At 34.2% G+C, this 135,673-nt stretch overlaps 7 protein-coding genes and 1 pseudogene across 7 annotated transcripts; all 8 read left to right on the forward strand.

The window, feature by feature from the left end:
• The first annotated feature begins 13,400 nt into the window (after positions 1-13,400).
• On the forward strand, positions 13,401-17,675 carry LOC122296083 (LEAF RUST 10 DISEASE-RESISTANCE LOCUS RECEPTOR-LIKE PROTEIN KINASE-like 2.1). Its single transcript, XM_043105496.1, has 3 exons — positions 13,401-14,311; positions 15,794-15,835; positions 16,295-17,675. The coding sequence occupies exons 1-3, from the start codon at positions 13,432-13,434 to the stop codon at positions 17,425-17,427; spliced, it is 2,055 nt and encodes a 684-aa protein (XP_042961430.1). The 5' UTR covers positions 13,401-13,431; the 3' UTR covers positions 17,428-17,675.
• Positions 17,676-33,544: 15,869 nt separating this feature from the next.
• On the forward strand, positions 33,545-34,488 carry LOC122296874. Its single transcript, XM_043106670.1, has 2 exons — positions 33,545-33,643; positions 33,700-34,488. The coding sequence occupies exons 1-2, from the start codon at positions 33,545-33,547 to the stop codon at positions 34,486-34,488; spliced, it is 888 nt and encodes a 295-aa protein (XP_042962604.1).
• A 17,014-nt stretch (positions 34,489-51,502) lies between these two features.
• Positions 51,503-58,530, forward strand: LOC122295579 (annotated as a pseudogene).
• Positions 55,717-57,402, forward strand: LOC122295580 (zinc finger BED domain-containing protein RICESLEEPER 1-like). The gene is made up of 3 exons (XM_043104655.1): positions 55,717-56,450; positions 56,559-56,643; positions 57,110-57,402. The coding sequence occupies exons 1-2, from the start codon at positions 55,760-55,762 to the stop codon at positions 56,621-56,623; spliced, it is 756 nt and encodes a 251-aa protein (XP_042960589.1). The 5' UTR covers positions 55,717-55,759; the 3' UTR covers positions 56,624-56,643; positions 57,110-57,402.
• Positions 58,531-70,285: 11,755 nt separating the features above from the next.
• LOC122295581 (LEAF RUST 10 DISEASE-RESISTANCE LOCUS RECEPTOR-LIKE PROTEIN KINASE-like 2.7) lies at positions 70,286-70,795 on the forward strand. The gene has a single exon (XM_043104656.1). The coding sequence runs from the start codon at positions 70,286-70,288 to the stop codon at positions 70,793-70,795; it is 510 nt and encodes a 169-aa protein (XP_042960590.1).
• Positions 70,796-70,847: 52 nt separating this feature from the next.
• On the forward strand, positions 70,848-74,844 carry LOC122295577 (LEAF RUST 10 DISEASE-RESISTANCE LOCUS RECEPTOR-LIKE PROTEIN KINASE-like 2.1). Its single transcript, XM_043104654.1, has 3 exons — positions 70,848-71,101; positions 72,822-72,863; positions 73,329-74,844. Exons 1-3 carry the CDS (start codon positions 70,855-70,857, stop codon positions 74,459-74,461), a joined length of 1,422 nt encoding a protein of 473 aa, XP_042960588.1. The 5' UTR covers positions 70,848-70,854; the 3' UTR covers positions 74,462-74,844.
• A 12,634-nt stretch (positions 74,845-87,478) lies between these two features.
• Positions 87,479-95,266, forward strand: LOC122295886. Its single transcript, XM_043105156.1, has 4 exons — positions 87,479-87,912; positions 88,029-88,314; positions 88,591-88,805; positions 94,660-95,266. The coding sequence occupies exons 2-4, from the start codon at positions 88,045-88,047 to the stop codon at positions 94,664-94,666; spliced, it is 492 nt and encodes a 163-aa protein (XP_042961090.1). The 5' UTR covers positions 87,479-87,912; positions 88,029-88,044; the 3' UTR covers positions 94,667-95,266.
• Positions 95,267-124,892: 29,626 nt separating this feature from the next.
• LOC122296875 (LEAF RUST 10 DISEASE-RESISTANCE LOCUS RECEPTOR-LIKE PROTEIN KINASE-like 2.5) lies at positions 124,893-125,885 on the forward strand. The gene has a single exon (XM_043106671.1). The coding sequence runs from the start codon at positions 124,935-124,937 to the stop codon at positions 125,883-125,885; it is 951 nt and encodes a 316-aa protein (XP_042962605.1). The 5' UTR covers positions 124,893-124,934.
• The last annotated feature ends 9,788 nt before the right edge of the window (positions 125,886-135,673 follow it).

The following is a 135,673-nucleotide window of genomic DNA, read 5'->3' on the forward strand; positions in this document are numbered from 1 at the left end:
ACTATATAATATTATACATTATATAATATATAATGTATACGTATAATATACTTATATTATATAGTATATAGTGTTAATAGTGTATATAGTGTATACTATATACTGTTATACGTGTATATAGTGTATACTATATAATATATAGTGTTATACTATATAGTATATAGTGTAATATACTATATACTATATAGTGTATACTATATAGTGTTATATAGTATGTAGTGTTAATATGTATATAGTGTTATATACGTATTATATACTATATATAGATATAATATATATACGTATGTTATTATATATTATATTATATATACTATATATTATATAATATCTAGTGTATACTTATATAATAATTATATAATATTATTGTATATATTATTGTAATAATATTAATATATATATTATATACTATTTAATATGTTAATATATATAGTATATATTATATAGTAGTATATAGAGTTATTTATATATCCAATACTATAGTTAATATACTATAGTATCTATATAATAACTATAGTATGTACTATATAGTAATATATAGTATATAATATATATAGTATATACATATAAAGTATATGTATAGTATGATATATATATATATAGAGTATATATATAGTATACTATATATTACACTATATTTGTAGTATATATACTATATTATATACAAGTAGTATATATAACATAGTACTAGTCGTATATTATATCTATAATATATTTACTATATAATATATTATACTATATTATATAGTTATTAGATATAGATAACATACTATATAATACTTATACTATATTATAGACTATAATATAGATAATATATTATATAAAACTTATACTATATTATCTAATAACTATATTACTTTAATATAGTTATTAGATATACTATATTAAAGTACTATTATACTAGGATAATATACATTTTTTCCTATATAATATATTATAATATACTTGTTATAACTATAATATATAATATACTTATTATATTATAGTTATAATATAATATATATTTTATATTATTAGTTAATATAAAGTTATAATATATAGATATAGTACGTTCTTATATAATACTTATGTTATATATATTATAATTGGTACAAATTATATATTAATTAATATTGTATAATTTATAATTTAATATATAAATATATTATGAGGAATATACTAAATTCTAATATGTAAATAATAATATTTACGTTCGAACCTTCATGTGAAACGTTCGGACGTAATAATAAATTTGGAGGGAAATTTCCCGCTGAAACCAAATTTGCACAGTACGTTCTAACGTACTATATAAACGTTCAAATGTTATTGACGAATACGTAGGATGGAGAATCATACGTGCGAACGTACTGTATAATTGCTGGGCGGGATAATTATACGTTCGAACGTTACTGCTTAAATGTTCGCACGTAAAATGAAACGTTCGGACGTTCATTAATGAACGTCCGAACGTTAATTGCATAACAAGCAGAATATAAAACTTTCACGCACGGGAAAGCAGATTCATTTATGCTTTCCTCCGTGTGTGTTAGAGTGAGAGACAGAGAGAGTTTTAGAGAGAGGGAGCTGAGAAGTGGAAACGTTTGGAGAGACAAAGAGAGTTTTAGAGAGGGGAAGAGAAGAAGTGGAGGGTTATAGTGAGAGAGAGTTTGCAAAGGTATAGTTTTAAGCATTAAGGTAAAAAAAATTCTCATTTCTTATTTATAATTTACATGATAATTATCAATATTTTTTTTTATATATATTTAACTAACTAGTATTGTGTATTTTTTGAAGGATCATTTGTTGTGAATTGTTGAAAAGTTGTGATTTTTGAAGAGGAATTTCTTTAAAGCACAAGATATATATACTAAACTCTATTGTTACATTTTATTGTGGATTTAATTTGTAATATGGATTGTGTTGTTTGGATGAATTAAAATGAAAAATTATTGTAATTGAATATGTTTATTCTTAATGTGATAATGTTTTAGTATAGTGTATGTTTTTGAATAATAATTATTTGTAAATTTATGTGTCTATTTTAGTAATTTGTTGTGATAAAAGAATATATATAACAATTTCGATAAAAAATAAATAGTGTGATTATTTGTGTAAAAATAAAAATAAATAGTATATAATTTATAATAACGATAATTATAAATTATAATATTACGATTAAAACTATTATCTATATAATTAGTTAAATAACTAATATAATAAATTATCATATATTACTAAGTGTCAATTATAAGGCATAACTATATAGTATATATAAAAATTCGTATTACTAAAATTATAATATAAATAAGTATTATAAAATAATAATTCCTAAAAATCTAATAGCTCAATAATAATAAATATTTTATCTAATAATATATAGTATAGTGTTATTAGTATCAATCCATAATAATAATTATCATGTAATGTATTGTATTAAAAAAGGATTAATAAGAAATAGATAAGTAATTATAATAATAATTACTTATTTAATAATAAAAATTATTATAATAATTATAATAATTTTGGCAATAATAGTAATAATTATAATAGTAGTGTTATAATAGTAATTATAATAATTATAATAGTAATAGTAATTATAATAGTGTTATAATAATTATAATAGTAATAAAATATAAGTGTTATCAGTAACTTATAATAGTAATTATAAGATATTTTATAGTAGTGTTATATATTATATAGCTGATAATAAGTATAATTTGTTATTAGGAATTATATAAGTCTACAAATAATTTCTAAGTGTTATCAATCATTAATAATATAAATATTATTAGTACATCGGGATAATTCAAACAATGTGCGCTAATTTATTTGTAGACTTTTTTGTTAGATATTGTATAACATTGCATAAATAACCTTAGACCCGTTTGGGAATTAGTGTACATTTAGGTATACATTAATTCCTGAATTGTCCAGTGTGGATAGTTTGAGATTATATTATTTGTATTGCACATAAACGTTATTCCTACTTTGAACGTTTAGTATGAAGTTTCGGTATCTTTCTCATTTGTTCTTCGGGTATACTGTTCTTAGGGTCATAATCCCTATATTTGAACATGTATACTTGGAGAACTATGGGGAAGTGCTGCCGAAATTTTTACTAACGTTCAAAGTAGTAGAGTGACGGGACTTCTGCAATATGGAGAATATAATCTCGAATGGGATAGGACCAACTACCTTGAGAAAGAGTACTTTGAACATGATGTATCATGACATGCATGTGTATTTAACTCTTATACGTGTTACTAAAAAATTAGATATTTTTAGAAATGGATAAAAGTTGGATGCGTCTACGCGATAGAGTTGGAAAAGATTACATACCCTATGCACGTGGAGTAAGTGGTTACATTAAGTGTCCATGTCGAGGTTGTAAAAATTTGTGTGCGATAGGATTGGATGAAGCTGAAAGTCATATATTTGTGAACGGTATGGATTTGGGGTATACTTGATGGGTACTGCATGGTGATCCATATGCTGAATCAGCGGATGACTTATTCAGTCAGCGGGAAAATTTGCGGCATGTGAATGATGATTATGAGCGAGATGAGATGGAGGAGATGTTGAGTGACATTGGAGCTGGGATGTTTATGGATGAGGTTGACGACAATGGCTCAAGTGGGCGACGGAATGATTCAGATAATTTTCCAGAGATGTGGGAAGATGCAAAGCGCAAGCTTTATCCAGGTTGTACAAAACATTCTAAAATGTCGTTTATTGTGCGGTTGTTTCACATAAAATCATTGTGTGGAATGTCAACCAAAGCAATTAACATGGTATTAAACTTATTTAACGAAGTGCTTCCCGAAGGATCTGCATTGCCGAAGAACTTTTATGAAGCGAAACAGTTGAGAAAGGGATTAGGGTTTGAGTATAAGTCCATACATGCGTGCAAGAATGATTGTGTTTTATTTTGGAATGAGACCGAGGAGAAACAAGCATGTCCTGTATGCGGAGAGTCGAGGTGGAAGGATAAGAAAAGCGTGCCGGTTAAAGTATTGCGATATTTCCCATTGAAATCCCGGTTGCAAAGATTATACATGTGTAAGAAAATAGCTCACGATATGAAGTGGCACAAAGAGAAAAGAGTTCAAAATGATGGATTTATGAGGCACCCTGCTGACTCACTTGCGTGGCAATCTTTCGGTAATCAGTATCCAGAGTTTGGGATAGAAGCAAGGAACGTGCGTCTCGGACTCACAACTGATGGATTCAACCCTTTTGGAAATATGAGTACAAGTTATAGCACTTGGCCTGTAGTGTTGATTCCGTACAATCTTCCACCATGGAGGTGCATGAAGGCGCCCAAATTTTTGTTAACTTTGCTTATCCCCGGCTCGAGATCACCTGGGAATGACATTGACGTATATTTGCAGCCGTTGATTGAAGAGTTGAAAGAGTTATGGGAAGCAGGCGTCAGAACTTATGATGCATCCACATCAACAATTTTTCAGATGCATGCTGCGATAACGTGGACGATAAATGACTTTCCGGCATATGGGAATCTTTCCAGCTGGAGTACTAAAGGAAAGTTAGCGTGTCCGACGTGTAATAAAGAAACTACTAGTGAGTGGTTAAAATATTCTCAAAAGTTATGTTTCATGGGTCATCGACGTTATCTACCAACAAATCATGCATGGAGAACATAATCCTCTAAGTTTGATGGACGAGTAGAAGATAGAATTGCGCCAAATGAGTTGTCTGGGGAAGAGATCTTGGAACAATTGGTACATGTGGCAGCGAACAATTTTGGCAAAGGTCGGGGAAAGAACAAGAGAAAATGAGGCATAGCAGAATTGAATTGGACAAAGCGTAGTATTTTTTTTGAGTTGCCATATTGGTCGTCCTGCATGTTGCGACATAGTTTGGATGTAATGCATATTGAGAAGAATATTTGTGATAATATACTGGGTACATTGATGAGCATCAATAAAAAGACGAAAGATACGATTAAGATAAGGAAAGATCTTAAGAGAATGAGAATCAAACATAATTTGCATTTATGAGTGGAAGGTGAGAGGGTGGTCATGCCGCATGCATGTTTTATAATGACAAGGGAGGAGAGGATGGACTTCTGCAAATGGTTGCAAGGTGTGAAGTTGCCAGATGGTTATTCTTCAAATATCAGTAGATGCGTAAGCCATGATGACTGGAAAATTAGTGGATTGAAAAGTCATGACTGTCACGTATTTTTGCAGAAGTTATTACCGGTGGGAATTCGTGGGAAGCTAACATCTGCTGTACGTGTTGCCATAACTGAACTGTGTATGTTTTTAAAGGATTTGTGTGCTCGGGTAGTGAAGCGAGATATGCTGCAGAAACTGGAAGAAGACATTGCTACTATACTATGTAAATTTGAGCAAGTCTTTCCACCGTCATTTTTTGATGTCATGGTCTATTTAGCAATACATTTACCCCGGGAGATCATGTTGGGTAGACCGGTATAGTTCCTTTGGATGTATCCAGTTGAAAAATATTTAGGTCAACTGAAGTGCACTGTTGGGAATAAAGCCAAAGCTGAGGGTTCAATAGCAGAGGCCTATATACACGATGAATGGTTAACATTTTGCTCTTTATATCTTCGTGGTGTTGAGACACGATTTATTCGTCAAGAATGAAATGCTGATCTTGCTGCTCCTCCTCCTCGTGAGCTATTAGTGTTTTCTCAGAATGTACGACCTTTGGGTGCACAAACGGGTTATGATTTACTTGATACAGAGTTGGGTAAAGTTCGGTGGTACGTGCTAAATAATTGTCAGGAGATTGATCACTATCTCAGGTATGTCGTTGTACAAGGTTTAAATAATTCTAAAGATAATGAGGTTAACTTTAACTATTGTTATGTAAAATAATATGATAACTTATACTATACAGTGAGCACATGGACAAACTTAAGATGGAAGGCGTCGAGAATATAGTGGCAAGACACGAGTTAGAATTTTCTGGATGGTTTGAACAATGTGTATGTACTAAACTCTATAATATATGTTACATGATGAAAGTTTTAACTCTAGCTAATATTTAATAAATGACATTATTTAAATTGTTAGATATTGGAACAACGTGCTCGTGATCCCGGATCAGTCTCTTTTGAATTGTATGCATTGGCCCTTGGTCCATCAAACAGAGCACTTCGATACACTGCATGCACAGTTTGAGGTTATAGATTCCATACTTTGGACCGTGAACGTAATAGAAAAACTCAAAACTGTGGTGTCTTGGTCGAGGGGAGTCATGGAACAGATGATATTGATTATTATGGTGTTATTCGTGATATTATCGGATTGAAATATCTGGGTGGGTCTATAACATCTCTTTAAATGTGATTGGTGGGATCTAGGCGGTGGTTGGGATTCAATATATAGGGATAATCATTTTACGAGTGTCAATACTGCATCTAAATGGTACAAAGATGATCCATTCGTACTGACTTGTCAAGCTACTCAAATCTATTACTTGATTGATCCAATGAAAAGTGCTGATGAAGATAGTGGAAAGATAACTTGGCGAGTTGTACAAAAATTTGTCCCTCGAAATATATATGAAGTAGGAACGAGTGCAGATTACGATAATAGTGGAGATGAAGATGACACTCCAAATGTAGAGGCCTACCAGGAAGATGGAGGAGGGGGTATTAACTTATTTGTTGACCTCGGTGCACTCGAGTTGCTCCCCTTATGTAGAGATGACGTCCCACTCATCCATCTCGACCCGTCTTTATTAAATTATCATTCAATTGAAGAAAGTGAGAAAAGTACAGAAGAAGAGTCAGAAGAAGAAGACTAACAAGAATCTGGGGGGGAAGTGGATAAGGATGACGAAGAAGAGCTTGATGATGACGACAAAGATGTTATACAGAGAGATTCTGAAACAAACATGGAAAATACATCCGAAGATGAAGACTAAAAGTACTAAAAAGTTTATTCATATACAACCATTATAGAATTTTATAATAAATATAAATTTATTCTAATAATATTTTTTTGTTATATATAATCATTTCCAAGTATGCTGCCAAAAAGACAAAGGAGAAATGTGCCTCCTCCACTGAGTCCAAGTCCTGAACCCATTGATGACTCCCCCACCTGAGGAGTCCATTCCCGGAGATGAAGTTAACATTACAGAAAATGATACACAGTCGACACCTACTGGTAAGGAATTTTTACGTTAATACCATATATAATCAAGAGGTTTGCTTCAATAAATAATATATATAACCTTCAAAATTATACTATCATCTATTAGTTGATGCATCTGCTCGTCGCGGTCGTGGCTATACACGCGGCATCTCACTTGAGAAAAATCGAAGGTATGGTAAATTGAAAATTACAATTCCTGATAATTCCACTAGAGGAGTGAATGATAGTGCAGCAGCGCTTTCCTCCTATATTGGCACAGTAGTTCGAGCTTACGCTCCATTTTATGTGCGCTCCTGGAGAGATGTGCCGAATGAGATTAAGGAACACATTCGGAGTCGTGTGCTGGTGAGTTTACTTATTATATTATTTTTTTCACCTACATTAGTTTATCATATTTTTAACGTAATTAATTTATAATTAGGATGAATTTGACCTCGACTTTAGTCGTAGCGAGGATTTGAGAACTGTGAATGAGTTAATGGCTACACTATTCCGATGTCACAAGGGACGATGTTATGACCATTTCAAAAAATTTGAGACGTTTGAAGAGGCTGCACAGTGCCCTTTCCAGCAGATGAAATTAGACGACTAGATAAAGTGTTGTGATCTTTTTGCCTCTCTAGAATATCAGGTATTTTAGATTTATTTTCTATAATTATTTACATTTATATTTGTTGTTTATATTATATGTATGTACATATATTACAATTAACGGTAGGAATTATTTTTGTAGCACTTAAGTTCTACAAATGTAAATAATAGATCTGCTCTGACTATTCACCATCGTGCTGGTTCAAGATCATTCCATCGTCTTGCTGAAAAAATGGTAATTAATAAACGCAATAATTCATATTTTTTCTTATTATTCTTTTATATAAGTACTAACATTGTCTTTTTCAAATTGTTAATGTCGTTTTCTTAGAAATGTGATGATCCTGAAAACTTTTCCCTCATTCATGTCTATGCTGCTGCTCACACTAATGAGCATAGTGAGTGGATGGATCCTGCAGCTGCAATTAATTATGTAAGCGGTGTTCCTTTTGTTAAATAAATTATGTAACATGTGATTAAATTATTTTTTATTTGTATTTCTTTTAATATGTTACTTATTGTGTGTTTTGATCTTTCAAACTGCAGGGAAAAATGATGGAGATGCAGTCAGCTTCTGAGGATTCCTCTCCTAGTGACTTGGACATTTTTTCACAGGTGCTTGGGCCCAACTCTAGTATGGCAAGAGGTTTGGGACGATCTTTTAAGCATTCTGGTTCATCTTCCTCAACCTCATCGACATCACAAATTAATAATCTTACCAAAGATTTAGAAGCTGCACAACGCGAGAATGAGTATATGAGGTCTAGACAGCAAGAGTTGGAGTCCCTCTTAGAGCGACAGTCTCATTTAGAGATGCGTTTGCAGGACCAACAAAGAGACCAGGAGGAAAGAATCCGTAGTGAGGTCCAAGAGCAAGTGCAGCGGGAGATGATGCTGCAAATGGAGCGTGTTATGTCATTGCAACAGAATCGTTCTGGGCGAGGAAAGAAAAAGAAATGAATTTTATTTGTGTATTACGTTTTTAACATCTAATTTAAAAACAGTTTCAAACAATGTTGGTTGTGAAATATGTATTGTAATATGAAACAATTGGTTTGTTTATTAAGTGGATGAGTTTAGCATTTCTGATATGTACGTTCGAATGTAAATAAAATACGTTTCAACAGTATTACACGTTCGAAAATACGTTCGAACATAACCATACAAAATAGTAACAAAACGTTCGAACGTTTAAACCCAAGTTAAAAAAACATTCGAATATCAAAAAAGTTTAACGTTCCAAACATCCGAACGTACACTTTACGTTCGAACTGTACTCTCTTAACATTTGAATCAACGTCCAAACATTATAATACAAACATTAGGACATTATTTCATTTTCGTTGGATTCGAGATTCAAACGTAATGTTCGCACGTATAAAGGTTCGAACGTTTACATTATATGTCCGAACTAGAATCAACAAACGTTACCTTCTCTCGTTTGGATGTCAGCTCGTCTTTTTTACGTTCGAACGTAATATTTTAAGTTCGAACGTTATTTTCTGTGACAGATTCTAACCGTCACAGAAAATAATACGTTCGAACGTTATTTCAAACGGCACATCCCCAACCATCACTAAAAATATTTTTAGTGATGCTTGTACAGTAAACTGTCACCAAATGTAATTTGTGACGCACATTACGTGACAGTGGTGGTGACGGGCAGAAACAATCACCAAATATATTTCGTGACATTTTTTCCATTTCTTGTGATAGTTTCATCTGTCACTAAAACTTATTTTTGTTGTAGTGTATCAGAATAACTGATCACTTCTAAAGAGAGAGAATCCTAATGGATTTGAGAGTTTATGAAAGTATATATTTACCAAAAGAAACATGCAACTTGCAAGTAAACTTATTGAATCATTAATTTTCTAAAATCTCCAACAGTCAGGTATAAGTAGGCTGAGAAATCGAGATTTTTGCAAGTAAACGATGGTATATATGCATTTATGTGATTTTATCTGATTCATTATATTTACTTTACAATAAAAATAACTTTATAATTTAATGAGCCACATTAAGTCATGTCGGTTCGTGAGATTACTTTGTGTAATTAAAGAAGAAGAACCATACCACATGAATTGATTAATCTAGCTAGGGAAAAACAAGATCAAGAATTGAGGCTTCATCTTATCCAATGAAAAAATCTATTCACAAGTCTGAACTTTTTAATACACTCGGCAAACAGATCGATGTAGAAATCTTAATTCACATTAGTTGTATTTTAAAAATGTTGTTGTTTTAACTCTTTAAAAATTGTAATTTCCACAGCAAAACTCACATCTAATTGAAACGGGAGAGCAGATAAAAAAAATGGGCATACCGCCTGAGTTGTTTAGACCCCAATTAAGATCAGATTGCACTCCTTCACGGAAAAAGCAAACAAACCGCGGGGAAGTGCTATATTTAGAGCCGAATCTCCCACCTGAGCTCTGACACCCACTACAGGCAACCAGCAACGATTGATCTTATTCCACCTCATACTCTTCCTTCAGAGTTTCCACCAGTAACGGTGCTGCCCCAACCCACAGGGACTTCATTGAAAGCAGTCTTTTTGAAAATGGGAACTTTCATAGTAGCAGTATATAAATCCTTAAATTGAGATAGGTTGATATTGGGCAAAGAGTCGTCTACGAAATAACCATCATTAATCCAAGCTACTGGGCAGCATTCAAATCTATGGCGGTCCGGTATGGGTACAGCTTGGGGGCAGCCATAGAATAAAGTTAGATTCTAAACGGTTGAAGTATAATCATACAAGGTCATGTAATTCAAAGCGGTAGTCAGCCTTTTTTCAGGACAAAGGTTTCCCCAGAAGTCCATTCTTGCAATGGTCATGATATTGTTTGTACCATGTCTGAAATTCAGTACCTGGAACTTCAGCTTTTCAAATTGTAAAACAGGGTATTCATTATTGAAGCACTCCAATTCGTACCCCTTAGCCCCTATGCCCGCAACAGTCCAGCCGATCATCGTCTATCCAGTAAGGGAACGGAATGTTTCTGAAGCTTCCACAGTTGTAGGGACAACCGCACTCCAAGAAGCGATCATTGTCGATGCAGTAAGATTGTGGAAGTAGAAGTACTGTTAAGATGGTATTGAAGAAGGAGATGAGATGGATAGAAGGTAGCGATGAAGAGAAATATGGGGCGTCCATGTTTGTAAGGAAAGCGGGTGGGGGTGAGAGATGATCAGATGATGATGATGAGGGTACGTTAATCATGTTGGCGTGGACACAACATATTGTTGAACAATGACTGGATCAAAACGAAAGAAATAATTAACACATGCAAGTTTGACCATTTTGTTTGGAGGGAGAAGTAGGAATGATCAGGAGATCGATCGAGATTGTTGGAATTATCGTATTATAAAATCAAAGGAAGGAAAAGGTTGAGCCCTATATTGACTAGAACCATGAAAAAAGTTTTGTTGAATGGTAGCCATGGCGGCTAACAGACGCAACATATATAAGGACGAAACGTAGGTGCATGGGTCGTGGAAAGAAAAAGTTCTATCCGCCATCTCTTGATCATATCTACCATCATCTCGTCATCTTTTTACGCAATTAATTGATAAATAATGAATAATAAATAATTTTTTAATAATTATGTAATGCATTGATGGACTTTAGTGATGACTGATATTGAGTTTAATTACCTCTAGATCAATAAATGCTGGTTGGAATTGAGGTGATGAGCTTTTAAGTATATGTTTTCGGGTGAAAGTTTATAGGATCGGAGATCATTATTGGCTGGTCGGATTGGTTTCATTTCGGAGTGCGTTGCTTATTTTAAATGGGATGTGTGGACCTTGATTAGATAGGTTACATAGGTATATCTTGGATGAAGTTTTGGTGTGAGGATACATTAATCACCTTTGAGCTGATCCCTAGTATATATGTCGCATATGTGTAGGAGTTGGCGAAATAGTCTAAACTTTCTCTGCCGCGAATGCTTTTAAGTACTGTTGCCCATGGGATTCACTCTCAATTACTCAAGCCTCTTTACACTCATACTTGTTACTTCTTCGAAAAAGATCCTTCAATGAATTATTTGCACAATGGTCCTCATGGCATGAAACATATTTTTAAGTCATACCATTTTTTTTTTTAAATAAAGTTTCTACGCCGTCTTTCTTGAAATTCTTTTGGAAACACTATTTTTTAAACCCTTTTAGAGTTGGACTTTGAGACCAAAAAAAAAAAAATTATTATTATTTCATTTTGTGTATTTAATTACTTTGTTTACTTATTTTGAAATTAATCCCTTTGTCCAACATAATGAAATTTTTTTTGGTGAATTAGTGCTTTGAAAAGAGTTTTGGAAATATTTTTGACAAATTGTCAAGATTTTATTTTCTTTGTATTTTATCAAAAAAAAAATGGAAAAAAAATGTTTTCAATGAAAGGACGAACTTTGATTAACCCAACTACTTTGTCGTGACCTTTCCCCATTCCCATTGCGAATCAATTTGTTCTTTAGTTAGTGCATTCCTTTGGTGTCTAAATGTGACTCCATTCGTTGTATATGTTTTCTCTCACCAATAAGAAGTTTACGTGTAAATCCCGATTTTCACTTCATGTTTAACATCTGACCACTCTATTTTGACAACTCAAACTTATCCATGCTACATGTGCTTGACTAAGTTTATAAGTTTCTAAGTTCTTAGATCACTCCAAAGAAAGTTGATGTGAAAGATATATGTCCAGGGTGGAATCTTTTAGATTGAAAGTGATAATAATAGCATTTTGTAAGATACCTCTTCATCCTAGTTTCTTTTCGAGATCAATACACAATACTTGCTTGGACTACTTACAAAACTCAAACAAGTCCATTGGGAGTTAGTGTTTTGTTTCTTTAGTGCATATAAGCTTTAACTCCTTTCTTAACCATTCCCAAGGTGTGGCTAATGAACACCTCTTAAAGTATTATTTTAATAGAGATATAGGGTTCCTTTGTTTAGAAATTTCTAAAACTAGCAATGACAGTTCAAACTCATGCTTTCCATCGTTTTTTATTTTAACATATTTCATGTTCCAAGGAGACTTTATGTTTGCTTGTTATTCACAAGTTAACTCCCAATTCTGCTTAAGTTAGCTATTGCATGCCAAGACATCAGCATAATTTCCTCCTTACTGTTAGTTTGGTGTCACCACAAAATAATGCAATTTTGATAAACTTTTCTTTATGCACTACATAACTGCATAATCTTTATTCTCAATTTACAACCAGTTTATCTATTGTAATTGGAGCTTTGATAATTTGCATCTGCTTCAAAAGAAAGTTTACATCCATTAATATTATTCATTCCAAGAAGGAAAATCTAATGCATTTGAGTGTCAAGACATTTTAAAGGAATAATGGACCAAATATATATATATATATATATTATGTTTTGTTCTAAGCTGAGGTATTGATTCTTTGAAACAGAGAGACTTTTTAAGCTTGTCGTCCACAATGGGTTAGAAAGTTAACTAGTCATCAATAAATTTTTATTTAGATTCATAATATAGATTTATGAAAACTAGTCATCAATAAATTTTTATTCATAAAATCTTAATGGTAGAAGTAAAATTAGGGACAAATTAAAGCCCCATCACATTTTTTATCCCCCTCCAAACAAAATGGTCAACTTGCGTGTTAGATATTATTTCTTTCGTTTTGAATATCCAGTCATTGTTCAATTAATATGCTGTGTCCACACTAACATGATTAACGTACCCTCATCATCTTCATCTGATCATCTGATCTCACCCCGGCCACCCGCTTTCCTTACAAACATGGACGCCCCATATTTCTCTACATCTCTACCTTCCATCCTCCACATCTCCTTCTTCATTATCTTAACAGTACTACTACTTCCACCATCTTACTGCATCGACGATTATCGTTTCTATGTGGAGTGCGGTCGTCCCTACCACTGTGGAAGCTTCGAAAACATTCCGTTCCCTTACTGGATAGACGATGGTCGGCCGGACTATTGCGGGCGTAGGGATAAGGGGTACGAGTTGAAGTGCTTCAATAATGAATACCCTGTTTTGCAATTTGAAGAGCTGAAGTTCCGGTTACTGAATCTCAACCAGAGTACAAATAATATGACCATTGCAAGAATGGACCTCTGGGATAATCCTTGTCCTGAAAAAAAGCTGACTACCGCTTTGAATTACACCTTGTATGGTTATACTTCAACCGTTCAGAACCTAACTATATTCTATCGCTGCATGCGAGCCATACCGCCCTTGAATGGATTTGAATGCAGCCCAGGTGCTTGGAATAATGCTTACTTCGTAGACGACACTTTGCAGCCCGGTATCAATCTATCTGAATTTAACCAATTGTGTGATGCTACTGTGAAAGTTCCCATTTTCAAAACGACTGCTTTCAATGAAGTCCCTGTGGGTGGAGCCGCACCGTTACTGGTTGAAGCTCTGAAGGAAGGGTTTGAGGTGGAATACGATCGATCGTTGCTGGTTGCCTGTAGTGGGTGTCAGAGCTCAGGTGGGAGATGCGGCTCTAATAGCACCTCCCCGTTTTTCTGCTTTTGCCGTGACGGAGTGCAATCTGGTATTTGTGCTCCAAACAACTCAGGTATGCACATTTTTTTCTCTGCTCTCCCGGCCTTTCAATTGGATGTGAGTTTTGCTGTGGAACTTACAATTTTTAAAAAGTTAAAACAACAATATTTTTTAAAAATACAACTAATTAATGTGAATTAAGATTTCTACAAATATCGATCTGTTTGCTGAGTTTATTAAAAAGTTTAGACTTGTTTTTCCGTAGATAGATTAATCAATTCATTGATAATAACGAAAGTTGAAGCTCTAAGTTAAGGGCACCCCCACATATCATGGTTTAATATCTCACACACCTAGCCTTATGATATGGTCAACAATCCAGCTTTGAGTCAATATCAGACTACTTTGATTTGATTTTTTGTTTTTTTGTGATCCTAATTACCAATTAGTCCTCATGATACCATGCGATGAAAAGCACACCATGCTCGTAAGTATGAGATCATATATGAGTCATAAATTATTATTAACAAGTATTAAGCTGATTTCTTTCCATTAATGAGATCAGAAGATTTCGTAGTAAATTATTATAAGAAATTAATATATCGAACGGGAAGGTTTATTTATTTATTTATTTATTAAAGAGAAGAAGGTTGAAGAAATCAGATTTTATTGCCAAATGGCAGATCACCATTTTGAAAATATATAGATTTTGTACTAAATTTTTAAAATTAAGTTTCAAATTAGCATTTTGGTACCAACTTATGCTGTTAATTATTAATTGAAAAATGATATTCTCACCGTTCATTCTTATTGTTTGAATTTTTATTTAATTTTTTAATTTTTTTTTACCTATTGATTAAGGAAATATTTTTTAATAATATTGTATTTTTTAAATTTAAAAATATTAAAAAATAAATTTAAAATAATTATAATTAACGGTAGCTCTAGAGGTAGGTGTAGGGATTTTTGTTCATATGATTTTTTATTTTTTTGTTCATATGTTTGCAGCATATGCCTCATACATTTGTTTGATAAGTAGGGATCTTAGGAAATTCATAATATGCCGTTTTAATGAGTAGCATACTTTAAGGACCATTCTCAGCATTCGATCGTATGCTATGTTATATGATATAATCATGATTTCACCCTTAATTAGTGAAAATCATGCTCTTTTTTTTAATGTTTTTATCAAAAAAATAAAAACTTATTGCTATGAAATCTATATTTGTATTGACAAATATTTTAGTTACAAAATGATTATATAAAAGTAAATTTACAAACTAACGTGACTTAATATAGTATGTCAGATTGTAAAGTTACTATTATTGTAAAATAGATCAAACACCATATATGAAGTCATGTCAGTTTGTGGATTTATTTTAATATAATATCTTTGTGTCTGTTTCACTTATTGAAAATTTATATTTTGGTCTTGTTCTTTGTTAAGTACTGTTCAATTTCAAAAAATGTCAATTTGCATTTGTTAGATTTTCTCTTAAATGGTTTAAAAATTTCAAATAAAATGGTATATTCTTTTTTGCAACTTTTTATACAGGTAAGAAGGTCAACAGATCGAAAGTGATGATAATAGCATTTGGTAAGATACCTCTTCACCCTAGTTTCTTTTCGAGATCAATATACAATACTAGCTTGGACTACTTACAAAACTCAAACAAGTCCATCTAGAGTTATTTAGTGCATATAAGCTTTAACTCCTTTATAATCCTTCTCAAGGTGTGGCTAATAAACACCTCTTAAAGTATAACTTCAATAGAGATATAAGGTTCCTCCATTGGAAAGTTTCTAAAACTAGCAATGATGGTGAAAACTTGAGCCTTCCATAATTTTTTTTTACCTATTTCATGTTCCAAGGAGGCTTTATGTTTGCATGTTATTCACAAGTTAACTTCCAATTTTGCTTAAGATAGCTATTGCCAAGACATCAGTATAATTTCCTCCTTCAGTTTTAGTTTGGTTTCACCACAAAAAAATGCAATTTTGATTAACTTCTTTTTATGCACTACATAACTGCATAATCTTTATTCTTTGTTTACAGCCAGTTTATCTATTGTAATGGGAGTTCTGCTAATTGGCCTCTGCTTCAAGAGAAAGTTTACATCTATTAATATCATTCATTTTTTCGAGAAGGAAAATCTAACACATCAAAGTGTAGAGACATTTCTGAGGAATAATGGACCATTTTCAATAAGAAGATACAGTTACTCAGATATCAAAAAAATGACCAACTTCTTCAGAGATCAATTAGGCCAAGGAGGCTATGGTTGTGTCTACAAGGGAAAGTTACAAGATGGTTCTTTTGCAGCAGTGAAAGTTTTAAAAGAATCAAAAGGAGACGGAGAGGAATTCCTTAACGAGGTTACGAGTATTAGTAGGACCTCCCATGTCAACATTGTTAATCTTAGAGGCTTTTGCTGCGAGGGTTCTAAAAGAGCTCTCATCTACGAGTTTATGCCTAATGGATCTCTCGAGAAGTTCATATACCGAAAAGCTCCACCAAAAGTTGATCATCATCAATTGGGATGGGAAACATTATACATGATTGCAGTTGGCATAGCTCGAGGATTAGAGTACTTACACAGAGGTTGTAACACACGAATCTTGCATTTTGACATTAAGCCTCACAACATTCTTCTGGATGCGAACTTCTGTCCAAAGATTTCTGATTTTGGCCTTGCAAAAATATGCCCTAGAGAAAATAGTATCATATCAATGTTGGGTGCAAGAGGCACTGTGGGATATATAGCTCCAGAAGTATTCTGTAGAAATTTTGGAGGGGTCTCACATAAATCCGATGTTTATAGCTACGGAATGATGGTTTTAGAAATGGTTGGGGGTACAAATAATGTAGATGTTGAGACTAATCATACCAGTGAAACATACTTTCCACATTGGATATACAGACACCTTGAACTAGATAAAGAACTATGGATGCAAGGTATCATAAATGAAGAGGACGAACAAAATATAAAGAAGATGCTAATAGTGGGTTTGTGTTGTATACAGACCGACCCTTCAAATCGTCCGACGATGAGTAGAGTTGTGGATATGCTGGAAGGAAGCCTCGACTCTTTGCAAATCCCACCAAAGCCTTTTTTGTCTTCCTCATCACAACCTCTAGGTGATTCTTCGAGTACAATGGCTCTCCATTATGATTCTATTATACCCTGAAAAACATCTTTTTCTTAGAAAATGAAATCTTAATCCTTGGTAGTAACCTTGTATTTGTGTCACTTATATCATGTTTTAGCTTGTCAAAAGACCTTACTATGGAAGACAACTATATTTGATTGCCTCAAATATGCAATAATACCTAGTGAATGGCTCCAATGACAAATTTATAATTCTTTGAGTCGATCTTGGTAAGTTGTAATCATGTCCTTATGTAAATGAAATTCCCTACATAATCTTATATATATAGGTAGTTCAAATAATCATAAAAGCACCACAAATTGATGGGAAGAATATTACAGGTTAGTTTTGAGGAATATATGATAGTAATTTACTATAGTATTTCAATAATGTATAGGCACAGTGTAAGGGTACTTTTTGTTGTGTAAGTGAAAAAAATACAATGGAAATAGAAGTTTCTGTGGAGAATAATACTAAGGATTGAGATTGAACACAATTTCTAATGGTGTTTATGGTTGTAGCTGATCATGTAGGTTGTGTTTAGGAAGTGGAGAGATCTGAGGTCACTCTACTACTATTCATTATTTTATCACTTACTTTTCACCTACTTTTTACTAATTTTCAGTATTTTATTATTCTTTTTTTACTATTATTTACAGATCATCTAAAATCATCTCATTACCTTAATGTACCCTTACACTATTATATCAATTTCCTACTCAATCAAAAGTGCACTGTTCTAGTTCTTAATACTGATCTGATAGGCATATTGTCAAACTGATAGTTTTGTCAAATTCCATTGGCATTACCTGAAGACTTGCCATTAAGAATAATAATGTAAATACAGCTATTTTACTATCCATTTTTAACCGAACAACGCTATAGTATATTTTCATCATAATTTTTGTCTAACCATGGCTTTCACTTTACAGAAGATTGTAAAAAGAGCTCTAAAAAAAGGTATTTGTATCATTAGTTTGCTCTTAAAATCAAAAAAAGGTCTTAAGGTGAATTGTAAGCTCCAACAATAGAAGAAGTACGAGACTAATGAATCTTGACCAAAAAAATGTTTAATGGTCCAAATAAAAGAATAGAAATGTGAAATGTTGATTTTGCAAACTAAACAAAAAAGACTTTACAAAATAGATACGGATGCAATGTTATTGGGTTTTGGTTTTAAACTCAGCTCAGTCCAACTCAGTCAAAATATTGGTAACTCTTTTTTGGGTAAAGCTATTATAATACTTTTTAACATTTTTTAAAAATGTTTTGAAAATAAAATCTTCTATAACTGAAAAGGGAATGAGGGAGGAGCAGAGATATGGGATGGATTGAAATGAAATTTTCGATAACATTTTTTTATATAACTCTTATATTTTATAATCCGAAAAGAGATAAACATAATATATATTATATACTAAAATCCGAACACAATTAGGTGGCCGTTACAGATATGTTTTGGACTGTTTGGAATGGAACTGTGCTTTATGCACGTGTCCCACCCACTCATGTCTTGCACGTGTAAGAAAATACCACGTTGAAAATCCACTTCACAACAGCCAACCAATCACCAGCTTCCTTTCTGTCATCTCTCTCTCATTCTCAATTATTTTATACATGTGAAGATACTGTTGTCTATACAAAATAACTTTTAAAGATTTTAGAGACTTTTTGAAATTATGCACTTCATTAATATAATTAATTATATAAGTTTTTTTATTAAGTCCATTATATTAATGAAATGTATAAAAAAATATATAAAAGTAATTGTATATAAAATTCTTATTTTAAAATTTTTTATTTTACATAAAATATAATTATTTTCTAAATATTTTAGTAATTTTGAAAGTCTGCATTTTATTTTTATTTTTATTTTTTATTTTTACATGAAGCAAGGAATTTTGTTATTCTTTCACTTAGAAGTATTCCTTGTTCTTACCCGAAAGGCACTATATGATTGATTCCCTTTTAAGTTTCAACAAATTAAAAGACTAGGGTTTTGATTTAGGTTGAAAATCAGAATATATAATTTCTCTTTTGTAGTTAAAATATTTATCTTATATCTCATAAAAATAAATTCACAAATTGACATGATTTCATATGATATGTTATATCTACTTTATAACAAAACTAGCTTTACAATCTAACATACTACATCAAACTACATAAATTTATAAATTTACTTTCATAAAATCTCTTTGCAGTGAAAAACCAACTTAATATTTTTCAAATTTATTGATTCTCTCTGCTAAAAAAAGATTTATTATGGAAAGAGAAAATATAAACTTTTTTTTTGAGAAAAAAAGAGAAAATATAAACTAAAATGGAGAATATCCTACATCTATTATAGACAACTGGCAGGAATGAATTCTCTCAAATGTAATTAGGTGTGATCATAACATCACTCCTCCTACATGTGATCACATCAAAACTCCACAATTAAGTTTGCTTAAACAAGAATGCTATCTGAATTGAATTGATAAGCCCTATGAAGTCCTTGTGTTCCATTTATTGTTAACAAAAAGAAAATAAAAAATTCTTAAACATTTGTCATTAGTTTCACAACCTATGGCCTTGATGGGTTATTATTAATTAATTATTTTCAAGTATGGTTGAAGTTTATATTTTTTATCTTATTAAAAGATGAGAAACACTTCTAATAGGTGTCTTCTACAATGCTTAATTATCGGAGACCAATGAGGACGTGCCACGTAAGGGCTACATGAGAGGCGCACAACAGGGGATCCCCTGTTGAATCTAGACCCCCTCCCCATCCTCTCTCTCTCTCTCTCTCTCTCTCTCTCTCTCTCTCTCTCTAAAAGGTGAGAACCAGAAATGCACGTTGCCTCCCTCGCTCCTTCACTTCATCTCTCACCTTTCCTCTCGTCAACCTAAAACTTGTCGATTTTGCAAGAACGCTACAAAATGCGTCTCCTTGTCCGGCGACCAGCAGATTGCTCTTGTTCTTGTCCATCTAGTCAGCGATCAGTCTATCACTATTTGATTTTCGATTTTTAATTTTCTTTTCAAGATTGTGGTTCTCTTTTTGGACACTGGCTTTAGGAATGTTGGTTGGTTGGGTATAGCAGCAATGGTGGTTGGTTGGTGCATTTAATTCTATTTGGTTACTGAAAAAATGTGGCAAAAGGAAGGAAAAAGAGAGCGTGGAGCACATGCGATCTACTTCTTTTTGGTTTTGGGACATTGAAATATTACGTGTTTTTCCTTCCTAATTCCTCCACAACCTTATTTTCTTTCAATTATAAATTATTCCCTCTTTAAATCAATTGTGGCCTCGTACTTGATTCCAGGCGGAGTGATTTGTATTTTTTTGTGGTTTTTTTTTAATTAAAAAAGTATCACTTTTGAATATGTTTATATATAGACTACAAGAAAATTTAATAAAACTACAGCTAATACCTAAGTTTCAAAATCTTAGTTTCTTGCATTTTCTCAGTGACCAAACAGAACATATAAAGACCTGATTCCAACTTTCTACCATCTAAAACTCAAATTATCGAACCCTAATCATAGACGTCCCCAAACGAAAATTCAAAACCAAACTGCATGTTCTGTAATGTTGAGTTCCTCTTGAAATAATACTTAAAACTTTGGGTTCAAATTCTGTGTTTTCGCCTTCCGGTGAGAGAGAGAGAGACAGAGAGAGGATGGGGAGGGGGTCTCGATTGAATAGGGAATCTCTTCTTGCGCGCCTTTCAGTGCTTCTTATGTAACCCTTACGTGACACATCTCTATTGGTCTCCAATAATTAAGCATCATATGAGACACTTGCTAGAAGTTATTCTCTTAAAAGATTTCATATCGGTAAAATCTCTTACACAATTATTAGTTTTTAATTATGTAATATCTTATCATAGTTTAAGAGTAATTCTTTTTTTTTTTTTTTTTTATGTTTATGAGATTATATACTAATTATTTTTAGTTGATAATAAGATTACAAGATTAATTTAATTAACAAATGATAATTATTAAATGGTTATAGAAGTTTAAATAATGTTTGAAAATTGAAAATGTATAAAATACGTGATCAATTATGAGAAGCGCTAATTTACGAAGAAATCTTATAAAAATAAATTTATAAACTAATATGAATTGATGTAAGATGATTTTAGATAAAAATTGAAAATTAAATAAAATATTGTTAAAATATTATTTTTTAATATTATTATTATTTTAATATTTGAAAGGGTTGAATTGTGATTTGAATAAATTGAATTGTGAATTATATTTTGTGTGAGAATTTGATAAAGTTGTAATAATGAGATGAGATGAGAGTATTTCCTAATCCGAACGGCCACTAAATCATATTAAGTCTAGCATTCCAATTTTCCATTCTAATATCCTATAATCAAATTAATCAATGGTATTAAATAAAATAATAAAGTACAATATCCCAAAGAAAGGGAAAATATTTTAATATACGTATGTATGCCTTTCTTTATGACACGGGTCTGCTCTCCGGTTGAAACCTTCTTTGTTTCTCTGTCTCTCTCTATAGTCTGTGCTTTCCTTCACGCCTTGAGTCTTATTTCTTCCCTCACCCAAATCCCATTTGGATCTCATTCAATCCACAGTGGTTCCTATCTTTGCATTGAATTGTTCTCATCTAAATTTCTATGCTATATCTTGAATACAAGTTTATGAGATTTCTAGATTTCTCTGATCTGATCAGTTGAAATGCCTATCTGATCTAGCCCGAGATTTCTCAAGCTGTTATTGGGTTTTCCCTTTGGTGTTTGGATACTTTCAAACCACCCCCTGGAAAATTAAGTGATTTAGACTAATATTAAATTTCCTGACAGATGATACTTTGACAAAGCTAAAGCCTCTAGACAACTAAGCCCTGTGATAGTATATTTGTGATCAGTTGGGTTTTTCATTCTCTTTCTGAAAACAAAAAGGCATGCAGAAGTAGAAGATCTTAGAGTCTCATTCTATTATACCATGAAAAACATTTTTTCTTTAGAAAATGAAATATTAATCCTTGGTAGCAACCGAGTATTTGTGTCACTTATATCATGTTTTGGCATGTCAAATGACCTCACCATGGAAGACAACTATATTTGATTGCCTCAAATATGCAATAATACAAAGTGAATGGCTCCCATGACAAATTTCTATTTCGGGTCAATCTTATTAGGTTGTAATCATGTCCTTATGTAAAAGAAATACCCTACATAATCTTATATATATTGGCAAAATAATCATAAAAGCACCACAAATTGATGAGACGAGTACTACAGGTTAGTTTTGAGGAATAGATGATAATAGTTTACTATAGTATTTCAAGAATGTATAGGCAAAGTGTATGGATACCTTTTGTTGTGTAAGTGAAAAAAAAAATACTATGGAAATAGATGTTTCTGTGAAGAATAATACTAAGAATCGAGATTAAACACATTTTGCTATTGGTGTTTATGGTTGTAGTTGACTTAGGTTGTGTTTGGGTAGTGGAGTGATCTAAGATCACTTTACTACTATTCATTATTTTATCATTACTTTTCACTTACTTTTTACAAATATTTGATGTTTTATCATTAAATTTTCACTACTATTGAAAGATCATCTGAGATCACCACATTACCTAAACGTACCCTTACACTATAAAATCAATTTCCTATTTAATCAAAAGTGCACTGTTCTAATTCTCAATACTGATCTAATAGGCATATTTTCAAATGAATAGTTTTGTCAAATTCCAATGGCATTACTTGGAGAGTACTTGCTGTTAAGAATTATAATGTAAATACAACTATTTTACTATAACCAAAGAAAGCTATAGTATATTCTCATCATAAATTTTGTCTTACGATGCCTTTCACTTTACAGAAGACTGTAAAAAGAGTTCTTAAAAATGTATTTATATCATTAGTCTACTCTTAAAATCAGCAAGTTACTGAAGAGTAGGTCTTGCAATTTTTTATTATTTTTTATTTCATAAATGATTAAGTTATAAACTAAGCTATGCATCAAGCTTAGCATCGAACACTAGTCATATGATTTGCATAAATGGTAAAATTACAACAAAGGTTACATGAAAGCTTGAATTAATTTTTATGAAGAAACAATAAATGCATGAATGTGAAACACTTGAGCCAATGCAAGAACATGCTACCTCTAAAGATTTGAAGATTGCACGATAGAAGAAATGAGTCTCAAGATTAATTGTAAGCCCCAACAACAGAGGAATTATGAGACTAATGAATCTTGACAAAAAAAAAAATTGTTTAATGGTCCAAATATGAAGGGCAGCCTAAATATTTTATGGATTTTACTTCAATTCCATTACAATATTAATCTTTTGCCTCCAAACAAAAGAATAGAAATGTGAAATGCTGATTCTGCAAAATAAACGAAAAACACTTTACAAAATAGATAGGTATGCAATGTTGAGAGAAGTAGTTGATATTGCATATTGGCCCATATCCTATCTCAATGCTAGAATCCTAAAATAGTTGCTTGCTGTAGATGGTCCTCACCTCTCCAAATGATAGAAGTACTATATTGTCTTAACTATACTGTTGATATTGAAACTTTACACGTCAATTATATTTAAAAATGATTGGTGTTTTAATTTTTTAAAACACAAAGAAAATGAATGGTGCATGATTAGCACCGTGGCTTACGTGTAGCAAAACTCTTATCTTATTGATTGTTTATTGATCTTCATTTGAATTCTAGCATTTAAAACAAGTGAGAGATTGTAGTTACGTAACATTAAAAGACGATCAACAGTATGTTTATAACTCTCTTATTCTTAAATTTAAAATTTGAATATAAATTTAAGGATGATGATTTGTGAAATGTAAAGGCTTAATAATATCACATTAGTATCCAAATAAGGAAAGAGAAGTATCCTTTTGCAATCCCAAGCGAAAATAGGGTGCTACCCACCCTATACAAGCCAGTAGCTAACCATCGCACACCCTATCCTTGCCTAGATAGGGTGGCTAAGTTGACCCTCACACCCTATCCCCCCCCCCCCCCCCCCCCCACATTCTTGACAGTTCACATCGATTTGCTGGCGAAAGGATTGGCACCAATAAAGAACTCGGCGAGGTGCTGCCCAACAGAAGAAAGCCCTACGACGCCGCTGACACCCAGCAGGGTAGGATAAATAGTGTTTAGGGTCACCATTGATTGATTTGGGTTGCATGAAAAGAGAGTGTTGTGGACCCATCTGAAGGAGGGTTGAGCCACCCTAACCCAGAAGGGGGCATAGCTCGGCCCGACGGCATAGAAACTCCCCCCTTCTTGGGTGGAGGCAGTGTGGGTCGTTGCCCGAACACCCCATTTGAAGATTGCCCTTAGGGTGAATGATGTCATCGTGGGCATTCGGCTCGACCAGCAAGCTTCTCCTGGGTTTCTTCCTCTTCCCTACCACTGGTGTGCTAGGGGAACATTTACGACCATGATGACTGACCTGCTCCATCGTAATGCAGCATTCCGCATAGTGCAGCCAAGCGTGAGGAGGTAAGTACCCTTGCAAGCTTTCATCGGATAGTAAGGCATCTGTAAAAACTTCAGCCTGGTGGGTGGTCACCCAAGCTCGTACGACCTCAAGGCATGTAACCTTTTGTGGGGTCGTTGTGGTCTTCACAAGCTTATCTTCTTGCACGACCCCCCAATTGGCCCAAACGAGGAATTCCTATTGAACGACCTGCCTGGTGGGGTATTCTCACCTGTCATCGAACACAAAGAAGAAGCACTTAGACCACGAGGATAGCTTATCATACTGCAGCTCCAGGCAAGCCAAGGCCCAAATAGAATAGAGCTGGGCCCTCAGCACCTCGGATCTTCAGTCTTGGGGCTACGAACACAAAGAAAACACTGTGAGATAACGGTCGGGGAGTCTCCGATGCTAAAATCAGTATCGCCTTTGGAGAAGTGTGTAGATAAGTAGAGAGAGTTCAGAGAGTCTGCCCTTATCTTGATACCTGGTACTCTAGAAGTCATTTTTATACCTGGTCTCTGGGATCAAGTGCTCATTCCCTACAGTAGGAAGAGGTGTCCTCCCTGTAGCTTCTTCAGTCATGCTTATTTATTGCAGTGTGGCTTTCTGGGGGGTGCATTTAATGCGGCATAGTCTTCTGTTTCATCTGCCATTAGTAGGTGTTATACATTAGGTTGCGCCTTCCTTTTTTGCTAGTTGTTAGAGGGCTACAGGTCCTTTGCCCGTACGGTCTGTCTACCTGTTCAACCATTCTGAGGCTAGGTGACACAGCGGTGGGGTTTCAATGCTCTTCATTTTTTTTTCTTTGGGCCTGGAGCTGGGGGGGGTCATCCATTTAGTTTGGGCCCCCTGTGCCTGGGACTGTGTTCTAGGGCCTTAGGCCCGGAGGGGAAAACCCCCCTATAGTACTATTTTCTATTGGTCCAGTCAATTTATTCAGTCCAATTTGGTTCGGGCAATGCAAAATGGGCCAAACATAGCCCAAAATTACTTTTTAATGTGTATTTTCGGCTAAACTATACAAAAAAGACCAAAATGTTTCCAATTTTGAACATCTAACTTTTAACTTTATTTGCACATTATGTTTTTGAAAATCCTAGAGAAAAGTTGGAAAAATCATCAAAATTATCTATATCCATCTATGAAAATTAGCAATCATCATAATAAAATTAAAAACAAAAAATATAGAAAGAGAAACTAAAAAATGCAATATCATCCAAACTCCAAATAAAATAAAAAAAATAGAAAAGAAAAGGAAAAAAATATACATAAAGATAACCATATATATATAAAATAATATATATATACACACTATTTGGTCAATCCACTCTAGTTCAGGGTGAAAAAACCACACTCCGGGACTGAACTAAAAACCAAAACTCTAAAATTGTATGGACTGAAATAACGAATTACCTTATCAGTCTAGTTTGGACCGACCAAAATCATTGATCAGTTCGATCTCATTTTTTGGTCCGAATCGAAAAACTTATAGCCCTACTCATTCCTTTATTTCTTCCTTCCTCACCTACGTAAAATATTTTTTTGAACAGCAACAAGCTAGAAGAAGAAGAAGAAGAAGAAGAAGAAGAAGAAGAAGAAGAAGAAGAAGAAGAAGAAGAAGAAGAATAACAACATTGCGAACCCTGATAAGGATAAGGACCATAATATTCAAACTCGACTTGACGTTGGAGACGTTAAGGACGTTGCTACTTTACGTTGAAGACGTTGCAGTGCAGCTTGGCATATCCTAAGTTTATAATTTAAATCTCTTGTAAATCTTATCTCTTGTAACCAACACAGATCTTTCTCTTATCTCTTGTAACAATTTTGATTATACATAATGAATGAGGTTACACTCGTTATTCCAATTCTTTCATGGTGTCACAGCCATCTATAGCTAACGCTTTTGTCGATCCTATGGCTCCTACTGCAGATTCTTCCTCTTCTTCCGCTGCATTTCATGTTCCTTCTCAGGTCATCTCCATCAAACTTGATGGAACCAACTTTTTTGCTTGGAGTGCTCAATTACTTCCCCTGTTTCGAAGTTATGGTCTCATGGGAATTGTTGATGGTGATGGTTCTGAACCCAGTCCTCCTTAATTTTCCAACGCTGAACATAAGGACTAAGGTATTCCTAATTCTACTTATGTAGTTTGGCAGTATAAAGACCAAAAGGTACTTGGATGGATTGTTTCTTCTCTATCTCTTGCGGTGGTTTCCACCATTTATGGACTTGAGACCTCTCGACTTGCTTGGCAAGCCCTTGGCGCACGATTTGCTGTGCCCTCTACGTCTCAGATTTCTCCCATTAAGAGAAAGTTACAATCTTTACACCAAGGCTCCATGTCTTGCCAAAATTTTTTGGATGAGGTTAAATCCCTTGCTGATGAATTATCTGTCGTTGGGAAACCGATTGATGACTCCGATTTAATTCTCTCTATTCTCAATGGTCTCAACTCCTCTTTCCATTCTTTTGTGACAACATATATGCTCCTTACTAAGGAGAAATCTAGGCTTTTTTCAGACTTTCATGCAGAATTGTTAAACTATGATCTTATGCTAAAATTTCATAGTCAAACAATTCAACTAGAGGCAGGACCATATGCCCTCTACTCGCTTAAAACTGGTTCTAAATCAGGCTCTCGTAACAGCAACAACAAGTCTCGTGTCTCAGGAGTGTCCAAAGGCTCAGGTGGGGCTCCTTCCCAGTTTCAAGAACCATTACCTCACCTGCCATCCTCGTCACCTGCTGCTGCTCCTTCTACCTCTCGCTCTCGGTCTCCATGTCAAATATGCAAACGAGAAGGCCATCAAGCACTGGATTGTTTTAATCGCATGAACTACTCATTTCAGGGACTTCATCCTCCAACTGATTTAGCTGCTATGGTTGCTAAGGCTAACACCACTTATCTCAATCAACATCAACGGTATGTCGACAGTGGTGCAAACATTCATGTTACCTCAGATATTGCCAATCTTGCAACCTCTCAACCTTATGAAGGTAATGATTCAGTGGGCGTAGGTAATGGGACAGGTTTGATTATATCTCGCACTGGCACTGCTTCCATTACAACTCCTTCTTCTACTCTCACCTTAAATGATGTTGCTTATTGTCCTCAAGCTTCTGCTCATCTTCTCTCCATTAATAAATTTTGTAAAGATAATAATGTTTTCTTTGAACTCATTGGTTCTAATTTTTCTGTGAAGGACATCCTGACTTGACGGGGCCAAGTGATAACGGATTGTATCTGATCAACCTTCGTCAACTTTCTTTATCCAAATTTCATGCTCTCACCATGACTGTTGGAGTCAAGGCTTCTACCTCCACTTGGCATTGTCGTCTGAGACACCCTTCTGCGACAACTCTACATCGTGTCATTTCTAATTTTTCTCTTCCAGTTAGTAATTCCATAAATAAACAGGCCATTTGTGCGTCTTGTCAACTTGGCAAATTTAAACAATTTCCATTTTTGGATTCTTTGAGAGAGTCGACTACCCATTTAGAAATAATTCATTCTGATGTTTGGTCTACTTCTACTCCATCTTTAAGTGGTTGTCGGTATTATGTAATTTTTATTGATGACTATACTCGCTTTTGTTGGCTCTTTCCACTTTCTAATAAATCCGATGTTTATTCTACATTAGTTAAATTCAAGATTTTAGTGGAAAAACAATTTAATCACACCATTAAACAATTTCAAAGTGATAATGGTGGTGAATATTGTTCTACCATTTTTAAGCATTTTTTAACGTTGAATGGAAATTTTCATTGCCTTTGATGTCCTCATACCTCACAACAAAATAGTCTTGCCGAGAGAAAACATCGCCATATCATGGAAATGGGACTCACTCTTCTCACCTTACCTAAGCAATTTTGGGTTGATGCTTTTCTAACATCTATTGTCATCATTAATCGCTTACCTACCAAGGTTCTTGATTATTCATCACTCTATGAATTTCTTATTCATCTTCCCCCTGACTTCACCTATTTTCAATCTTTTGGATGTCAATGTTTTCCCTATCTTCATCCTTACACACTTGATAAATTATCTTACCGTAGCACACCTTGTATTTTCATAGGTTATTGCTCTAATCACAAGGGATTTCGGTGCTTTGATCCATCTTCCAGGCAAGTGTATATTTCTCGGAACGTGATTTTTTACGAAGGCATATTTCTAGCTCGTGAACAATCCATCTTCACTGACTCTGCCAGTTGCTTGGACTCCACAGGTAATTCTCATGCTTTGCTTTTCTCTCCTCCCTCTCTTATTTTTCATTCTTCCCCTATTTCTTCTCCTAGTCCTATTTCGGCGTCTTCTCTTCTTGTTCAAACTACCATCTCCCATGACCCTATCCTCCACTCCTCTACACCTATTCTCACCTCTGGTCAACTCAAGTCTCCTTTAGACCCCTTCTCTTCTCTTCCATCTTCACCTAGCCTATCCCTTGCTACCCACAACGGTGCACCCTCAGATCACCAAGACAAAGCACCCTACCTGCCTATTCCTCCTTCTCATATGACTACTAGATCGTAGACTAGACATTCTAAGCCCCGTAGCTTTCCTGACTTCCACCTATATTACTTTACTCGTCACCCTCTTCGAGCTTTGCATGCAGGTGTGGTCACATATGAGCCTCGTACCTATGCTCAAGCAGCATCTATACCCGAGTGGCATGCGACAATGGACAATGAATTTTAGGCACTATTGAAGAATGAAACGTGGTTGTTGTGCCCTTACCCACATGGTAAAAATGTGGTGCCTTGCAAATGGGTATTTAAACTCAAACATAGACTCGATGGTAGCATTGACCGTCACAAGGCAAGATTAGTAGCTGTTGGTTATTTCCAGAGAAGTGGTGTTGATTTTCATGACACATTCAACCCAGTTATCAAACCTTCTACTGTCTGTATGGTTCTTGCACTTGCAGTGTCCTTCAACTGGGTTATTCGGCAACTGGATGTTTCTAATGCCTTTCTCCATGGCATTTTAGAAGAAGAGGTCTATATGGTACAACCGAAAGGTTTTGAGGAACTGGTACACCCCTAGTTTGTTTGTAAGCTTCATAAATCCCTCTATGGCTTGAAGCAAGCTCCCTGAGCTTAGTTTAATCGCTTATCTACTGCCTTGCTCTCTCTTGGTTTTCATAGTTCACAGGTTGACCCATCATTATTCACCTATCACTAAGACTCAGTTCATGTGTTTTTATTAGTGTATGTGGATGATATCCTGGCCACTTCTAATGATCGGCACTTCATTACTTCTCTTATCACTAACCTGCAACTTGAGTTTGCTATGAAGGATCTTGGCCAATTGACGTATTTTGTGGGTATTGAAGCCACATGCAACTCTTCCGGTTTACATCTTCGACGAACAAGGTATATCATTGATTTGTTAGAACGTGTAAAACTCCTTGGAATCCGACCATATCGAGCTCCTTGTGTCTCGGGTTCCAAACTGTCTAAATTTGATGGAGATTCTCTTCTTGATCCATCTGAATATAGACAAACCGTAGGTGCCTTGCAGTATGGCACCCTTACACGCCCTGACATTGCATTTTCCGTAAATCAGCTTTGTCAACACATGCAAGCTCCCACTTCTGCACATTGGACAGCAGCCAAACGAGTGTTACGGTACTTGAAGCAAACACTCAATTATGGCCTCTTCTACAAACCTGGTTCTTTTTCTATTAATGCCTACTGCGATTCAGATTGGGCTGGAGACCCTAATGACATATGATCAACATGTGGCTATGGTGTTTATGTGGGTTCTAATCTCATCTCTTGGTCAGCTAAGAAACAACTGATTGTTTCCAAATCTAGTACAGGGGCGGAATATCCATGCTTAGGTCTTGTCACGGTTGAGGTATATTGGCTACGCATGCTCTTGTGTGAGATGCAAATTTCTCTTGACTCTGCTCCCATTGTTTGGTGTGTTAATGTCAGTGCTTTAGCTCTTGCCTCCAATCCAATCTTCCATGCAAGATCCAAACATATTGAAGTGGATTACCACTTTGTCTAAGAAAAGGTGGCAAACCGAGACATAATCCTACAACACGTCCCCTCTTCATTGCAACCTGCAGACATTTTTACCAAGGGTCATATAGCTAATAGGTTCTGTTTTCTCAGAGACAAACTTGTAGTGTTGGATCTCCCTGCTGGTTTGCAAGGGAATGATAAGGATAAGGACCATAATATTCAAACTCAGCTTGACGTTGGAGATGTTGAGGACATTGCGACTTTACGTTAAAGACGTTGCGATGTAGTTTGGCATAATTCTCTGTTTATATTTTAAATCTCTTGAAAATCTTATCTCTTGTAACCAACACAGATCTTTCTCTTATCTCTTGTAACAATTTTGATTATATATATGAATGAGGTCACACTTGTCTCTAGTAAGTAAAACCAGAGTTATTCCAATTCTTTCAAACCCAACGAGGAGTGAAGTTTATATAAGTACAAAATAATGATTAGAAAACCTTAAAAACAACTTATGTTTCAACAAATGATATTAATCTCCCATTTTAGGTAATCTTAGGATAGCATTAATAACGTAAAAAGACTAATATTTCATTGGGCATTTACATTCTTAGTGAGATGAAGTTGAATCTAGAATCTTAAAAATATGGCTAAACTTATAATGATTAGTAAGGACCCTTAGATGTAATTGGATTCCCAGTAAAATGAGATTATTTGATCTATGCTTCGTTTATTTATGGGAATCCTGCAAGAATGATTTCATCTCCCCAAAATGTCCCTATATTTTTGTATAAAATGTATAATGCTTTTAAAAATATCCTTTATATGTTTTTATGTTAAAAAAAAAAAAAGAACTATTCCATAATATTTCTTAACGAAATATTAGTACAAATGTTAGTTCAACCGAACACTAATATCCAACTAAAAAAATATCCAATAAAAAGGTTCCAAACAAGTTTATTGACAAAAGATAAATGATATTATTATTGAGCTGAAATATTGCATATTTTATACATTTAAAATTAATATATTTTATTTATTTTATTACATTATTATTGGTTTTATATGAAAAAAAATGTTCAAGATGAATAAATCTAAATTATGATTTAAATTGGTTAATAGAATGGTTTATGCTTAATTTTAAAACTTGTGATTTAATTGAGTAATTTTTCTTTATATATACAACACATTTTTTTATATATATTTTATTTTTCTTACTTTATTTTATTTTATTATATTTTATTTTATTTATCTTGATATGCAATGGTCAAAAGAAATGGAAGTTTGAAATTATTAAAAGTTCCACGTTGGGATCCAGAAGGAATTCATTCTTTTCTTTTTGGTTTATAACGCTGCACAGAAGAAGGGAAAATTGCTTTTCATTTAGTCAATTCACGTCGCACGGATTTAATTGGATATATATGATTTTTGGCATTGGGACTTCGAGAAGGGCACGGCAACACATATTTTTCTATTGGGCATTTTCTGCGCCGCACGGATTTTATGTACTGGGCATTTCAGCATCACACGAAATTGTTAGTGCGTAGAAGATCTAATGCGGATGAAACATTATTTTTTCTCTAGAGGGAACTCACGCTGCACGGGACTTGGAGGGATTATTGATTCTTTTCTTTTCATTGAAGAACTGCAATGTCATTGAAGAGCTCATTGAGAGGTCTAATTGCTGCTACAATCCAACATCTTTCACTACTTCCAATCTCCATCTACATCCATTTGGCTTGCTCTTTTTATTCTCTACTTTCTATTTAATTTCAATTTGAAGTTTATGGTGTATATTTGATATTTTTGACTTAAAAGTTTAGACATTTTATTTGCTGTTTATTTTACGTTATATTAGTTATTTTTCTTTTTCTTTTTAAGCTGCTATTAAATATATATTACAATTACATTTTAGATTGATTAAAGGTTAATTAGGATTTAAATCATTTCAGTTTTATTATCTAATTTTTAGATTAATTAATGATGATTGTTTAGCTTAGTTGATTTTTTAATTGTTAATTTCAATTTGTTAATCTTTTACATTTCATTTTGACCCTCAAAAATCTAAAAATATGAATCTAGTCTATGATTAGTGTCATTTTTATTTCTGTTACATTCTTTCATTCATTGTACATACCACCACGTTTATTTGTGAAACTTTTCACCATTTTATACGAGTTTGAATTTAAACAACTTTTCCTGACAATGGTCAAAAACTTGACTCACTCAAAAATGATCAGCCTGGCCGGTCTCCACCATCTTCGCAACAACCATTTCATTAGGGTGCTCCTCAGCACCAGTATCAACCATATCAGAGTTCAAAGAGTTATCATTTTGTAGTGCCTCCTAGATTTTAGCCTCATGTAGCTGCACAGAGTTTTCAGCTTCAATCATCTGTAAAGAAGTCTCTAAATGACAATATGACATAGATGGTCAATACACTTTAGTAATTCATGCAGATTCAGGCCACCACATATAATCAAAACGCTCAGGTTATAAATGAGTTGTGTGGCACCATTAATAAGATGAGCACGACCTTGGGCACTCTAGAGAAAGGAAAATTTCCAGCACAGCCTCAACTGAACCCTCAAGTATACAAGCAACAATAGCAGCAAGTGCATAATGTCTCAGGGGATGTTATTGAGACAGCGAAGGTCGTTCTTACTTTGAAAAGTAGAAAGAAAGTTCCCCAACCTGAGATGACCATGGACAAACAGGTAGTTGGTTCTAAATCTGAAGATGTAACAGAGACGGATGAAGCTGAAAAAGAACTAGAGGAAGTGAGGCTAGAGTCAAAGAAGCATGTGAGTGGATAGGCTGAAACTAGTAGGGGGTACCAACCTGTGGTTTCTATCCTCAGAGATTGGCAGCTAGCGAAATGAACAAATATCACACTGAGATTCAGGAAATTTTCAAGCAAGTAAAGATTAATATTCCACTCTTGGATGCCGTACAACAAGTGTCGTTGTATATAAAATTTTTGAATGACTTGTGCATTGTGAAGAAGAAAGCCTTCCTAACAGAGCAAGTTAGTGCACTGATATTGAACAAGACTCCTCAGAAGTTTGGAGATCCCAGCTCTCCCCACATTTCCATTATGATTGGTGAGTCACGCATTGAGAGAGCTCTACTTGATCTGAGGAGTAGTGTGAACTTGCTACCATTCTCAGTGTATGAGCAGTTGGAATTGGGTAAGCTGAAAAAGACCTTCATCATACTACTGTTGGCTCACAGATCAGTTAAAGTGCCAAGAGGTATAGTTGAAGATGTGCTGGTCTATGTGGACAAATTTTACTACCTAGTGGATTTTGTAGTTTTTGACATACAGCAGCCAATCTCCACTATTCACCATGCGCCTGTCATCCTTAGACCCCCATTTCTTGTTACCTCTAATGCACTTATCAATTGTCGAAGTGGAGTACTAAATCTCATTTTCGGGAATATGACATTGGAGATAAATGTGTTCAATGCTTGCAAGATACCTAGTGGATGCGGCAATTCAGATGTGCATGTTGTTGATATGGTGTATGATTTTGACATTTCGGAGTTGTTATCAGTATTTGATTACGAGAGTGCATCTGAGGATGGCTTTCCTGAGCAGTCTAAGGTTCTTGTTGAGACAATTCCAACGTCATTAGAATTAACATAATCAAATGGACAGTTAACAGAGACAACTGGGTCTCTTTAGTTATCAGATGTGAGTTACACGAGTAATTGGTGTAGGCCAGTCTTTAAAACTCTTGATTTACCAGGAGCCATGAAGTCATCAGAAGAAAAAATCTCAATACTAGAGTTGAAGCCACTACCCGAAAACTTGAAGTATATTTTTATAGGCCCAATTGAGGATACATTTTCGGTGGTCAGTTCTTCTCAGCTTACTTCGAAGTAGGACACATAATTATTAACAGTGCTGAGACATCATCGAGGAGCAATAGACTGGATTATTGCAGACATCAAAGGTATTGACCCTTCAATTTGTACCCATAATATTTTTCTGGAAGGAGATGCGAGACTAGTTCGTGATGCACAGTGGAGGTTGAATCCTATCATGAAGGAGGTGGTAAATAATGAAGTGCTGAAATTGTTAGCTATGGGCATCATCTATCCTATCTTTGATAGCAAGTGGGTAAGTCTGACACAGGTAGTCCAAAAAAAAATCTGGTTCAACTGTTATTGAAAATGCTAATGGTGAATTGATACCGACTAGGAAGGTAACAGGTTGGAGAATGTGTATTGACTACTGAAAGTTGAATGAGGTCAGTGGAAAAGATCACTTCCCATTACTTTTTCTAAATCAGATTTTAGAAAAAGTAGCTAGTAATGCTTTTTATTGCTTTTTGGATAGCTTCTCTAGTTATTATCAAATTGTCATAGCACTAGAGGATCAAGAGAAGACCACCTTCACTTGCCCCTGTGGTACTTTTGCTATTAGAATAATGTCATTTGATTTATGTAATGCAGCTGCTACTTTTCAGCTTTGTATGATGAGTATTTTTTCTGATATGCTTGATGACATGTGTGAGATTTTTATAGATGATTTTTTTGTATTTGGTAAATCTTTTGATGTCTGTTTAAAAAATTTTATTGCTGTGTTGAAAAGATGTGAGGAGAAGAATTTATTGCTGAAATGGGAGAAATGTCAGTTTATGGCCACTAATGGTTTGGTGCTTGGGCATTTAGTTTTTGAACGCGGCATAGAGGTTGACAGGGCCAAGATAGAATTAATATCTCAACTACCTATTCCTAAGACAGTGAAGGATATTCATTCTTTTCTTAGTCACGTTGGCTTCTATCAGCGTTTTATTCAAGGCTTTAGTAGTATTGCAAAACCATTGTGTACTTTGTTGCAAAATGATACTACTTTTGTTTGGACTAATGAGTGCCAGCATACTTTTGAGACCCTGAATGAACACTTAACAGTTACACCTATCATGCAAACACCTCGATGGGACTTGCCGTTTGAGATTATGACCGACGCTAGTGATTTAGCTCTTGGTGCAGTTCTTAGCCAAATAGTGGACAATAAGCCTTCGGTCATTTATTATGCAAGTCGTATTTTGAATTATGCATATAAAAATTACACCATCAAGAAGGAGTTATTAGCTATTGTGTTTGCCTTAGATAAATTTTGTTCTTACATTATTGGATCTCATGTTATCATTTTTAATGACCATTATGCTCTTAAGTATTTGTTAGCAAAAAAGGATGCTAAACCCAAGTTGATACGTTGATTCTTTTGCTCCGAAAATTTGACATCACTATTCGGGATAAGAAGGGAGTCAAGAATACAGTAGTCAATCATCTGTCACAACTACAGCTACCTGATGTGTCTACATCGATTCCTCTCTTGATTGAAGATTTTCCTAATGAGCATCTTTTTGCAGTGTCGCATGTTCCATGGGTCGTAGACATTGTGAATTACCTTATCACTAACCGGATGCTGGAGCATTGGACAGCTTAGGACAAGCGTAAGTTCATTGCAGAGATACAATTTTATTACTTTGACACTCCTTATCTTTTTAAGTATTGTGCTTATTAGTTGGTGCGTCGATGTATTTCTGATGATGAATTTACCTCTATTTTTCACTTTTGCCATATTAGGGCTTGTGGAGGCCATTTTGTAGCTAAGAAAAGTGTTGCCAAAATTTTACAAAGTGGACTCTACTAGCCCACTATTTTTAGAGATGTAGAGTTTTTTTGTAAGGCATTTGAGCCTTGTCATAAATTTGGAAAAATCACAGTACGTAACATAATGCACCTTTCTCCTATTCTTACACTTGAGATATTTGATTGTTGAATGATTGACTTTATGAGACCATTCCCAAATTCATTTGGAAATTCTTACATTTTAGTTGCTGTGGATTATGTTTCAAAATGGGTAGAGGTCATACCTCGTAGAACAAATGATCATGAGGTTGTCATCCGTTTATTGAAAGAATTGTTTGCACGTTTTGGTATACCCAAGGCGATCATTAGTGATTGAGGTTCACATTTTTGTAACAAACATTTTCAAAAACTTATGCAGAAATATGGAGTGACCCACAAAACTTTTCACATTCTGCTCTTAAGTATTTGTTGGCAAAAAATGATGCTAAAACCAAGTTGATACGTTGTATTCTTTTGTTCCAAGAATTTGACATTACTATTAGGGATAAGAAGGGAGTCGAGAATGTGGTAGCCGATCACCTGTCACGATTGCAGCTACCTGATGTGTCTACATCTATTCCTCCCTTGAATGAAGATTTTCCTAATGAGCATCTTTTTGCAGTGTCGTGTGCTCCATGGTTTGCAGACATTGTGAATTACCTTATCACTGACCGGATGCTGGAGCAATGGACAGCTTAGGACAAGCGTAAGTTCCTTGCAGAGATACGATTTTATTACTTTGACACTCCTTATCTTTTTAAGTATTGTGCTGATCAATTAGTGTGTCGATGTATTCCTAATGATGAATTTACTTCTATTTTTCACTTTTGCCATACTGGGGCTTGTGGAGGCCATTTTGCAACTAAGAAAACTGTTGCCAAAATTTTACAAAATGGACTCTACTAGGCCACTATTTTTAGAGATGTGGAGTCTTTTTGCAAGGCATGTGAGCCTTGTCAGAAATTTGACAAAATCACAGCACGAAACATGATGCGCCTTTTTCCTATTCTTACACTTGAGATATTTGATTATTGGGAGATTGACTTTATGGGACCATTCCCAAATTTATTTGAGAATTCTTACATTTTAGTTACTGTGGATTATGTTTCAAAATGGGTAGAGGTCATACCTTGTAGAACAAATGATCTTAAGATTGTCATCCGTTTCCTGAAAGAATTGTTTGCACGTTTTGGCATGATCAAGGTGGTCATTAGTGATGGGGGTTCACATTTTTGTAACAAACATTTTCAAAAACTTATACAAAAATATGGAGTAACCCACAAAGTCTCTACAATATATCATCCCCAAACTAATGGTCAAGCTGAGTTGGCCAATAGATAGATCAAACTTATTTTTGAAAAAACAGTCCATCTCACTCAGAAGGACTGGTTCTGAAAAATTAGTTGATGCTATCTGGGCTTATAGGACTGCATTCAAAACTAACTTAGAGATGTCACCTTATAGATTGGTTTATGGTCGGGCTTGTCATTTATTTGTTAAGATTCAGCATCGTACTTTATGGGCTATTAAGTAAATTAACTTTTCACTTGATGCTGCCAAAAATTTAAGAAAGTTGCAAATTTTGAAGCTTGATGAAGTAAGGAGGGAGGCCTATGACAATTCTCACTTTGCAAATGAGCGAATGAAGGTCGTGCATGACAGGAAGATCCATGACAAACATTTTGGCCCTGATAAGAAAGTTCTCATCTATAATTCAAGACTCCCTTTTTTTACTGGGAAACTAAAATCCCGATGAAGTGAGCCGTACATTATAAAGGAGGTTCATCCTTATGGGGTGGTAGACGTTATTAATCTAAAAAATGGCAATAGCTTCACTGTCAATGGACAACGTCTAAAGCCGTTTACGATTGCCTTTCATCCAAGAGAAGAGATCTTACTTGTGCAATACCCCAGTAAAGTTTTTCTTTTTATTTTGATTGATTGATTTATTTATTTCTTCAATTGCATTTTATTTTTTATTTATATTTGTTGTTTTGCTTTTATTTTATATTACATGATTGGTTGTTCCTGTTACTTACTTATTCTTGTGCATTTTATTTTCTTTTGTTCAATTCATTGAGGACCATGTCTCTCGCTAGTTGGGGGTAGCGTGTGTGCACAGATTTCTTTTATAAAAAAAAAATACATTAATGTGATTTGCATTGATACATATATGATTGACAGATACTTTATTTTTAGTATTTTGTGAAATATGAGCACCTTGGTGGAGTGGTTGAGCAAAATTATTTTATGAAGATTTATTTTCAAGCCTGAGCATAGAGCATGATATCTAATGCATCATATTTTGTTCATATATGGTTTAAAATACCATGCTGCTATACTTATTGAGATGAGACTTGATAAGATTTATATAAAACGAAAGGAAAAAGTTTGAATGACATCTTGCACATGCTTACACTTGTAGTGTTTATCATTTATTGTCCATTGATTTAACACAGACGAAATAAACTGCAAGACTACCGAGCTATGCTAAAAAGAAAAGAATGAAAGAAAAATAAAAAAAATAAAAGATTCCAAAAGAATCGGGAAAAAAAGAAGAAGAAGAAGAAGATAAATGCAACTTAGTGAACTTTCCTAAGTAAAGGGCTAGAAACAGTTACCCTAAATTTGGAGGTTGAGTGTTCAAGCTTTAAACAGAGTTGGAGCTAGTCTCTTGGGTTTTGAGGTAGTTAGAATCAGCAATGATTAATGTTAATGTTGAAAAATCCTATGACAAATCTTAGCTAGTAATGAAGAATATACAATCGTGTAGCTACACACACTCATCTGAGTTCTGAGATATTTTCCTCAATTCTAGGTGAATGATTGTTGAGACAATTTTGGTGGATATAGTTTTTGGAGTTGAGTAGTCATGGATCACATTTTGTGAGAATTCGGAATTGTGCTTGATTGTTTTTGTTTGGATTTTGATCTTTATACAATATTCATCTCAACTAATTTTTACTATTTTATTTAAGGATTAGCAAAACACTAGTTGAGGAGTGTGATTGAGTTGAAATATTTCATATTTTATACATTTAGAACCAATATATTTTATTTATTTTATTACATTATTATTGGTTTTATATGGAAAAAAATGTTCAAGATGTATAAATCCGAGTTGTAATTTAAATTGATTAATAGCATGGTTTATACTGAATTTTAGAACTTGTGATTTAATGGAGTTCTTGTTTATTTAAAATTCCATTAAATATGTATTATAATTACATTTTAGATTGATTAAAGGTTAATTATGACTTAAATAATTTGAGTTTTGTTATTTAATTTTTAGATTAATTAATGATGATTGTTTAGCTTAGTTGATTCTTTAATTGTTAATTTCAATTTGTTACTCTTTTACATTCTATTTCGACACTAAAAAATCTAAAAATATGAATCTAATCTATAACTAGTGCCATTTTATTTTCGTTGCACTCTTCCATTCATCGTACATGCCACAATTTTTGTTTGTAAAACTTTTCACCATTTTATACGAGTTTGAATTTAAAAAACTTTTCCCGAGGAGACGATTTAGGAACTTTATTCCTAATTATTACATGATATCCTCTAACACTTGGAATAGTATTTGTGTTATTTATTTTTGAGTGAGTCATATTATCACAAGTAATGCTACTCAACCTCCCCAACCTCCACACATAATATTTTTTAAAAATTTTAAATTTTAAATTTTTTTATTTTTTTATTTTTTATTTTAGTTTATTCTTCTTAAATTAATTGAATTCTTCTTTTTATTATTCATATATTAAATATTTGATAAAAGAAAAAAATAATAAAAATTAAAAAAAAAAAATGTGATGTGTGGAGATTGTGTGAATAGTAGAAGGTTGTGTAACTTTTTTTTAAAAAACATTCAAACTTATTTGTATGGGCCACAAGTAAAATTATATGTGCAATATTTAAAAAAGTTTAAAAACATATTTTTGTCAAATGGCTTCAAAGCTATAAGAGTTATTTTGTTATTAAGTCGGTATGCAGAGTACATCATCTATAATACTTAAATAATAATAATTGATTTGTAAGACCCATATTTTAAAATTTAGCTTCCAAATCCAATTATATTATGTAAGCATTTTACTTTCAAAACAAATGATGTCATAATATAAGTATTTTACTATGTGTGCGCTATATACCTGTTTAGGAATTAAATTTTCCAGGCTGGGAACCCAAAAAGTTCATATAGAAGGCCGGGATGTGCTAGAAGATATCATTGTTTTATTTAATAGTTCAAATACACAAGATAAGTTATACAAGTAATGTAATTAATTTGTTTCCTTCTTCAATCTTCATTTTCTCCAGTACTGATATTAGTATTGGTAGACAAATAACCTAATAAAGACAAAAGAAATGAAATAAAAAAATGGACCAAATATATATATATATATATATATTATATTTTGTTCTAAGCTGAGGTATTGATTCTTTGAAAAAGATAAGACTTTTTAAGCTTGACGTCCACAATGGCTTAGAAAGTTAACATGCATGACTCATTTTGAACAAGTGCTAAAGCCTCCTATTGAGATGTGTTTAACTATTTTAGGTTGAAATAGATTTAACTTTTTAGATTAAAATGTGTGAAATAAATTACAATAGTGGAATTATGAGACTATTGAATCTTGACCAAAAAAATGTTTAATTGTCCAAATAAAAGAATAGAAATGCAAAATGTTGATTATGCAAACTAAACAAAAAAGACTTTACAAAATAAATAGGTATGCAACGTCGAGAGAGGTAGTTGATATTGTCATATGGTCCATATCCTATCTCAATGCCCGAATCCAAAAAAAGTTGCTTGTGGTAGATGGTCCTCACCTCTCCTAATGATAGAAGTACAATATTGTCTTAATTATCATATGAGAAATCTATTCATAAGCTTTATTTCTTGCAAACTCAATATACTACTTATATAGAAACTTTACATATCAATTATATTAAAAAATGATTTGTGTTATAACTTTTTAAAGTTTTAACGAATCTCACTATATAAATGGTGTGTTGACACATTGGCTTACGTGTAGCAAAACGCTTATGTTATTGATCTTTTGTAAGTTTGGACAAGGTTTTCTTTAAAACTTTCTTTTGAATTCTTGGATTTAAAACAAGTGAGAGATTGCATTTACGTAACATTAAAAGATACTAAGTCGTATGTTTATAACTCTCTTATTCTTAAATTTAAAATTTGAATATAAATTTAGGGATGATGATTTGTGAAATGTAAAGGCTTAATAATACCACATTGGTATCCAAATAAGGAAAGAGAAGTATCCTTTTGCAATCTCAAGTGAAAATAGGGGTGCTACCAATCCTATACGGGCGGGTAGTTAACCATCTTGCACCCTATCCTTGCCTGGATAGGGACGCTAAGTCGACCCTCACACCCTATCCCTACCCACATTCTTGACAGTTCGCATCCATTTGTCGGGTGAAAGGATTGACACTAAGAAATATCGTGGCGAGGTGCTGCTTGTCGAGAGAAAGCCTCGCGGTGTTGCTGACACCTAGCGGGGTAGGATAAGGAGCATTCAGGGTCACCATTGATTGATTCTAGTTGGCTGTAAAGAGAGTGTTGCAGACTTGCTGAAGGAGGGCTGAGCCGCCCTGACCCCCTGGAATGGAAGGCAACATAGCTCGACCTGGCGGCATGGAAACGGACCACCTCTTGGGTGGAGGCAGTGCGGGTCACTCGACAAACACCCAATTTGAGGATTGCCCTAGAGGGCGAATGATGTCATTGCGGGAATTCAGCTTGACCAGAGAGCTCCTCTTGGGTTTCTTTCCCTTCTCCACGTCTAGTGTGCTAGGGGAATGTTTACAGCCTTGATGATCGACCTGCTCCGTCGGAATGGAGCATTCCGTATTGCACAACCGAGCGTGAGGTGGTAAGTACTCTCACAAGCTTTCATTGGATAGCAAGGCATCCGTAAAAGCTTTAGCCTAGTAGGCGGCCACCCAAGCTCGTAATACCTCAAGGCATGTAACCTCTTGTGGGGTCGTGGGGTCTTCACGAGTTTATCTTCTTGCACGACCCCGCAATAGGCCCTAACAGGGAAAACCTGTTGAACGACTTGCCCGGGGGTCTATTCCCACCTCTCGCCCGACAAAAAGAAGAAGCACTTATACCACAAGGATAGCTTATCATACTGTAGCTCCAGCCGAGCCAAGGCATGAATAAAACAGAGCCGGGCCCTTAGTAGCTCGGATCTTTAGTATAGCTCCTGCGAACACAAAGAAAATAGAAAACACCACAAGTCAGTATCACCTTTGGAGAAGTGTGTATATGAATAGAGAGAGTTTAGAGAGTCTACCTTTATCTAGATGCTTGGGACTCTAGGAGTCGTTTTTATACCTGGTCTCTGGGATTAGGCACCCATGCCCTATAGTAGGAGGAGTGTCCTCCCCGCAGTTTCTTCAGCCATGCTTATTTATTGAGGTGTGGCTTTCTGGAGGGTGCATTTATTGCGGCATAGTCTTCTGTCTCATCTACTAGTAGCAGGTGTAATACATTGGGTCGCACTTTCCTTTTTTGTTTGTTGTTAGAGGGTTACAGGTCCTTTGCTCGTACGGACTGTCTACCTGTTCGACCCTTCCAGGGCTAGGCAACGTAGCATTGGGGTTTCAATGCTATTCGTTCTTCTTCTTCTAGGGCCTCCAGGCACCCATGGGCTTTTTTTTTGGGCAGGAGGGTTATCCTTTTAGTTTGGGCCCCGTGTTCCTGGGCCTCAGGCCCCGGGGGGGGAACCCCTTATAGTACTATTTTCTATTGCTCCAGTAGATCTGTTCAGTCCAATTTGATTCGGGCCAATACAAAATGATCCAAACATACAAAAAGTCCAAAATTACTTTTTAATGTATATTTTCGGCCGAACTATACCAAAAGGCCCAAAATGTTTCCAATTTTGAACATCTAACTTTTTAACTTTATTTGCACATTATATTTTTGAAAATCCTAGAGAAAAGTTGGAAAAATCGTCCAAATTATCCATATCCATTTATGAAAATTAGCAATCATTATAATAAAATTAAAAACAAAAAATATAGAAAGAGAAATTGAAAAATGCAATATCATCCAAACTCCAAATAAAATAAAAAATAGAAAACAAAAGGAAAACATATACATAAAAATATCCATATCTATATAAAATAATATCTATATAATATATATATATATATATACTATTTGGTCAGTCTACTCTAGTTCAGGGTGAAAAGCCCACACCCTAGGACTGGACCAAAAACCAAAAGTCTAAACTTATATGGATCGAAATTGACGAATTCCCTTATCAGTCTGGTTTGGACTGACCGGAATCATTAAGTTCGATCTCATTTTTCGGTCCGATCGAGAAACTTACATCCCTACTCATTCCTCTATTTCTTCCTACTTCACCTACTTCAAATAATTTTTTGAACAACAAGAAGCTAGAATAATAATAATAATAATAATAATAATAATAATAATGTGAACCTAGACGAGGAGTGAAGATTATATAAGTACAAAATAATGATTAGAAAACCTTAAAAGCATATTATATATGTTTCAACAAATGATATTAATCTCCCATTTTAGGTCTTAGTATAGCTTTAAAGAAGAAGAAGAAGGAGAAGGAGAAGGAGAAGTAGGTAAATCTTAGTATAGCATTACTTACGTAAAAAGATTAATGGGGGGTTAAGTTCGCAGAATCTAATATTTCCTCGCATTTACATTCTTAGTGATGTGAAGTCGAATCTAGAATCTTAAAAATATGGCTAAACTCATAATGATGTAGTTGGATTCCCAGTAACACACGCCATTATTTGATCTATGCTTCGTTTATTTATGGGAATCCTAAAAGATTAATTTGATCTCCCCAAAATGTCCCTATATTTTTGTGTAAAATGTATAATGCTTTTAAAAATATCCTTTATATTTTTTATGTAAAAAATAAAAAAGAACTATAACATAAAATCTCTTAACAAAATATTATTACAAATGTTAGTTCAATCGAACACTGATATCCAACTAAAAAAAGTATCCAATAAAAAGGCTCCAACAAGTTTATTGACAAAAGATAAATGATATTATTACGAGTAATACTATTTAACCTCCCAACCTATACACATAATATTTTTTAAAATTTTTTAATTTTTTATTATTTTTTTAATTTATTCTTCTTAAACAAATTAAATTTTTATATTCATTATTCATATATTAAATATTTGATAAATGAAAAAATTAAAAAAAAAATATGGTGTGCGGAGATTGTGTAACTTTTTTAAAAAAATATTCAGATTTATTTGTATCGACCACAGGTAAAATTATATATGTAATATTTAAAAAATTTTAAAAAACATATTTTTGTCAAATGGCTTCAAAAGTTTTAAGAGTTATTTTGTTATCAAGTCGGTGTGCAGAGCACATTATCTATAATACATAAACAGTAATATTTGATTTATAAGACCCATATATTAAAATTTAGCTTCTAAATCCAATCATATCATATAAGCATTTTACTTTCAAAATAAATCATGTCATGATATAAGTACTTTACTAAGTGTGCACTATATAGGAATTAAATTTTCCTAGCTGAGAACCCAAGAAGTTCATATAGAAGGCCAGGATCGATGCATAGAAGATATCATTGCTATTAATAGTTCAAATACACAAGATAAGTTATCCAAGCAATGTAACTAATTTGTTTCCTTCTTCAATCTTCATTTTCTCCGTTGATATTAATTTTGGTGGACAAATAACCTAATAAAGACAAAAGAAATGAAATAAAAAAAATGTACCAAAAAATATATATATATATTATTGTTATAACTTGTTAAGATAGTTATGTTTAATTTGTTCTAAGCTGAGGTATTGATTCTTTGAAAAAGAGAGACTTTTTTAGCTTGACGTGCACAATGATTTAGAAAGTTAACATGCATGACTCATTTTGAACAAGTCCTAAAGCCTCCTGTTGAGATGGGTTCAATTTTTTTAGGTTGAGATAGGTTTAACTTTTTAAGTTGAAATATATGAAATAAGTTGAGATGAGTTTAACTTTTTTATGCGAAATTGAAAAAATAGTGAATCACATCAATAATTAATTTGAAATGAATTGAGTTTGATTCAACAATCAACCACATCTTACTCCTTTGGTTGAACTAAGCAAACACGTTTGCTTTGTCTTTGAATTGCTCGAATGCCGACAACTTTATTTCAAGAACACAAAAATATCGCGTAGTATTTCAAGAACACAAAAATATCGCGTAGTGGTACGCAGTTAGTTAAACACAAGTTTGGGGTTGTTGTAACAAGATGGTTTGTAAATAATAATGAAATAGTTTGAATTAAATATTTATTAGATTTTAGAAAAGTAGAGAGAAAAAATTGAATAAAAATATTATAAAATTAAAATATTGTTAAAATATAATTGTTAATTTTTTTTTTATATTTGAAAAAATTGAATTGTTTTTTACTTTTTGTTTGTAAGTTTGAGAAAGTTGTAATGATTAGTTTGAAACCTAATCTTTGTGGAATTGTTTAGTATTGATACAACTATAAAGAAATTTTATAAAAGTAAACTCATAAACTAACGTAATTTCATGTGATATATTATAACTATTTTACAATAATAATAACTTTATAATTTAATATATCACATTAGCTCACATCAATCAATAAATTTATTTTTATGAAATACATTTATAATCAAAGCATTTCTCAAATGTTTTTATTGATCTTCTCAGCACGCGTTTTGCTTACTTCCCTATCATTCCTTAATCTTAAATGCATGGCCAATCTTTATTGCACATCCCAAATTCTCTTCCATCTCCACACAGCTTCACAATTGTACGTTTATTTGTACGTAGTACTTTACATACCTTAATGATATTTTTTTCTTTTTTCTTTTGAAATAAAAAGAAGATAGATTTGAAATATTCATTTCCTTCATTATTAAATTAAATATTATCTGAAACAATCTCGATCGATCTCCAAATTCTCCCACCAAACAAAATTATGGTCAACTTGCGTGTTAATTATTTCTCTCGTTTTGATCCAGTCATTGTTCAACGGTTAATATGCTGTGTCCCACACTAACATGATTAACATACCCTCATCATCATCATCTTCATCATCTGGTCATCTCTCACCCCAGTACCCGCTTTCCTTACAAACATGGACGCCCCATATTTCTCTACATCTCTACCTTCCATCCTCCACATCTCCTTCTTCATCATATTACTACTTCCACCATCTTACTGCATCGGCGATGATCCCTTATTCGTGGAGTGCGGTCGTCCCTACCACTGTGGAAGCTTCGAAAACATTTCGTTCCCTTACTGGATAGACGATGGTCGGCTGGACTATTGCGGGCATAGGGATAAGGGGTACGAGTTGAAGTGCTCCAATGATAGAGACAATAATGAATAACCTGTTTTGCAATTGAAGAGCTAGAGTTCCGGGTACTGAATTTCAACCAGAATACAAACAATATGACCATTGCAAGAATGGACCTCTGGGGAAATCTTTGTCCTGAAACAAAGCTGAATACCTCTTTGAATTACATCTTGTATGACTATACTTCAACCGTTCAGAACCTAACTTTCTTCTATAATTGCTCTCAAACCGTCTCCATGCCGGCCGGCAATAGATTTGAATGCAGCCCAGGAGATAGGAATATTAATGGTTATTTCGTAAACGACACTTTGCCGCCCAGTATCAATCTGTCTGAATTTAACCAATTGTGTGATGCTACTGTGCAAGTTCCCATTTTCAAAACGACTGCTTTCAATGAAGTCCCTGTGGGTGGAGCCGCACCGTTACTGGAGAAAGCTCTGAAGGAAGGGTTTGAGGTGGAATACGATCGATCGTTGCTGATTGCCTGTACTGGGTGTGAGAACTCCGGTGGGAGATGCGGCTATAATATCACCTCCCGGTTTGTCTGCTTTTGCCGTGACGGAGTGCAGTCTCTTAATTGTGGTGCAAAAAACTCAGACGGTATGCACATGTTTTTTCTCTGCTCCCACGGCCTTTCAATTGGATGTGAGTTTTGATGTGGAACTTAAAATTTTGAAAAAGTTAAAACAACAATATTTTTTAAAAAATACAACTAATTAATGTGACTTAAGATTTCTACAAATATCGATCTGTTTGCTGAGTTTATTAAAAAGTTTAGACTTGTTTTTCCGTAGATAGATTAATCAATTCATCATAATAACGAAAGTTGAAGCTCTAAATTAAGGGCACCCCCACAAGCCATGGTTTAATATCTCAGACCTAGCCTTATGATATGGTCAACATTCAAAGGGAGGAAATGGCTAGGAATACTCCAGCTTTGAGTCAATATTAGACTACTACTTTGATTGTTTTTTTGTGATCTTAATTACCAATTAGTCCTCATGATATCATGCGATGAAAAGCAGTATACCCCATGGTTCGTAAGTATAAGATCATATATGAGTCATAAATTATTATTAACAAGTATTAAGCTGATTTCTTTCCATTAAAGCGAGAATATTTCGTAGTAAATTATTTATTATAAGAAATTAATATATCGAACGTGAAGGTTAATTAATTAATTTATTTATTAAAGAGAAGAAGAGTGAAGAAATCAGATTTTATTGCCAAATGGCAGATAACCATTTTGAAAATAGATTTTGGTACTCAATTTTTAAAATGAATTTTCAAATTAGCATTTTGGTATCAAGTTATATATGCTGTTAATTATTAATTGAAAAATGATATTCTCACCATTCATTCTTTCTGTTTGAATTTTTTATTTAGTTTTTAATTTTTTTTTACCTATTGATTATTTAATAATATTTTGATTTTTTTTTTTATTTTTTTAAAAAATATTTAAAAGTGTTAAAAAATACATATAAAAAAATTTAAAAAAATTATAATTATCATTGACGGTAGTGTTTGGAGCGGTGGAGTAGAAGCATCCTTATTAATTAACTGAAACACATACGGACAATTTTAACGAGTATTTGGAAAGGATGTTGCTACGTCCACAGAAGATCGAAATCTTCTACTGATTAGTTAGAACTTTTTTTTTTACCACTTTTTAAAACTATTTATATATTTTTAAAAAAAAAAAATCACATATTCATTTAAAAACATTTATTTGATCACTAAGTAAAAAAGATATAAAAAAATGAAAAAAAAAAAAAAAAAAAAAAGGCTTCGGTAAAGAATTTTGGTAAAAAAAATATCCGTGGCACTGGTGTTTTCCACTTGGAAAACAGTTCCTTAACCAAAGTCACACAATCTTAACATTCCAGCATCACTCACGTATATCTGTCCGGAACAGAAGTGCAAATATCATAGTATTTCGATTGTTTTTTTATTTAATAATTAAAAAATATTTATTAATAAATTAATAGTTTTTTGAAAAAAAAAAAAAAAACAGTTGAAGAGGTTTAAAAAATGTTTAAAAAAATTTTTACCATCGATATAAGTTTACGGTAGTTTTTGTTGGGAACTGTAGTAGCGTACATAATAAGCCGTATTAATGAGTAGCATACTTTGAGGACTATTCACAACATTAGATCGTATGCTTTGTTATATAATATAATCATGATTTCGGAAAAATCAAAGACTGAGCGAGAGACTCTCTCTCCTGAACCGCGTCCCCGTCTCTGCTCTATCTCAAACCTCCCCCAACCCAGAGCCGCGCCACCCCGGGGGGGGGTGTGGGAGCTTCGCCTCCCGCTCCCCTCCCTCTCTCTATCCGTTTAATAGTTAGTTTTTTTCCGATTGTTAGGTTTTTTCAGGCCAATAAAGGAGGATTACCGCCCCGGGCCGCCCAGCTGCCGAACGTTAACACACGCCCCTCCGGGATGCTGCTTAGATACCGATCTACAAACCCACCGAATGCGGTGCCAGGCGGAGTGGGGCGTAGCTCGCACGCGCGGAACGAAGCTTGGGCTCCCTACGGCGAGTGGACCTCACGCACAACCACGGGCTACCTTCAGAGGATCTTCTCGGCCTTTTCTGGATCCTCAGGCTTTGGCTGTCAGCCTCCGGGTGGCGGTTTTCCTCCCAGGTTTCTTTTTGAGTCCGGCACGGCCTCTGTTTCGCCGGTAGATTTGTCTTTTTTTCGGTGTTTCCTTTTATCGGCGTCCAGTTTTCTTTTTGTTGTTCGGTCCATGCCGCGGTTGGCCTGTAGCCGGAGCAGTACCCTGTATCTCCGTTAATGGAGGTTGCTTTCGGTGTCTGGTGTTGTGCCCTGTATCGCCAGTGGTTGTGCCCGGATTTTGTGTAGCAGATGTTGGTGTTGTTTGCACGGCTCTGCTGCTATGTTTGGTTGTTTCTTTGTTCTACCCTTTTCAGGTGGAGTCCACAGTGAGGTGAGGTGCTGTTGGGCGGCCTCAATCTGAGGCAAAGTGCTCAGAGCGGCGGTCGATGCTACGGCCGGTGGTCGTACGGCCGGCCTTCTTTGAGAGGTTTCTGTGGTCCATACGCAAGCTGGGTGCTCGTGCCGTTGGGTTTGTGATGCCGATTGCCTGTGGAGGGTGTGCCGCCGGAGCCCTCCCGTGCTCGTGGTTGTGTTTTATTTATATTTTTTAGTTTTGTTGGTTTCTTGTTTTGTTGGATTTCTGTTTTTTAAATAGTTTTTAGTATGGGTCTGTGCTATTGAACTGTTTGTTCGTGGTGAATGTCTCCGCATTCCGCCTCCCTAGAGGTCGGAGGAGCTTTTCAGTCTCTGATTATACAGAGCGCTTACTCTCTTTTTTGAGAGTCTTGGAAGTTTAAGGCAATGTCCGTCACTTTATGTGCGGGGAAGCTCATGAGCAGTTGCGTTAGTTGATTTTATAGTCTGGTTCTCCTGACTTATAAGTTACATTTGTAACTTCGTTTACCGAATGAATGCAATGTAGCATCTTTCTATCAAAAAAAAAAAATCATGATTTCACCCTTAATTAGTGAAAATCATGCCCTTTTTTTAATGTTTTTATTAAAAAAAATATAAACTTATTGCTATGAAATCTATACTTGTATTGAGAAATATTTTAGTCACAAATGAATCACGCAAAAATAAATTCATAAATTGGTGTGACTTAATGCAGTATGTCAAATTGTAAAGTTACTATTATTGTAAGGTAGATCAAATAGAATATATGAAATTATATCAGTTTGTGGGTTTACTTTCATATAGTATCTCTGTGTCTGTATTAATTCCCATTAGAAATTTATACCTTGGTCTTGTTCTTTGTTAAGTACTGTTCGATTTCAAAGAATGTCAATTTGAATTTGTTGGATTTTCTCTTAAATGGTTTAAAACTTTCGAATAAAATGGTACACTCTTTTTTTGCAAATTTTTATGTAGGCAAGAAGGTCGGCAGATCGAAAGTGATGATAATAGTATTGGGTAAGATACCTCTTCACCCTAGTTTCTTTTTTAGATTAATACACAATACTTGTTTGGACTACTTACAAAACTCAAACGAGCCCATTTGGAGTTGTTTAGTGCATATAAGCTTTAACTCCTTCGTAATCCTTCTCAAGGTGTGGCTAATGAACACCTCTTAAAGTATAACTTCAATAGAGATATAAGGTTCCTCCATTGGAAAGTTTCTAAAACTAGCAATGATGGTGAAAACTTGAGCCTTCCATCACTTTTTTTTTTTGTTTTTGTTTTTTTTTTTACATTTTTCATGCTCCAAGGAGGCTTTATGTTTGCATGTTATTCACAAGTTAACTCCCAATTTTGCTTAAGATAGCTATTTCCAAGACGTAGTATAATTTCCTCCTTAAGTTTTAGTTTGGTGTCACCACAAAAAATGTAATTTTGATTAACTTTTCTTTATGCACTACATAACTACATAATCTTTATTCTTTGTTTACAGCCAGTTTATCTATTGTAATTGGAGTTCTGATAATTGGCCTTTGCTACAAGAGAAAGTTTACATCCATTAATATCATTCATTTTTTCAAGAAGGAAAATCTAACACATCAAAGTGTAGAGACATTTCTAAAGAATAATGGACCATTCTCAATAAGAAGATACAGTTACTCAGATATTAAGAAAATGACCAACTTCTTCATAGATCAATTAGGCCAAGGAGGCTATGGTTGTGTCTACAAGGGAAAGTTACAAGATGGTTCTCTTGTAGCAGTGAAAGTTTTGAAAGAATCAAAAGGAGATGGAGAGGAATTCATTAACGAGGTTACGAGTATTAGTAGGACCTCCCATATCAACATTGTTACTCTTAGAGGCTTTTGCTTCGAGGGTTTTAAAAGAGCTCTCACCTACGAATTTATGCCTAATGGATCTCTCGAGAAGTTCATATACCGAAAAGCTCCACCAAAAGTTGATCATCATCAATTGGGATGGGAAACATTATACATGATTGCCGTTGGCATAGCTCGAGGATTAGAGTACTTACACAAAGGTTGTAACACACGAATCTTGCATTTTGACATTAAGCCTCACAACATTCTTCTGGATGCGAACTTCTATCCAAAGATTTCTGATTTTGGCCTTGCAAAAATATGCCCTAGAGAAAATAGTATCATATCAATGTTGGGTGCAAGAGGCACCATGGGATATATAGCTCCGGAAGTATTTTGTAGAAATTTTGGAGGGGTCTCACATAAATCCGATGTTATAGCTACGGAATGATGGTTTTAGAAATGGTTGGGGGTACAAATAATATAGATGTTGAGATTGATCATACCAGTTAGGGGAGAGTATCGGACGGTCCGGACCGGCAAAACCGATCGGACCGGCAGTTTCGGTCCGGACCGAACCGAACCGGTAGAATGTCCGGTCGGTTTCGGTCCTATTTTCTCTGGACCGACAGGTTTCGGTTCGGTCCCGGTTCAGGGGGGTTTTGCCCCGGACCGGACCGAACCGAACCGAATGAATATTAATATATTTTATTATTTATATAATAATTATAATTATATATAATTATTTATAATTTTTATAATTGTATATAATTATTTATAATTGTATATAATCTATAATTATTTATAATTTTTCTCTTACCTAATAGGCTAATATTTATCATACTAATTATTAATATATATAATTTTATACTAATACAATAATACTAATATAATAATATTTATACTAACTTACTAAGACTAAGACTAAATCACTAACCGTCTATATTAATAAATGACTACTAGTTATTAGTATTACATGATATTTACATCTAGTTATTAGTTATAATTTATAAACTTATAATAAATAAGTTAATAAATATTACTAATTTACTATATATTAATAGACTAATAGTATTACTATATTAGTATAATAGTCTATTAGTAATTTAGTATATAGTAAATTACTAATATATATAATAGTAATTATAGTATACTATTAGTTATATATTAAATTAATATATTTAAGTTATTATCTATTAGTACTAGTGTAACTACTAACTAGTGTTATTACATATTAATATTATTAGTTACTAGTTATTACATCTAGACTATCTAGTTATTAGACTATAGTAAATAAGTTAATAAATATTACTAATTTACTATATACTAAATTACTAATAGACTAATAGTATTAGTATAATAGTAAATTACTATTACTAAGTTAGTAAATTTCAAAAACAAAAAAAAACTCTCTAAGTTAGTAATAACTAATAATTAACTAAATTAACAATTAACTAGTGATTTTTTTAATGATTTAATTAAATAATACACATTAAATAGTTTACCTAATTTTATTTTTACTAACTTAAATATATTTTTACCAACTTATTAATTTTTTTTTATTGTTTAGAATTAGATTTTAGAAGAAGTTATATGGGTTGGGTGAAACGGCGCCGTTTCACGCAACCCATATATTTTTTTCTGAAATTATGTGCTGAAACGGCGCCGTTTCAGCACATAATTTCCCTTTCCCCCCCCCCCTCCCCCCCGATTCCCTCCACTCCTCCTTCAGTCTTCACTCTTCACTTTCTCTCTCAACTCTCAGTCGACGCTCACTTGATTCTACAGATCCTAGCCCCGTGCCGTGCGCATCCCCTCCAAGCCGTAACCCATTGCCGACGCTGTGCCATTGCCCACTTGCCCCTCCGTCGCATCTCAAACGAGGTGCCTCTCTCTCTCTCTCTCTCTCTCTCTCTCTCTCTCTCTCTCTCTCTCTCTCTATTATTTTTATATCTTACCTATTAGTTATTATTTTTGTTAATTTGCTTGATAGTTGTGGATATTAGGCTTGTTTGTGTGCTGGATAGTTGTGGATTTTAGAGCATTGGCGACTTGTGCCCATTTCTGGAAAACAGATGGGTTCGCTCGAGCCTCGCGTACTTGCTGCTCGAGCGAACCCAGGCAGAGTGGAGCGCTCGACGCTCGCTCGACTTTCAGCTCGAGCGAACTCAGGCAGAGTTGAGCGCTCGACTCTCGCTCGACATTCTGCTCGAGCGAAATCAGGCAGAGTTGAGCGCTCGACTCTCGCTCGACATTCCGCTCGAGCGAAATCAGGCAGAGTTGAGCGCTCGACTCTCGCTTGACATTCCGCTCGAGCGAAATCAGGCAGAGTTGAGCGCTCGACTCTCGCTCGACATTCCGCTCGAGCGAACTGAAAAATCTTATTTTTTTTTATAAAATTATTATTATAAAAATAAATTTATATTATCATTTTGATGAATCAAATGGCTAATCCAATGTGGGATTATGGATAGAAAGGTCTTAGATTTATGGAAAACTTGTACTTTTCATCAATTTTTGAAGATGGCTTTGATGAAGCCAATGTGGATGCCTGGATGGATATTAGGGTTGTTTGTGTGTTGGATATTGGTGGATATTAGGGTTGTTTCCAGGCTACGGACAGCCAATTGTTCTAGAAAAACTTATTACACTAATTGTTGGTTGTTTATTTTTCTAGATGGATTCGTCAACTTCAACCAATGAGGTGCAAGAGTCAATACAAAGCCCTGGTATGCCTCCGCCCCCACCCCCACCCCCACCCAATGTAAGTGATAAATCTAACATTGGTGGGTCACAAAGTGGTAGAGTTAGGTCAATGGTTTGGGATCACTTTACAAGAATATCAAAAGGGGATCCCACTAAACCTAGGGCTGCATGTAATTACTGTGGTGCTTCGTATGCGTGTGATACAAAGATCAATGGTACAAAGTCTATGAAGCATCACATTGAGAAGCAATGTAAGAAAGGTCCATTTAAGAATACGGATAAGTCCCAGACGACTCTAGGTTGGAAAATGGAGGGAGGTAGTGGTGGTAGGGGACTTGTGCCCATTTCATTTAGTGTTGAGGCTTGCCGACAAGCCTTGACAGAGATGATTATTGTTGATGAGTTGCCATTTAGGTTTGTTGAAGGGGAGGGTTTTAGAAAGTTTATGCTTGTGGTTTGCCCTAAGTGGGTAGGGATTCCATCCCGTTGGACGATTGCGAAGGATTGTTTTAATTTGTTTATCAGTGAAAAAATAAAATTAAAAAGTGCTCTTCGAGGGCAACGAATTTCCCTCACCACGGATACATGGACATCCGTGCAAAATCTTAATTATATGTGTCTTACAGCACATTTTATTGATGATGACTGGAAGCTACATAAGAGGATTCTTTCCTTTTCTTTGGTTGAAAATCACAAGGGTGATACACTTGGTAAGGGCATAGAGTTGTGTTTGCATGATTGGGGGCGACCGAAAATACTTGCTATCACTCTTGATAATGCAAGTTCTAATAATGGGGCCATTTCTTATTTGAAAAAAAAAACCAAGTATAGGAGGGATACGGTCTTGGAACATGAATTCTTGCATGTTCGATGTTGTGCACACATTCTAAATTTAATTGTGCGTGAGGGATTGAAAGAGTATGAGGAGTCTATTGCGAAGGTGAGGGGTGTTGTGAAGTATGTTAAATCCTCCCCTCAAAGGTGGGATACATTTAAGAAGTGTGTGGCATTGGAAGAGATTAAATGCAAAAGTCATGTTTGCCTAGATGTACCAACTAGGTGGAACTCCACCTATCTTATGTTGGAGAGGGCTGGGAAATTTAGAAAAGCTTTTGATCGGTTGGAGGAAGAAGATATGTGCTTTTTAAGTAGTATTGGAGATGATGATGATGACGATGATGAAGGTGATGTGGTAACTAGAAGAAAGTCAAAGAAGTTAGGGCCTCCCAATGCATCCGATTGGGATAAGGTACGGTTGTTTGAGAAGTTTCTTGCATTATTTCATGATGCAACTTTACGCTTCTCGGGGGGTGAGTATGTAACTTGCAATACCTTTTTTTCGGAGTTGGTGAATATTAGAAATGCCATTAACATAGAGTGTGAAGAAGGAAGTCCCGTGGTGGGATTAATGGCCTCAAATATGAAGAGAAAGTTTGAAAAGTATTGGGAGAATATGGATAATCAGAATATGCTGTTGTACGTTGGGATTGTTCTTGATCCTCGTTACAAGATGCGATATCTTGACTTTGGGTTGAGAAAAATGTATGCATATGATCAATCAAAAATCATTGATATGAGTTGGAAGGTGAAAAATGCATTTATCCGCATGTATGAGGCATACATCCAAAATGAAGAAGGGAGTTCTCCTCAACGCACAAGTTCCCCACGTGAAGATGCGAGTCCTTCCACAACTCAGTCTACGAATAGACATGCTGCATTGATGGCCCAATTTAAGCAAGAGTTACAGTCAGAAGACTCTTTGGAAAGCAGGTCAGAGGTTGATAGATATCTAGCTGAAAAATGTGAGGATGAAGGTGATAATTTTGACCTACTAAATTGGTGGAAGGTGAATTCAGTTAGATATCGCATACTTTCAAAGGTTGCACGTGATGTACTTGCAATACCGGTATCTACTGTGGCCTCTGAATCTACATTCAGCACTGCAGGTCGTGTACTTGACCCTTTCCGAAGTAGTTTAAATCCGATGATGGTTGAGGCTCTCATATGTGCACAAAATTGGCTCCGTTCTTCCTCTACTCCAATAAGCCTTAGGACTTTAATGGATGAAGTGGAGGAATTTGAGAAGCAGATAGATATGGGTATGTAATCAATTAACTTTGATTTATTTTGTGGTATATTTTGTTTTATCTTCTATATTATTTTAACTTTATTTCATTTGTTTTGTATTAAATTTTTATGGATTGAAGGAGAACTTGTTGGGGAATTGGCTTATTCTGTAGAAGGATCAAATGAAATGGCTACCGAGTCTTAACCCAATGTTGATGTAATCATGTAAGACATGAATTCTGTTTAAAATCTATATTTATTTTTCCCAATTTTATTTCTTTCTAGATGTGATTTGTTTGTAAAATCTGCTTCTCTATTATATTTGGACTTTAATACTTGAAAAATTCACAAGTTAAACTCAATAAACATCTTGTTTTATAGTGATTCTGTACATATCAAGGCCTTGTGTCATTAATCCTCTCCTAAAACCATCTTATCTAGGCCTTGTGTCATTAATTGCTGCACTTTGAAGAAGTGCATGGTAAAAAGACTCAGTTACAGCTTGTGTAAAAGGCTAACTAAAGGTTGATTTATTTTATGTTCACCAATATCATCTTGTTTTGTACCAACTCAAATGCTGTACCAACTGAGTTGATTTATTTTATAACAGACTAACCTAATGTTTAAAGGTTGATTTTTATTATGTTCACCAATAGGTTAACGCCTTGGTTTTTTACTTTTTTATCTGCAGATCTGTGAATCGTGATCTCAACCTTGATGGAGAAATTGATCGTGAGGAATTTGCTAATAGTCAGGGACTGATTAAACAATTACCTAATTGTATAATTTGTATTTTGTTTTGATGTAATTATGTTAACTTTTAGATGCTACTGTTGGTCTTTTTTTTATTTTTTACGTAATTTATGCTAGTGTTAGTCTGTTATAGTGCACTGTGCATCAGTGCTTTTGATGTAAATTATTAAATATAACTTCTAATCTTTGATAGTTCTTTTTTTTAAGACTTTTTAATTTTTAGTTTTTAAATATGCTTGCAGGTTTGAATTTTTTAAATATGCTTGCAGATTGCTTGGGAATGGATTTTTATTTTTCTGGCCTTTTAGAATGCAGATTGTAATAATTTGATGTACCATGTATCATGTATGTAAAGTAAGATACATGAAAATCGATTTTTGCTATATTTTTCTCTTGTTAGAAGAGCTTTCTTTCCTTTTTTAGATATACGATAAATATTAAATAGTATATACTATAATTGATTGATCTTTAAATTGTTTGGAACGTATATAGAAATTTTTCTTCATTTGGTAGTAAAATATTTTATTCAAATTTATTGTATATAGATAATTTTTTTTAATGGTTATTTTTATTTTTCTTTCTAAGTATTTTTTTGGTATTTTGGGCTTCAAATTAGATAAATTATTAGTGGATTTTAACTGTTGGGCCGAAATTGATGTAAGAAAAAAATTGGGCCATTGGCCCATTTGGAGTCCGGTCGGACCGATTGGACCGACCGGACCGGACCGTCCCGAATGGGACCGGACCGCCCGGTTCCATTGAGATTCGGTCCGGTCCAGGGTAGGGAATCCCTGGACCGAATAGGTCCGGTCCGGTCCATCAAACCCCCCGGAACCGGACCGGACCGGACCGATCTCCCCCCTAATACCAGTGAAACATACTTTCCACATTGGATATACAGACACCTTGAACTAGATAAAGAACTATGGATGCAAGGCATCATAAATGAAAAGGACGAACAAAATATAAAGAAGATGCTAATAGTGGGTTTGTGTTGTATACAAACTGATCCATCAAATCGTCCGACGATGAGTAGAGTTGTGGATATGCTAGAAGGAAGCCTCGACTCTTTGCAAATCCCACCGAAGCCTTTTTTGTCTTCCCCATCACGACCTCTAGGTGATTCTTCGAGTACAATGGCTCTCCATTATGATTCTATTATACCCTGAAAAACATCTTTTTCTTAGAAAATGAAATCTTAATCCTTGGTAGTAACCTTGTATTTGTGTCACTTATATCATGTTTTAGCTTGTCAAAAGACCTTACTATGGAAGACAACTATATTTGATTGCCTCAAATATGCAATAATACCTAGTGAATGGCTCCCATGACAAATTTATAATTCTTTGAGTCGATCTTGGTAAGTTGTAATCATGTCCTTATGTAAATGAAATTCCCTACATAATCTTATATATATATATATAGGTAGTTCAAATAACCATAAAGCACCACAAATTGATGGGAAGAGTACCAGAGGTCAGTTTTGAGGAATATATGATAATAATTTACTATAGGATTTCAAGAATGTATAGGCACAGTGTAAGGATACTTTTTGTTGTGTAAGTGAAAAAATACTATAGAAATAGAATTTTCTGTGAAGAATAATACTAGGGATCGAGATTAAACACAATTTCTAATGGTGTTTATGGTTGAAGCTGATCATGTAGGTTGTGTTTAGGTAGTAGAGTGATTTGAGGTCACTCTACTACTATTCATTATTTTATCACTTACTTTTCATCTATTTTTTTACTAATTTTCAGTATTTTCTCATTAATTTATTATTATTATTCACAGATCATCTACGATCACCTCATTACCTTAATGTACCCTTATACTATTCAATCAATTTCCTACTCAATCAAATGCGCATTGTTCTAATCCTTAATACTGATCTGATAGGCATATTGTCAAATAGATAGTTTTGTCAAATTCCATTGGCATTACTTGGAGACTTGCAGTTAAGAATAATAATGTAAATACAGCTATTTTACCATCCATTTTTAACCAAACAATGCTATATTATATTTTCATCATAATTTTTTGTATAACCATGGCTTTCACTTTACAGAAGATTGTAAAAAGAGTTCTAAAAAAAGGTATTTGTATCATTAGTTTGCTCTTAAAATCAACAAATCATTGAAGAGTAGGTCTTGTAATCCTTTTTTTTAATAAATGGTAGCATTACAACAAAGGTTACATGAAAACTTGTATTAATTTTTATGAAGAAAAAATGAATGCATGAATATGAAAAACCTGAGCCAATGCACGTACATGCTAGTACCCCTAAAGATTTGAAGATTGCACAATAGAAGAAAGGAGTCTCAAGGTGAATTGTAAGCCCCAATGATTGAAGAATTATGAGACTAATGAATCTTGACCAAAAAAAATGTGTAATGGTCCAAATAAAAAAATAGAAATGCAAAATGTTGATTCTGCAAACTAAACAAAAAAGACTTTACAAAATAGATAGGCATGCAATGTTATTGGATTTTGGTTTTAAGCTCAGCCCAATCCAACTTAGTCAAAATATTGGCAACTCTTTTTAGGGTAAAACTATTATAATATTTTTTAACATTTTTTAAAAATGTTTTGAAAATGAAATCTTCTATAACTTAGAAGTATTCATTGTTCTTACTCGAAAGGCACTATATGATTGATTCCCTTTTAAGTTTCAACAAAAGACTAGCAGCAGGGTTTTGATTTAGGTTGAAAATCATAATATATAAAGCATTTCTCTTTTGTAGTTAAAATATTTATCTTATATCTCATAAAATAAATTCACATATTGACATGATTTCATATGATATATTATATATATTTTATAATAAAACTAGCTTTACAATCTAACATATTACATCAAACTACATAAGTTTGTAAATTTACTTTCGTAAAATCTCTTTGCAGCGAAAAACCAACTTTATATTTTACAAATTTATTGATTCTCTCTGCTAAAAAAAGATTTATTATGAAAATAGAAAATATAAACTAAAATGGAGAATATCCTGCATCTATTATAAACAACTGGCATGAGTGAACTCTCTCAAATGTAATTAGGTGTGATCATAACATCACTCCTCCTACATGTGATCACATCAAAACTCCACAATTAATTTTGCTTAAACAAAAATGCTATCTGAATTGAATTGATAAACCCTATGAAGTCCTTGTGTTGCATTTATTGTTAACAAAAAGAAAATAAAAAATTCTTAAACATTTGTCAATAGTTTCTACAACCTATGGCCCTTATGGGTTATTATTAATTAATTATTTTCAAGTATGGTTGAAGTTTATATTTTTATCTTATTAAAAGATGAGAAACAGTTCTAATAGGTGTCTTCTACTATGCTTAATTATCGGAGACCAATGAGGACGTGCCACGTAAAGGCTACACGAAAAACATTGAGAGGCGTGCAACAGGGGATCCCTTGTTGAATCTAGACCCCCTTCCCCATCCTCTCTCTCTCCCTATCTCTCTCTCTCACTCAAAGGTGAAAACTAGAAATGCATGCTGCCTCTCTCGCTCCTTCACTCCATCTCTTTCTGTCTCTCTCCTTTCCTCTCGTCAACCTAAAACTTGTCAATTTTGCAAGAATGCTACAAAATGCATCTCCTTGTCCGGCAACCAACAGATTGCTCATGTTCTTGTCCATCTAGTCAGTAAGCAATCTGTCACTATTGGATTTTCAATTTTTAATTTACTTTTGAAGATTGTGGTTCTCTTTTTGGACACTGGCTTTAGGAATGTTGGTTGGTTGGGTATAGCAGCAGTGGTGGTTGGTTGGTGCATTTAATTCTATTTGATTGCCGATAAAATGTGGCAAAAGGAAGAAAAAAGAGAACATGGAGCGCATGCGATCTACTTCGTTTTGGTTTTGGGACATTGAAATATTACATGTTTTTCCTTCCTAATTCCTCCACCACCTTATTTTCTTTCAAATATAAATTCTTCCCTCTTTAAATCAATTGTGGCCTCGTACTTGATTCCAGACGGAGTGATTTGTATATTTTTGTGGTTTTTTTTTTAATGAAAAAAGTATCTCTTTTGAATATGTTTGTACATAGACTGCAAGAAAATTCAATAAAACTGCAACTAATACCTAAGTTTCAAAATCCCAGTTTCTTGCATTTTCTCAGTGACCAAACAGAACATATAAAGACCTGATTCCAACTTTCTACCATCTAAAACTCAAATTATCGAACCCTAATCATAGACGTCCCCAAACAAAAATTCAAAACCAAACTGCATGTTTTGTGATGTTGAGTTCCTCTTGAAATAATACTTAAAACTTTGGGTTCAAATTCTGTGTTTTCGCCTTTCGGAGAGAGAGAGAGAGAGAGGATGGGGAGGGGGTCTCGATTGAATAGGGAATCTCCTGTTGCGCGTCTTTCAATGCTTTTTATGTAACCCTTACGTGACACATCTCCATTGGTCTCCAATAATTAAGCATCATATGAGACACCTACTAGAAGTTATTCTCTTAAAAGATTTCATATCCGTACAATCTCTTACACAATTATTAGTTTTTAATTATGTAATATCTTATCATAGTTTAAGAGTAATTCTTTTTTTTTTTTTTTTTATGTTTATGAGATTATATACTAATTATTTTTAGTTGATAATAAGATTACAATATTAATTTAATTAAAAAATGATAATTATTAAATGGTTATAGAAGTTTAAATAATGTTTGAAAATTGAAAATGTATAAAATAGGTGATCAATTATGAGAAGCGCTAATTTACGAAGAAATCTTATAAAAATAAATTTATAAATTAATATAAATTGATGTGAGATGATTTTAGATAAAAGTTGAAAATTAAATAAAATATTATTTTTTAATATTATTATTATTTTAAGATTTGAAAGGGTTGAATTGTGATTTGAAAAAATTGAATTGTTGATTATATTTTGTGTGAAAATTTGATAAATTTGTAATAATGAGATGAGATGAGAGTCTTTCCTAATCCGAATGGCCACTAAATCATATTAAGTCTAGCATTCCAATTTTCCATTCTAATATCCTATAATCAAATTAATCAATGGTATTAAATAAAATAATAAAGTACAATATCCCAAAGAAAGGGAAAATACTTTAGCATACTTATGTATGCCTTTCTTTATGACACGGGTCTGCTCTCCGGTTGAAACCTTCTTTGTTTCTCTAAATCTCTCTGTAATCTGTGCTTTCCTTCACGCCTTGAGTCTTATTTCTTCCCTCACCCACATCCCATTTGGATCTCATTCAATCCATAGTGGTTCCAATCTTTGCATTGAATTGTTCTCATCTAAATTTCGATACTTTACCTTGAATACAAGTTTATGAGATTTCTGGATTTCTCTAATCTAATTAGTTGAAATGCCTATCTGATTCAGCCCGAGATTTCTCAAGCTGTTATTGGGTTTTCTCTTTGGTGTTTAGATACTTTCAAACCACCCCCTGGAAAATTAAGTGATTTAGACTAATATTAAATTTCCTGACAGATGATACTTTGACAAAGCTAAAGCCTCCAGACAACTAATAAGCCTTGTGATAGTATATTTGTGATCAGTTGGGATTTTCGTTCTCTTTCTGAAAACAAAAAGGTATGCAGAAAGCAGAAAACCTTAGAGTCTCATTCTATTATACCCTGAAAAACATCTTTTCTTTAGAAAAGGAAATCTTAATCCTTGGTAGTAACTGAGTATTTGTGTCACTTATATCATGTTTTGGCTTGTCAAAAGACCTTACCATTGAAGACAACTATATTTGATTGCCTCAAATATGCAATAATACGAAGTGAATGGCTCCCATGACAAATTTCTATTTCGAGTCAATCTTAGTAGGTTGTAATCATGTCCTTATGTAAAAGAAATTCCCTACATAATCTTATATATATTGGCATCTCAAATAATCATAAAAGCACCACAAATTGATGGGACGAGTAGTACAAGTTAGTTTTGAGGAATAAATGATAATAGTTTACTATAGAATTTCAAGAATGTATAGGCATAGTGTAATGGTACCTTTTGTTGTGTAAGTGAAAAAATACTATGGCAATAGATGTTTCTGTGAAAAATAATACTAAGAATCGAGATTAAACACATTTTGGTATTTGTGTTTATGGTTGTAGTTGACTTAGTTGTATTTGGGTAGTGGAGTGATTTAAGGTCACTCTACTACTATTGATTATTTTATCATTACTTTTCACTTACTTTTTATGAATATTCAATATTTTATCATTACCACATTCCTTTGGCATTACTTACTTTTCACTACTATTCAAAGATCACCTGAGATCACTACATTACCTAAACGTACCCTCACACTATACAAGCAATTTCCTAGTCAATCAAAAGTGCAATGTTCTAATTCTCAATACTGATTTAATAGGCATATTGTCAAATGAATAGTTTTGTCAAATTCCATTGGCATTACTTGGAGACATATTGTTAAGAATTATAGTGTAAATGCAGCTATTTTACTATCCATTTTTAACCAAAGAACGCTAAAGTATATTCTCATCATAAATTTTGTCCAACGATGCCTTTCACTTTACAAAAGATTGCAAAAAGAGTTCTAAAAAAGGTATTTGTATCATTAGTCCGCGCTTAAAATCAGCAAGTCACTGAAGAGGAGGTCTTGCAATTTTTTTTATTTTTTATTTCATAAATGATTAAGTTATAAATTAAGCTATGTATCAAACTTAGCATGGAACACTACTCATATGATTTGCATAAATGGTAAAATTACAGCAAAGGTTACATGAAAGCTTGAATTAATTTTTATGAAGAAACAATGAATGCATGAATGTGAAACACTTGAGCCAATGCAAGAACATGCTACCCCTAAAGATTTGAAGATTGCACAATAGAAGAAATGAGTCTCAAGATTAATTGTAAGCCCCAACGACAGAGGAATTATGAGACTAATGAATCTTGACAAAAAAAAAAAAAAATGTTTAAAGGTCCAAATATGACTTCAATTCCATTACAATATTCATCTTTTGCCTCCAAACAAAAGAATAGAAATGTGAAATGCTGATTTTGCAAACTAAACAAAAAATACTTTACAAAATAAATAGGTATGCAATGTTGAGAGAAGCAGTTGATATTGCATATGGCCCATATCCTATCTCAGTGCCTGAATCCTAAAAACATTGCTTGTTGTAGATGGTCCTCACCTCTCCAAATGATAGAAGTACAATATTGTCTTAATTATCATATGAGAAAATCTATTCATAAGCTTTATTTCTTGCACACTCAATATACTGCTGATATAGAAACTTTACACATCAATTATATTAAAAAAATGATTGGTGTTTTAATTTTTTTTAAAGTTATAAGGAATCTCACTATAAATGCTGTATTAATACACTGGCTTACGTGTAGTAAAACTCTTATCTTATTAATCTTTTGTAAGTTTGGACAAGGCTTTCTTTAAAACCTTCATTTGAATTTGGGGTTTAAAACAAGTGAGAGATTGCATTTACATAACATTAAAAGATGCTCAGCCATATGCTTATATCTCTTTTCTTCTTAAATTTAAAATTTGAATATAAATTTAGGGATGGTGATTTATGAAGTGTAAAGGCTTAATAATGCCACATTAGTATCCAAATAAGGAAAGAGAAGTATCATTTTGCAATCCCAAGCGAAAATAGGTGTGCTACCCATCCTATACGAGCAGGTAGCTAACCATCCCGCACCTATCCTTGCCTGGATAGGGTGGCTAAGTCGACCCTCACACCCTATCCCCGTCCACATTCTTGATAGTTCACATCCATGTACCGGGTGAGAGGATTGATACCAATAAATAACGCGGGAGGTGCTACCCTCCGGGTGAAAGCCCTGCGGTGCTGCCCTAGATAAAGAGTGTTTGGGGTCACCACTGATTGATTTGGGCTGGCTGTAAGGAGAGTGTTGCTGACCCGTTGAAGAAGGGTCGAGCTGCCTTGACCATAGCGAATGGGTGACGGCATAGCTTGACCCAGCGGTAGGAAAACCATCCCCCTCCTAGGCAGAGGCAGTGCGGGTCACTAGACGAACACCCCATTTGAGGATTGCCTTGGAGGGCGAATAATATTGTCGTGGGAACCTGGCTTGATCGACGAGCTCCTCTTAGGTTTCTTCCCCTTCCCCTTGACTGGTCTACAAGGGGAATACTTACGATCTTGATGACCGACCTGCTCCATCGAAATGAAGCGTTTCGCATAGTGCAGCCAAGCGTGAGGAGATAAGTACGTTTGGAAACTCTCATCGGATAGCAAGGCATTGATAAAAAATTCAACTTGATGGGCAATCACCCAAGCTCGTATGACCTCAAGGCTTTGAACCTTTTGAGGGGTCACTGGAGTCTTCATGAGCTTATCTTCTCATATGACCCCCCAATTGGCCCAAATAGAGAATTCATGCCAGATGACCTGGCCGCAAGGTATTCCCACTTGTCACTTAACACAAAGAAGAAGCGCTTAGATCATGGGGACAAGTTATAATACTACGGCTCCAAGCGAGCCAAGACCTGAATAGAATAGAAGCTGCCGGTGTTGCTGCCCTTCTTCAAGAGATTATGGGGGAGGAAAAATTCTCTATCAGTAAGGTCTGGCTAGTCAACCCCTGTATCCTCCAGGGTGAGCCACCAATGACGCAATAGCTCACGATGATCCTCCACGCATTAGGATGAAGATGAGTTGAAGCCACTCTTGCAAGGTCCAACACGTTGCGAACAGGACGACAAAATGGCAATCGCAAGCCACTGGAGAACATGGCGGGGTACAGCACGACCCTGAACACTTATCCCTCAAGGTCCAAGGCACCCTCGTCCAATGGTGGAACCTCGAAGTTAACAGTTCTCGAAACATTAAACTACCTCTTCAATGACTCCAGCTTGTTGGGAGTCACTACCGATTGCCATGAGGAGCCCTCATATCTCTGAGCTGTCAAAGGAGTCTTTGCAAGTTCAACGACTGCAATTTCCCGAGAGGGATGTGAGGGCTTGGCAGGTTTTTGCTTCTTAGAGCTTTTCGGAGGAGCACGAGTAGTGTTCATGGGAGCCATGAATGAGTAAGGAAGAAGGGAGAAACATGCACAAAAAGTTTTAGAAAGAAAATGGGCCCAAGACACTCAATCAGCACAAAAAGAAAGTAAGGGACAATCTACCACCCAGGGAGGAAGCTTATATAAGCCTAAGGGGATGGTTCGTGTCTCAAGATCATGGGAACCTAAACGCTATCAAAGACTGTAAACTTGACATGAATCCTATGATGCGAGCCTTGTGAAGAAACGTGGCAGGAGCCACCTGGTGCCATTAATGCAAAAAAGACATAATGTATGACATCAAGTACCTAAAGATAACCACTGAAATAGGCCAATAAGGTGGGAATGGGAACAAGTTCGCTGCACGTTGTTAAGCTCCACTTTCCTAAGTGTGTACTCGCTCCATACCTCGCCCTTTGTTGGAGTGCACTCAGGTGCGGGTGGGCTTGCGCGTGCTCCCTTTCTTGTGTGGTGTTGGCTCTCCCTCCAATGCCACTGAAGTCTGCACATTCATTTGGCGTCATATTGTCTCTCAACTCGTTGGCATCTTTATCATGTGTCTACTTCTCCTTCCATCCTTATTGCATTACTTCCACGATCCCTATTTTCCATGCTTACTAGCACCATTGTCTCATCGTGTTCTCGAGTTGTTTGAGAGCAGGTTCTTGTAAGCATACAAAGACACATAACATTTTTTTGAAATCCTATAGATGGCGCCACTATTAGCGTCGTGTTTCGTATGTCTTTGGTCCAGGCTCTTAGCAACTTAGGTCTTTAGTTTTGGGCCTGTGAACACAAACAAAAAATGCTACAAGATAGTAGTCATGGTGGTGGTCAGAGAGTCTCTAATGCTAAAGTCAGTATCGCATTTAGAGAAGTGTGTAGATGAGCAGAGAGAGTTTAGGGAGTCTACCCTTAGACTATTGTTATCTATTGGTCCAATCGATCTATTCGATCTAATTTGGTCCGGGCCAGTGCAAAATGGGCCGAACATACAAAAAGTCCAAAATTACTTTTTAATGTGTATTTTCAGCCGAATTATACAAAAAAACCCAAAATTTTTCCAATTTTGAACATCTAACTTTTTAACTTTGTTTGCACAATATGTTTTTGAAAAGCCTAGAGAAAAGGAAAAATATAAAAAATATCCTTATCCATCTATGAAAATTAGCAATCATCATAATAAAGTTAGAAACAAAAAATATAGAAAGAGAAATTGAAAAATGCAATATCATCCAAACTTCAAATAAAAGAAAAAAATAGAAAATAAAAGGAAAAAATATACATAAAAACATCCATATCTATATAAAATAATATAAAAAAAAAGATATATATATATTATTCGGTCAGTTCGCTCTAGTCCGGGGTGAAAAAATACACCCCGAGACCGAACTAAAAAGCAAAAGTCTAAAATTAATGTATCGACCAGAATCATTTAACCCGATCTCGTTGTTCAGTCTACATGGAAAAACTTAACCTATAGTCATTCCTCTTCTTCCTTCCACACCTACTTAAAATAATTTTTTGAACAAAAACAAGAATAATAATAATATTTATTATCATTATTGCGAAGCCAGACAAGGACGGAAGATAATTATATTACAAAATAATGATTAGAAAACCTTAAAAAACAACTTATGTTTCAATAGATGATGTTAATCTCCCGTCTAAGGTAATCTTAATAGAGCATTGATTACGTAAAGAGAATAATGGGGCCGGGTTTCGCATAATCTAAGTTTTTATAAATAATAGTGATTGAAATAATGAATTGAGTTTTATGGGATTCACTTAAAATGAATTTAGATATTAAAATATATTTAAATATATTTATAGAAAGTTAAAAAAGAGTATAGGTCTCACATATTAAAAAAAATTTTGAGTTGAGAAGTATTTTATAATTTAAAAATTAAGTATTTCGATATTAGACTCAGTTTAAAATTAGACTGAATTGAGTTAGTGATCATGTGAAGTCGAATTTAAAATCTTTCTTTGTTTTTTTTTTTTTTTTTTTTTGGTAAAGTCGAATCTAGAATCTTAAAAATATGGCTAGACTCATAATGAGTAAAGACTTACATATAATTGGATTCCTAGTAACACGAGATTACTTGATCTATGCTTCGTTTCTTTATGTGAATCCGATCTCCCCAAAATGTCCCTAACTATATTTTTGTGTAAAATGTATAATGCTTTTGAAAATATCCTTTCTATTTAATTTTTATGTAAAAAAAAAAAAAAAAAAACAGTAACATAAAGAGAATAAAATATATAAATATATTTTGTTCTAAGCTGAGGTAGTGATTCTTTGAAGGAAAAATCTATTTGTCATCCTCACACTTCACACACTACACTTATTTTAATTTTTTTTTTCATTTTTTTATAATAAATATGTAGTGTGTGGATGATAAATAAAATAATTTAATTATTTTAATAAGAATAAAATAAAATAAAAAAATAAAAAATAATATTTTAATATATAAAATGTGTGGTGTAAGATGATGTGTAGCATTTCTCTTCTTTGAAAAAGAGACTTTTTAAGCTTGACGTGCACGTGCAATGGGTTAGAAAGTTAACAGGCACGACGCATTTTGAACAAGTCCTAAAGCCCACGTAGATATAGGTTTAATTTTTTTTAGGTTAGATAGATTTAACTTTTTAGATTAAAATATATGAAATAAGTTAAGATGAGTTTAATTTTAAAAAAAATAGTAAATTTTATTAATAATTAATTTAAAATAAGTTAAATTTGATTCAACAACAAAACATATCCTACTCTTTTGGTTGAACCAAGTGAGCACGTTGGCTTTGTTTTTGAATTGCTCGAATGTCAACAACTTTATTTCCAAGAGCACAAAAATATCACGCAGTGGTATGTGGTTAGTTAAATACAAGTATGGGAATGCTGTAACAATATGATTTGTGAATAATAGTGAATTAGTATGAATTAAATATTTATTAGATTTTGAAAAAGTAGAGAGAAAAAAGTTGAATAAAAATATTATAAAGTTAAAATATAACTTTTAATATATATTTTTTTTTTATTTAAAAAAGTTGAATTATTTTTTAATTTTTTGTTTGGAAGTTTAGAAATATTGTAATGATTAATTTGAAAGCTAGTGTTTGTGTTTCAATGATGTTTGAAAAGGAAATGTGATCGGATGAGATGAGATAAAAATTATTTTAAAAAAATGGACAATTGAGGTTAAATACCTTTATTATATGTTTATTGAAATTATCTAAATTCATAATATAGTTTTATGAAAACTAATAATCAATATATAAGTTTTTATTCATAAAATTTTAATGGTAAAGTTTAGGATAAAAACTATTTTAACTCCACTAAAAGCTATAATAATCTTGATAAAAGTAAAATTAGGGACAAATTAAAGTCCCATCACAATTTTTATTCCCCGACACAAATTAGGGCTAAAGTTATTTGAAATTGTTGAGTATCGACATAACTATAAAGAGATTTTATAGAAAGAAACTTATAAATTATCGTAGTTTTATGTGATATATAAGAATTATTTTATAACGATAATAACTTTAAGATATAATATATCGCATCAACTCATATTAATTAATAAATTTATTTTTATAAAATCTATTTATAATCAAAGCATTCCTCAAATGTTTTTATTGATTTGTCGCATTTGGAAGATAACGTTCGAGTTGTGAGTTATTTTCTCAGCACGCGTTTTGCTTTCTCCCGTCATTCTCGATCTTATTTATTCCGCATCCCAAATTCTCTTCCTTCTCTACAGTTCCACAATTGTACGTTTCTTTGTAAGTTACGTACATGTGATGCCTTTATGATATTTTTTTTCTTTTTTCTTTTGAAATAAAAAGAAGATAGATTTAAAATATTCATTTCCTTCGTTATTAAATTAAATATTATCTGAAACAATCTCGATCGATCTCCAAATTATCCCACCAAACAAAATTATAGTCATCTTGCGTGTGTTAATTATTTCTTTCGTTTTGATCCACTCATTGTAACAGTTAATACGCTGTGTCCCACACTAACCTGATTAACATACCCTCATCATCATCATCTTCATCCTCTGGTCATCTCTCACCCCAGTACCCGCTTTCCTTACAAACATGGACGCCCCATATTTCTCTACATCTCTACCTTCCATCCTCCTCATCTCCTTCTTCATCATCTTAACAGTACTACTACTTCCACCATCTTACTGCATCGACGATGATCTCTTCTATGTGGAGTGCGGTCGTCCCTACAACTGTGGAAGCTTCAGAAACATTCCGTTCCCTTTCTGGATAGACGATGGTCGGCCGGACTATTGCGGGCGTAGGGATAAGGGGTACGAGTTGAAGTGCTTCAATAATGAATACCCTGTTTTGCAATTTGAAGAGCTGAAGTTCCGGGTACTGAATCTCAACCAGAGTACAAATAATATGACCATTGCAAGAATGGACCTCTGGGGAAATCTTTGTCCTGAAAAAAAGCAGACTACCGCGTTGAATTACAACTTGTATGATTATACTTCAACCGTTCAGAACCTAACTTTATTCTATCGCTGCCTTCAAGCCAGCCCTCGAATAGATCATTTGAATGCAGCCCAGGAGCTTGGAATAATGCTTACTTCGTAGACGACACTTTGCAGCCCGGTATCAATCTATCTAAATTTTACCAATCATGTGATGCTACTATGAAAGTTCCCATTTTCAAAACGAGTGCTCTCAATGGCTTCCTTGCGGGTGGAGAAACAGCACTACCGTTACTGGTGGAAGTTCTGAAGGAAGGGTTTGAGGTGGAATACGATCGATCGTTGCCGGTTGCCTGTACTGGGTGTGAGCACTCAGGCGGAAGATGCGGCTCTAATAGCACCTCCCGGTTTGTCTGCTTTTGCCGTGACGGAGTGCGATCTCTTGAGTGTGTTCCAAACAACTCAGACGGTATGCACATTTCTTTCTCTGCTCTCACGGCCTTTCAATTGGATGTGAGTTTTGCTGTGGAACTTACAATTTTGAAAAAGTTAAAACAACAATATTTTTTAAAAATACAACTAATTAATGTGAATTAAGATTTCTACAAAGAAAATATCGATATGTTTGCTGAGTTTATTAAAAAGTTTAGACTTGTTTTTCCGTAGATAGATTAATCAATTCATTGATAATAACGAAAGTTGAAGCTCTAAATTAAGGGCACCCCACAAACCATGGTTTAATATCTCAGACCAAGCCTTATGATATGGTCAACATTCAAAGGGAGGAAATGCCGGCTAGGAATATTCCAACTTACTTTGATTTTTTTTCTGTGATCTTAATTACCAATTAGTCCTCATGATATCATGCGATGAAAAGCAGTACCCCATGGTTCGTAAGTATGAGATCATATATGAGGCATAAATTATTATTAACAAGTATTAAGCTGATTTCTTTCCATTAAAGAGAGAATATTTCGTAGTAAATTATTTATCGTAATAAATTAATATATCGAACGTGAAGGTTAATTTATTTATTTATTTATTAAAGAGAAGAAGGGTGAAGAAATCAGATTTTTTTTAAATATTTAAAAGTGTTAAAAAATACATATAAAAAAATTTAAAAAAATCACAATTATAATTAACGTTAGCTTTTGGAGCTGTGGGTGTAGAAGCATCCTTATTAATTAATTACTTGAAACACATAGACAATTTTAATATGTACTTGGAAATGATGTTGTTACGTCCATGGAAGACCGAAATCTTCTACGGATCAGTTAGTTTTTTTTTTTTTTTTTCACTTTTTCCTTCACCACTTTTTAAAACTATTTAGATATTTTTTAAACAAAAAAAATCACATATATTCATTTAAAAACATTTATTTAATCACTAAGTAAAAAAAAAAAAAATGCTCCGTTAAAGAATTTTGGTAAAACAGTTCCTTAACCAAAGTCATCCAATCTTAACATTAATCCAGCATCACTCACGTATATATATCTGTCCGGTACAGAATTGCAAATATCATAGTGAGAGGGGCATTATACGATATATATGGAAAATGATATTTTCATCTAGAGAGGCTACTAATAAAGTATTTCCATTGTTTTCTTATTTAATAATTAAAAAAATATTTATTATATTGACCCTCCAAATTTCCAACGTTTGTTCATATGTTTCCAGCTTATGCCTCACACATTTGTTTGATAAGTAGGGATCTTAGGAAATTCATAATATGCCGTTTTAATGAGTAGCATACTTTAAGGACCATTCTCAACATCCGATCGTATGCTATGTTATATGATATAATCATGATTTCACCTTTAATTAGTAAAGATCATGCTCTTTTTTTAATGTTTTTATTTGTATTGAAAAATATTTTAGCCACAAAAAAATCACACAAAAGTAAATTTACAAACTGACGTGATTTAATGTAGTATGTCAGATTGTAAAGTTACTATTATTGTAAAGTAGATCAAACAGAATATATAAATCTATGTCAGTTTGTGGGTCTACTTTCATATAATATCTTTGTGTCTGTATCACTTCTTATTAAAAAATTATATTTTGATCTTGTTCTTTGTTAAGTATTATTCGATTTCAAAGAATGTCAATTTGGATTTGTTAGATTTTCTCTTAAATGGTTTAAACTTTCGAATAAAATGGTATATTCTTTTTTACAATTTTTTATACAGGCCAGAAGGTCAGCAGATTGAAAGTGATGATAATAGCATTTGGTAAGATACCTCTTCACCCTAGTTTTTTTTCGAGATCAATAAACAATACTTGCTTGGACTACTTACAAAACTCAAACAAGTCCATTTGGAGTTGTTTAGTGCATATAAGCTTTAACTCCTTTCATAATCCTTCTCAAGGTGTGGCTAGTGAACACCTCTTAAAGTATAACTTCAATAGAGATATAAGGTTCCTCTATTGGAAAGTTTTTACAACTAGCAATGATGGTGAAAATTTGTGCCTTCCATCATTTTTTTTTTTTTTTACCTATTTCATGTTCTAAGGAAGCTTTATGTTTGCATGTTATTCACAAATTAACTCCCAATTTTGCTTAAGATAGCTATTGCCAAGACATCACTATAATTTCCTCCTTCAGTTTTAGTTTGGTGTCACCACAAAAAATGTAATTTTGATCAACTTTTCTTTATGCACTACATAATTGCATAATTTCTATTCTTTGTTTACAGCCAGTTTATCTATTGTAATTGGAGTTCTGATAATTGGCCTCTGCTTCAAGAGAAAGTTTACATCCATTAATATCATTCATTTTTTCGAGAAGGAAAATCCAACCCATCAAAGTGTGGAGACATTTCTAAGGAATAATGGACCATTTTCAATAAGAAGATACAGTTACTCAGATATCAAGAAAATGACCAACTTTTTCAGAGATCAATTAGGCCAAGGAGGCTATGGTTGTGTCTACAAGGGAAAATTACAAGATGGTTCTTTTGTAGCAGTGAAAGTTTTGAAAGAATCAAAAGGAGATGGAGAGGAATTCATTAACGAGGTTAAGAGTATTAGTAGGACCTCCCATGTCAACATTGTTACTCTTAGAGGCTTTTGCTTCGAGGGTTCTAAAAGAGCTCTCATTTACGAGTTTATGCCTAATGGATCTCTCGAGAAGTTCATATACCGAAAAGCTCCACCAAAAGTTGATCATCATCAATTGGGATGGGAAACATTATACATGATTGCAGTTGGCATAGCTCGAGGATTAGAGTACTTACACAGAGGTTGTAACACACGAATCTTGCATTTTGACATCAAGCCTCACAACATTCTTCTGGATGCGAACTTCTGTCCAAAGATTTCTGATTTTGGCCTTGCAAAAATATGCCCTAGAGAAAATAGTATCATATCAATGTCGGGTGCAAGAGGCACCGTGGGATATATAGCTCCAGAAGTATTTTGTAGAAATTTTGGAAGGATCTCACATAAATCCGATGTTTATAGCTATGGAATGATGATTTTAGAAATGGTTGGGGCTAAAAATAATATAGATGTTGAGACTGATCATACCAGTGAAACATACTTTCCACATTGGATATACAGACACCTTGAACTAGATAAAGAACTATGGATGCAAGGTATCATAATTGAAGAGGACGAACAAAATATAAAGAAGATGCTAATAGTGGGTTTGTGTTGTATACAGACCGACCCGTCAAATCGTCCAACGATGAGTAGAGTTGTGGATATGCTAGAAGGAAGCCTTGACTCTTCGCAAATCCCACCGAAGCCTTTTTTGTCTTCCACATCACGATCTCTAGGTGATTCTTCGAGTACAGTGGCTCTCCATTATGATTCTATTATACCCTGAAAAATATCTTTTTCTTAGAAAATGAAATCTTAATCCTTGGTAGTAACCTTGTATTCGTCACTTATATGATGTTTTAGCTTGTCAAAAGACCTTACCATGGAAGAAAATTATATTTGATTGCCTCAAATATGCAATAATACCTAGTGAATGGCTCCCATGACAAATTTATAATTCTTTGAGTCGATCTTGGTAAGTTGTAATCATGTCCTTGTGTAAATGATATTCCCTACATAATCTTATATATATAGGTAGTTCAAATAACCATAAAAGCACCACAAAGTGATGGGAAGAGTACTACAGGTTAGTTTTGAGGAATATATGATAATAATTTACTTTAGGATTTCAAGAATGTATAGGCACAGTATAAGGATACTTTTTGTTGTGTAAGTGAAAAAATACTATGGAAATAGAAGTTTTTGTGAAGAATAATACTAAGGATCGGGATTAAACACAATTTCTGATGGTGTTTATGGTTGTAGCTGATCATGTAGGTTGTGTTTAGGTAGTGGAGTGATCTGAAGTCACTCTACTACTATTCATTATTTTATCACTTACTTTTCGCTTACTTTTTACTAATTTTCAGTATTTTATCATTACTTTTTTAATATTATTTACAGATCATCTAAGATCACATCATTACCTTAATGTACCCTTACACTATTCAATCAATTTCCTACTCAATCAAAAGTGTACTGTTCTAATTCTTAATACTGATCTAATAGGCATATTGTCAAATTGATAGTTTTGTCAAATTCCATTGGCATTACTTGGAGACTTGCAGTTAAGAATAATAATGTAAATATAGCTATTTTACTATCCATTTCTAACCAAACAACGCTATAGTATATTTTCATCATAATTTTTGTCTAACCATGGCTTTCACTTTACATAAGATTGTAAAAAGAGTTCTGAAAAAAGGTATTTGTATCATTAGTCTGCTCTTAAAATCAGCAAGTCATTGAAGAGTAGGTCTTGCAATCTTTCTTTTAATAAATGATTAAGTTATAATCTAAGCTATGCATAAAGAGTAGCATGGAACACTCATATGTCGTTGCAGAAATTGTAGCATTACAACAAAGGTTACATGAAAACTTGTATTAATGCATGAATGTGAAACACTTGAGCCAATGCACGAACATGCTAGTACCCCTAAAGATTTGAAGATTGCACAATAGAAGAAATGAGTCTCAAGGTGAATTGAAAGCCCCAACGATAGAAGAATTATGAGACTAATGAATCTTGACCAAGAAAATGTTTAATGGTCCAAATAACAGAATAGAAATGCGAAATTTTGATTCTACAAACTAAACAAAAAAGACTTTACAAAATAGATACGTATGCAATGTTATTGGGTTTTGGTTTTAAGCTCAGCCCATTCCAACTCAGTCAAAATATTGGTAACTCTTTTTTGGGTAAAGCTATTGGTTCAAGTGAGAAAATGAAAGAAAGGAAAAAGAACAAATTCCCATGGCCCTCAATCTGTCTCTTGCAAAAGAGAGTCTTAAGTTAAGAAAGAACCTTATATGCTCCCACAACCTAATAGTAGATACAATTAGTTTCAATTTCATGGAAAATGCCTTTGGAATATGTTGTTGGATGATGCTCATGATAGATCCACCTCTCTCTCTCTCTCTCTCTCAAGTCCATCCAACCAAAACCCCATGTTTTGGTCTTTATTCCAACTTCACTCTTCAAACATACACCATCAAATTAACATCATCTCCCTCTTTTTCTTCTTCTCTCTTTCTCCATCAACCAAATATTCTGTTTTTGTTTTTGTGGTTCAAAATTGGCTTACATTATTTAGCTTAAGTTCTACCTAAACACGAGGTATCAAACTCTGGGTCTATAGTCTATAATAAAAATAAATAAATAAATCTATAGTAGATAATGTTTCTTTTACAAGTTATATATATATATATATATATATTCTTTTCCTTTTTCCTCCCCCTTCTCCCTGGCCTCACTCTTCTTGTTTTAACAAACAAAAATGAAAAATATAGGAAGAAAACTAAAATATTATTTTTTAATATTATTATTATTTTGGGATTTGAAAAAATTGAATGGAGATTTGAAAAATTTGAGTTGTTTATTATATTTTATGTGAAATTTGAGAAAATTGTAATGATGAGATTAAATGACCTTTGAGTGAAATAAAGAGTCATCTATAAAATTTCTACTCTTTTTGGCATTATGGTTGCAAGTATGAGCCAAAAGGAGTCATCTATTAAATAAAATAAAGAGGAGAGAAAAGAAAACCACATGTGCAACCAACTAACATAATTAATTGCATCAGCAATGATCGGCTTGAATGCAACTAATCATGTTGACTATGTTATATCAAGTTGAAGATGCATTAAAAGATGAAAAACCATATACAAACAATACCAAGAGGACCATAATTCAAGCTTATGTTTTGACATCTCCATTCAAGGTTAAGTTTTTGCCATTGAAAAAGGGTTAGGAAAATTATAAGGAAAATATTTTAACTACAAAGGGATTACATAAAAGTAAACCCACAAGCTGATATGGTTTGATGTAGTACATCAGATTGTAAAGTTACTTTTATTATAAAATAGATCTAAAAAATTTCATGAAACCACATCAATTTGTGAGTTTATTTTGTATAATTTCTTTATGTCTGTAATAGTTTTCAAATTATAATATGCACATTCAAATTCTGAGTTTTGCACTTTGCATCTTATACTCGACACGTTACACTTAAATTATTAAACAAATTTGCACTATTAATTCTTGATCGTCTCATTCAAGATGGATGAAAAATGGATGACATGATACGATCTTAACAATTGTATATTAAATAGAAGATTGTACAGTTAGTTTTTGATAGTTTGAAGATACAATGTGTCAATTTTAATAGTTTAGATTACAAAGTGCAAAAACTCCAATAATTTGAGCGGCGCAAAGTAATTTTTCAAAAGAAGTTTTAAAGTGATGATCAAAACACTTTGATTCGGTCCAATTTGATCAAATATCATTTTTCTAACTATGCAATACGAAATGTTACGGTCCAATTACGGCATTGAGAAATGAATAATCTAAAATTGATTGCTCAAAGGCTAAAGAGCTGTTTGGATTGAAAAACTATTTCATCTTATTATTATAACTTTTTTAAGTTTTTACATAAAATATAATAAATAATTTAACTTTTTCAAATCTCAATTCAACTTTTTCAAATTTTAAAATAATAATAATATTAAAAAGCAATATTCGAATAATATTTTTTTCAACTTTTAATTTTCATATAAATCTATCTCATCTTATCTTAACATCCAAACAATCTCTAAAAAGCATATAATGTGAATTACTATTTTGGTCCTCCATCTTTATTTCTCGGATGTCAACAATATTCATCTCAAATAATTATGATCATAATACTACGAGGTCAAATTAGGATTAAAAAAAATTAAATGCACCTCACAACAGTTAATTGGGTTAATTTAATTCAATTGTTTTAGTACAATAATAGTCACGATGACTATTGACCTAAATCATACAATTATTGAAATCATTAGTTTCCTTGACATGAATGGTTCATATCAAAGAGTCATTATAAGGAAACACGTTTATTTGGATATTTACTATGAAAATAATTATTTAATATGAGGAATCGTTTTTATTGTAAATGTTAACAAATAAGCATTTTTTTATTAAAAAAATATTATTATTATTTTTTTCATTTTAATTCAATAACATCGTATAACAATCAACAATTTAAAAGTATAACAAAAATTATTTTTTAATCATAAATGTTACGACTCCATATTTTTTTTCATATCAAATAGCCAAGCTAGTGTGGGGTAAGAAGCACACAACTCATCTTGACGTGGCAGCCCCAATCACAATGCTAGGCTTATCTCATTTTCTCAGTACATCTCACCTCGCTACTATCCATTTTTTAAAAAAATGATAAATTTTTATAATAAAGTATACTATTATACTTTGAGAAAATATTAGGAGCAGTCATTATTTAACACTTCACACTACACACTCGGTAAAAAATATCTATATATCCTATAAAAAAACATCTCTACATCTTATAAAAAGCTATAAGTGTGTGGTGTGAAAATAAATAGTGACTGATGTATAGTAAATCCCTTATACTTTTTATAAATATTATATTTTTTAGCTATAAAGACAATAAAATTATCCATATTGGATTAGGCAAAGGGTAGCTACATAAACTTTTAGTTACAGTAATTCTAAAATCAAAATTAAATTTGATAGTTACTATACACATATCAAATACTTATTTTATTATTATTTTTATCACACTCTCTCTTCTCTCCATCTACAGAAACTTTCCTTAGTTTCTTTAAATTAAATAGTAAAACATGATAAAATAAAATAAAATAATAATTAATAATTAAAATATGATAAAATAAATTAAATTAAAAATTAAAAAAATTATATTTTTTAAATTATTAATTACTCATTACTATATAATAAATAAATAGATAATTCAACGTGGAGATATGATGTAAATAGCCAAAGCCAAATTTATCGTATATTATTTTATTGTTATATTATGAAAAGATAGCTATTTTAATATAGAGACTTATGTAAATGAAATAGCCAAAATCTAAGTTTATTTTATATTCATCAAAATTATCATTTATATATGCATAATCCATTAACAATGTTCGTACCCATCTTATATCTATACAGATAATTTTTCTTAATTAATAGTTGATATCAGAAGCTATTTGAAACGTGACATGTTACTGTACGTGATTGGTCATAAAAAAGGTTAAAATTAAGAATAACATGGCCAGTTAAAATATTATCTTTTTGTTAGACTTTTGATTTTTTCTAGAAAACCTTTATCTTCCCTAAAGTGGTTCACTTCATCTATGATGATACACTTCATCTATCAAATATAGGTAATTGCCCTTCATAAATAAAGTGGTGACCCTTGCTATTTTTGGATGAATGAAATAATGAGGGTAGCCTAAAGGTTGTAGGAGTAATAAATGAGAGTCCCTAGTCTTGCCTATATAAAGGGGTTTGTGTTTTCCATTAGAATCACCCATAAAGTTCTAAGGCAAAAGGCTAGAAGTCCCTTCCCTACAAAATCTCTAGTTTCTTTTGTAGATTTGAAACTTTTCAGTTGTCAAGCACAAATGACTGGAGGTAAAAGGTCCTATAGATCTTTTTATTCAGTAAAGTTATTTTCTTACATTTGGTATCAGAGCGGTTGCCTTTTAACTTTGTATTTGAATTATTAGTATTTCTTTTTGTTCATATAATGGGCTTTTGAAATCTAGTTTTGTTCTTTGCATGATCAATGAATTTTGTCATAATCTATGTCGTGAGAGAGGAGCCGGGTCATTATTTCAAACTTTTGTGGGCTCAATTTCAAGTTCAATTCATATTGTTGGGCCTTTAGGCTAATTTACAGTTTTTTTTTTTTTTTTTTTAAGGAGATGTCAAGTTGTATTTTTTTTAATAATGAAGGTAATGTCACAGCATCTTTATTATTTAAAAGAATACATATTAAAAAAAAAATTGGAATCTCATTGTAATTTAATCATAGGTTTTAAGGATTTATCCCTACAGGAAAATCTTTAATTTTTGTGATTTAATTAGTATAAGAAAATGATTTTCGGTATTAACAGTTAAATTTCTCTTCTGCCTACTGGTGTGGATAGTTTTATTTGTTAATATTTGGAATAATTTGTCTTATAAATAAAGACGACTAAATTTATTCTGTTATGCAACATTTTTCCACAGGAAGGTTAAAATTTACTTGAATTCATAGCATTAAAGTTTTTCTTGGTTTTGCAGCTGTTGTACCACAATCCTTAGCTAATGGTATTTATTTTATTCTAATGCTTGATGGCACTAATTTTTCTGACTAGAAAAATTCGGTTCAATTTACCTTGGGGTATATGGACCTTGACTATGCACTCTGTGTGGAGCAACCACCTGCTGCCATGGATACAGATGCACAGGAAGTTATTGAAAATCGCCAATGGTGGGAGCGATCTAATCGCCTAAGTCTAATGCTTATAAAGTCTCGCATGAGTAAGAGCATTAGAGGTTCTATTGGTGATTGCGCTACAATTAAGGAATTAATGCAGGCAATTGAGGAACAGTTTGTTTGCTCTGACAAGGCTTTAGCTAGCACTCTTATCAGGCAATTCACTACTAAAGCCTTTGACAGTTCTAAAGGTATGCGTGCATACATTGCAGAAATGAGAGACATTGTTTCTCAACTTAAGGGCTTAAAGATAGAAATATCTGAGCCATTCTTGGTCCATTTCATCCTTGACTTACTGCCATCTGAGTATGGACCTTTCAAGATCTCTTATAATACACATAAAGAAAACTGGTCAGTTACGGATCTTCTGACCATGTGTGTGCAAGAAGAGGAAAGGATGAAGCATGATCGACCTGAAAGTGCAAATATGGTCTTGAATGATAAAGTTAAGACCGAGAAGGGCCAAAGTGGACCTCAAAAGAAAAGGAAGTATAATGTGCCATCAAAATCCAATGGATCTAATGGCAAAAAGGTGACCTGCTTCTTTTGCAAGAAAGAGGGACATGTAAAGAAGAGCTACATCAAGTATAAAGAGTGGCTTGAAAAGAAAGGTAGCTCTATATCTCTTGTGTGTCATGAATCTTTTTTCATTGATGCTCCTAAAAATTCATGGTGGATTGACTCCGGTTCTTCAATTCATATTGTGAATACATTGCAGGGTTTTCTCACCAGAAGGAAACCAACAACAGGTGAACTTTAGGTTTTCACCGGAAATAAAGGGCGTTCACAAGTTGTTGCGGTTGGAGTTTTTAGAGTGATTATCAAATCGGGACATGTTTTGGATTTAAATAATGTTTTTTATATTCCAGAATTTTGTAGAAATTTAATTTCTGTTTCCAAACTTGTTATCAAAGGATACAATTTCCTTTTTGAAAATGTTATGACTGTTTTTAAGAATAAAATTCCTGTTGGTTCTGGAACTTTAATTGATAACCTTTTTAAATTAGATATTCATCCCGATTTTGAAGAGAATCATCTCTCTCTGCATTCAATTGGCATTAAGAGAAACCTTTTGAATGAAAAATCTTCTCTACTATGGCATAAGAGATTGGGACACATCTCTATAGAGAGGATGAGACGGTTAGTAAAAGAAGGGGTCCTACAGGATCTTGATTTTATTAGGACCCATTCTTTTACTGACTTCAAGAATTGTGTGGACTGCATAAAGGGTAAGCAGACCATCAATAATTCTAAAGGTTCAAGAAGGAGCTTAAGTGTTCTTGAGATTATACACACAGATATCTGTGGACCATTTTCTACCCCTTGCCTGAATGATTAGAGATATTTTTATCTCATTTATTGACGACTATTCTAGGTATATGTATCTTTATCTTCTGAATGAGAAGGCTCAAGCACTAGATGTTTTCAAAGCCTATAAAGCAGAAGTAGAGAATCAAAGTGAAAAGAAAATCAAGATCGTAAGATCTGATAGGGGGGGGAATATTATGGTAGGTACACAGAACATGGACAAATTAAGGGTCCATTTGCAAATTTCCTTCAGGAAGAAGGCATTGTTGCCCAATATTCAATACCTGGTACACCATCACAAAATGGTGTTGCAGAAAGAAGGAATCGTATGCTAATGAATATGGTAAGGAGCATGATTAGTAAATCTAATATGCAACTTTCCTTGTAGAGTGAAGCTCTTAAAACTGCAGTGTATATATTGAATAGGATTCCATCCAAATCTGTCTCTAAGACACCTTTTGAGTTGTGGAAAGGGTAGAAACCTAGTTTAAATCATATACACATATGGGGTTATCCTGCTGAAGTTAGGATTTATAATCTTAACATAAAGAAGTTAGATCCAATGACAACTAGTGGTTTCTTTATTGGGTATTCAAATAACTCCAAAGGATATAGATTTTATTGTCCTAAAAATAGACCTCGAATTTTCAAATCTAAAAATGAAAACTTTCTTGAGGATGTTGAACCTAGTGGGAGTGTGAATCCTCAAGAGGTCACTTTTGAGGAAACACCTAAACATGCTACTTTGCCTTCTTTCGAAGAAAGAATGGTTGTCTTAAGGCAAAATAGATCGCAAGATCATGTAATGACACCAATTCAAGTACAGCATGTTCCCGTAAATGAGATTCAATCTGAAGTTATTCCACATTTACAGTCTGAGCCAATTGAGTCATCTCCAAATGATGAAGTAATGGCTCTAAGAAGATCCTCAAGAATACGTAGGCCTGTTATTCCAGATGATTACATTGTATACCTAACTGAGTCTGATTTTGACATTGGACTTCCGGAAGACCCAATTACGCTTTCACAAGCCATGAGTGGAGATAAATCTACATTTTGGTTGGATGCCATGAAAATGAGTTAGAATCCATTTATAAGAACCAAGTTTGGGATCTCGTCGAATTACCAGAAGGGGCGGCAACAGTTGGCTGCAAATGGGGTTTTAAAACCAAATGAGATTCTTCTGGTAATGTCGAATGATATAAGACTAGACTTGTCGCTAAAGGATTCACTCAGAAGGAAGGCATTGATTATCATGAAATCTTCTCTCCGGTCTCTAAGAATGATTCGTTGAGGATAATCATTGCTTTAGTAGCTCATTTTGATTTAGAGTTACATCAAATGAATGTGAAAACGGCTTTTCTTAATTGGGATCTTGATGAAGTGGTATACATGAAACAACCTGAGGGTTTCAGTAACGACAGTCAGAAAGTATGTAAATTGAAGAAGTCTCTTTATGGACTAAAACAAGCTTCTCGTCAATGGTATTTAAAGTTTCACAAGATTATTATCTCATACGGTTTTATCGAGAATCTTGTTGATCAATGTATATACTTTAAAGTCAGTGGGAGCAAATACATTTTCTTAGTCCTATATGTAGACGATATTCTTCTTGCAAGCAGTGATTTGGGATTGTTACATGAGACTAAACAATTTCTCTCCCAAAACTTTGAAATGAAGGATATGGATGAAGCCTCTTATGTCATTGGCATAGAGATTCACAGAGACAGGAAACAAAGAGTCTTAAGACTGTCTCAAAAGGCCTACATTGAAAAAGTTTTACAGAGATTCGGTATGAAAGATTGTAAAGCCTCTGTAGCTCCCATAATCAAAGGTGATAAATTTCATAAAAGACAATCACCTGAAAATGCATTGGAACAAGAGCAGATGAAAAGTGTACCTTATGCATCTGCAGTGGGTAGCTTGATGTATGCTCAAGTTTGTACCCGTCCAGACATATGTCTAGCAGTTGGATTATTGGGTCGCTATCAAAGTAACCTAGGACTTCAACATTGGATAGCTGCAAAGAAGGTGATGCGGTATTTGCAAGGAACCAAGAATTACATGCTAACCTACAAGCATACAGAAAATTTGCAAGTGGTTGGCTATTCAGATTCAGATTTTGCCGGTTGTGTAGACATCAGAAAGTCTGGATATATCTTTCTTCTTTTTGAAGGAGCTATATCTTGAAAGAGTACGAAGCAATCTATAGTTGCTACGTCTACTATGGAGGCAGAATTTATTGCATGCTATGAAGCAACGACACAAGCCATATGGTTGAAGAATTTTATTTCTGGTCTTAAAATTGTCGATTCCATTCAAAGACCAATAAAGATTCTTTGTGATAATACCGCTGCAGTGTTCTTCTCAAAGAACAATAAGAGCGGAAGCAGAAGCAAGCATATCGACATAAAGTATTTAAGTGTGAGAGAGAGCATCAAATATAATGTGGTGTATATTGAGCACACCAGTATAGATTTGATGTTAGCTGATCCAATGACCAGGTTTACCGGTAAAACAATTTCAGGGTCATGTGGATCGTATGGGCCTAACTAAAGTGTAATCTCTCATGTTACTATATATTTCACAAAGAATAAAGTTGAATTCAGTTTTAGTTTTGCGCATAAAGTAACGAATTCGTCATATCCATTGGGTGATTAAGTTGGACCCAAATGACTTTTAATAGTTGTTCATAAAGTATTTTTAAGGGATACTGGGAAATGTTTACTATAAAGAGCAATACCACCATGGTTCGTATATAGGATACCTTAACAGAATTAAGGGCATTATTTTGGTCATTTCGGTTTTACCTATTAAGTGAACCAAGTGGGAGAATGTTAGACTTTTGGTTTTCCTAGAAAACCTTTGTCTTTCCTAAAGTGGTTCACTTTATCTATCAAGCATAGGTAATTGCCCTTCATAAATAAAGTGGTGACCCTTGCTATTTTTTGATGGATGAAATAATGAGGGTAGCCTAAAGGTTGTAGGAGTAATAAATGAGGGTCCCTAGTCTTGCCTATATAAAGGGACTTGTGTTTTCCATTAGAACCACCCATAAAGTTCTAAGGCAAAAGGCTAGAAGTCCCTTCCCTACAAAATCTCTAATTTCTTTTGTAGATTTGAAACTTTCCAGTTGTCAAGCACAAATGACTGGAGGTAAAAGATCCTATAGATCTTTTTATTCGTTAAAGTTATTTTCTTACACTTTTAACAATGGAATAGTTAGGGAAGTGGGTAAATGGAATAGTTCAAATAGATGAGAAGATTACTTATAAAATTGACACTCTTACTTTTAGCTAAAGTTGTAGCCAATTTGACACTCATAGTTAATTTTTAATTTTTATATGTAGGAGAATTAACAAAGCATTCTATCACGTTTCGTTACACAAATCAAACAATCTTATTTAATCTCGTCTCATATAATTATTATAATTTTTCTGAACTCTCATATAAAATATAATAAATAATTCTCATTTTCGAAAATTTGAAATAAAAATAATATTAAAAAATAATATTTTCTTCAACTTTTAACTTTTTTATCATCTCATCAATGTAACCAAACTAGATGATTAATTGACCACTTTGACGAGTTTTTCACCATATTAGTATATTATTATTTTCACTTCCAAATAGAAAACATCATTTTTTTTTTAATCTTTTCCAACTTTTTATCGTTTTGACATTTATTTTTTTTAATGATCCAAAAAATTAGAAAATATTATCTAATAGTTTGTCGTCTGAATGACGTCGTATTTGTAACCTATCTTGTTATAATGAGTAATGTTACATATACTCATAAAATACGTAAGTGTCGTATTATCATTTTAAAACAGAATGAGGTTTATTTTTTAGAATTAATTTTTTTTAATTTAGATTCATTATTTATTTATTTCCTTAAAAGTAATTACATAATACTTGTATAATCACAACTGTAACTATCATTTCTCTTTTATAATTATTTAAATTTTAAATACGTGACATCTCCAATAAGTTATAAATAATTACTTATAGATTCAAGATGGATTGAAATGAAATCTTCTATAACTTTTTTTTTTTTTATAGAAATGTTATATTTTATAATTAGAAAAGAGATAAACTTAATACTAAAATCCGAACACAATTAGGTGGCCGTTATGGATTTGTTTTGGATTGTTTGGAATGGAACTGTGCTTTATGCACGTGTCCCACCTACTCGTGTCTTGCGTGTGTTAGAAAATAACATGTTGTAAATCCATTCCACAACAATCAACCAATCACCAGCTTCCTTTCTATCCTCTCTCTCCCTCTCACATTCCCAATTATTTTATGAGGAACGTTACATATCATTCCATATCACACATTTTATATATTAAAATATTATTTTTTATTTTTTAATTAATTTTATTCTTATTAAACTAATTGAATTATTTTATTTATCATCCACATACTATATATTTATTATAGAAAAAATGAAAAAAAATTAAAATAAGTGTGGTGTGTGAAGTGTGAGGATGACAAGAAAAATTTTCCTTATTTTATTTATCCGAAGTTACTGTTGTTTATACAAAATAACTTTTAAAGATTTTAGAGACTTTTCAAAATTCTATACTTTACTGATATAATTAATTATATATAATTATATAATTTCTTATATAATTAATTATATTAGTAAAGTGTAAAAAAATTACGTAAAAGTGATTACATATAAAATTTTTATTTCAAGAAATTATATTTTACATAAAATATAATTATTTTTCTAAATATTTTAGTAATTTTGAAGCATGCATTTTTATTTTTATTTATTATTATTATTTTTACATGAAGTAAGGAATTTTTTATGCTTTCACTCTTAAGTATTCCTTGTTCTTACCTGAAAGGCACTATATTATTGATTCCCTTTTAAGTTTCAACAAAAGACTGCCACCAAGGCTTTGATTTAAGTTGAAAATCATAATATATAAAACATTGCTCTTTGTGATTAAAATATTCATCCTATATTTCGTAAAAGTAAACTCATAAATTGATATACTTTCATATGATATGTTAGATTTAATTTATAATAAAATTAATTTTACAAATTAATGTATTACTATATCCTTCCCACTAACAAAAGATTTATTATGGAAAGAGAAAATATAAACTAAAATGGAAAATATCGTACATCTATTATAAACAACTGGCATGAGTGAATTCTTTCAAATGTAATTAGGTGTGATCATGACATCACTCCTCCACAATTAAGTTTGCTTAAACAAGTATGCCATCTGAATTGATAAGCCCTATGAAGTCCTTGTGTTGGATTTGTTGTTAACAAAAAGAAAATAAAAAAATCTTAAACATTTGTCAATAGTTTCTACAACCTAAGGCCCTGATGGGTTATTATTAAAAATGAGATGAGATAAATAATTTTAGATAAAAATTAAAAATTAAATAAAATATTATTATAATATTATTTTTTAATATTATTATTATTTTGAGATTTAAATAAGTTGAATTATTATTTAAAAATGTTGAATTATTTATTATATTTTGAATGATAATTTAAAAAAATTATAATGATAAGATGATATAAAAATATTTTTCAATCCAAACTGTCTCTAAATCATATTAATTTATAAGTCTAGCATTCAAATTTTCCATTATAATATCCTATAAATTAATCAAAGGTATTAAATAAAATAATAAAGTACAATATCCCCAAGAAAGGGAAAATACTGTAGTATACATTCTATGCCTTTCTTTATGACACTGGTTTGCTCGCCGGTTGAGACCTTCTTTGTTTCTCTGTCTCTCTCTATTCTGTCCTTTCCTTCACGCCTTGAGCCTTATTTCTTCCCTAACTCAAAACTCATTGGGGTCTCATTCAATACACAGTGGTTCCTATCTTTGCTTTGAATCGTTCTCATCTAAATTTCGATACTTTATCTTGAATACAAGTTTTTGAGATTTTTGGGTTTCTTTGATCTAATCAGTTGAAACGCCTATCTGATCCAGTTCGGGATTATTGGGTTTTCTCTTCGGTGTTTGGATACTTTCAAACCGAAAGGAAACCCCTGGAAAATTAAGCGATTTAGACTAATATTAAATTTCCTACAGATGATACTTTGACAAAGCTAAAGCCTCCAGACAACTAACCCTTGTGATAGTATATTTGTGATCAGTTGGGTCTTTCATTCTCTTTCTGATAAAAAAGAGAAAAAAAGGCGTGCAGAAAGCAGAAGATCTTAGAATCTTATTCTTTTTTACATATTTATCTTATTTCCTCACTCTTCTCAGCAACCAAACGGTGGAAATGATGGGAACTGGGTTACGCTTTGGGCCTCTGCGCGGTGAGAATCGGTTCTATGTCCCATCGAAAGGCAGAAAAAATCAGAATCAGCAAAAACAAGCTCGGAGAGGAAAAAAGGGTGATGAGACCGCGAGGCTGGATTCATCTCTGACGAGCAAAGGCCCTCCATATTCATTGACAAAGCCTTTGGAGCTTCCTCTAAAGCCTGCTAGTAACCTTGATAGGTTCTTGGAATCCACCACGTCTTTGGTCCTGGCCCAGTATTTCTCCAAGGTTGATCTCTTATCTTATCTTTATTATTGATTCGTTGTAATTATGTTTGGTTTCTCAGTATCTGTAGGAGAAAGTATCGGGCATCATAAATTTGAATATTGGGCTTAGTAGTATTTAGTATTTATAAAGAGTGAAGAGTGTACTGTAGAAGACGTGATTTTTTCAGTTAATTTTCCTCCCTATGTTTTCTCAACTTTGCATAGACTTTTACATAGCTGTGATGCTCATTTTGTGGGGTTTGATACAAAAAAATTTCTGATTTTTGTTTTCTTGTAGACGACAATGAGGGGGTTGAGGACTTGTGATGTTGAGTTTCAACCATACTTCATGTTGAATGATCTTTGGGAAACATTTAAGGAACGGAGTGCATACGGGGTGGGAGTGCCTTTTGTACTTAATGAGGATGATTCTGTTGTTCAATATTATGTACCATATTTATCTGGCATACAATTGTATGTCGAGCCTGCTACAGGGTCAAATGCTAAGCCAAGGTAGTGCTATTTCCTAGTTGGATATGTGTATTTCTATTGTTTATTTGAATTTTTCCGTCGACATTTTCAACTTGAGAATCAGTTTCATCAATCTTCTTTATGAAAGTTCAATTGTTTGGCTTATATGAAAATTGGAATGTCTTTGTTGGTTATTTTTGCTTTGTTTAATTGAAAGATTTGCTATCCATGGTTGCCAATAGCTCTATCTTGTTCAAGGAAGCTGATTATGGGTGTTTCTATATGAAAAAGGATGTTGATTATGGGTCCGTCTATATGATAGGTGTGACGCCCCCAAATTCCGTTTGGGATCGGACGGACATTTGAAGCGTCGAGACATGCAACACAAGGTTACCTGCCCCCGTTCATGACATATAAGATGCAATATTCCTAACATGCATCTAACAATATGCAATATTCGCAGCGGATAAATTTTTTGTCTTTAGCAATACTATGCACCAAATTGAAAATATCCCAAATGCTTAAAACATACTTCATACATAAAAATCCATTGAACAACTAAGATCACAACACTAGTCCAAAATGGTTATGATCCAAAAAGTAGTAGAGATGCAACTCAATCGTACAAGTAGTAATTTACGTTAATTACTATATCAACATTTATGTCGCACCGTCACTTAGTCAACTGTGTCTAGTTGATCAGCTCCTGATTCTCCTTCAGGTCCTGTAACAAGATCTACCATTCGGGGGGAATGGTAGTTGGGACTACCAAAGTGAGATTTGATTACAAATCTCAGTAAGTTAACAAAAAACTTCCACACAAGCTAATGATGCATGGATGTCAGTAAAAGCATAAATGTATAATCAAATTCATAAGAAATTAAAGCATAACTTGGAGTACAACATAGCATAATTGACATAACTTAAATTGAAACATGAACTGAACTTGACTTGCAACTTGACTTAGCATGAACTTGCTCTGAAACTTGAATTAACATGAAAATACATACTCCACAGTTGTTGTGGCCCCATGTATTCTACACAAACTTGACTTAACATGAAAAATACATACTCCACAGTTGTTGTGGCCCCATGTATTCTATACAAACTTGACTTAACATGAAAAATACATACTCCACAGTTGTTGTGGCCCCATGTATTCTATGTGTAAATACATACTCCACAGTTGTTGTGGCCCCATGCATTCTACACATCACAATGCAGTTAAATACATACTCCACAGTTGTTGTGGCCCCATGTATTCTACATAAACTTGACTTAACATTAAAAATACATACTCCACAGTTGTTGTGGCCCCATGTATTCTATGTGTAAATACATACTCCACAGTTGTTGTGGCCCCATGTATTCTACACAAACTTGACTTAACACGAAAAATACATATTCCACAGTTGTTGTGGCCCCATGTATTTTACGCATCACATTTGTAGTTAAATACATACTCCACAGTTGTTGTGGCCCCATGTATTCTACACATCATAATGTACTCAAGATGAAATGTGACTGGAATACGAAAGGACTGAAGTCCTGACGTAACATAACGTGACTTGAACATAACTTAGAATACATGACCAACTTGAAATAGAAACATTTCGTAACATGGCATAACATATAATAGACAACATATTTAACATGACATACTTGCAACAGTGAATATTACATGACTTGACTTACATGTAATAGATGACATACTTAGCATGACGTACTTGTAATGTACAGTAATACATAACAGAATATATTATGTAACAGATAAAAATTGATGACAGAATAAATTCTGTATAATAGACAATTATATGATAACCTGACATGGCATGACACATATGATAACATACATACATACACTGTAGTTCTTTTACTTAGCATACATACACAGTAGACTGCTAGTAAGTTAAAAGCTAACTTACCTCGATCTCCGCGTTTCTTATAAAACCTCAAGCGCGATCACGAGGAACTGTAATTAGTGATTCTAAAAGTTAGTACTAAATCACTAATAATTTGAAATATGGAAAAATACTAACTTAAAGAGTAAAATTTCCATTTTACTTTCTATATGTAGGAAAATGACCGTTTTACCCATAACTTAAGGATTTTGCATACTAACTCCAAAAGTCACCAAAATTTACATGCCTCATGTAAATTTTATCCTCAACTCAAATATCAATTTAGAAAAATTTAAAACTAATCACAACTATTAAAACTCCATAGGGCCGAAATTCTCATATGCTATTTCTATTGATTTTTGTTTCCAACTTGTTTTGATCAACCTTTTGATCTATGACTTATAAATATGTGATCTTCAAACCAAACCATCACATGGTTTAAAAAGATATCCTAAAACATATATAAGCTTCTAATTCAAGATCACATGGTTAAAAATTAACCAAAACATAAATTTAGCCAGGAACATCCACACTTTGGCTTATCTGAATATCTCTTTACATAAAATTTCATATCTTTGAAACTAACATCAAATATCTTCAAAATAATAATATAACATGTATATAAGATGCTTAGGATCCTCCAATAAAATTATCAAAGTCATTAGAATAGGTTTAGACCACCAAAGAGTTAAACTTTCTCAAAATAGAAACTGTTTTTCTTCTTCCAGTTTCTAAGTTTCTAAATCTAAGCAAATATTTCATCAAAACCTTCAATCATGCAAAAATCCTCAACCAATAGTCATATATACATGTTAACAATACTCCATAAAAATTTCGGACCAATATCTATCCATTAGCTTGGTCAAAAACTCCAAACTATAACATATTCTCCAGTTTATCTCCCAGAATGACCTTTCTATAGTTTACACAATATTTGACTGATGAAATGATCTTCAAATAGGGCAAATAAGATATCCATGTAAACTAGACTCAGAAAGGAACAACTTATATGAAGGAGACTTTATGATAAAACACTTACAACAGCTTCGAAATGGGCATGCAAAAGAACTCCTAAAAGCTGTCCGAGAGAGAATGTTTGATATTCTTTTAAAGAAACGTGTAAATGAAGATAAGTTCGTGGGTGATGGCTGGAGATGCTTATGGAAGAGATAAGGGAGATGATAAGGCTGGAGTTGAGAGTTGAGTGTGGTTTTCTCCTACCCAAAATATCTATAAAATATTATCTCAAAATATTCTATCCAATAATATCTATAAAAATCAGCTCAATATATTTTCCAAATGTGGAGTAGACTTGGAAGAGTAAGGTGGCTAAAATCTTTCTATGTGTATTTTAAATCTCTATTCTTAAGATATTTTCCAAATGTGTATTTTGCTTAGGTGTCATGATCTCACACCTTGATTTCCTTCACAATTCCATCTAATGGTTTCTCTTTGTGCCAAGTATCTAATACTATTCATTATGTGTGGTTAAGATCTTGCCAAGTGTCCAAATAAAATATCGCTATCCTAATTTGGACATTTCACACTATAATTTTGAAAACACTACGCTCAGTACATTTACCGAGGTTACTATTCACTCCAAAAATAAACGTAATAAACTTAGTACTGAAAAATTCTAAATATTCAATTAAGCCTAGTGGTGTAGACTATAATGTATTCTGACACTTTTAACTATCTCAAATAATTAAAATCGCATTTCTGGCACCATAGTGAGTGATAACACTAACTATGTTGACAGGCTAAAATTTATGCGATTAGTCGATTCGTGTAAACTTACAGAGTTTTCACGAGGTTCCTAAAGTCAATAGAAATTCCTTAATTGAATTTCTAGCTGGCTGTTACAATAGGGGCAGGGGAAAAACTCATTGTATGACAAACTTGAGTGTCCCTGTACCCCCAAAATTGGCCTTGACCAATAGCATCGTTTGTGTCAAATTTTTTACTTACTTTTATTTGGTGTGCTTTTGAAATAAAAGTTAATGATGCAGTAAGCTGATATATGATGTCACTGTCAATATAGCTTTAGATGGTCTCTAAGTGTGGCAAAAGAATTTTTCTTACTGGTTACATGGCCTGGTTTCAAGAATGTTGAATGCCCATACTAACTGAAAACATCACAGGATATTCAAAGGGTGTAAAAGAATTCTCCTTACAACTTACAAACCTTCACCAAATCAATGAGACTGTCATGAATCAGGTGAGATTTATAAATTTGAGGTTTTTTTAGACTGAATTGCTAGGTTATGTAGAATATGGACGATTTGCAAGATTTGAGTGCTATATATACTGGCAGAAAATTTAGTGGTCCATGGTATCTGAAATCTAACCAAGCCATAATGAATAAATAAATTTGGCGAAGGGATAGTTTAATAAGGACCTCTTTTCTACAAACTCCTTTTGTTTTTGGGCTTATGTCCACAAACACCAGAAGGAAAAGTTTGCTCGGAAGTTGTTTCAGTTCGGAGGAAGCAAAACTAGTCAAATTGGAAAGCTGTTCATTAGGATACAATGAGATCTGAAAGAAAGGTAATCAAAAAGTGCTCTGAGTGTGAAGAAATTGTGATCAAAAGATGAACCCTTTTGTATATATTGTTTTACCTTATAAGAAAAAGATAAATTATTATGTATGTTTTAGTGTCTTGTGAGATACCCACTTGCAGGAATATGTTAATTTAGCATACATTTATTAGAGAACATTCTTTTGCTGATCTTGAAGTTTATGGAGAAGGTAATTTTCTTTGTAAATTCGGTTGGTCTGGCGTGCTGCTTTGTAGTTGACTGAACTCCATCTCGATTTGCTGGATATTTGACTAGATTCTACCAAAGTGATTTTTATTCCAGTGTTTGAGTGTTTTTTTTTTGTTTCCTTCATCTTGCTGCACAGTATAAAGGCAGGATTGTCACTGAATTTTTGGCTTCATGCATCTTGAATGATAATATTGCTTAGAGGTTCACGAGTCCAGAATTCTTCGAATTTAAACTGAGAAGCATTTTTCCTTAACTTCATTGTGTTGAGCAAGAGAGGCTTGTGATCTGAGGTTGAAGATACTAAATGCTGAATGGTGGCATCCGGAAAGAGCATCCTCCACAGTGCATTGGCTATTCCCCGATCTAACCGTTCTCAGATCATCGCTTTTCCTTGACGATTACTTGTCCATGTGAAAGTTGGTCCCGAAAAGCCTATATCAATTAAGCCATGAGAATCCATTAAGCTTTTTAATCCTCTGATGGAAGTAGACGTGACTGGTTGGCCCCTCACTTTATCCGTTTGACTGAGTAAATCATTGAAATCACTAGTACAAAGCCAAGGGCTGGGGAAAGATTGATGCGTAGATTCCAGATAAGTCCAGAATTTTGTCTTGTGTTTCCATTGAGCTGAAGCATAAACAAAAGTAGACAACCAATGATGATTAGGAGGATCAGAGTAGACCAAAATACAAATAACATTTGTATTAACATGCACCGGTTCTATATCCATCCTGAGTCGCCATAGCAACAAAAGTTCGCCATTTTTCCTTGTGGCGAGGACATTAACAAAAAGGTGGAAACTTAGTCTATTTACAATAGTAATGGTGTTTTCACTAGACACCATAGTTTCTGACAAAAATATAATATCCGGATTATATTTAGATATATAGGCCCTTATATTTCTGATTGCTTTAGGGCAGGCTAAACCCTTGCAATTCTATATCAGTGTCTTCATGGGAAAATTGGAGGCATGGTTGAGCTTGCCTCGTTACCTTTGTTTGCTTTCCCAGTTGAGATTGTCTTTTGAGAGGACCTAATGCAAGGCTTTGCCCTTGCTGTTCCCTTTGATTTTTTTGCTTTGCCAGTGAATGTTTTATTGATGGATAAGAGCATAAACGCTACGTCTTTCTCTTCATTGTAACTTTCAGTGATGCTTCTTGTTGTTCCTTTGCCATCTACTTCTAAAATTTTTTGGAATTTTTGTTTTGGGTGTTGTATGTCTTCAGTCTCTGAGAGCATCCTTTTTGCCTGGGTTTTTGTTTCTGAAAGATGGACTATAGTGACTGAGCTCCTTGATGGTTTATACTATTCTGAACGTGCTGGTTAATCTTTTGAGGATATTGCCTTGTATCTGATGGTTGGCCTCACTGACTTCTTTAAAGGAAACTTGGTGGAGGATTTGAACTTTGGTTGTCTGGAATAAGATGAATTGGCTGATATGTAATAGTTGGAGAGAAAATCTTTGGCTTCAGTTTTTACAGCGTGGGATTGAGAGCATTGTAAGGTCGGCCAGTTTTCCATCTGATTTCATGTTGCTGATTGAGAGAGGGCTGACCTAAATCATTTATTGGGCCAGTTGAGATGATAGGCTTTTTCCCAATCTGATTTATTTCTTCAGGCGGCAATTCCTTTGGGCTTTGAAGAGGGACTTCATTCGGTATGGCCCAAAAGGGGCTTAAGCCCGAAACAACTTCTTGTAATTGCGTCCATCAAGAAGGCCATGATTCCGAATTAAGTATTGAGTAAGAAGATATTTTCTGCAGCCATATCCCTTTGATTGTAATGAATATCCCGATTTTCCATATGTGAGATTTGACAATTGACTGGTTTGAAGGTATTAGGTGGATAGGATTTATTGCCCATATTTAATATTCTGCTTCCGGAAGTGGGTGAGGCATTAAACGCTAAGATTTTACTGTACTCAACAGTACTGACTCTTTGAAAAAGAGAGACTTATTCTAAACTGAGGTATTGACTCTTTGAAAAAGAGAGACATTTTAAGCTCGTCGTCCACGATGGGTTAGAAGGTTAACATGCATGACTGACTATTTTGAACAAGTCCTAAAGCCTCCTATCAATAATTATTTAAGATAAGTAGAGTTTAGTTCAACCAAATACATCCTATTCTTTTGGTTGAACTAAGCGAATACGTTTGCTTTGACTTTGAATTGCTCGAATGTTAACAACTTTATTTCCACAACACAAAAATATTGCATAGTGGTACGCGGTTAGTTAAACATAAGTTTGGGAATGTTGTAACAAGATGGTTTGTAAGTAGTAATAAAATAGTTTGAATTAAATATTTATTAAATTTTGGAAAAGTAGAGAGAAAAAAAGTTACATAAAAATATTATAAAATTAAAATATTTTTAAAATATAATTTTTAATATATATTCTTTCTAGATTTAAAAAAGTTGAATTGTTTTTTTTTTTTTTTTTATAAGTTTGATATGGTTGTAATGATTGGTTTGAAAGCTAGTGTTTGTGTTTAAATGATGTTTGAAAAAGAAATGTGATGTGATCAAATGAGACAAGATGAAAATTGTTTTAAAAAATGAACAATTGAGGTTAAATACATATATTTGTTTATTGAAATTATTTAGATTCATAATATAGATTTAGGAAAACTAGTCATCAATAAATTTTTATTCATAAAATCTTAATGGTAAAGTTGAGGATAAAAACTACTTTAACTCCCCTAAAAGTTATAATAATCTTGATAGAAGTAAAATTAGGGCCAAATGAAAGTCCCATCACAATTTTTATCCCCCCAAACCCAAACACACAAATTAGGGCTAAAGTTATTTGAAATTGTTGAGTATTGATATAACTATAAAGAGATTTTAGAAAAGTAAATTCTTAAACTAATGTAGTTTCACGAGATATATTAAAACTATTTTATAATGATAATAATTTTATAATTTAATATATCGCATCAACTCACATCAAATAATGAATTTATTTTTATACAATTTATTTATAATCAAAGCATATTTCAAATGTTTTTATTGACTTGCTGCATTTGAAAAATAACGTTCGGATGTTTGCGTTATTTTCTCAGCACGCGTCCCACACTAACAACTAATATATATGCTGTGTCCCACACTAACAAGATTAACGTACGCTCATCATCATCATCTGATCATCTCTCACCCCCACCCCCTTTCCTTTTTTTTTTTATTTTTTTTATTTTTTTATTTTTTTTTTTAAAGAAGAGCCGAGAGTCACATGTCCAATAGTGACCTCGTCCCAATTTTATTAATAAACCCTCACTTGTGGCGGAGGAAAACCTTGGTTACAACCGGAGGCCTGGTGATACAAATATATAAAAAAACCAAAACCAGACCTCAAAAAAACAAAAGGAACTCAACAACAAGACCAAACCAAAAAGAAAAACAAGACCGAAGCACAAAAAACAACCTGCAAAAAAAAAACCTGCACGAACATAAAGTCAATAAAAACATAAATCAAGGCTAGAAAAACATACCTGGAGAGAACACCCCTCACGACATCAACGGACTTTTCGAATATAGGGAAGGCCCCCTCTATCTAGCCTAATATTACCTCTAATGGAGGCGGGCAAGTCAGATAATGAACTCCAGGAACCAGATATACCTTTAGCACCCATTTTAGCAAAGCCATCAGCAACTGAATTACTTTCTCTATAGCAGTGAGCAAAAGAAACATGCCGATTAGCTAACCGACGTTGTATTTCTTCCCAATAATCCTCCATGTACCACAAGCCACATCTCTGAGTTCTCAGCCAATTAAGCACTAACATGGAATCCATTTCAATCTCCACAAAAAGAAGACCCAACTGATCAATGTGCCGAAGCCCATGAAGTAAGCCCATCACCTCAGCAAAATTGTTAGAATTATGACCAGTTGCAGCAGCAAACCCGCAAACCAGGTCTCCTTTATAATCCCTAATAATACCACCTGCACCCGACGGACCGGGATTACCAAGAGAGCATCCATCCACATTCAGCTTAACCCAACCTGGATTAGGATGCTTCCACGTCACCGGAATGACAATCTCCTTCCTCGGGGAATTTAAAGGCAAGGTGAAACAACTTAAAATAGCTTCATCACGACGAGTGAGCCCATATACATCCTTAAGTTTTAAAGCAATCCAAGACACCCAATATTTAATAGAACACCAAACCTGATGAACCGATTCCCTCAAATCTTCCATCCTAGCCTTGCAACGACGCCCCCATAGCCGCCAAGTAATAATAGTCGGGAGAAGACCAAATAATTGACCAGGACGATTTGAATTACTCGCTCGCCTATGCCAGCAATCCACCCTCTGTCTCCAAGAGCTGCCTTCCATCAAAGGAACTCCAAGAACAACCGAGCAAATTCTCCAAATTTTTTCCGCGAAATCCCCTCTCGCTAGAACATGATTAAGGTCCTCATCACCATAATTCAAACAACAATCACAACGGGAAACTATAGGAATATCAATATCACGGATGCGGGAATCTACTGGAAGACATCCATGAATGGCTTTCCACATTGTAATAGAAATCTTTTTAGGAAGAGCAGGATTCCATACCCATTTTGCCCAAGGAAATTGTGAACCCCTCATACGAATGCAGTTCCAAGCACTTTTAGTAGAGAATTTGCCATCAGCATTTGGGAGCCAAATCAGTACATCTTGCCCATCTTTAATTCTACCCAGCTGCAAAATAATATCCTCAGCTTTTTGTTGACCGACCAGTCGAGTAAATAACTCCATGTTCCAGCCCAACTCAGTTTTACAATCATCCAGTTTAAGATTCGGCATATCAGAAATCTGAGTACTCTCACATAAAGGAGCAGGATCATGCCAATTATCACGCCAAAAAAAAAGGTTTCCCTCCCGCACTTTCCATTTAGAATGAGCTTGCACGAGAGGAATACTTTGCAAAATCGTCTTCCAAAACAATGACCCTTTCTTTGGATCCAACATAGAAATGTGCCGATTACCAACATATTTAGCATGAAAAAAATTGGACCAAAGAGAATTACCTTTCAAGAGATTCCAAGCTAACTTCATATGAAGAGAAGACTGCACTTCTCTTAGATTACGGATACCCAAACCACCTTCCGATATCGGCTTACAAATGTCATCCCAGGAACGCCATTTTTTCTTAGCTTTGCCATCTTTAACACCCCAGAAAAAGGTACTTATGATACGTTGAAGTTTCTCAAGAACAGCTTTAGGTGTCCTTAAGATGGAAAGACTATGAACAGGGATACTTTGAAGCACATGTTTGATGAGAAGCAGCCGCGCCCCATTAGATAACAATCTGGCTTGCCAACCCTCCAACTTCGCCTGGACTTTAGCAATCAAATCATCAAAATAAGCAATCTTCTGTCTACCTGAGATAATAGGAACACCCAAATATTTGAAAGGAAAACTTCCTTCCATAAAACCAGTGAAACAGAGGAGAGCCCGGCGCCGGGATGTAGAAATCTGCGAAGAAAAGAATATATTGGATTTCTTTTGATTTACTACTTGCCCTGACCATCGTTCATAAGTCTTCAACACCTCAATAATAGCTCTTAAAGAAGCTTTTCCCCCATTGCAAAAGAGCACCATATCATCAGCATAAAGCAGGTGAGAAATAATAGGGGATCCCCTCGAATGATGAAACGGAATGATCTTGCCCAAATGAACCTGTTTTTTTATCATTCTTGAAAAAATTTCCTCAACTAAAATAAACAGATAAGGAGAAATAGGATCACCTTGCCTTAACCCTCGACCACCTTTAAAGAAACCTTTGGGGACACCATTCATAACCACAGAAAACCACGGATTAGAAATACAATGTCTAATCAACATACAGAAAAAATCTGAGAAACCAAAGGCTTTGAGAACATGCACCAGAAAGGACCAATCCACACTATCATATGCCTTCGCCATATCTATCTTCAGAGCAACATTACCACCATGCGATGGTTTATTGATTGAGTGAATCATCTCTTGAGTCATGCTTATGTTTTCAAAAATACTGCGACCCGGAATAAAGGCTCCTTGCTCCGGAGAGATAATTTTAGCAAGCCAAGGGGAAAGACGATTCACCAAAATTTTGGAGCAGATTTTATAAAACACTGTACAAAGGCTAATCGGCCTAAACTTATCAAAGCTTGTTGGATGATCCACCTTAGGAATTAAAACCAATAAAGTAGCATTAAAATAACGTGGGAGAGCCATACCTTGAAAAAACTCTGCGATAGCCTCGACAACATCGATACCCACTATGTGCCAGCAAGATCGATAGAAACCTGAGCCAAATCCGTCAGGACCCGGGCTGCTATCTTCCGGAATAGAACAGAGAGCATCATACACTTCTTGAGTAGAAGGAACATGGGAAAGGAGAATATTATCAGCCGGTGAAATAACAGGTTGGACTAACTCCGCCAACAGCGGCTCATCACGATGACTACCAGCCTCCAAGAACTGAGAAAAATAAGATATAGCTTCATCATGGATCCGTTCAGGAGAGGATAGAAGAGTACCATCCTCAAGCTTCATATCTTTAACCTCTTTCTGCTTATGACGGTTAACAGCCCGGAAGAACGTAGAATTAGCTTCACCTTGCTGAACCCATCCTTGTTTAGCTTGTTGAGATAGACGTTTTTCTTCCCTATCCATCCAAACAGAAAGCTCCATCTGGGAGGCAATTAAATCATCCTCCACATCTTCTGAAAAAGCAGATTGCAAACTGGCCTCCAAACCCTTAATACGGTCCTCAAGCATAGCAATGTGCGTTTCCGTCCTCCCAAAAATGAGTTTATTCCAAGATCTTAGATTAATCTTTAATCTTTTAAGTTTAGTCACAAGCCTATACAAACATGAGCCTCCAACAATATCACCATTCCAAGAAACCGAGACACAATCAAAAAATAGAGGATGAGAAACCCACATTTGTTGAAATTTAAAGGAAGGAAAGCCATAGGGAGCAAACTTGGTCTCCAACGAAACCAATATCGGAGCATGATCAGAAGAAGTACGTGCCAAGTATTTCAAGTGCGCATCAGGGAAGACATCCAGGACCGCCGTATTGATGAAGCAACGGTCAAGACGAGCCCAGTGTCGCGATCTACCATAGTGATCATTACACCAAGAAAGATAATTTCCACTAAACGGCATATCAAGCAAGCCGCAAGATTCCACCCACTCATTAAATTCCTCCTTAGCCAAGGCCAATCTCGGCCTACCCCCTCTTCGCTCCGACTCATTCCTAATAATATTGAAATCACCCATCACCATCCACGGCAAGTTATGAATATTTGCATCCCTTAAAGAAGCCCATAGCCTTCTACGCTCCAAGTAGGAACATTTGGCATAAATAAAAGTAATAAGTAAAACATTTAACTGCTCTTTAAGCCGGACTGTCAAAAATTGATCCCCCATACACTCAACAGCAAGATCTAATTCCTTAGACCAAAACATCCATAACTTACCGCCTCTATCAACATTAGAACAACAACAATCAAAGCGCAATCTATCACGCCACATATCTAAATGGGAATTACTTACCATCGGCTCCGCAATAACAAGGATTTTAGGCTGAAACTTGGTCACCAATTTTCTAAGACGCTTCCTCGAAGTTCCAACACCCCGAGCATTCCAAAACAGGTAAGATGTCTTCATAAATTAAGACGGGAAGGTTTGCTTACAGCCCTTGAAGAGCCCCTTATTTTAATTCCTTTCCCATTCAATTTCTTTACCGAGGGAATATCCGAATCTGAAACCACAGGATTTTCTTTAGCAAGATGTTCCAAGACCCCTTCCGACTCAGAGTCCGAATAGACTTGGCCTTCGGTCTGATCATTCATGCCGTCTACACCATCGAAAATCTTCTCAGAACCTTCCTGAGCAATGAGGTCAGCAATACTACAATGCTTAGTAGCGACGTTGACCTCATTAAATTTAACAGGAGCCAATACGTTAACACACCTATCGGCAAGCACAATTGCATTCACGTTCTCACACCCATGTTGTACTCTTTCTCTGTCCATACCCACTGGAATACTCTTACTTTCTTTAACCTCAGCAGCTGCCGTCAACCCCTCCATCAGAATAGTCACGTCTGTATCAGCCGTGCTCTGTTTTCCTGGTTCAACGTCAGACTGCATCTTTTGAGGGACCTCAACCATCTCAGACTCGGCACCCTCTGTAGTCTGCTCTTTATCTGTAATTTCCACTGCTTGTAAGTCTGAAACAGCTCCTCCGGACAGCGGTTCTGAAGGATTCTCAACCTGCTCTGTTTCGGCACCCTCAGTAGCATGAACTGTGATTTGGTTCTCTAGCCTCTGACTCGATTCTTCATGCTGAACCGTGATGACTTGATTCTCCACCTTATTATTTTTAATAACCCATACTAAATCAGACTTAGCTTTGTCTTTCGGTTCCTTTGAATTTTCCTTCCGATTCTTGCTTTCCCATTTGCAGGTCTTCTCGTTATGGCCTTGGACCAAGCATTTCATGCAGTAGGCAGGCAACGTCTCAAATTCAATTGATTGGTAGAAGCTTTGAGGATTCCTGGGAGTACCGATCCATAAAGCCTTTATAGGGTCTTTAGAAACATCCATCTCAATACAAACCCGTGCACCGTCTGTACGAGTAGCACAACGTGTTGGGTTGTCCCGTTTGAGAAAACGACCAAGAGGAGCTGTGATACTACGTAGGAATGATTCATGATAAAAGTTGGGTGGTAAACCCGGCAACGTAATCCACACGGGCACACGGACAGGTTCTTGATCCTCTTGAAAGTCTGTAGTCCAGTGGAAGACTCTGTAAGGCACACCAGCTATTTCACAGTTTTCACGCGCAAACGCCTTAACGAAGTCATCTTCCAGGGATAGACGCACGAACACGTTCCTTGGCCTCCTCATTGACGATACAATCGGTTGGTTTGTCAAGCCCCATCTCAATCTAATGAACGATCGAATGGAATCCAGGGAAGGGCGTTGACGAAGAAATTTCAGAACAAGAGAAAATTGAAACGGAATCGCCGATCGATCCACTTCATCCTTGGAGAAAACCACACATTCCCCATCTACTGTTTTATGAGATCGAAACGGCACCACCACTTCAGGAAGGGGCTGAGGGGATTCCAAAACCATGTCTGCAAAAGATCTTAGTCGAGGAGCAGACGCCGTAATGGCCAAGGGGCCATCGGCAGCAGCCATGCATGAAGCCCTAATCACTCACGTCTAGAGAGAAAAAAGGGCAAAAAAGGAATAAAATAAATTTTATGGGTTAATCCGTCCTGAATTTCTTTCCCCCACCCGCTTTCCTTACAAACATGGACACCCCATATTTCTCTACATCTCTACCTTCCATCCTCCTCATCTCCTTCTCCATCATCTTAACTGTACTACTTCCACCATCTTACTGCATCGGCGATGATCGCTTATTCGTGGCGGTCGTCCCTACAACTGTGGAATCTTCCGACGTTCCCTTTCTGGATAAACGATAGTCGGCCAGACTATTGCGGGCATAGGGATAAGGGGTACGAGTTGGAGTGCTTCAATAATGAATACCCTGTTTTGCAATTTGAAGAGCTAAAGTTCCGGGTACTGAATTTCAGCCAGAGTACAAACAATATGATCATTGCAAGAATGGACCTCTGGGGAAATCTTTGTCCTGAAAAAAAGCCCATGACTACCATTACCGCTTTGAATTACACCTTGTATGATTATAGTTCAACCGTTCAGAACCAAACTTTATTCTATAATTGCTCTCAAGCCGCCCCCATACCTGCGGGCAATAGATTTGAATGCAGCCCAGGAGCTAGAAATAATGCTTACTTCGTAGACAACACTTTGCTGCCGCACGGTATCAATCTATCTGACTTTAACGGCCAATTGTGTGATGCTACTGTGCAAGTTCCCATTTTCAAAACGACTGCTTTCAATGAAGCCCCTGTGGGTGGAGCAGCACCGTTACTGGTGCAAGCTCTGAAGGAAGGGTTTGAGGTGCAATACGATCGATCGTTGCTGGTTGCCTGTAATCGATGTCAGAGCTCAGGTGGGAGATGCGGCTCTAATAGCACCACCCAGTTTGTCTGCTTTTGCCGTGACGGAGTGCAATCAGCTCCTTCTCTCTGCTCAGACGGTATGCACATTTTTTTCTCTGCTCTCCCGGCCATTCAATTGGATGTGAGTTTTGCTGTGGAACTCACAATTTTTAAAAAAGTTAAAACAACAATATTTTTTAAAAATACAACTAATTAATGTGAATAAAGATTTCTACAAATATCGATCTGTTTGCTGAGTTTATTAAAAAGTTTAGACTTGTTTTTCCGTAGATAGATTAATCAATTCATGATAATAATGAAAGTCGAAGCTCTAAATTAAGGGCACCCCCACATATCATGGTTTAATAATATCTCACACACCTAGCCTTATGATATGGTCAACATTCAAAGGGAGGAAATGGCTAGGTATATTCCAGCTTTGAGTCAATATTAGACTACTACTTTGATTGTTTTTTTGTGATCTTAATTACCAATTAGTCCTCATGATATCATGCGATGAAATGCAGTAACCCATGGTTGGTAAGTATGAGATCATATATGAGTCATAAATTATTATTAACAAGTATTAAGCTGATTTCTTTCCATTAATGAGAGAATATTTCGTAGTAAATTATTTATTATAAGAAATTAATATATCTAACGTGAAGGTTAATTAATTTATTTATTTATTAAAGAGAAGAAGAGTGAAGAAATCAGATTTTATTGCCAAATGGTATATAAACATTTTGAAAATAGATTTGCAATTTTTAAAATGAATTTTCAAATTAGCATTTTGGTACCAACTTATGCTGTTAATTATTAATTGAAAAATGATATTCTCACCATTCATTCTTTCTGTTTGAATTTTTTATTTAGTTTTTAATTTTTTTTACCTATTGATTGTTTAATAATTTTTTGATTTTTTTAAAAAATATTTAAAAGTGTTAAAAAATACATATAAATAAATTTAAAAAAATTATAATTATCATTGACGGTAGCGTTTGGAGCGCTAGATGTAGAAGCATCCTTATTAATTAACTGAAACACATACAGACAATTTTAACAAGTACTTGGAAAGGATGTTGCCATGTCCACAGAAGACCGAAATCTTCTACTGATTAGTTAGTACTTTTTTTTTTTTACCATCGATATAAGTTTACGATAGTTTTTGTTGGGAACTGTAGCAGCGTCCATAATAAGCCGTATTAATGAGTAGCATACTTTAAGGACTATTCTCAACATTAGATCGAATGCTATCTTATATAATATAATCATGATTTCACCCTTACTTAGTGAAGATCATGCTCTTTCTTTTAATGTTTTTATTAAAAAAATATAAACTTATTGCTATTAAATCTATATTTGTATTGAGAAATATTTTAGTCACAAAGGAATCACACAAAAGTAAATTCATAAACTGGCGTCACTTAATGCAGTATGTCAAATTGTAAAATTACTATTATTGTAAAGTAGATTAAACAGAATATATAAAATTATGTCAGTTTATGAGTCTACTTTCATATAATATCTTTGTGTTTGTATCACTTCTTATTGAAAATTTCACTATAAGAAAATGGGCCTAAATCAGTGAGTTTTGAACTGCTGCTAATTAAACTGCTGGAAATAATGATTATAAGTAGCGATTACATGATCGCCAGCCTTATTTTTTATTAACCTCACGCGTGGGCCTATTTTCAATATTTGCGCCGATTATTAAACTAAAAGCAACGATTTACGTCACTGCAATTAAAAATTTAATGTCCCGGCGGGGTCCCTACTTCGCAACAAGCTCGTGCGTGAAAATTAAGAAGTTTTATTTTCCCCCCTCTTCTATTTTCCTCCTTCACCGTCCCGACACCCACAGTACCCAAGCCGATTTTCATTTTCCTTCAACGCCATTTTCACCTACCTGCAAATCCACCCACCCGAACCTTTTAATCAGCTCAAAATTTGGGGTTTTTTGGTTTGGCCTTCCGCTGTTCGCTGCAGACCCATCGTTCCCGAGAGCATACGAAACCCATTTGCTCTGCCTCCATCTTAGGTTAGCTTGTGACTGGGCATGGGCATTCCACCATCGTCATCGGAAAATCTCTGGTTCAAAGCTTGGGACTCTGTTTCGTGAACCACAGGTATTTCATTCTTAAATATCCCCACTCGTTGGTTTCGAAAAAATGTGCATTTTTGGCTTGTAGAACAATTTTTTGGGATACTGATTGTGAAAGCTTGTCCGGCGTGGACGTATACTGCAGAGTTTTACTGATTTTTGGGGTTAAGGGCGAAAGGGATGCTTCCTGATTGACACCAGATTTCATTTTCCCCCTCTGAGAGTAAATATATATATATATATATATAGATATATGGATGTAGGCGTTGAGTAACTTGCCCTTGTTGACCTTAGTTGCTCCGGTTGTCTTCCTTAGCTACATTAAATTAATCAACTTCTAGTTACATCACTAATATATTCCACGATTATTTGCTGAAAATTACTAGTTTGAAGCTACCCGAGGCAGGTATTGTGTATAGATAGTGGTACTTTTTTTTTAATCCAAACATGTTGATGGATGATTGAATCAATGGATGTTAATCAGATTAGTTTATTTCTTTTCCAATGATTAAGTTGCCTACCATCGAAAGAAACTTGCCCAAAATCTCTCCATATTGGGAAAATTAGTACATTGAGAGAGGATTAACTCCTAAAAAATTATGCTATTAACAATAACATTAACCACAACAACATTAACTGGTTGGGTTTCTCTCTCTCTCCTCACATGACCATGGAGATTTCTTTAGGCCCTCATAGCCCTCAGGTTTTAGCATCCTCCCTCAGCTACTCTTTCTACAGCGGTCCCGGCAACCTTTTCCATTCGCAACCTAACTTGTACTATGGTATTTTCCATGGAACTGAAGGATATGCTAGCTTGTATGCCCCTCTATCTGCAATGCCACTCAAGTCTAGTGGCATTGGTTTGGTAAATTCCAAACCAACTCATTGGTACAACTCTGATATTAATGGCTTTTCTTGTTGGTTCATTGCTGTAATTTAACAATTATTTGAACCCTTTCATAACTATTAAATGCTATGGCCACCTAGAAATTAAATGACATTGTCAACCATTCTTACAAGTTCGATTTCTTTATATATTCTAATATTACGAAAGAACAAATTTGTTTGGATTGATTTTATGCATATTTATGTGACATGCTGTTGATTTTATGATGTTATTACTTCTATATGAAACATTGCTATTATTAGTACATTTAACCCAATATTGATCTATAATTATATCCTGGTTTAACTACTACAGTCTACTGCAATCTTCGATTGGGTTATGAGTGTAATGGATCAAATTGACAATTTGATTCCAATGTTTCCAGTATATATTAGAAGAGTCATATTTATTTATTGGTCGTTCATGTTGTTTTGATGGAGATTCTATTTAATTGGTGATTCATATCATATTTATTAATTTTAAAGCTTATTGAATTTGATTCATATCATGTTTTGCGTTATCTTAATAATTGAAGTTCGAATGATTAATCATTAGGTGATCTCAAAATGCATATCATGGTGTAAATTCTTTTAACCAAATGATAGAATAAAAGAACTAATAGTTTTGAATTCCAAAACTGCTTAATGATTAAATATTTAAGTCTCAATTATAATGCCACTAAAAGGTCATAAAACGATTCAGATGTGTAAGATTTTGGTGCATTCCTATTTTCTTTTATGAACATTTTCCACCCCTCGATTGAGTCTACCAAGTCACTTAGACTTCTTCCTTATGATAGCCCCGAGGTACACGATAAGACGCTGATTTAAGTCGTACTTTTTTGCATGGTTGATTTTGGCCAATTGGAACATATAATTAGAGGTTGTTGAGGTTTTCGAATTAGTCCAACTTGAGCCAGTATGCTAATGTTATGTTGGAAATGTCGATATTTATGCTACCCTCAGGATATTTATTATTATGAACTTTCTTGAATTTAATCTTCATTTATCCATTTTGTTAGGCATGTTCAAAGGGCTTTGATCAGAGTTTGGTCTAGTTTCTCACTCGTCATTCGCCTGCTACTTGGATGTGAAGCCCAGAGGAAAAGGAAAACCTTCCTCTTATGCATATTCTTACTGAATTATTTCCGAGTTGTTGATCAGTCTTCAGTTCTCTTTCCGATCCACAAAAGCTGCATCAGGTATGTTCTTCGAGTCTTCCCTTTCCACTTTATTTATATTACTGTAGTCAGTAATAAAAATTACAGGCCTTCATTTTCCTTGAAATCAGACTTGGCTCTTTTGGTTGATTTGCTTCTATAATTTTTGGGTATCTCTATTTTTTTGGTACTGTCTTTTTAGTTCTTGAAATATCAACAATTAGTTACTTATTGTTTTCAATGTTTTATAGGTTGTTCTTTATATTTCTTTGTCTGGGTTAGGACTTAACTTTTGAGCTGTAATCCTGAATTGACTCTTCCTTTCCCCCATACATGTGGATCTATTGAGTTTCATTATTTTTCCCCCCTTCTCTATAGTCTGTTTGGTTCTCGAGAAAATTTTTGTGGTCTTAGAAAAATGCATTTTTCTTCAAAGGAAAATATAATTAAAACATATACCATCTACACCGGTCTAATAACGGAAGAAAGGCCAATTATAAGCTAGAAAAATGCTACTCTCACCTCTCAAACTTACTGCTTAGTGTTTGAGAGGTGAATTTTTTTAATTAGCTTTTTTTAATTTTTCCCATTAGATAGTGATTAAAGAAGTATTTTTTAATTAGAACTAATGATGGATCCCAAATGGAGCTGGGAGTGGTGGGCGTAGACCCACCCATAAGTGTGGGAATTGCAAAGATTTGTAAAACGGAACAAAGTAGGTTTGGTAAACAACAAGATCCTAGCTTTGACAAAATATATAAAATTTTGTCAAAGCTATGGAAGTAATTTGTAGATGCAAATAATAGCACAAAATATATATGTAATTAATATTACCTATTAATACAACAAAAAGGTATTGGTATTGAAGCTGTAATAGCTTAGAGCATGTTAAATGAACTTGTGCATAATTAGTACGACTCTGTCAGCATATATCAAATATGAAATAACTATTGTTCACAACAACATTGTCAGATAAAGAATAGATCGTGAAAGATATAGTAATAATCCGATGTACCAGGCTTGACTACTTCTCCAAGTTCAAATTTAACTTGTACCCTTACACGATTTGCTTGCATGCTGCATTTTCTTCCTCATACAAGAGCCAAGGTGCCTAATGAAGACTTTGATTCTGGAACTTTGAAAACTAGGACATTTAATTGAAGCACTAGACTTGGAGCCTTTTTCAAGTAGTCACACAAATTCCATTTGTATTCATTTATTTGGCAATAGAAGACTGGCATTTATATTATAATTTTTTAGGTGATATAGTTCCCACACGATACTTGTTAATGAGACTGTTGTCCATGACAAATCACTATTCTCATCAAGTGTGGAACTGAAATTATTCCAGGCCCTGATAGAGAAGGTCAGAATCTATTCATATTGGTATTCTGTAGTTCAATACGGCTGATCTTGTCGATGAGAAATTGCTATGTATAACTCTCTGCTGCTCATTACTTATTTAAAGTCAAAATTCCTTTAGGCCCTATAAATATTGGTTGTGTTATAATGCATGTGAATTAGTAATATTATTGTGTTTAAAGAAGGGTATGAGCCTATTATATACATATGAAAAGTGGATAGGACTGTGAGTTTATTGTTGCAGGAGGGATTATCTGTCTTTGTTGGAAACATAACTCTGTAATTTTTTGGCTGTGGTTCAATATACATCCATGTTCTGTGCCCGGATACATCAGCAAATTATTTTATGTTTGAATATACCTCTAGGGTATCTTGGCTACAGATTCATGTTAATACCTAGCCTAGAAATCTGCAAGGAAACCCCAGCTTTGACAGTAATTTATTTAGTGTATTTCTTACCTTTTAATTTTCCCTTGAGGGTTGTTAATTCTCATATGAGTGCCATGCTAATGACGTAGATCTCTTGATTTGGTTTTACCAAATTTCTGTTATATATATAGCATGCAAAATCTGACAAGAAAATAAAATATATGGCATGATGTTGTTACTGTTGCTCCTTTTTTTCTAAACTTGTGGTCTGTAACTTACTTTACGGATTATGGCATTTTTTGCTTAGCTGCCATCCTTATGGCTATTTTTATTTTCTATCTAAAGATTCCTGTTGAAGTTGTTAGTTGTTATTTTCAGCAATGGGTGCTTCTCAGAGTGGTTAAGGAGATCTCAAGAGAAACTTTCAAGTGTACCATATGTCCCCAGTGTAGAGCAGTTGTACAATTTGTTGGAAGAAACCACTTTCTCACAATATTGCGGAGGTAGGCAGATGAGCTTTGGGTTATATGGATAAGATGTTTATTAAAGCAAATGTGCATTGGAGTTATTATAAATGTGATTCGTGGAATAGCATCCTTTTTGTTGTGTTTGTTCTCTTTATGCATTTGTTGGTGGAATAGCATCCATTTGGTCTAAGTAAATCAAGAACAGTGACAATCTTATTTTGACTTTAATGGTAATTACAAACATATGAATGATCTGGGTTAATTTACTGTTTATATATGCAGAACTTCTCACTTCTTAGTAAATAACATGAAGTGTGTGTTTGCTCATAGAACTGCTTATATAGTAGCATTTAGGGAAACCTCCCTCACCGATATTTTCCTAGGGTCCAGAGTTCTCACACAGGATGGAGGGAAAGGGAAATCAAAATAAGATATACTTTGTTACAGTTTGGTTTAACCAATCACATATAAGTATAGATTCCTCCCGTTTATTTGATTTATTATTATTTATAATAATAAAGTTTATTATATACTCTAGTTTGCTTAGCACTATCTATTTGGTAAAATAGATAAGTCTCATCTTTGGTCTCACTTTCCCTCCAAACAAGTAGCGTGATCAAGTTTGGGGGCTTTTGCCTTTTAGAGCTTTTTTGTAAAAAAGAAAATGATTTGTTTAGCCTAACATTTAAGTGAATCCAGTCCAATGAGTATACAATGCCATTGAGAGCAAGGGGATTACTTCATTGCTTCAGTAGCTTGCTTGGTTGGTCATGGCTTCCAATCCATGAGTTTTCATTGCTTTGGAAGCTATGAGTACCGTAGGAATTTTTTACTTAATTGGTCATAACAGTTCGGAAGCTACTATAGAAACTCTATGATAAAAATTGAGGAATAATTGAAGAAGACAATTATCGGACACTTGTAGATGCTGTAATGGAGGTAGGCAGAAAATATGTAAACTGAACTAATATGGGATTGAAACATCAACAATTAATTGCATTACATGTAAAACTCCAAATTTGATTAGAAGGCTCTCAAGATTTCAGGTCATGGAATCAGAAATGGAGCAATATAGAACCATGTTTAACCAAGGCAGAAGTGTGTCTATTTGCCCAATGACCGAGCACTCATTTCCCACAATGAGAAGGACCCTATTTCATCTCATGTGGTCTATAGAAATGTCACTCTGCTCTTGGGTAACCTAATTAATCCCAACATGAATAATGCAAATAATTATAATGGGAATAAGTCTCATTTCAAGTGGATTACATAAGAATGCGTAGTATTTTCCAGAATTTCCTCTTTTTTAGTGTTCTTTGTTTTGCTTTGAATTGATGCAATGAGCTACTTAGACCGTGTCTATGATAGAGGCAGGGCATACAATCCTGTATGTTGCCAGTAAGACCCGCTTGCACATGTAGGATGCTACATGTCAAGGTCTCCTTGTGCCATTCCATCTCACCATTTTGTATTCTATTTATATCATCTATATTGACCACCTAGCCATCATCAACTTCACCAATATCTAAGTAGTTAGCTAGATTGACTATCTAGCTATCAACATCCCTGTTCAACACCAGGGAATCTTCCAATCACACCTTGCACATTCTCATGCAACCGGGTTATGAATTTAGTTAAATTGGAAAATTTATAATAAACCCAGTTTTCCTTTGACACTGCCTATTGAGAACAACATTGAGTTACTTGTCTTTATAATAGCACAAAATTCAGTTGGTTAATTTTTATGGGAAAATCTGAGCCCAGCAAGGACCCCCCCAAAACTGGGACTTAATTCTAAAAATAGGGGAAGATTATGCTATTGAAATGGTGTCCAACAGAAGATGAGAGGTCTATTAACTATTTCAGTATATTTTTGCCCAATTGAAATTAAAAACTTAAAAATATGTTTTTAAAGTCTTAATCTTCCCCTGCCTTTTCTCTCTGCTTCTATATTTGTTTTATAGCACTTGCAAAGGAAAACACATAATAATTTTCCCCCTTCCATGAATCTCTTACAAGTGTTATAATGAATTGGACAGAAAACTGATTTGGTAAGCACTTTTTTACACCTTAGTGGCTCCCCATTAATCCATCCGAGTTTACCACCATGACTTAAGAAGCGGTTCAGCACTTTGTGTAACTTGATACTTGATCCTAACATCTCATAACACTAAATGGCTGAACAGAATAAATGTCTAAGTAACTCATTTTCATGGTATCAGCACCCTAACTTCTTCAAGGGCTCTGACAAAACTTTGGTTTAGTCTTTTTTTTCAAAAGCATATAACCGAATTAGAAAACCAATCACCAGGGAGCAAATTGCCTCCACATTCCTCCAGTGTTTTATATAATTTCCTTCGTACACCATTAATTAGTAGTAACTCTATTGAAACAACACATCATTCAAATTTCAGAAAATACAAGGATTCTTACTGTTTACATACTTCTACGTAGCAAGATTCAACAGCCATGAGAAAACATAGTGGCAGAGAAACCTTCCCATCAACAACCTGCAATCATAGAGTTGCCTAGCAGAACTTTTGCTGGTAATTGTAGAACTTGTTCACCAATTGGGCACAACTTGTTGGTTAAGATGCACATAGGAAAATATATATAAAATTCAAATATCTTGCTGCATATTACATCATCATGATTCAGCATCATCATCATGCAATCACAGCCCATGAATTGTCAAAACATAAACTGATGCATTCTTTATTACTTTGGGGAGATGCAAACATGACCCTATGCCGAATGTGTATGACATGGGAAATTACCATTTATAATTAATTGACCAAAAACATACCAAGTTTGAAATAATCTATAAGCATCAGCTATCCAACAAACAATATATATACTGCTCCAAATGGGTACTGCCAGCAAACCAAATAATATACTGAAGCTTTGAACTCTGTGGTATTTTCCCCCTGTGTATTTGTATCGTGCTCCACATGCTACTTACTTCTTAGCCCTACCTTGTGGTTATTATAACTTCAATATCAAAACCACTCATGCAGTTTTCTTTTTATTAGATGGACAAAAGTTAGATGAGTTTGGGTGATAGACTTCTATCACCTGCTTACGCTGAAGGGGTTAACAGTTTCCTTACAATGGCACGAACTCATTCCATGGGAAGTGATCGCATTCGGTGTCCGTGCCGTATATGCTGTAATAACCTCTTCTTGCCTATATTTGAGGTGGAGTCGCACTTGTTCATAAAAGGGATAGATCTAACTTACACTCACTGGATATTTCATGGGGAGGAGGAAACACTCCCCATCATTGACGATGATGTTGATCCCGGAGTTGAAAGTGGAGACGTGTACATTGATGACATGGACTGTATGTTCGATGACATACGGGCAGCCACATTTGGAGATGCTCCTGAAGACAACACGACGGAGCCAACTCACTCAACAATACCACAATCCTCCCCATCCACTACTTTCGACCAACTATTAGAGGATGCCCAACGTCCTCTTTTTTACGGCTGCACAAAATTCTCAAAGCTCTCTTTCATAGTGAAGTTGTTACATATTAAAACACTTGGTGGGTGGTCAATCAAGTCTTTTGATATGCTTCTAAGCCTTTTGCGGTCAGCCTTTCCTAATGCTGAATTGCCACAATCATATGAGGAGGCAAGGACATTGGAGCGCGGTTTGGGTTTCACGTACCACAAAATTTATGCATGCCCTAATGACTGCATCTTATTCTAGAAGGAAAATGCTAATCTTAATGAGTGCCCTATCTACATGGCTCACGAGTGATCCCTCAAAAAGTGCTTCGGCATTTTCCTTTGAAGCCAAGATTGCAGCGTCTGTTTGTGTCAAGCAAGATAGCAGGTGACATGAGATGGCATAAGGAGCAGCGGGTCACCGATGAGACTAGTATGAGACATCCTGCTGACTATGAAGCCTGGAAGACATTTGATCAAGCTAACCCCAGATTTGCACGGGATGCTCGCAATGTTAGGCTCGGTTTGGCAAGCGACAGATTTAATCCCTTCAACAACCTGGCTAAACCTTATAGCATTTGGCCAGTGATTCTTGTCCCGTATAACTTACCACCGTGGTTATGCATGAAAGACATGTTCTTCATGACATCCCTCATTATCCCTGGCCCAAAATCACCAGGGAATGATATTGATGTTTATTTGCAACCGCTAATTGATGAGTTACTTGAACTTTGGGAACATGGGGTACCTACATTTGATGCATCTACTAAGGAAATGTTCATGTTACATGCTGCCTTATTGTGGACAATCAACGACTTTCCCGCATATGGAAATCTATCTGGGTGGTCAACAAAAGGGAAACTGCCATGTCCGTCTTGCAATGCAAGTACAAATTCTAATTGGTTGAAATATTGCATAAAACATTGTTATATGGGACATCGACGTCTCTTACCGACAGATCACATGTGGCGAACGAGAAAAGCCTGGTTCAACGGTAAAGAAGATCTTCGCATGCCACCAACTATGGTTGAAGGAGCGGATCTTTTAACTCAACTACAAATGCTTGGAGATATTCACTTTGGAAAATCTCGTAGGAAGAGAAAACGCACTGCGGAAGAGTTGAACTGGACAAAGAAAAGCATCTTTTTCAAACTACCTTATTGGTCAACTTTGCGGCTTAGACATAATCTAGATGTTATGCTTGTTGAGAAGAATATTTCTGAGAACATATTGGGCACTTTTATGAACATTCCCGGCAAGACAAAAGATAACGTTAATTCCCGGCATGACTTAGAGATCTTGGGCTTCAGAAAGGAATTACATTTGAAACGTGAAGGTGAACGTGTTACAATGCCACATGCATCATACACATTACATGGAGATGAAAAGAATAAATTCTGTGAGTGGCTTGCTGAGGTCAAATTTCCAGATGGGTTCGCTACCAATATCACGCATTGTGTATCTATACATGATTTCAAAATCTTTGGGCTGAAAAGCCATGACCATCATGTTTTTTTGCAAACACTACTACCTATTGCTGTGGGGGGGGGTTCTTAAAGAGGGATATTGCATTGGTTTTGACTGAACTTAGTAGTTTCTTCAAAGAGTTGTGTGCCCGAACATTAGATGTGCATCGCCTATCTAAGCTTCAAGTTGATATCGTAACCATTCTATGCAAACTAGAGATGACATTCCCTTCATCTTTTTTCGATGTTATGGTCCACCTAGCTGTACACTTACCCCGTGAGGCTATTCTCGGAGGTCCAGTTCAATATCGGTGAATGTACCCATTTGAGAGGTATCTGGGAAAATTCAAGCGGTATGTTAAGAATAAAGCATGTCCAGAAGGTTCAATAGCGGAAGCCTGGGTTCACATCGAGTGTTTGACATTTTGCTCCATGTATCTCCAAGATGTTGAGACGAAGTTTAATCAAGCAGATCGCAACATTGATAGTGTTGAAGAGGAGACTATAGATGGGTTCAAAATTTTCAACCAGAAATTTCGACCTTTAGGTATGGCTAATAATGTGCAATTAGAGGTTGAACTCCATACAACAGCGATTTAGTACGTGCTAAACAACTGTATTGAGATTGGATCGTATTTAGAGTAAGCAATCATTACTTCCTTCGTGCTTTCTCAAAACAACCTACTACCATTCGCTTTATAAAATTATGTCACTGACAATTTCTGATGAGCCATCATTTTCTTCCTCACCAAATGCAGGGAACACTACGACAAATGCAGGGTGTCAAACCCAAATTCTGTAGATCGCATGCACCAAACTGAGTTTCCAATTTGGTTCAAGCAACGTGTAATTTAGCTTGCTAGTTATCTACTTGGTGTAATTATACCTAACAGTGATATAACAATATCACTGACACTATAAGTTCATGATAACCATACCGATATTCATGTAGGTTCTGGACCAACGTAACAACAATCCACTTGAGGTGTCTCAAGATTTGTATGCGTTAGCTTGCAGTCCTGACCGTTGGGTTGCATCATATGCTGCCTGCATTATAAATGGTAAACGGTTCCATACGAAGTCTCGTGAAATTCACCGGCATTCACAAAATTCTGGGGTATTAGTAACTGGTGACCAAGCTACTGATAATGTAGACTTTTATGGTGTTATCAATGATGTTGTGGAGTTACACTACATGGGAGGTCGTAGAGTGTACTTGTTCAGTTGTGATTGGTTTGATGTTGGTGATAAGAAACGGGGGGTACGAGTTGACGATCATTTAACTAGTGTCAATTTTAATAGGACCTGGTATAAGGACGAACCATATGTGTTGGCATGCCAAGCTTCCCAGTGTTTTTACATTAGGGATATAAGGGCGAAAGGGAACTGGTATGTTGTGCAGAAGCACAATAATAGGAATGTGTATGACATTCCTCCAGTGCAGAGGGTTTTAGATAGTAATGATGGCGAATCAAGTGACGATGATGCCTATCAAGAGAATGAGTCCCCATATGACTATCCACTTTTGCATTGTGATGCAAGTCTAGTGTCAACTTGATGCAAGTCCAGTGTCAACTCCACTTAGTAGGATTGATATAGAACCTACCCATATTGATGCACGAAGCCACATGGAGCCGGGTGGTCCACGTAGAAATTCACCAGATTTTATTGATGATGGTATGGTTCCATCTGGTTCTGGAGATGCTTATGGTGATTGGGAAGATTCAGATGAGGACCCATCCACCGAGGAAGACTCTGACTCAGAATAACCAATTGCCAACTTCATGATATTAGGTGAATTCTCAATGTTTTACCATATCTATATGCTAATATTTTGAATTCTCACTAGGTTGTTCCATCGAAAATTCTGTTATAAGCATGAACTTGCATTTGACTTGATTTATTTAAACCTGAGCAACAAGAATAAATTTAATATTAGGGTAACTGAATTTTCGATACTCATTTTCAGACTTATTAGTTTAATGAGGTTATCTTATTGGAGTGTGAGATTATATTTGTTCACTACACTTGACTAGATTGATATTTTTTTTCTATTATTCCATCTCAGGTCGGGCGAAGGAGTGAAAACTGGGGATAGTGTTCTTAAAAAAACTATCGCAATCCCATCTCAACATTAGGCGTTAACGAGGAGCATGAACGGCTGAGGTACATATTCAGACATGCTTTGGAAATTAAAATATGCTCTAGATATGATCCTAACACAAATGAGATGTTAATTAAATGCAAGCGAGGTAGTGGGAGCTAGTGGCCGCGGTCGGCCCAGAGGCCAAGCATTCCGTGGTAGAAGATTGGTGCCTTATTCATGTCGAGCCCGGCGGCCTCGGGGTGCTCGGATTAGTTCATACCATTCACCAGGAGACGTGGAGGAGGCCAGCTCAGATGACTCTACCCAACCCCCAAGCCATCCATGGGAACCATCGTGTGCGGCCACAACACTGGTGGCCGAGCCTGACAACGTCACCTCACCCATTATAAGGCTGGAGCCTGATAGAGTTCAAATTGGTATTTTCATAAATAGTATATATTTTATAAGGCCAGCTCAAAATAAACATATTTTGATCTTGAAGTATATTTGACTTTTCCATCATATGGTCACTAGACATTACTGTTATGATGTCATACAGGTGTGAATGCCCCAACGGAGCCTAACAGAGTGACATCACCCAATATAGAGGCAGAGCGTGCTAGAGTTCAAATGAGTATAGTTCACATTCAAGCATATTTTTTTCACATATTGAATATACATATCATGGTGGTTACAATAGGAATGCTTGGTTAATTTATAAGTAACTAGATTGAAATATTGTTATTATGTCATATAGGTGTGGACATCCCCATGGAGCCTAACTTAGTGACCTCACCCAATATAGAGGCAGATCCTGCTAGTTGCCAAATCGGTATGGTTCATATATGTGTGACATAAAAAATATACAATGATTACACGTTACATGGTGTTACAATAAAGTTAATAATAATACATTAGCCTCCTAACCATATATTATTTTTTATTATGTCTATACAGGTGAGGACATCCCTACGGAGCCTGTAGTGAACCAGGCGCAGAGGAGACGTGAACGTGGGCTAGCCAAGTGCACTGAATTTGAGAAATTGCAGAAACATGGAAAGGTGCTGTTGAAGATAAACAATGGAGAAACAGCACCATGCTGTTCAAATGCCGACATGTTTACAACACGATTAACATGGATAGTCAAACATCATTGTGATATGAGTTATCCAAGATGGAGTGATGTTCCCCAAGCACATAAGGATGAGTTAATCGATCGTGTTCGGGTAAGACAACCCATTCTGTATCATTTTGGTGGGTTTTCCGTGGTTGTAGTTTAATTGATGATTTGGTCTATACGTTTGATTACATATGTAGGGTGATTTTGAACTTGATTGGGAATTGGAGAACCATCGATTGACAGTAACGAAACAGCTTCGGAAGCGCTTTAATGCATTTCACCATGAACTCCATAGGATATATTTATCATATGCCAACCACGACGAAGCATTGGCTAACGGTACTGTTCTAGTCAGCCCCCTTGTTTGGGTGAAGCTATGTGGTAGATGGGGTAGCGAGGCGTTCAAGGTATGTGTCAAGGGTGGTCAATAACCCATTAAATTCAGTTGGTTAATGTAAAACCTAATTTCTTGGATGTTTGTATTTGTTATATTGTAATGCTTACATTTAATGGGTTTTTAATGGCAGACAATTTCTACTAAAAATCGGGAGACTAGGAAGAGGCTGATTATTAACCACACAGCAGGTCGCAAATCTTTTGTGCGGATTCTTGAAGAGAAGGTATAATATTTAGGCTGTTTAAGTTGACATTATCAAATTTCCCACTTTCTTTTTCATTTAACGTTTGAAATTTAGTATTTCATGGTATAGCATTTATTCGTTACTCTAATAAATATCGGGATTAAGCTACCAATCCCGGTGTTGAAATATGTTGTGCCAGATTTCCTGACTGTGTGTTATATATACACATTCCACACACATGTAGAGGGCTGAATCGGGAAATTTGGTAGACTTTTTCAAAGAAACCCACTGGTCCAAGAAGAATTCAAAATTTTTATCACCTGCTACTGAAGACAAATATGTGAGTAAATTCTCGAATCTTCCGAAATTTGTTAACTACAATGCATGTTGAATTTATTTATATGAATTAGTAACTATAACTTTTTACCTCATAATATTTAATCTTATTATTGTGTCGTATTTCAGAAGGATATGGTTGGAAAGCTGGATAATCTAGAACCAGAGCAGCGAACTGATGAAACGGCAGCGGGTGTGTTCAGAGAAGTGCTTGGTCATAGACCAGGTTATTCAAGAAGATTGGGAGAGATGGTAATCCCAGAGTCTACGAGACAACGTTCATTGGCACGAGAGAAAGAGTACTTAGCTTTGATTGAGAAACATAAGAAAGACGCTGAATCTTCCAAGAGTGAGATGGAGGCAATGAAGGCGAACATGCAACTCTTGTTGGAGAGACAAGCAGAAACCGACCGTCTATTGAGGGCTTTCTTTGCTGCTAACCCGTCGGCCAGTGAGTCTCTTCGAGAGACTCAATGAGGGGGGTATTGTGATTAAGCTGAAAAATGGGAAGGTTTTTTATGGCATTTTGGATGCATTTTTTTGTTTACCCAATGGTGGATTGACAATATATATATATATATCCAATGGAAGGCTATATGTATATGTTTTGTGGGAGCAAGATGGTGATTGGGTAAAGTTTGAGTTTTTTGGGCCCTATGATATATAACTAAATATATATGTAGTTCCAAAACTACATGAGGGGAAGATTATGCTAACTGATGATATCATACAGGTAAACATACCCTTTCCACTATCTTTATAAAATTCAAATATTGTAGTGGCATGCTTACGGACCTTACTACTTATTGTATTCATTAAAACATTGGGGTAAACTTACAGACTTGACAACTTTGTGTTCAGGATACGTAATACGGTGTATGTACGTGGTACGATTGGAACGGGTCACTTTTTGCAACTGCACTCCATCTTTCCTTGGCATGCTCATATGTTCGACGAGAGTTGGGATTGTGTGATGATGTACAAACTAGTGTATGTGTCATCATGCAGACATTCACAGGAGGCTGAACGAACAGGTGATGTCTTCATTCCCCGTATTAAGTTTGATTTCGGAGGATCTACATCCAAGACGTGAACTTGAGAAAATATTTATCTAATAGGAAGACCTTAGCATTTAGGGTGATTATTATTCATAGGAAAGGGTATGGGTGATTATTGTCTATAACATGATATAGAACTAGTGAAACAACACCTATTTGAGACATTAAGGTATATTATAGCATTTAGTACTAACAATTTACTGAAGCTGTACATCTTAGACTGTGTCTCTTTCTCACAATATTTAGGTACGCAAGCTGTCCAAATTTATGGTTAAACTTAATTTCGGTTTCAGATTTTTGGTAAAAGTTTGGGTTCAATTCAGGTAATACTTTTTACGCTATTTATGTATAGGACATTGGAGCAAGGTTCAGATGTTTCAGAAGCGGGTTATTGGGTTTGGGGTGCAGTTGTCAATTACCTCACGTGATTACGCTGGTAAATAACATTTACAGCAAAGTGTTATTATAAATATGTTAGTGTATGTCTTAAGCTATGTATCCCCCATTCAATCATAACACTACTAATAGGCAGTAGTAACTGTGTGGAGGCAGAAATTATACGTAAGTATAGATAACTAATCCAGTTATCAAGGAAAGTCCAAGGGAATCATAATGAGAACTTTTCTATTGGATGGAAGAGACCTAATGCAAAGAATTTTAGTCTAAATAAATACCATTAATGACAAGTTATAAATATCAGTAGCATTTTCCTTTTATACAAACATATGAATGTTTTGTCTGAGAATTGAAAACATGCACACAGGACAGGACAACCAGATAAAAACTAGTTTATATGCACTACTGGCCTAGAACATTCCATTCATGCCCATTCTAGACATACAGTAAAGGCCTTATCTTGATACTTGTTTGCTTATACAAACAAATACATTTCATAGTAAGCACCTCCAAATTCTCTCTACAAGGTCTTATCTTCAATTTCTTTGCTTATACAATTTGCCAAATGTCTAATATGAGGTGGATATTGGGATAAGTACTATTGTATATTACATGAGCTTCATCACTTGGTTATGCTAGCATTTAATAGTTTTATATTTATAAGTTATATATATAACTTATAAATCAGTAAGCAGAACTCGATGAATTAATTTATAAGTTAGGTAATACTGCGACTAACGTCCGACGCAGTAGAAATCGCTGAGAATAAGTAATTCAGCGATATTTGGGGTTTTTTGTGAATCAAAATTGAGGCTGTAAAAGACCCTTTTTCTTGTAGTGAACGAAAGTTGATTTAGTGACCACAATTGTGCACTGTGGTCAGACATCCACATCTAACCCTCCAGTTTCTCCAGGCCTTAAGTACCCTATTGAAAGTCACAAGTAATTACTAGAGAAAATTTCCACCCCTCTTCCTTCACTTATTCCTCTTTCCTTTAATTCTAAATACATCATATTAAGAAAAGTCAAAAAACAAACAAAGAAATTTGAGATATATAGCTAAAAAAACTTGATCTGTAATGTCACACGTGTGTCTCAAGTCCCAAATCTGTTAACATGATATATATATATATATATATGTAGCATGACATCACACATGAAATGTATTACAGTTATAATAAATTAGTTATCAATATAATATTTTCCACATAAACATGATGCATATGGAATATTTAAAGATGTGGCTTGTATGAAACGCAGTACTAATTCCAAGCAATGGGTAGTGCTTCAAACATTATAAGCTTAGAAATTCCACGTACAACCAGATATTCAAATGACAGTTCTTCCCACTTTTCCTCCATAGCGTTTTGTCTAGCCCTTGACGTTCCTGCCATTGTGGATGATCGTGCCTAAAGATATCGCGTGGAAATTATACCTGCAAACAGGTCTTTTTTCAAAGCTGCATGTATAATGCATGGTTCTCTACATATGTGTACTAGTGGTACTAGTAATATTTTCCGGAACGTGCCAAAGCTACTTTATTGCAAAAATTAGGTCTGATATTCTTGTCATCTCATGATGATCATGATGTACCATTATATATGCTACATCGTCATCGTCATCGTCATCGGAAAGTGATTTACACGTGCTCCTAACCTAGTGTGTATATATATAAGCCCCGAACCTATGGCTATGTACTTACAAAAATCACATGTATGCATGCCTGGCTATTTATAGTTTATACGCATTCTTGGTATTTTAGAGTACTAGTTGGAATTGTATTGATCTATAATTAATGACTAGCTACAAATTACTAGTACAAAAAGGATAAAAAGGACCAAAAAACAAAAATAAAAAAAGAAATGTGCATACGGCTGGACTATGGCTATATATTGTACTGATCAAATTCCTTAATAAAATCTAAGTACTAGTACTATCAGTGTGGGTGCAGTATAATTTTCTTCCTTACTGGGCAGTTATCAAGTGCTTTTAGCTGCTGGTTTCTTGCTAAAAGTACCTCCATCGATCTCACGTTTAATGTGAGGCCTTTGAAAATATTGATCACTTTAGGTTAGGACTTATTTATAACCTGCTTCTAGGTGCAGTTTAATGAATGCATTTTCTTCACACAGCAGACTTAGATATTGTGGTTTTGTAATTGGTTGGAGTGATCAAACAGATTTCAAGCTTTAAGCACAACCAAAACATACTCCTAACAAATTTTTGGCTCATTGTTGTTAGCAATTCCTAATTAGAACAGATTCCTGTTGATTTTTTTACTCTCTTTTGTTTGAATATACAATTTCTCTAATGTCTAATATGAGGTGGATATTGAGATAAGTATCAGTTTGGTGAAATGTCTAACATGAGGTTGAACAAAATATTATGGTTGTATTTAATAGTTTGGTGTAATGTTTATATAAGGAAATTATAGGCAAGTAAGTAAACAGAAGTGATCTTCCCACAAGACTTTTGGTGTAATACTGAAGTATACAATGAGTCATTTATTTCCAAATGCTGACAGTAAATATGCAGCTGCTATGTACCATAATTGTAATATGTATATAATGTGCTTTTACTGAAATTACAATGTTTCATGTACTGAGGCCTTGAATTTTTATGTAACAAACAGATATGTTTTGGGGTTTGCACGATGCAGAAGAGTGGCAGGGGTATACCTATGATTTGTATAGTTTTCAGTGCAGCAAAGTTGTGGATGCTCCAGCAACTAGTTGTACAAATAATGATCTAAGCTTCCAAAAAGCATCTGAACCTGATTTTTATTGTGTGTTTATTGAGAGTGTGAGAAAGATACTATCCATATGTAACCAGTGACAAAACGACTATTTTATTGCTCCTCTTTATAGTTCACTACCTTCCATTAATGCACCATGCCAATGTATCTGTTTGGTTAAAGATTCAGTACAATGTTGTATTGGATGAGTATGGTTGTTAAAATGCCAACAATGTTGTATTGGATGATTAGTATGGTTGTTAAATGCCAAGTTATATTTGGTTAAATGTCAAGTTATATTTGGATGAATGTATGTTTTTGGTTAACTTTGGTTATGTTGTATTGTAGTATTTGAGGAAATTGTGAGTGAGTGGAGCAGCCTATTCAATTAGGTACCCAAGAATTTGATATAAGCAAACGTAAGGTGCAGCAGCCTGTGGAGATTATTTGCAGCGCCACTCCATGCGCTGGTAAAAAAAATTGAACCTGGCCAAATTATTTCCAGCGCTACATGACCGCTGCTTTTAATCCCAACATATTATCAGATTTTACTTGCAGCGCAACACACACCGCTAGCTTCAACATGAAATAGTAGAAATTTTATTTGCAGCGCTACATACACCGCTGGTAATTGTCTAAAGTTTGTTACCCCATAGTTCTTTACAGCGCTGTAAATCGCTGCGAATAAAATTATTTTGCAGCGTAATACACAACGCTGCAAATAATGATACCTAGACACAGCGTCATTTTAGTTCGCTGCAGATAATTTATAATTATTTCCAGCGATTTCATGACTATTTCTAGCGATTTACTTACGCTATAAATTATTTTAATCAGCGATTTTTGGGATACGAGGGAAGGATAGTTTTGGCGAATATTTAAATATTTTCAGCGCCTAAAATCGCTGGAAATAGTGGTTTATATACAGCAAAATTTGTATATCGCTGAAAAATTTTATAAGTGAGTATACAATTGCGACTAACGTCCGGCCCAATAGAAATCGCTGGGAATAATTATTTCTAGCGATTTTTGGGGTTTTTCCCGACTATTTTGAGCGCTAAAAAAGACCTTTTTTCTTGTAGTGTTTATATTTTCGTCTTGGTCTTTGTTAAGTACCGTTCGATTTCAAAGAATGTCAATTTGGATTTGCTAGATTTTCTCTTAAATGGTTTAAAACTTTCGAATAAAATAATATATTCTTTTTTACAATTTTTTATACAGGCCCAAAGCTTAACTCATTGAAAGCGATGATAATAGCATTTGGTAAGATACCTCTTCACCCTAGCTTCTTTTCGAGATCAATACACAATACTTGCTTGGACTACTTACAAAACTCAAACAAGTCCATTCGGAGTTGTTTAGTGCATATAAGCTTTAACTCCTTTCATAATCCTTCTAAAGGGGTGGCTAATGAACACCTCTTAAAGTATAACTTCAATAGAGATATAAGGTTCCTTTATTGGAAAGTTTCTAAAATTAGCAATGGTGGTGAAAACTTGTGCCTTCCATCATATTTTTTTTTTACCAATTTCATTTTCCAAGGAGGCTTTTTGTTTGCATGTTATTCACCAGTTAACTCCCAATTTTGCTTAAGATAGCTATTGTTAAGACATCAGTATAATTTCCTCCTTCAGTTTTAGTTTGGTGTCACCACAAAAAATGTAATTTTGATTAACTTTTCTTTATGCACTACATAACTGCATTATTTTTATTCTTTGTTTACAGCCTGGTTACCTTTAATAACTAGAGTTATGATAATTTGCGCTTGCTTCAAGAGAAAGTCTACATCGGTTAATATCATTCATTTTTTTGAGAAGGAAAGTCTAACCCATCAAAGTGTCAAGCCATTTCTAAGGAATAATGGACCATTTTCAATAAGAAGATACAGTTACTCAGATATCAAGAAAATGACCAACTTCTTCAGAGATCAATTAGGCCAAGGAGGCTATGGTTGTGTCTACAAGGGAAAGTTGCAAGATGGCTCTTTTGTAGCAGTGAAAGTTTTGAAAGAATCAAAAGGAGATGGAGAGGAATTCATTAACGAGGTTACGAGCATTAGTAGAACCTCCCATGTCAACATTGTTACTCTTAGAGGCTTTTGCTTTGAGAGTTCTAAAAGAGCTCTAATCTATGACTTTATGCCTAATGGATCTCTCGAGAAGTTCATATACCAAAAAGCCCCACCAAAAGTTGATCATCATCAATTGGGATGGGAAACATTATACATGATTGCAGTTAGCATAGCTCGAGGATTAGAGTACTTACACAGAGATTGTAACACACAAATCTTGCATTTTGACATTAAGCCTCACAACATTCTTCTGGATAAGAACTTCTGTCCAAAGATTTCTGATTTTGGCCTTGCAAAAATATGCCCTAGAGAAAAAAGTATCATATCAGTGGTGGGTGCAAGAGGCACCGTGGGATATATAGCTCCGGACGTATTTTGTAGAAATTTTGGAGGGGTCTCACATAAATCCAATGTCTATAGCTACGGAATGATGGTTTTAGAAATAGTTGGGGGTACAAATAATATAGATGATGAGACTGATCATACCAGTGAAACATACTTTCCACATTGGATATACAAACACCTTGAACTAGATAAAGAACTATGGATGCAAGGTATCATAAATGAAGAGGACGAACAAAATATAAAGAAGATGCTAATAGTGGGTTTGTGTTGTATACAGACCGATCCGTCAAATCATCCGGCGATGAGTAGAGTTGTGGATATGCTAGAAGGAAGCCACGACTCTTTGCAAATCCCACCGAAGCCTTTTTTGTCTTCCCCATCACGACCTCTAGGTGATTCTTCGACTACAGTGGCTCTCCATTATGATTCTATTATATCCTGAAAAACATCTTTTTCTTAGAAGATGAAATGTTAATCCTTGGTAGTAACCATGTATTTGTGTCACTTATATCATGTTTTATCTTGTCAAAAGACCTTACCATGGAAGACAACTATATTTGATTGCCTCAAATATGTAATAATACCTAGTGAATGGCTCCCATGACAAATTTATAATTCTTTGAGTCGATCTTGGTAAGTTGTAATCATGTCCTTATGTAAATGAAATTCCCTACATAATCTTATATATATATATATAGGTAGTTCAAATAACCATAAAGCACCACAAATTGATGGGAAGAGTACCACAGGTTAGTTTTGAGGAATGCATGATAATAATTTACTATAAGATTTCAAGAATGTATAGGCATAGTGTAAGGATACTTTTTGTTGTGTAAGTGAAAAAATACTATAGAAATAGAAGTTTCTGTGAAGAATAATACTAGGGATCGAGATTAAACACAATTTCTAATGGTGTTTATGGTTGTAGCTGATCATGTAGGTTGTGTTTAGGTAGTGGAGTGATCTAAAGTCACTCTACTACTATTCATTATTTTATCACTTACTTTTCATCTAGTTTTTTACTAATTTTCAGTATTTTATCATTACTTTTTTATTATTATTCACAGATCATGTAAGATCATCTCATTACCTTAATGTGCCCTTATACTATTCAATCAATTTCCTAGTCAATCAAAAGGCATATTGTCAAATAGATAGTTTTGTCAAATTCCATTAGCATTACCTAAAGACTTGCAGTTAAGAATAATAATGTAAATCAGCTATTTTACTATCCATTTCTAAGCAAACAACACTATAGTATATTTTCATTATAATTTTTGTCTAACCATGGCTTTCACTTTACAAAAGATTGTAAAAAGAGTTCTAAAAAGAGGTATTTATATCATTAGTCTGCTCTTAAAATCAGCAAGTCATTGAAGTGTAGGTCTTGCAATCTTTTTTTAATAAATGATTAAGTTATAAACTAAGCTGTGCATCAAGCTTAGTATGGAATACTCATCTGTCGTTGCAGAAATGGTAGCATTACAACAAAGGTTATATGAAAACTTGTATTAATTTTTATGAAGAAAAAATGAATGCATGAATGTGAAACACTTGAGCCAATGCACGAACATGCTAGTACTCCTAAAGATTTGAAGATTGCACAATAGAAGAAATGAGTCTCAAGGTGAATTGTAAGCCCCAATGATTGAGGAATTATGAGACTAATGAATCTTGGCCAAAAAAATGTTTAATGGTCCAAATAAAAGAATAGAAATGCGAAATGTTAATTCTGCAAACTAAACAAAAAAGACTTTACAAAATAGATAGGTATGCAATGTTATTGGGTTTTGGTTTTAAGCTCAGCCCAGTCCAACTCAGTCAAAATATTGGCAAATCTTTTTTGGGTCAAGCTAAGGATTCAAGTGAGAAAAGGAAAGAAAGGGAAAAGAACAAATACCCATGGCCGTCATTCTGTCTCTTGCGAAAGAGAGTCTAAGTTAAGAAAGAACCTTATACGCTCCAACAACCTAATAATAGATACAATTAGTTTCAAGTTCATGGAAAATGCCTTTGGAATATGCTACTGGATGATGCTCATGATAGATCCACCTCTCTCTCCCTCTCTCTCTCAAGTCCATCCAACCAAAACCCCATGTTTTGGTCTTTATTCCAACTCCACGCTTCAAATATTCACCATCAAATTAACATCATCTCCCTCTTTTTCTTCTTTTATCTTCTTCTCTCTTTCTCCATCAACCAAATATTCCGTTTTCGTTTCTGTGGTCCAAAATTGGCTTACATTATTTAGCTTAAGTTCTACCTAAACACGAGGTATCAAACTCGTGGGTCTATAGTCTATAATATAAATAAATAAATAAATCTATAGCAGATAAAGTTTTTTTACAAGTTATATAGATATATATATTCTTTTCCTATTTTTCCCCTGCTCCCTGGCCTCACTCTTCTTGTTTTAACAAACAAAAATGAAAAATATAGGAAGAAAACTAAAATATTATTTTTTAATATTATTATTATTTTAAAATTTGAAAAAATTGAGTTGTTTATTATATTTTATGTAAAAATTTGAAAAAATTGTAATGATGAGATAAGATGAAATGGGTTGAGAGTGTTTCTCGATTTAAACGACCTCTAAGTGAAATAAAGAGTCATCTATAAAATTTCTACTCTTTTTGGCATTATGGTTGCAAGTATGAGCCAAAAGGAGTCAGCTGTTAAATAAAATAAAGAGAAGAGAAAAGAAAACCACATGTGCAACCAACCAACTTAATTAATTGCATCAGCAATGATCGGCTTGAATGCAACTAATCATGTTGACCATGTTATATCAAGTTGAAGATGCATTAAAATATGAAAAACCATATACAAACAATACCAAGAGGACCATAATTCAAGCTTATGTTTTGACATCTCCATTCAAGGTTAATTTTTTGCCATTGAAAAAGGGTTAGGAAAATTATAAGGAAAATACTTTAGCCACAAAGGGATTACATAAAAGTAAACCCACAAACTAATGTGGTTTGATGTGGTACATTAGATTGTAAAGTTATTTTTATTATAAAATAGATCTAATGGATTTCATGAAACCACATCAGTTTGTGAATTTATTTTATATAATCTTTTTGTGTCTGTAATAATTCTCAAATTATAATATGCACATGCAAATTCTGAGTTTTGCACTTTGCATCTTATAACTAACACGTTACACCTAAATTATTAAACAAATTTGCACTATTAATTCTCGATCATCTCATTCAAGATGGATGAAAAATGGATGACATGATACGATCTTAACAATTGTATATTAAATAGAAGATCGTATAGTTAGTTTTTGATAGTTTGAAGATGCAATGTGTCGATTTTAATAGTTTAGGTTACAAAGTGCAAAAACTCTAATAATTTGGGCGGTGCAAAGTAATTTTCCAAAAGAAGTTTTAAAGTAATGATCAAAACACTTTGATTCGGTCCTATTTGATCAAATATCATTTTTCTAACTATGCAATACAAAATGTTACGGTCCAATCATGGCATTGAGAAATGAATAATCTAAAATTGATTGCTCAAAGGCTAAGAAGCTGTTTGGATTGAAAAACTATCTCATCTCATCTCATAATTATAACTTTTTTTAAGTTTTCACATAAAATATAATAAATAATTCAACTTTTTCAAATCTCAAAATAATAATAATATTAAAAAGTAATATTCTAACAATATTTCATTCAACTTTCATCTAAAACCACCTCATCTGATTTTACTATCCAAACAATACCTAAAAAGCATATAATGTGAATTACTATTTTGGTCCTCCATCTTTATTTCTCGGATGTCAAATTAAGATTAAAAAAAATTAAATGCATCTCACAATAGTTAATTAGGTTAATTTTAATTCAATTGTTTTGGTACAATAATAGTTACAATGATTGTTGACCTAAATCATACAATTTTCGAAATCATTAGTTTCCTTGACATGATGGTTCATATCAAAGAGCGATTATAAGGAAAAACGTTTATTTGGATATTTACTATGAAAATAATTATTTAATATTAGAATGAATCGTTTTTGTTGTAAATATTTACAAATAAGCATTTTTTAATTAAAAATATATTTTTTTTTTCATTTTAATTCAATAACATCGTATCACAATCAACAATATAGAAGTATGACAAAAATTATTTTTTAATCATAAATGTGACAACTCTATATTTTTTTCATATCAAATAGCCAAGCTGGTGTGGGGGTATAAGAAGCACACAACTCATCTTGACGTTGCAGCCCCAGTCACAATGCCAAGGCTTATCTCATTTTCTCAGTACATCTCACCTCATTACTATTCACTTTTAAAAAAATGATAAATTTTTATAGTAAATTACACTATTATACTTTTATAAATATTATACTTTTTAACTATAAAGACAATAAAATTATCCATATTAGATTAGACAAAGGATAGCTACATAAACTTTTAGTTACAATAATTCTAAAATCAAAACTAAATTTAATAGTTACTGTATACACATCAAATACTTATTTTATTATTTTTTTATAACACTCTCTCTCTTGTCTCCATCTATATCTACAAACTTCCCTTAGCTTTTTTAAATTAAATAGTAAAATATGATAAAATAAATTAAATTAATAATTAATAATTAAAATATGATAAAATAAATTAAATTAAAAATTAAAAAAATTATATATTTTTTAAATTATTAATTACTCATTATTATATAATAAATAAATAGATAATTCAATGTGGAGATATGATATAAATAACCAAAGTCAAATTCATCGTATATTATTTTATTGTTATATAATGAAAAAATGGCTATTCTAATGTGGAGACTTATATAAATAGAATAACCAAAATTTAAATTCATATTATATTCATCAAAAGTATCATTTATATATGCATAATCCATTAACAATGTTCTTGCCCATCTTATGTCTATACAGATAATTTTTCTTAATTAATAGTTGATATCAGAAGATATTTGAAACGTGACGTGTTACTATACGTGATTGGTCATAAAAAAAGGTTAAAATTAAGAATAAAATGGCCGGTTAAAATATTATCTTTTAACAATGGAATAGTTAGGCAAGTGGGTAAATTGAATAGTTCAAATAGATGAGAAGATTACTTATAAAATTGACACTCTTACTTTTAGTTAGCTAAAGTTGTAGCCAATTTGACACTCCTAGTTAATTTTTAATTTTTATAGGTGGGAGAGTTAACAAAGCATTCTATCACGTTTCGTTACACAAATCAAACCATCTTATTTAATCTCATCTCATATAATTATTATAATTTTTCTAAACTCTCATATAAAATATAATAAATAATTCATATTTTTTAAGTTTTGAAATAAAAATAATATTAAAAAATAATATTCTAATAATATTTTATTCAATTTTCAATTTTTTTATCATCTCATCTTATCTATATAACCAAACCAGACGATTATTTGGCCACTTTGACGAGTTTTTCACCATATTAGTATATTATTATTTTCACTTCTAAATAGAAAACATCAATTTTTTTTAATCTTTTCCAACTTTTTATCGTTTGACATTTAAATATTTTTTTAAATAAAATGATTCAAAAAATTAGAAAAAATTATATGATAGTTCGACATATAAATGACGCCGTATTTGTTACCTATCTTATTATAATGAATAATATTATATATAGTAATGGAATGCGTAAGTGTCGTATAAACATTTTAAAAAATAATATGGTTTATTATTAAAAAATTAATTTTTTTAATATAGATTTCGTATTTATTTATTTTTTAAAAAGTGATTACATGACGGTTGCATAATCACAACTGTAATTATTATTTTTCTATTATAATTACTTAAATTTTAAATATGTGACATCTTCAGTAAGTTAAAAATAATTACTTAGAGATTCGGGTTGGATTGAAATGAAATCTTTTATAGCTTTTTTTTTGTTTGTTATATTTTATAATTAGAAATGAGATAAATATAATACTAAAATCCGAACACAATTAGGTGGCCGTTATGGATTTGTTTTGGACTGTTTGGAATGTAACTGTGATTTATGCACGTGTCCCACCTACTCGTGTCTTGCGCGTGTTAGAAAATAGAAAATAACATGTTGTAAATCCACTCCACAGCAACCAACCAATCACCAGCTTCCTTTCTGTCCTCTTACCCTCTCTCATTTCCAATTATTTTATTTATGCGAAATTACTTTTGTCTATACAAAATAACTTTTAAAGATTTTAGAGACTTTTTGGAATTGTATACATATAATTTTTTTTTTAAAATAGACTTTAATTCAATTCATGAATGAAGGAAATTACAGCTGTGACTAATAAGTTCAGGTATAAACCCTGATTACAAGTCAATTACTCATCGGTTATACGCTCCCCTGCCCACAACTTTCATTGTGCCGAACATTGTCTAAAAAACTTTAAAAGAAACTCTCTAAAGACACGGCCGTTCTAAGATGCGAGACTCTGTAAAAACAGAGATGTCCATCTCGACTTGTCTACGAGAAAATACAACTCATATCACCCCCACTCTCCAAAAGAGGAGGGAGATTTTTCACCCTCATCCTCCAAAAAAGAATAGGAACTAAACTACCCTTATCCTCCAAGAGGAAAGGAAATTGCCTATTTCAAAATTTTTTATTCTAACCCTAACAGACAAAACAAACTGTAAAACAACTTGATACACCCTAACAAGAAAACTATGATGTCCACGACGAAAGCCCATCAACTGTCTGCCCCACTTTGTCCCCCACTATCCTGCTACCCATAACTACCTCCAGCTTGCATCCTGTCACATCCTAAAACCTGCAGGTAAGCAACATACAGCTCCAAAGTGCAACCGACGAGCCATCCTCACAGCACAACTGGACAAGCACGCAGGCAACAGAAAAACCTTCACCGTAAGCCCTTATTACAGACAAAATAAACACCAGGAAAACATAAAAATCGAGACTAAACAAACCCAACGGCAGGCCTCACTGCCTCCTTAACCTTTAAAATAGACTAGACAAAACCAGAAGAAAGACTAAACCCGAACAAGAGAACCAGACTAAACAAAAAAGACTAAAAAAAAGAGCCACCCGAAAGGACTAAATAGACTAAAACCGTCTGTAAAAAACAGACTATAACCTGACTGTAATCATAAAAATCACCGTCGCCGATCCCCTTCTCCGACCACCATCCATGAAGAAACCTCCAAGAGCTATGGCCGGGCTCCACCCCAGAAAAGGCACCTTATCCCCTCATGCATGTTGGCATGCAACCGAGACCTCCTCTATTTTCTATGGATGAAACAGAGTTCTTAAAACTCGTCGGAATGCATCCCAAACTTAGCACGCAAATCTTCGCCTCCGAGAGCAAGCCATAACCCCGCTTCCTTCGTAGATCATCCAAAACCGTCCCCTGACCAATATTTCGGCAACTAACCCCAAACCATCCTCATCCCCACATGCACCTCTTTAAGCATGCATGTCTTCATTTTATAAGTCTGGAACTAGCGCCTCCCCGTTGTGTAAACCACCCAAAAACAACCGGTCAGGGACACTAGACGGGGTCATTGGTTCTCAAACCAACCATTGCCGTACGCACCCGATATCCCCCACCGCCGTCGTATAAGCTTCTCCCCGCTCAACTGCATGTTTAGTGGAGGTTGAGGACTCGGGAACCAAGCCTGGTGATGGTCATTCATCCCATCAGAGTCACGACCACAACTTTTATTAGCAAACTAAAAACACAAAAAATCCTGAAAAACCCATCCTTGAACAACTGGAAACGGAGAGACTGAAGGGAGGGAGGAGCTGAGGCTCCCTCCTCCCTCTAACGTTTTCTTGAGCTTTTTTCCTAGAGAGAAGGGAGAGAAGTGAGAGGCAGTTTACTATGTATCAACTTAATACTGTATACATATAATTAATTACATAATTGTTTTTAATATGCCATCAATTAATAAAGTATAAAAAAATACGTAAAAGTAACTATATATAAAATTTTTATTTTAAGATATTCTATTTTACATAAAATATAATTATTTTTCTAAATATTTTAGTAATTTTGAAAACATATATATATATTACATGAAGCAAGGAATTTTGTTATGCTTTCACTCTTAAGTATTCCTTGTTCTTACTAGAAAGGCACCATATGATTGATTCCCTTTTAATTTCAACAAAAGACTAGCACCAAGGTTTGGATTTAGGTTGAAAATCATAATATATAAAACATTGCTCTTCGTGGTTAAAATATTTATTATGTATCTCGTAAAAGTAAATTTACAAAATAATATACTTTTCATATGATATGTTAGATCTACTTTATAATAAAATTAGCTTTACAAATTAACGTATTACATCAAACTATATGATCAATTTGTAACTTTACTTTCGTAGAATCTCTTTATGGCTAATAACCAACTTTATATTTTACAAATTTATTGATTCCTGCCCCCTAAAAAAAGATTTATTATGGAAAGAGAAAATAAAACTAAAATGGAGAATATCATACATCTATTATAAACAACTGGCATGAGTGAACTCTTTCAAATGTAATTAGGTGTGATCATAGCATCACTCCTCCTACATGTGATCCCACCAAAACTCCACAATTAAGTTTGCTTAAACAAGAATGCTATCTGAATTTTGAAAGGATCATTTGTATTCATCATAATACTGCATTACAAGGTAGCATTACACTTTAGAGCAAAGACTATTCGAGATCCACAATGACATCATCAATTTCAAGAGCTTTCTTAGCTAAGTTGTGTGCCTCCTGGTTTGAGGATCGACTAGTATGCATCACTTCCCAGCTTTCAAACCTGGACAAGGTCTGCCTGACCTCAGATATGATCATGCCTGCCTGGCCCCAGTTCTCATCATCTCCACTAATTTCTTTGACAACTTTAAGAGCATCACCTGCCAGTATTACCTTCCTTAGACCCACTTCCACTCCCAATAGAGTAGCCTGCAATGCTGCATATGATTCCGCAAGGTAGGGGTCAGGATAGAGTGATCTGTTCATCTTCATGGTCCCCACGACCTGACCTTCCCAGTCCCTAATGATTGTGTCAATGCCCACTCGACACTTCTTATGGTCAATGGCAGCATCCCAATTTATTTTGTAATGGTCAACTGGAGGTGCTTTCCATTGGTATACTGGGTTGACCACTGTTCTTGCAGAAATTGAGTGAGGAGGTCTGAGGTTCAGGAGACTGAGGTCTTGAAGCTTCTGTTGGATCTATTTCCACAGGGTTGAGGGGCTAGTGAAGACATTTTGGAAGATAACTTCATTTCTCCTCTTCCATAATCTCCACGCAACCACTGCCATTTCAGTTAGCCTCTCCTTATCTAGTACCTCCATGAGGTTGGTTACCAGCTCTCTAAATGATTGCCCCCTTATGCTCCTCTTCTGTAACTACCTTGAGCAGAGTCGCCACACATCTCTTGCTGCCTGACATTCCCAGATAGCATGTTCAACACTCTCTACCTGTTGCAGACATATCGAGCACTTTGGATCATCAATAGCCTTCCTCTTGAAGAGATTACACCTTGTAGGCAAGAGATCATTGCAAGTCTTCCATAGGAAGAGCTTCTCTGTATTTGGCACTGCTAGCTTCCACAAGCTTCTCCACACACCATTTTGTTGAGGACTGCTTGCCTGGCCTTGTTCCCTCTGCTGGATCTCAGTTTGTAGATGGTAAGCACTTTTTACAGAAAAAAATCCATTAGAAGTACACCTCCAGGTAAGTTTGTCAGGAGTGTTGTACAGACTGAGTGGAATTTTCTGAATTGCTGCTGTCTCACTCTCAGAGAAGATTGATTGTAGTAGCTGTGTCTTCCAAGTCTTTGTATCTGTGTCAATTAGTTCCCAGAATGCTATTTGAATTGATATGCCCTATGAAGTTTATATTTTTATCTTATTAAAATATTTCATATTATTTTTTAATTATGTAATATCTTATCATAGTTTAAGAGTAATTCTTATTTTTTTTTTAATGTTTATAAGATTATATAGTAATTATTTTTAGTTGATAATAAGATTACAAGATTAATTTAATTAAGAAATATTAATTATTAAATGGTTATAGAAGTTTAAATCATGTTTGAAAATTGAAAATTTATAAAATACGTGATAGAAGCGCTAATTTACGAAGAAATATTATAAAAATAAATTTATAAACTAATATAAATTGACGCGATACATATTAAATTATATATTTTTTAAAAAGATTAAGAGGTTGTTTGAATGGGAAGATGAGATGAGATC

The sequence above is a fragment of the Carya illinoinensis genome, chromosome 15 (assembly GCF_018687715.1).
Source record: "Carya illinoinensis cultivar Pawnee chromosome 15, C.illinoinensisPawnee_v1, whole genome shotgun sequence".
Taxonomy (NCBI): Eukaryota; Viridiplantae; Streptophyta; class Magnoliopsida; order Fagales; family Juglandaceae; genus Carya; species Carya illinoinensis.

Coding starts and splice junctions, on each gene's coding strand:
- LOC122296083 (XM_043105496.1), top strand. CDS start 13,432: ATGATTAACGTACCCTCATCATCTTCATCTGATCATCTGATCTCACCC. Junction 14,312..15,793: donor TTGTGCTCCAAACAACTCAG/GTATGCACATTT, acceptor CTTTTTATACAG/GTAAGAAGGTCAACAGATCG. Junction 15,836..16,294: donor AGTGATGATAATAGCATTTG/GTAAGATACCTC, acceptor CTTTGTTTACAG/CCAGTTTATCTATTGTAATG.
- LOC122296874 (XM_043106670.1), top strand. CDS start 33,545: ATGGACAAACAGGTAGTTGGTTCTAAATCTGAAGATGTAACAGAGACG. Junction 33,644..33,699: donor GGCTAGAGTCAAAGAAGCAT/GTGAGTGGATAG, acceptor TTCTATCCTCAG/AGATTGGCAGCTAGCGAAAT.
- LOC122295580 (XM_043104655.1), top strand. CDS start 55,760: ATGGCCTCAAATATGAAGAGAAAGTTTGAAAAGTATTGGGAGAATATG. Junction 56,451..56,558: donor TGAGAAGCAGATAGATATGG/GTATGTAATCAA, acceptor TATGGATTGAAG/GAGAACTTGTTGGGGAATTG.
- LOC122295581 (XM_043104656.1), top strand. CDS start 70,286: ATGGACGCCCCATATTTCTCTACATCTCTACCTTCCATCCTCCTCATC.
- LOC122295577 (XM_043104654.1), top strand. CDS start 70,855: ATGAAAGTTCCCATTTTCAAAACGAGTGCTCTCAATGGCTTCCTTGCG. Junction 71,102..72,821: donor TGTTCCAAACAACTCAGACG/GTATGCACATTT, acceptor TTTTTTATACAG/GCCAGAAGGTCAGCAGATTG. Junction 72,864..73,328: donor AGTGATGATAATAGCATTTG/GTAAGATACCTC, acceptor CTTTGTTTACAG/CCAGTTTATCTATTGTAATT.
- LOC122295886 (XM_043105156.1), top strand. CDS start 88,045: ATGATGGGAACTGGGTTACGCTTTGGGCCTCTGCGCGGTGAGAATCGG. Junction 88,315..88,590: donor TGGCCCAGTATTTCTCCAAG/GTTGATCTCTTA, acceptor GTTTTCTTGTAG/ACGACAATGAGGGGGTTGAG.
- LOC122296875 (XM_043106671.1), top strand. CDS start 124,935: ATGACCAACTTCTTCAGAGATCAATTAGGCCAAGGAGGCTATGGTTGT.